Genomic DNA, 144179 nt, shown 5'->3' on the forward strand with positions numbered 1-144179 from the left:
TGTTTCATCAACAACAATGGTAGCTGGTACAAAAAAGAGCCCAACTTTCAGTACAACAACTACCAACAGAAATCCTACCCCAACAACCAACAGATTGGTTATCCGCCTCGAAACAACCAGCAAGGCAGCTATCAACCTCAGCAAAACCCCTCATCTGGTTCCTCTGCTCCTCAAGAGAGCAGCACTGACACCCTGCTGAAACAAATCTTGGAGTCTCAGACTAGAAGTGAGAAGCATGTTGGTTATGAGTTGAAGAACCTTCATTCCAAGATTGATGGGAGCTACAATGAGCTCAACAACAAGTTCTCACATCTTGCTTCAACAGTCAAGAATTTAGAGAATCAGTTTGCTTCCATGAACACTCACCAGACTCGCCAGCAAGGATCTCTACCTGGAAAGTCTGACCAAAACCCCAAGTAGGCCAAAGCTATCACCCTTTGGAGTGGTAAGCAGTTACCTCCTACAACCCTCACCAGGGATGCTGAGAAACTAGGTGAGGAGGTGGCCATCAACTTAGATGATGAAGTGGTGATTGTTGATGAGAAAATCAATGATGAAATCTTGGAGAAGATTGTGGAAGCCAAAGGTAAAGGAAAGGTGGGGGAAGAGAAGAAAACAGTGAAAGATGGTGAAGTTCTTGCTCCAGCAAGTGAGAATTCTTTTGTTCCTCCTCCCTATGAACCCAAACTACCATTCTCTGGTAGATTCAAGAGGCAGCTGCTAGAGATGTACAAGGCTTTGTTTGAGAAGCAAATGAGTGAAGCTCAGGTTGCAATGCCCATCATCGATGCTTTCATGTTGATTCCTCAATACAACAAGATCCTGAAAGATGTTGTAGCTGCAAAGAAGAAGGAAATGGAAAGCATGATGATTCTTACCCATGAGTGCAGTCCATCATCCAGAGGCTTGATGTTCCAGAGAAGTTAGAGGATCCAGGATGCTTCACACTACCTTGTGCTCTTGGACCTATGGTATTTGAGAAATGTCTCTGCGATTTGGGAGCTAGTGTCAGCGTGATGCCTTTGTCTGTTGCAAAGAAGCTTGGATTCACTCAGTACAAGAAGTGTAGACTCTCTCTGGTGTTAGCTGATCGTTCAGTGAAGTACCCTGTGGGCATCTTAGAGGACCTACCTGTGAAGATTGGAAGGTATGAGATACCTACAGATTTTGTGGTGCTTGAGATGGGTGAGGAGGCTCAAGACCCATTGATTCTTGGAAGGTCATTCTTAGCTACAGCAGGAGCAATTGTTAAGGTGAAACAGGGCACGATTGATCTCCATTTGGGTAAATGGCATGTTCTCCACTTTGACATCAAGGAGAAAATGAAGAAACCAACTGTGTTCGGGCAAGCCTTCTACATTGAAGAGATGGGCACTCTTGCTGATGAGCACCTTGAAGAGTTACCACCTGAGGACGACGAGGAGGGAGCATCTCCCTCTACTCATTCCCCATAGAAGGTAACCCAGTACTTTCCCTTGTATATACCATTTCGTTTTTGCATATTAGTTTTCTCTTTTTGGGTATCTCTCTCTCCTTGACAACACAGAGACTGTGTCATTTAAGTTTGGGGGAGGTACCAAGTATTTGATCACGTTTGCTTTGATGATTTTGAGTCTCATGCATTGCATTATACATATATATTTGCATTAAAAAAAAATTTCATTTAGTTTGCATCATTTGCATTTCTAGGAGAGTCTAGAGCATATAGGTTGCATTTACTTGCATTGGGAGCAATGATTTGAAATGCCTTGTAAAGAACATTACTTTGCACCTGAGTAGCTTATGCACCTCTCAAAAACACTTGTATGCTTCGAGCCTTGAAGACTCTTCCTGAAACTTGTTGATTGCTGAAACTCAGTCTTTGAAGCCAACTACAACCTTATTTGAACTGAACGAACTTAATGCATCTTGCTCATGGTCCCTTGTGTACTGAATCATGGTTATACACACTTGAGTTGTCACATCCTTTATGCCAATATTTTTTGACAAACTCTAGTGGTACACCATTCCCAAAATCCCTTCCTCCTTTTAAGCTTTCATTATTTGATGAGTGAGGCCTTTTTCGAAAAGCCTTACATGTGCATAATGTTGAGAGTATCGGGAACGACAATACTTGGTCTTCATTCTTGCTAGACTAGGCACTCTATTGTCTAGCTATAGGTGGGGGTGAGTGTGGTGACTATGGTTTGGAAGCATGAAAAGTTCAAAGTAAAAGAATAGACTCTTTGTGTTTAAATGGATAATCTTATTGGAATTAATAGATAAATGTCTAGCTCGAGTTTATGAAAAGTCTTGGCCCCCGAAAAAAAAAAAAAAAAAAAAAAAAGGGCTAGCAAAGTTGTTTAGAGCTAAGATTTGTTTAGAAGTTGAGAAAATCCTTTATAGATTTCAAAGAAAAAGAGTTTTATGTGCAAAGTATTCTTGGGATCTTTTGGTGAGAGATGGGAGTTGGGTTTGACATTGGGAAGTGATTGTGTAACTTGTATGTTTGGAAAAAGGGTAGAACAATGGAGATTGAGCATTGTATGCATGAGTTGGTCCCTTTCTTAGATATATTATGTGCAATGTCAAGACTACTTGTTTTGAGTGTAAACCACTTTAAAAGATCATGGATTTTGAACCTCTTGACCCACTTGAATAAAAGCCTTCCCTTACTCAACCAAATGATTTAGACCAATTGACCATTTGCAAGAATTCACTTGATGCTATGCTTAATGAACTTGAGAGTTGGCTGATTTGCATGTGTGAATGCATGATGATGAGTGTAGGGATGAAAAGAGTTGAATAGGCCTAGAGAAGCTAGAGTATAATAAGAGAGGGTGTACTAATGCTGAATTGAGATGTTGATTTGAGTGCTTTGTGTGTTTCTTTTGGCTATGATTTCCCACCTTCAAACCTCTCTCCCTATGAATTCTAGAAAGTTCACTTGAGGACAAGTAAAAGAATAAGTTTGGGGGAGTTGATATCTTGCATATTTACATTGTTTTATCCATTCACCCATGTGCATTTTGATCATATAGACTAGGATTTAGCCATGTTTAGGTTGCATTTTGCATACATGAGTCTTTATCAGGTATTGGAGTACCACATGGATTCTTGGAGGCATTTGGGTGCATTTGGAGCTCAAAAGAAGTGTTTAAAGCGATCAACGGACGAGCAGCGCACCAGAGCGACCTCACCGGAGCGACGCCGTGAAGTCGTTGTGACACACATCCCGGAGCGATCCAGCCAGAGCGACATGGAGAGGTCGCTCGCGCTTTTATCATGAGACACCTCTCTCAGAGCGACTTGCCAGAGCGACGCTCCGAGGTCGCTCGCGTTTCCATGGCGAGATGTCAAAAAACGAAGCCCGGAGCAACCTCTCAGAGCGACCCACTGAAGTCGCTCCCGAAGTCCGGAGCGACTTGTTGGAGCGACACACCATGGTCGCTCGCGTCCTCTCGTCCGGAGACACCAAAATCGAGCATCCTGGAGCGACACCTCAGAGCGACCTACCAAGGTCGCTCCCAGACAGAGCGACCAGCCAGAGCGACCAGCTCAAGTCGCTCGCGTTTTGACGGGGCGAGACACGAAGAAACGCGTCGGCGACCTCCTGGGAGCGACTATGCTAGGTCGCTCCGCGGGTTTGATTGGACTATTTTTATGTTATTTCAGGGGCCTTTTGGTCATTTTTTTTATTGTTTTTAGATTGCCTAAACCTAAGTTAAGTACTGGGAGAGCGACCAAAGAAAAAACAATCTCTTTTCTGGAGAAGAACTAGTAAAAACTTCTTTTGATTCAGATTTCATTGCTTTTATCTTGTGTTCTTGTTGATTTCTTATCTATTTCTCTACATGATTAATCTGAAATCCAATATGGGTTTAAGAGGAATCATGGAGATTAGTGAGTAATTACCTTTTGAATTCATGGGTTAGGGAGATTAAGGGTGATTAGGTTAGTTCTAGGATGTTTTAGTGTAGATCATTCTTGTTCCTTGCTAGTAGAGTATTCCTAATGTATCTTCTGAGTTGGCCACTCAAAAGTTGATCAATAGGCATTTCCCACCCGAAAGGTGTTTGATGAAATGCCTGAGACAACTCTCCTAGGCTTTTAGTATACTTTGCCAAAGACATTTGTTGTTAAAGGTGCTAAGATAGCTAATAGATTTGTTAGTAATGATTGCTTTCATATTATTCAACCAAAGACATTTGATGTTTGAGATATGTTAGCAAATGAGCATTTATCTAGACATAGAGCTTGCTTAGAATTGTGTCTAGGCTTAAGGTTGATAGTTTGATTGATCATTTGTCATCCTTAGTTCGATACTTGATCACCCAAGGCCTAATCCCTATGCCCATGAGTTCTCTTTTCCCTTTGTCAAGAAAGTATCATTTTGTTATTGCTTTCTAGTATTAGTAGTAGTTTAAAACCCATCTAAATCATTGGTTGCACTTAGATTAAGTGAGTACTTGCATTCTCAGTGCTTTGATATCCCTCAGAACTGGTTACAATCACTATACTACAACATTTGTCTTAGGAGCCTTGAAAACTCTTAACATCAAGAGACATGGAACCGAGAAGATGAGCCACATGATAGCTTTGGTACTAACTCAGAACATGAGGAGGAAGCCATAAGTGAGGCTGGAAGAAATGTTACACTTGTCTTGGCTGAAGAGGGAGAAGTTGAAAGTGAGGCCGGAAGAAATGTTACTGAGCTTGAAGCACACTCCACATACTTTTCAGGTTATGGCCAAAGAGGTGAAAGTTACCTAAAGCGGGAGGAGGAAATGGAAACCTTGTTCCAGAGTCACCATGTTCAAGAAGAGGTGAAGCTGTCATATGCCACCAAGACACTCACTGGACCTGCTCTAGCATGGTGGGAAAAAGAGCAGTTTGCTCAATGGTGCTACAGAGAACCGGATCTTACTTGGGAGAGTTTCAAATCAGTGATTCTTGAAGAGTTTGTGAAACAAGATCCAGATACATCCCGTATGTGTGCTGATCATGCAGTCTATGCTCTCAGCAACCCTACAATCTTTAAAGCTGGAAGCAAGCAAGCTAATCATCATCACAGCCCACAAAAGATGGAACCGGATGTAGAGAAGAAAACTGTCAAGAAGCAAGAGGGTTCACAGCTAAGTTCACTCCAGTTGACAAAGGTGCCAGACACATTCTCATATCCAAAAGGAGCTTTACAACCAGAGAGAAAGAAGGCTGTAGTTGTTCTTAAGAGTGGGGACCCCAAACTGAAGATGAAGCTATGGTACAAAGTTTGCAAAAGCCACAAGCATCATCAAATCAAAGTAAGCCCTCTAATTCTAAAAATATTAAAAATCAGACATGTTATATATGTCATAAGAGGGGACACTTTGCTGTAAATTGTCTATCTATAAAGTTATTAGGATGCACATCACTAGAGTTGAAACCAGAGCCAAGTAAAACAAGTGATAGTCTTGTTCCTTTAGAACTTTCAAATTCTGGATTTATGCACTTGTCTTTGCCAAAGAGTTTTGACCCAGGTATAAAGCAAGAAGATGAACTACCAAACAATACTGAGAGGTTTAAAGAGAACCAGGGACAGCTCCTGACTTGTCCACAAAACGTTGAAGAAGTTACAAGAAACAATGAGAGCACACAAGCTGCCAAAGAGCAAATCATTCTTCAACTTGCTGAAAATATTTGGGTAAATCTGAATTTAAATTTTTCTATTTATAAATTTTCAAACTCATATATAATGCACTTGTTTCTTGGCAAAAGTGTTGAATTTATTTCAGGAACAGATACTAAAGATCATATGGATGATCCCCACAAGGAGAGTACAAGGTGTTTACATGCCAAGCGAAAACAAGAAATTGTCAACAGCCACACCTTGATTCCATACGACCCAGGAGATCAAGAACCACCCATCAGAGTGTCAAACCAAAACAGAGGAGTAGTTCTGTCGTTCCTACTCAAAGGAGAACCACCAGATGTGCCATCAGAGATCAAACCAATCAAATACCAAGGTAAGGCCCTAGAATCTCAAAGGAGGATGAAACCTGACTTGCTCTATCTTGATGCAGGTTATCCAGTTTTGAGGTTGAAAATTTTTCAAGGGAGAGGGTATGGTGCGGCCATCAAATCAGTAGCTGAACCAGGAGCCAACCAGTTGCACCAATCAGCTAACCAAAGGACCAACCAAGATATGTTCTCAGTCAAAATGGCGTATATTACTAACCAGGAGGAATTTTTCCATGAAATTAATTTTCATGCATTCTACACTCAACAAGGAGTCAACCAAAATTGGAATCATCTTCAAAGCCTCTCGGAGCAGGAAGATATGAATTTTACAAACTGGAGGTTATCCAGCCCGTCCATCTGCGAGTATCAGAGTTTAGAAGTTGTTTCAAGCCCAATGAAGAAGATTTCCGACCCAAACCAAAGCATGGACTTCAAGATGGAACTCTTAGATTTTAAACAAGCCAAGAATGAGGAGAAAAGTCCATGGAAATATGGAGTTATGGCCCATTTCCCAAACCGGATCAAACCAGTGCTTCACCTGCCTTATTTGGAAACTCATGGGTTTAATCAATTGCAAACCAGACATTGGCGACCAGGAGAGACATCTAACCATTCAGGAGACCAATCCAAACATCCAGGAGAGTCAGAGACGTTCTTACAATGCACCAGCATCCATCAGATTATTCAGAATCAATCAAGACCATACTTGCCATTTCTGGAGTCAAAAACCATCAATTCTCAACAGCTCTTTTCCCATCAAGATTGGCACGATTTCTATCCATATTTCTGAAGTAAAGAAGTTCCCAAGAAGCTCACTTACAGCCTTAAACCGTCCAGATACAAAGCCATCATCTCAGCCCTTGAATCAAGCCATTGGAGCCCCAAAAATCCTCCAACACAGCTAGTTTTTCTTTATGTTTGATTTTATTTCCTTTCTTTTGTTATTCTGAGCAAGGGCCACGACCTATATAAGCTCACTCCAATGCTTTGTAAAAATCACCTTTCAAGAAATAAATCAGTTTACTTTGTTTTTATCAAAGAGAGTCTTTGAATAAAAATCTGTCTTTAGAATACTTTGAGTGATTCTTGTGTTCCTATTGATTCGTTTAGCATAGGTTGTTGTGTGATTCATCAGCCAGTGTTATTCCAGATTGAGAGAGTCAATCAAACCCACGGATTGAGAGAGTCAATCAGCATCTATCCAACATCATCTATCCATCTTCCATCATCATACATCTATCCATCAACCATTCTCTCCTTTATCCCTTTTAGTTTTTTTTCTTATTTCATATTGTTTTTGTTTCTGTTTTATTCATATAAAAACAATAAAATCTCATAAAAATCTTCATCTTATTTCAGGTACAAATCGCAAGCACCAGAAACCATCCACGCCTGGTCATAATCTATACCGGATCATCCCAAAAACCAACTTCAGTCAAGCCACAGTACAGTGCTGAATCCCAGCCTGTAACATAGCGACCGAGCTTCGGCTTGAGCTCGGTCGCTACGTAGAGACTGAGCCGTATGCGTGCTCGGTCGCTACGTAGCGACCGAGCCGTGTGCGTGCTCGATCGCTACGTATCGACCGAGCTTGTTTGTGCGTGGTCCGATTGCCATACTCGAGCTTGTCCGTGGCCGGTTTGGATACGTGTCCGTTTCCTTGTGACAATCGATATTTGGTTTGATCGAGATTAGAAAAAGATTTTACCGCAAGGCTCTTTGTAAAGATATTTTTTACGAAGAATCACTTTCATAGAAAATGCTCATGCTGATTTTTGCGGAGATTTGGACATTAACTTCATCGTAACCGTTTTCGACCCCAACAGTTAGCCCCCCAGCCTGTTAGAATTGTGGATTTCCAATGAGATACTATCTTGCGGTATGGTGAGTTTAGCCAAGTTGGCGTATTTGGGCGAAGTTTATATCCAAAAGTCCGCGGGAAAATAGTAACTTCCTATGCCTAAAAGAAGGAAGGTAACTTCTTCATAATTTTTCACTTGCTTATTCTCAGAAGAAGTTTTTTTTTTGAAAAAATTTCCCTCTTCCTCTTTCTCTCTTTCTTCTTGTTTTCTTGAATTTTACAAGATGTCTAGCAAAAAGAAGCTTCGAAAAGAGGTACCTCTCGCGGTTCTTCGTTCGAAGATGTTCATGACGAGATTCTTGTTCCGGAGGTCGAGTTCGTGCCTCACTCGATAGATCCAGCCGAAAATGCGGCATGGTGGACAGCGATATATGGTTCGATTACTCCTCCTATCGAGAAGTCGTTCCCTGTCATGAGCCATCGTTCGGTCTACCCTCGTGTTTCAATCCTCCCTCATCGGTGGATGAAATGGGAAGGTCTAAGATAGTCGCGGAAGGATCTCGTATAATCAATGGGGTTAGTTGCTATTTTTTTTAAAGAAATTTTGCGGATAGGATCATGCGCTTTTTCATTTTTTTTTTTTTTTTAAACGCGTTGGTCATTTTTGCAGGGTCTGAAATTGCTTGGCTCAGCTCTTGAGGCGAGCCATAGGGAGTCCATGGTCTATCGCTTCAAGGCGGAGAAAGCGGAAAAGGACCTTCCTCGTATGCAAAACGAGGTTTTGGAGCGAGATTCGAAACTCGCCAGGGACCACGAGAAGGCTGTTCGTCGCGTGGAAAGGAAGGGTAGGAGAGAGATCGTCGGAGTGATGAGGAACCGTGCCTCTCAGTTCAAAACTGAGTATGGAAACCTCAAGGATGCTTATTCCTTGGTGGGCGATTTTCGCGAGTGTCGCGGCTCAGTTGGCACCCTTTGGAAGACGCAGGCGGACGACTTCGTTTTCGAGGAGGAGATGAGGGACATGAAAGATGGCATGAAGGACCATGCCCACGCTGAGGCGCTTATTCCCCCGATCGATGCAAAGATCCAGGGATTCTGGGATCCCATCCCGGTTTCTCCTGATATGGAGGAGGTCGCGACTGAGGTTGCTGGTGACGATGAGGAAGTGAACTATCCCGCGGATGCATTCAGAGCTTCCTTGTCTGGAAATTTTAACTTTGATTTGTGAGTATCGAAGTCGGTGTTTGTCGGGGAGCGATTTTCCCTTATCTTGTGTTTATGGCCGCGTGGCCTTTATTATCTGTATCTAGCCGAGTGTGGCCTTTATGCTGAGACTTTGTGTGGGCCATTTGGCCATTTTTTATCGGGACTGGTCGTTGGTGGCTTTGAATCCCTACCACTCTGCGATTTTATATATATGATGAATATTTATTGAAGTACCTTATTCTGTGAAATAACGAGATGTTCAATCTGGTGGTTCGCTTGAGATGTGATTTTTCGTAAAAGTCGCTTGTTTACTTTTACGAAGTTTTCGTGAACGTTAAGATATGGACGGAGAGACATGGTTTAGGATCTCGTATCATTTTTAGATATCATGTCTTGAGATGTTAGAGACCAGTGCACTGGGTTTAGGGCAATACCTAGGTTTACTTTCGGTTTTAAGGTTTTATGCGGTGACTAGCCGGCTATCGATTTTCCTGTTGCGATTTTAACATGATTCGTACCGATTTAAAGCCCGCGATAGGTTCTCGAGCATCTCTCCAGAGACAATTTTTAAGCCAACAGGAGTGCTAGACCAAAATTTCAGATTTTTTTTTATAGCGCGCTATTATCCTTGTGTTGGATGTTTGAGGATCAGAAGAATGATCAGGTTACGTTTTTTTAAGACGGCTGGTGTGTTCGTCGGGGCCAATCGACGAGCGGGGTGTAAATACTCGTTGAGATTTTTATGGTCGCGTTCGGACAGTTGTTTGCAGAATTTCGAATTTAACTTGGCGACGTCTCGCTGTTGTTTCAAAGACTATACATATGTTTTAGGTGTTGAAGAATGAAGGCTTTTGTGATTTGTGCCAGATAAGGCCATTTGACAAGAGTCTAATGTTTGTAGAATTTTATTTTTAAGCGTGTCCTGAGACTTTTTGCGTAGCTGAAGCGTAAGAATTCGAAAAAATGCGTATTGTAATAAAAATTTATTTTAAAAAAAAAATGATCGATTAAAATGGTGAATCTTTTAAAACGTGGGAGTATACGAGTATACGTACCCACTTCCCCCCCCCCCCCATTTTAGAGAGGGGGATAGCTGAACTCGTCTTTCGACGAGCTGCCTACGTACCTCTTTCGAGGATCAAGCCATCTCGTAGTTCTGTTTTATGCCGCGAGTGTTCTTACTCGGTGGTTGTTGCCGTGCTGCCGCCTTAATCGTGGAGACTGTGCCAGGGTCAACGTTTTTGTCCGGGTTTTCCGGTTAAGTCATAGCGTTGATTTCAGAATCGTGCTGAGTTTCGATGTCCGAAGCGTTCGCTTCGGCAGACGATGTCGAATTGTCTTTCTTTGAAGTGTTTTCGGCCGAAGGCTGAGTTAACTTCGCGCGTTTGCGAGTTGTCATCGCGGTGGTCGTGATTTGTCTTAACTTATGCTCTGCGAGAAAGCCGCGACTTTTTCAGACAACCCCAGATGGCTGCGATCCCGCTCTAGGTCGGGAATTTGACGCCGAGGTGATATGTAGACGGAACGGCTTTCATGGCGTTAAGCCATGGGGTTCCCATGATCACGTTGTAGATGGCAGAATTATCGACCACCGCGAAATCGACGATTTGTGATTTTCTTGGCCATGACTGGTAGCTGGATCGATTCGAGAGTCATCGATACTTCGCCTGAAAAACCAGTCAGCGGTTTTCGCGTTGGGGTAACTTCCCCGAGTTCGATGTTCATCCGTTTGAGAGTGTCACGGAAGCTAACATTAACTGTGCTTCCCGTGTCGATGAGGACTCTCGCAACTTCCAGATCTCGTATGACAAGATCTATGACGAGTGGATCGCAGTGAGGTTGATTGATTCCGGCAGCTTCGTCTCTCGTGAAAGTTATCGAGTTGTTTTGACCATCTCGGGGAGGAGACCATGTAGGCCAGTTTGCACTTGATTCGGACTTTCGCTGGTAAGCCTTGATGGCCGAGACCGTGTCGTTGCAATACTGCGATCCTCCGATGATCATGTTGACTCTGCGACGAATGCTATCGTTTCCTTTGTCGTCTGGTCTTCTTCCGCGTTTATCCCCTGATTGGTTTCTTTGAGGGGGATTCTCCACGGGCGGATTCCTGTCCGTCTTTGGAGGGCGATCGGTCTCGAGGATGAGATCTTTTACGCTGGTTACTTCGGAGAGCTCTCCAGCTAGTAGCTTCGCGGCCAATCTCGCTCCCAGGACTTTGCAGTTAGTCATGGAGTGCCCTCGGGTCTGGTGGAACTCCCAGAAGGTGCTTTCGTCTTATCCTTGATTGCGAGTCCACGTATTACCCGTGGTTCGGCCTTGATCCGAATTGATTGCGTAGTTATGCGCCCCTTGGAGTTCTTCCCCCTCGTGATGGACGTACTTATCGTTACGAGAGCTTTTCTTTTTCGTCCTTTGGTCTACATTTTTCGAGGACGGCTTTGTCGGTTTATGCTTCTGTGATAAAATTTTTGTTTCCTCTTCGATTATGATGTAGTCTGTTGCCTTGTGGAGGGCGTCTTGGATCGTCCGTAGTTTGTCGAGGGTTATCCATTTTCTGAATTTCGACTAGTACCAGAGCGTTTTTCTGAGTGCGTCTATGGCCACCTTGTCGCTTATCCCGCTAACCCTTGACATAACCAGCTTGAACCGGCTTATGAACTCGCGGATGGGTTCGTCTTCCCTCTGGGACAGACTCCAGAGGTCGACATCGGATGTTTCTCTATCTATGAACATAGAGTATTGTTTGAGAAATTCCGACGCGAGCTGTCAGAAACTTCCAATGGAGTTTCGCTTAAGGCGTGCAAACCATTCGAGCGCCGCTCCTTCCAGATTTTCGACGAACAGACGGCAGTAGCCGGCGTCCTTTTCACTATCCTTCAGTCTGGCCCTTCCCATCGTGATGTGGAAAGCCTGAAGGTGCACTTTAGGATCAGTCGTACCATCGTACTCTGGTACTTTGATTTTTCATGGGTCAGATACCCTCGTATCAGAGATGCGAGCGGTGAAGGGTGTCTTCCGAGCCCCCTCGAGCAGCCTGTCGATCTCTAGGGCAGCGCTGGTAGCGTGATAGATCTTGGATTTCACGGCCCTTACTTCCGCTGCAGTTTTGGTTATGTAGTCGCGAAGGTCGCGTATGTCCGATTTCTCGCCAGCAGATTTTCGAGCTTGTCGACGTTTGCTTCGAGTAATCTCGGCCTGTTTCTCGGCCAGATCCTCCTGTTTGATCCAGTAGAGGTTTTCCTCCTCTTCCGTCATTGGTTTTTCGAACGGGGAGCCCTCCCGAGCCGATCGACTTCTGGTTCGTCTTGGATGTCTGTCAGCGTCCTCCTCGGTATCGTTGGTGATGTCGCTGGGATCCAAGTCGATATGCTCGACTTCATCGACCTCTGTGTCCTTTGCAGGGGGTAGAGGACTTTCAGAGTTCCGTTTCGCGGCAGGGGATGTTTCGCTGGGGTTCTGTCCAGAAGGACGTTCCCGCGATGTTCCAGGCCTGTCGAGTGGGGTTGTGAAGTCGAGTTTTCTTCCGCAGATTTTCATAGATCCGCGGGGGAGGACTATACGGGTCCTTGCCATTAAGGTTTGGATCTTTTTTTTCAAGGTATTCACGAGTTTGTCATGTTCTTCCGACCTCTTTTCGTAGGCAGAGAACATCTTTTTGAACTCCTCGAGCGTCGCGGCGTTAGCAGTTGCGTTGGCCGCGGAGACGGTCACTTCCGGAGTGTTTTGATTGTCTTTGCCTCCTCCGTTGAGAGGAGTTTACATGTTATTCGTGTTGTCAGTTGACATGTCTTATCGAGCGTGTTATGGCTGAGAGTTAGATTGATCTGTACCCCCCCTCCTTCTAACGCCAAACTGTGGGAACCGAAACTCACACTGTCGATTTCCATTTAAATAAGGAAAGTAGGAGAACCCTAGTTTCCCAGAGGTCCCTGATATCTGCTAATACCACACGCCAAGCAATCAGGACACAAAATAAAAACGGTAAAATATGAGAAATCGAAAAGACAGAAAAGTAGATCTTATTCTGAATTCGCGTTTGAGCGTTACAACAAGGTAAGAGTCCGGGCTGCGAGAACTGTCGGCGATATTCCTAGTTCTAAAACCCTAAAGCTGCTAAACCTAATTGAGTCGCAGCTCGAATAACAAAAACGGAAAATTTCCTAAATTGCTCTAAGTGCTAAGTTTTTTGCTGTGTCTCCAATCCCCCTTTTGCCTCTCGCCTAGGACTCCTTATATACTTGCTCCTAGGTTGGTTTGCGCCTTTCCCCTTCTGCCCTTAAGCCGTCATAGCTCAAAAATGGAGATACTCCAATTTTCCCGATCTTCGTGATTATCTTCGGAAACTTTACATTTTTCCGCGGAAACTTGATATTAATCTCGCCTTACAAACCAAGCATAAACCGTCATAAGGCTTATGGGTCTTTGGTTAAGAAATCGTAAGTGGGCTTCGAGCTACGTTTTAGGTCTCATTGGGCCGTCTTTGACTCGAAACGTTTATTACGGTTTCTTCGATAAAAACAAACTTCCCGCGGTTTTTATCGTAAAGCTTGACTGATGACTCGAGTGATGAGAAAAAAAGAATGGTTTAGCCATGGCTCACGGGAGCTCGAGCCAAGCTCGGTCGCTACATAGCGACCGAGTCGTGTGTGTGCTCGGTGGCTACGTGTCCCTACGTAGCGACCAAGCCGTATGCGTGCTCGGTCGCTACGTAGCGACCGAGCTTGGCTTGTGCGTGGTCCGATTGCCATACTCGAGCTTGTCCGTGGCCGGTTTGGATACGTGTCTGTTGCCTTGGGACAATCGATATTTGGTTCGATCGAGATTAGAAAAAGATTTTACGCAAGACTCTTTGTAAAGATATTTTTTACGAAGAATCACTTTCGTAGAAAATGCTCATGCTGATTTTTGCGGAGATTTGGACATTAACTTCGTCGTAACCGTTTTCGACCCGAACACAAATCAATTATGGATGTTGAATTGATTTGAAAAGAAGTCGACCTAGGGTGAATTAAACGACTGACACCAATCAAAGCCAAACAATTATTCAAGTTCATATAGGGACGAGTCTAGAACTCTGAACTCGCGGTTAGACCAACACACTGCCGTGTAGCTGATCCTTTCACCGACCAGACTCAGCGCCTAAGATGTATCTTGGTCTGAGATCTGATGGGGAACTTTAATGTACAAGTCCGATATGTTCACAATGCACCCTAGCATTTCGCATGGCTAGGGATGTAATGCTCATTCATGCAGGTTCTAGCAATGTCACTTTTGATGCACAAATTAAACCTATAATTATATGCTAAGTGATCAGATTAGCAAAAGAATTAAGCGCTATATGAATGAAGACAAGAGGAACATTAACCTATCTATGTTTAGTTACGATCTACACTCTAGCACCCTAGATCAACTATCCACTACTCGGTCATAGCACAAGCAAACACATAAGCTAATTCTGAATAATACATGATATGACTGAATAGAAATAGAGTAGGGTTCAGGATAATCTTCTCAATGGTGAGAAAGATGGAGCCATCTCCCTTACAAAGCAATTCCAAAAGTAAATTTGTCTTGCAAAAACTAGCATAAAAAAATTGGGAGATAGATGGCATGGCGTCTTTATATGGAGGTGCCGCTAGGTTAGAGGGAAATATAGGGTAGTTAGGGCAAATCACGAAATATCTTGAAGGTTTCCATAAAAGTCGGGAACAATCACTCGGTTGCTCCATGTGGGATCAACTGTTTCACTGCTCCGCTTGACTGTTCTGCGGAAAATACTTCAATTATGACATCTTTCTTTATGCACCCTCCTTTTACTATTCAACCTACTCCAGACCTGAAATGTCTCGTAAAGGACTAGACAGAGATAAAAGACTTAAAAACCTTTGAAAACATATTTTCTTTGATGTCAAAAACACCATATATCAATTCTCCATACTTAGTTTCTCATCAAGTTTTGATTAGTTACTCACCAAATCTTTCTTTCTTGGCAAGTTTATTCTGTAATCTCAATCATCCACCAAAGTTGAGTAAGTGAAAAGTGTCTAGACTTCTAGAATCATTCATTCATACATTTTCCTTTTCTCTTTTGATGCATTGAACTTATTTCAAATATTTTCTTTTATAATGACACATGTTTTCATGAGTCACCTGAGCGAACAATTTCTTGAAAAAAATTACTTGTCCATTAGTTAGTCTTCATTAGAAACTAAACTTCCTTAATTACCAATTTTATTGGTTACCAAGTATTATTAAGGTTAATAATTTCAATAAGAAGTAGATTAACATAAGACCACATCATGGGAAAGAAATATTCATTCATATACATATATATTTCTTACAATTATAAGTAAGCATCTTTATGATATATCCTTCTCGTAATTAGTTGATCCATGATCTTTCTTTATGGTAAGCTTTTTAATTTTTAATTGCAAGCTTCTTGATCAGATTGACCTCTTAGAATTCAAAAATGTATATACACATTCTTAATGTTCTCTTATGCATTTATATTTAGTTAATCTTTTACTCTTTTTTAGATCACATAAAAAAAACTTTTTTAATAAAACGACGGGATATAGTCAAATAAGCCATGTTTGTTACAAAAATGTCATAAACTAAATGTAATCATTAAAAACCAAAGAAGAAAACAAATCAACATTATAATGAGCCAGTTTCAAAGCTCCTCAGCGCGCCACGTCAGCATTTTGTGGGTCCCACATTTAAAAAACATTATAATGAGCCAGTTTCAAAGCTCCTCAGCGCGCCACGTCAGCATTTTGTGGGTCCCACATTTAAAAAAAGTGAAAAAATAAAACGTCAAACCCATGGCTCGAACCCGAGTTATTGACATATAAACACCAACATTTATACCACTAAACTAAAGGATACTTTGTACATTGATTGCCGAAACTAATATATATATTTATAAAGGTCGGTTTAATAATGTCCCACAAATAAATAAAATGATTTACAAATCACGTTCTCTATTATTTGCTGATTGATTTGTGGGCTTATTTTTTAAACTCGCTAGCCCATCTATTACATCAGCTTATACATTTGATTAAAGCCTAAGCCTATCTTAATAAACCATAAAACTAACCCTAAAAAGCCTACAAGTCATCAGCTCTTCGTTTTCGACTGAGACCTATGGTTTTCTCAATCCTGCGCCTCCCCTCCAATACACAGACGCTACTGTCTAAACTTCTCCAATCAAATCCATAGAACTCTTAGTCTCCATCTATCTCTTCATCTCCCCCTCTTTATGCACACCATCAAAAACGCTAGCGTCTCATAACTGATACGAACGGCTTCGCTATATATAGGTCATGCTAGATCCAGGAGTCCAACCTCTCATATCTACAAGCACTGTATGACTGACGATGATGCGGCCCCTTTAGGGGTCTTATGAACTCAGATGATATAACTCAGTTTGTCATGGTGTTCAACACGGCCAGTCCAAAAAATATTTAGGGATGGTCATCTATTTTTTCTCAAGAAACATGTTGATGCTAAACAATTTCTGCTGAATATAGTACTTTCATGCATATATTTAACAGAATAACATCATCTAATATAACACACACGTACAACTGTGTTTCAGACTGCCAGTAGCAACAAAACTCCAAACGTGGATTCCCAATCTATACTACCAGCAGAAACTGTTAGCTACACGGTTCATGTGCCCAGGAGAGCCGGAGAAGTTGATGAAGCAATGCCAAGCTTTGAAAACGAAGAAAAGAGGCACGTGAGTGATTGTTTCAAGTCCATCAAACCGTCATCCCCACTTAGCTTATGTGTCAATGAAATAACTATTTTCGTATGTTTTTTCCTACTTTCAACTTTGGTTGTCTTTAATTATCTGCAAACTATCTCCCACCAGGAGAAGAGTTACTTGGTTTTTAAATAAAGGGGAACGTTGATGGGTCTATGCATTTCGTGAAAATAAGAATGTCTTTTGCTTCATGCATGAGAACATGTTCAGATAGTTACATGGCATCGACGTTAAACAATGCAACAAAGAAACCAACTAAAATCTAATAGCCACCAAAACAAAACAAAAACCCCAGAAAAAGTGACACAAGCACACCATCATATGTTCCTCGGTGGGAATTGGGATGCAGACAACTAAATACCAAAAATATATATGTATCAACTGGTCTTCGTTCACAAAGCGTCCTACACGTAATCAACAACAAACAACTGCCGCCCTACTAATTCCACCACCTCCTATCCTCTGCTTTGCCAAATAATTACACGCACCAACACAAGTGTAAGAACAACATAACTAACAACGCTAACACTAAGTAAAACTGAACAACAACAACATACACAAATAACTCCGTGCTTATAACTCCGCGCTTGCGCGGGGCTCGGCTTCTAGTAGAAACAATCACAAAGACAATAGAGTTTCAATATGATTGGGGTTAAACTTGGAGCCCTCGAAGACTCCTTTCACCAAATCCATTGCGTTGTCTAATATCTTCTTCCGCGATGCCTCTATATTCGACTCTCCTAAAGGTCTTTCTCGTTGGATGAATATATATAATAGGAAAAGATTTGAATACCGTGCTTTGCACGTAGATTAACTCACCATCATCAGTGATACCCACTAGTTTGAAGTTTTGCAAACCCTGCTCATAGTGAGAAAGATGTAAAAATATATGATTCGACCATTCAAGTTTCTCTGCATCCTCCAAAACCCACATACTATTCCCATTGGAACCAAAACAAGCTAACTTTCTTCCATAACGTATCAACTTCATCTTCCAAAATCCTTCCAATGGAAGTGCTATCACGCTCAACTTTTCAGATCTTACATTGAAGCTCATTATGGCCCGGTCAGAACCAAGTATGGCTTGATAATATAAAACACCGTTGATGCATTGTCCATGGACACCCATGCGATAGCCACTGAAAGGACGATGTTTATAGTTGGTTTTGATTTTTCTCCATGATTGTTTGGCTGATCCCAAAATCAAAACCCGACATTCATCGGATGCTTCATCGGATGCTTCATCGGATGCTTCATCAGAAGGCATGCACATTACTTTGTGCTTACACTCAACTGGATCGTACCCTAAAAAGAATGCTATAACCCTCCAGCTCTTGTCCGCTGTAGGTAAATTTAAGAACGTTCTCATGGTAGGGTTCCATACTGTGAGTTTTGCTGCTTTTCGGAAGCAGATCAAGCCTTGGACTGATTCTGTTTTACAGGTGAAGGAACAGCTTTTTGGGTATGTCATATGGTAACTATCAATAGGCCGAGAAGAGTAATGCAAATATGACTCATTCGGATTAGGGTTTTGTTGAGAAAGCGAGAAAACAAAGAGCTTATCACCGTCTTTGAAAAAGAGTAGAAGGTTCGACCTAGCTTCGAACGTGTTTTTGAAATATGGCTGGGTAGTAATTGTCGACCAAAGCTTCGAAACACAACGAAACCTCACGACATATTTTGCCGGCAGGTGTAAGAATATCTCCGAGGTTAGATCGAGAGGTAAGGACGGTGTTGAAGATTGTCTCCTTATTCTTTTTCTCTCAGTTGCTTCGGTCTTCTCTACTCCTCGCTTCATCCTCGGCCAAAGCCCTAATTTTTTCGCTGCTTCTCTTAACGAAATCGTTCCTCTAGCTTTTTTTATTTTTATTTTTTGATCAAAATCGTTACTCTAGTTACAAAATTTATTTCCACTTGTTTTTCTTATTAATGTATATATACGCTCTCCTTATTTTTCCCGTGCTCATGGACAGACATAAATATTATAAAGTAAATACATTATAATAATTTATTAATATTTTATTTTTTATTTATAATTATTCTGCCACTTATGTTAGTAATCAATATTCATGGTTTATTTCAAATAACAATATGTTATTTTAATTAGACGTATAATTTTGGATATATAGTATCTCGAATGTTTGGTTACTATTTGATATATTAGATAACATTTATTTTTCCGATTGAACTATAATATTTTTGTTGCAAAGATTAATATTTTGATTAATTTTGTTATTTTCATGTAGTTTGATTATTGTCTTATATTTGTAAAAAATATTTTAGTAAAATTATGTACAATTTAATATATGTTGTTTTGAGAATCAAATAGTAAAACTAATCTAGACTGTTGATGATTCAAAGTTACATTAATAAATATAACAATGGTAGTCCTTTAAGACCTTATGTATATATATAGTTATACAAAATACTTAATTTTGATAGTTGGTTAATATATTTATAATATTATTTGAGAATTTCATATTTATTTAGTAACATGATGAGTCGTTCTATAATTTATATGTATAAAAATATTAGTATAAAAAATATATATTATTTTTAATTTAATTTTTGACTTTGCATAAAAAATTTGGATGAGTCTAGTTACTCATTTTGTGGGTATACTGCATTACATATATTCCGTCAAATTAAAGTATAACTATTTCTAATCTAATTCAACTAATTCGTATTAACTGTATTCATTGAATTAGTTTGGTTTTTCATATATTTTTGATTTTTAGTAATTTAGTATGTGTTAATTTACAAAATAAAATTATAAAAATAAATTGATGATAGGTAGAAAGTTACATAAAACATAACCGATAGATTTTAAAAGAGAATATTATTTCTTTACTTTAATATCAAGAGTATTTTTCTAAACTTTTCTTTTTATGAAATCACATTATATATAAAAAAATATATTCATTTTCAGTTTTATTAATATTTTCTTTATCATATATGTTATTTGACAATATAATAGGGAACTTAATAAAAAAAAGAAAGAATAAATTAAATTTTATTCATTAAAGATATCTTAGTTTATGCTATTTAAATTATTTTGTAATAATTTGATAAATAGGTTGATTTAAATAAAATGCTTAATAATTTTAAAATATGTATTATGTTGTTTAAGATTATCTTGTAGAAAGGAAAATTATATCTTTACTTTAAAATCAAGATTATTTTGTGAACTTTCCTTATTATGATTACAATATATATAAAATATATTTTCGGTTTTAAAATTTATAAATTTTCTTTTTTAAAATTGGTTATTTGAAAAAAGAAAGAAAAGAAAACCTAAAAAAGGAAAAATAAAATACATATATAATAATGTTAATTAGATATATTTGATTCATTAAGTGTATCAACGTAATCAACCACCGTGAGAATTAACGTGAGAGCGACACGTAGAAAACTGACTTCTGAAATAATATTATAGAGATACGCTATCCTTATTTTTCACATTTATCTAAGAGGAAAAAAAAGAATAAAAGTTAGATATCATTTTTTTTTGACCAACCAAATAATAATAATAATAATAATAATAAACAGATGAATATTTTTGCAAAATAATAAAATAAAATAAACAGAATAACGTTTATAAAAAGAGGAGAAAAAAAACACTTCAATTTTCCAAATTATTGAAAAGTGAAAACGGCCTAAGAAGATAATTTTCTTATTTTTTTTTTTATTCATGGTTAATCATATTATTATGAAGCTTCAAAATGAATTTAAAAAATATTTTTATATAAGAATAATTATGGGAAAAAATCCAAAATATTTAAATTAATAAAATTAGTCATATATTTTAAAACTAAGTATAACCTGTTATTTTGACATATTTACCTACTAGGCCTGGGCGTTCGGTCCACCGTTCGGGTTCGGTTCGATTATTGTGGATTTCGGTTATTCGGATTGAAGCTTAAAAGTCCCATTCGGTATTTTTAACTTTCCAGTATGGTATCGGTTCGGAACCCATCGGGTTCGGACCGGTTCGGTACAATCCCACAAGATCCATGTAAAACCGATATATAAACGGATCATGTTCGAGTTCGGTTTTCTTGTATCCAAAGTAACCAAAGTAGACGTCAAAGAACCAAAAATAACTTAAATAATTCATAAATCCGAAACCAAACACACATAATCCTAAACCAAACACACATAAGTTTGAACTTAAAACCAAAACCTTACATCCAACGAATTCAAAAGCATAAAAAGTACTAAAGAGACAACTTCAATTTGCTCAAATTCCAAACACAAAAGACAATCTTCTTGTAGAACTCTTACTCCAAGACCGTTGCATCTCCATTCTCTGCAAAATAAAAGTAAAACTGTTCATTCATGAACTCAAATTCCAAACATAAAAGACTGATACATTGACATAAATAGTAAGAGAGTAAGAGTGATCAGTGTTACCTCTTTCGAGTTTGTCATCCTCCGCAAGATCTTCAAGAACTTGTGCATTTGAAGGCAGTCTTGACTCCATCTTCAGATCTTGTTTCATCCACTATTCTGAACACATTAAAACTTCAACCATATAGTGTGTAAGACAGCTCCTATGTGGTTCAAGCATCCTCCCACTAATGCTGAACGCACTCTCTGAAGCAACTGAAGAAACCTGCATCGCCAAAACATCTCGAGTAATCTCTGATAACACTGGAAACCTGGCTGAATTCGTCCTCCAGTACGTCAGAACATCATACTCCATTCCAATCATCAAATGCGGGTTTTCCACACTTTCTCTGAGGTATGTTTCTAACTCATCCCTTTTCTCTATAACCCCAATCTCATTCAGCTTGTGTTTGTAACTATAGAAAATGTATAGAAAATGTTTAGAAGGTTATTGCATAGAAGAAAATGTATAGAAAATGTATTAAAGGTAGTACCTAACATCAATCCGCTTGTAGCCAACACAATCATCAACTATCTCCATTCTTTCAATAGACTGCTCTCGAGAAGACTCTGATGTTTTGTTAGGCTGAGATGATTGGTCATCTGGATCAGTACCGCCACCTAATCTTGTACTGTATTCCTTGAACAAACTTCTCAAGACAGTGATCAAGGAGTCAAACATCTCATTATACTCGACCGTGTCATTTCCATACAATCCCTCTAAGCACAACTTCACAAGCTCCAACTTCTTGCTCGGATCAAAGACTGTTGCAACTATCAACATCTTGTTCAAATTCTTGAGACCATCCCAATACTTGTCGAATTTTTTCAAAATTTCTGTTGCCTTAGACTTCAACTCAGGATCATAGCTGTTGATGAGTGACATCAGATTTGTTGCAATGGTGACCAACTCTTCGTAACACTTATGGGAATTAAGAGAAGTTGAAGCTGATACCACCAAGGTTGAGTTGTAAAAGATCATAAGAAACCTGCACAGTTTCTCAACTTAATTCCAATCCCTATGCTCAGGAGGACCAATCCTTTTAGAACCAGCTTCTATCTCACAGAAATAGTCGTTGTAGAGCTTGTCTTCTGCCACCATCTTGTCAAATGCCACCTTGAACTTCTGAGCTGTTGTCAACATCAGGTATGTTGAATTCCACCTTGTCTTGACATCCAAAGGCAAGCTTCCTCTTGATATCTTACCCGAGTCAACCTTAAGCTCAAAAGATCTCAACCTGTTTGTATGCGATCTAACATACGAGACAGCATTTCTGATAGCAGCCACATTTTGATCTATTTCAGCCATTCCATCCCTCACAATCAGGTTTATAATATGAGCACAACATCTCATATGCAAGAATTCACCGTCTAAAACTAGAGACTGATCAGAAACTAATGCAAATGCACTCTGAAACTTCCTTATGCTGAAGTATTCGCAGTTGCATTGTCAACGGTAACACAAAAGACCCTCTCAATTCCCCATTCAGCCAAACAATCTAGTAAAACAGATACTATAGTCTGACCTTTGTGATCCGTGACATGTTTGAATCCTATGATCAGCTTCTTCAGTCGCCACAAAGCATCAATATAATCACTACAGGAAATGTGGATATTAATAGCATTAGATTATAATGTTTATGGCAGTTCTGCTATTGTATATTAATACTTGTTTTTTTATAGTGTTTATCAATTTAAAATGCTATATTTGTTACCGCGGGAAAATAAAATATTTTAGCCGCATTAATTTGCTAAGTGTAGATGCAATAACATTGTAGATCAAAAATTAAATGCTATGGTAAATGTAAATATCTTTAATTTTAATTAAAATATTTTAAGTTTACACAAAATAGTTTTGTTTTTATATGTTTCTTTTTTTCTTTCTTCTCCATAGGAAGAAACCAGAGAAGTCTTCAGATTCAATCAGCTTGGCTTCCTCAAATTCTCGGATTTGATCTCTTGCCACCGTCGATTGAAGCTTCAGCACCACACTCCTTTTGACACCGTCGCTCTTTACCACCACTACCACCAGCTCGTCACCACCATCGCCATCTCTCTCTGATTAGGGTTCAGATTAGGGTTCCCAAGGTCGCTCCTGCTCCTCATACGGTTTCTGGGTTGGAGATGGCGGCATTGATGAAGCGGCGGAGGAGGCTTCGGCGCAGAAGAAACGTGTTTCTCTTCAGAGACAAGCCGCCGTTACGGTTGAGGCTGCTGAGGATTACGCTCGGAGGTTTGAATCTGGTGTCAATGAGGTTAGCTTTCTTTACCAATTGCGTTGACTAGTGTTCGTTGTTGATTATATAAAGAATCGGTTTTGTTTGTTTCTTTGTACAGCTTTCCTCTCTATCTAACGATCAGGTTGGTGAGGAGTTGGCTCAGTCCGGCGTGAATGTAATGTGCAAAATGTTGTTTTTGGGAGAAAGCCAAGGAAGTGAGAGAGCAAGGAGGATGCTTTCTTGTAAAAGCTGTGGCAAGAAGTACAATAAGAATTGTGTAAATCTTGGACTCAACATATAGGTGCTTTCATTTGATTCGTTGCAGATTTGTTTCATTGGAGTTCATGGAGTTGTCCCTCGTGCCGTGTTTGTGAGGTCAGTTGAGTTCGTTTCCTTCTGTTGCATTTGAATTTTTCTATGCACTGCCAATTTCTAGGAATGTTTGACTAGCTTTCACAGAGCCGTCATATTCCTTAGGTCTGCCGTAGAACAGGAGATCCTAACAAGTTTGTGTTCTGCAAGAGGTGTGATGCCGCTTACCATTGTCAATCTCTTAACATATACATTTTTTTTTCAGATTCCAAATGGATTGCTGCAAGATTGCAAGAGTCTACAAAATCTTTCTCTGCATAACAATCCCATTTCAATGGATGAGTTTCGGCTGGTAAGGAGTTTTATTCTGCAACCTCAAAGAACAAGCTTGTGATTGTGTTGTTGTGTGTAACATAACAATGGTGTTAATGTATATAGATGGAAGGGCTGGACCTTGAAGACTGTCCTGAAAAAGAGCCTCTTGGTCATGGGTTCTATGCAGACTTTACTATGGCAACAAGGATAACAATACCAGATTTCATCACCGAGACTATCTGTTATATTTTGCAATGTGTTCATGTGTTTCATGTATTTGATTTTGTGTGTGTTTGAATTATTTTGGAATCTAATTTTTTTTAACCCCTAATCCCTAAATATATTTTAACCCCTAAACCCTAAATATATTCCTAAAATCTAAATTTTATACTTTTAAACTTTATATAAAAATACAATTCAATATAAATATACTAATTCAAACCGGATCCATCTAGTATCCTAAATCTAATACTCTAAAATTCAAACATAAATGATATTCTAAATACTAAATAAAATCTCTAAATAATTTTTTTCAGATTTTAAATCCAAAATTTAAACTTAAACTCTTAATCTAATTTTTTAAAAACTCCATTCAAAATCTTAAATGTAAACCTTAAATCTCCATCAAATTCTATACCCTAAATCCTAAACCCTAAATCCTAACTTCAAACATAAACATATACCACTAAATATAAACTTCCAATATAAATTTTAAAAATTTAACAAACTTCAAATTTAAATCTTAATCACAAACTTTTATATACAACTCTAACTCTTACACTTTCAAAACTCTCAATCCCTAAATCATAATGAATTGATCTTTAATCTACACTTTATATCTAATACCCTATACCCCAAACTTGAACTCTACATACAAAATCATAAATCTAATCTTTACAAACTTATAATAGAAATTTTAAATTGAACTCTAAATATATTCTAAAATTCAAATCATATACTTAATCCTAAATCTTCACCCTAACTTCTAAACCACATATCTCATTTTAACATATATCATAAAACATCAAATCTTCATTTTTAATAAATTATAATTTTGTAAATAAATTAAAATTTAAAATACAAAATTTAGACTTCAAGTTTTCAATTATGATATCAAAGTATTTAAAGCTTAAATCATTTGTATAATAGCTATAAATAAATAAGAAGACAATTTGTATTGTTTTTTTTTTAACCATTGATTGATTTGAATCAAAGGCCCAAAATCACTCTTGTATTTATCCCCACACTTTTTTCCTATTGGTTTACTTGTTTATGACATGGATCACCATCTGTACCCTTGGATGATATTGAATCAACGCTTGAGATTAATTATTCTTCTTTTCTTTGTTTTTTAATTATCTTTTCTGATATACGAGAGGAGAGAGAGAGAGAGAGAGAGAGAGAGAGAGAGAGAGAGAGAGAGAGAGAGAGAGAGAGAGAGAGAGGAGATGGAGTTCGTAGATGATAAAGGAGAAGTCGACACGGCCGGTCGTTACCACCACCACCACCATCGCTCGTTACCACCACCACCATCGCCATCTCTCCCATCCCCAATCGCTCGTTACCATCACCACCATCATCATCTCTCCCATCCCCAATCGCTCTTCACCACCACCATCGCTTCTCAGATCCGTCTTCACCACCGTCACGCTCGTCATAACCACCACTGTTCACTTCTCTGTCTCTCACTCTATGTCTCTGGTGGAGCATACAGGACCAAGAGCTGCCAAAACTATGTCCCAGCGTTTGCAAGGTATTGTTTTAGCTTGTCTGATTTGTTTTCATCATTCTGTAATTTTCATGTGTTTGTTTGCTACATGCTCGTAAGAGACTCAGCTTGATCTTTGAAATGTCATCTGCTTGTTTCAATTTTAGTTAGAGACCAATTGGTTCATTGAAAGACCAAGTTTACATATTTCTACTTCTTTCATCCAATAAAAGCTTATCAGTATTTTTTTTTTGTTCCTGATAAAGGTGGTGGTTGTGACTCGTGAGCAAGAGCTGATGTTGTGCAGAGGAGATGTCTCGAACTCGTCTCCGTCTAGATTCACACGAATGTTGCAGTCTCTCACTGGAATTGCCAAGTGCAGCCTTTGAAGGTATTGTGACAGTAAAGACTAAGACTTTCTTCTTCTCAAAGTCTTGCTTATGTCTGCTGATTCATTGCCTTTGCAGGATTATACAGATAAAACGTTGCTCTACGGCAGACTTGAAGACAATCATGCTTAAGTATGGGTGTTGAGATAAGTTATCTTGTTCGTTGATCTTGTACTGATTGGTTCCCGTCTTAAGCATAGGTGTATGTCCTCAAATCATTGTATTTAGCAACACTTGTTCTGTGTGCTTTTCAGATAATGGGGAAGCTTGAAGAAGGTGGAAGAGACAGATGAACCTCGAGGAAGGTTGAAGTGAAACAACGAGCTTGAGGAAGGCGGCGGCTTAGGTTTTGTTATTAGGTTAATGTGTTTTAATTAGTTTTTGTTTAATATGTACTTGTTTAGTTTTGTAAAATTGAATATTTGTAAACTGATTTTAATTAATAAATAAAATTTCATTTTTATTATACCGATATTATTTGTACTTGACAAAAAAAGAAACTGATTTTAATTAATAAACAAATTGCTAAATGTTAAATAAAATTAATGAGCTTCAATAACATTTATACCACGTTATTATAAATATTAATAATTGCATACAAACTAACGCTATCGTTGTATAGTTAACTATGGCATACAACATATCCGCTATCAAAAGGGTCGGACCTACGATAACGGGCGCTGTCAGAGCGTTTTAGGGAACGCTATTAAAATGAACTAATAGCGTTTAACGCCAACTATTAATACCCACATTTCCTGTAGTGAATGCACCATAATCACCATGTAGCTAGCACCTACAAAACATAAAGACATAAAGAATGTCAAAACCATATTTCTATAGTGATGGACAGTTATTCGAATAAATGTTAACTTGTAAATCAAGTATGTTTCTACTGCATTACCTGTTGTTTGGGAAACCCATATATCTGTAGTGATGGACACTCGTTGTTTGTTGCATAAGAACCATCTCTTCAACGCCTCTTTCTTCTCCACATACGACTTCACGATGTCTTTGGTTAAAGTCCTTCTTGAATGAGGATTGGTATCCTAGCTTTGCCTACAAACAAATAGAACATAAACATAAGCTTATATATGGGTAAAAACAACAAAAACTTAAAGCAAGATGAATGACACTTAAGAGTTAAGAACAACAATCTCCCACTTGTACTGGAATCATATATTCCTATAATCTTTTTGTCTCTATATCTCGATCTCAGCATAAGGCAAGAACTAGTGTCATCCTTATTAAGCTAGATCATGTTTAGCGAACTCTGATTTATACTGATAAAACAAACGACTGACATTCACCTCGTTTGAGCATGGCCATGCATTTCACAGTATTAAATCTTCGATAGGCCCAGAGATATTTATCTCCCGTTATATGGGAGGGACAAATCCCATCTTGTTCCATCCCTGTTCCTTACAAATTTCATAGAACACCTAATCAATGCCTTTATAATCACCAGTTACGGCTGACGTTTGACAAGGTCAAAGCGAACTAATCCACAAGTAAAGAATCATGACAAACTCAGGTCTAAGGACTATACTCTATAGTCGTAATGAGAAATTCTTATGACACTCATATAACAATCTTGTAGAGTTCTCATAGCGGGTCAGTCCGATCATGTGTTCTCTAACACATATCCATGTGATTGACTTCAATACCACATACTGAATGACTACATGAAACTTAGTCATCAATCACCTCACATACTAGCCATTCATGGTTATTAATGTCCCACGTTAACAACCTTGACTAGGGACCTCAATAATTTATAGCATCTTTCACTTATAGAGTTTCATGATCAAGTCACATACTTGATGACCTATAAGAATGATATAAATTATTTTGGGACATTTATTTAATTATCCAATAATCAAATAAATCTGAAACAATTTCATTTGTTTGAATACACAATCAAATGTATGTCAATATGAACATCATATCATAAACATAAAGCCTCCCACTAAAATCAAGATCACATCTTAAGATACTTAATACCCATAGCTGCAGTATGACTCTCATACTTAGGCCATGGAAGAGGCTTGGTCAATGGATCAACAATATTTGCATCCATTGAGACTATACTATGGTGCTTTGCTTGGAACTCTTCCAACCCACCACTCTCCATTAAGACAAAAGATGAAACCAACTCGTGATCGAATATCACTTTTGTCATTTTGAAAAATTGGCATCGCTGTAACCACTTACAACCAGCTCATAAATTCTTCCATAGACCAAGAATTTATCCTTAGTATTTCTCAAATACTTGAGAATATTCTTGACTGTTGTCCAGTGACTTTCACTTGGATCAGATTGGTATCGACTCGTCATGCTCAAAGCATATGCAACATCTGGACGAGTACAGATCATGGCATACATGATAGATCCTTTCGCAGAAGCATATGGGATTTTACTCATGCGCTCTCTCTCATCATGTGTCGAAGGACACTGAGTCTTGCTAAGAGTTATGCCGTGAGACATTGGCAAAAAGCGTTTCTTGGAATCATGCATCTTGAATCTATGTAAGACCTTATCGATATAAGTATCTTGACATAATCCAATTGTCTTATTTAATCTATCTCTATAGATTCTTATTCCAAGGATGTATGTAGCTCTTTCCATGTCTTTCATTAAGAAACAACCTCAAAGTATGTCATCTACATACAATACCAAGGAAGACTGCGCTCCCACTAGTCTTCTTGTAAACGCAAGGTTCTTCTTTATTTCTAATGAAATCAAACTCTTTGATTGCTTCATTAAAACGAAGATTCCAACTCCGAGATGTTTGCTTCAAGCAATATATTGGAGTCAGGGCCCATCATAGCTTCCTCAAAGGACGTAGGTTCATCACTCTCTATTATCAATATATCATGATGATCCGTCACCCAAACCTCAAATCTATCAGGTTCGTGACGTGTCCTTTCGAACCTACGCACTTCAGGTTCCACAAGTGTAGATTCTCTGACTCTTCGTAAATCTAATTGATCATCTTCCTAAGATGATAAAACCATCTCCTGTGTTTCTCCAACTTCTTCGAGTTGTACTTTACTCCCACTGTTCTTCTTAGAAAGAAATTCTCTCTCAAGAAAAACACCACTATGAGCAACAAACACTTTGTTCTCGGTGGGATAGTAAAGGTAATAACCTTTGGTTTCTTTAGGACAACCAATGAAGTAGCATTAATCATATTTAGGTCCAAGCTTATCAGTAAACATACATTTGACATAAGCATTAGAACCTCAAATGTTCAGAAAAGACAGATTTGAAACCTTTCCAGTCCACATCTCATATGGTGTCTTCTCAACTGATTTTGATGGACATTTATTTAGCGTAAACGCAGACGTTTCTAGAGCGTATCTCCAAAAAAAAGGTGGAAGATCTGTATGACTCATCATAGACCGAAACATATCTAATAAAGTTCGATTTCTCCTTTCGGACACGCCATTCCATTGTGGTGTTCCTGGAGGAGTGAGTTGTGAAACAATTCCACATTCTCTCAGATTGTCATTAAACACTTGACTTAAACATTCTCCACCTCGATCAGATCGAAGAGCTTTTATTTTCTTGTCAAGCTGATTTTATACTTCATTCTGAAATTCTGTGAACTTTTCAAAAGATTCAGACTTAAGTTTCATTAGATAAACATAACCATATCTACTGAAGTCATCAGTAAATGTAATGAAGTACTGATAGTTTCCTCTAGCATGTATACTCATTGGTCCACATACATCATTATGTATAAGTTCCAACAAGTCTTTGGCTCTTTCACCGTGTCCAGTAAAAGGAGCCTTAACCATTTTACCCAATAAACAAGATTCACATTTTAATATGATTGACAATCAAATGAGCTCAAAAGTCCATCACTATGAAGCTTTTGAATGCGTTTCTCATTTATGTGGCCCAAACGACAATGCCAAAGAAAAGTCGGATTCGTGTCGTTAGACTTGAATCTTTTGGTACTTATATTATAGACAGACACGCTTTGGTCTAGAATATTAAAGTCCATTCTCTAATGGACCGCTACAATAAAAGATATCATTACGATCAAAGGAACAACACTTGTTTTTGATCAAAAACTGAAATCCTTCCAAATCCAAACAAGGAATGGAAATAATATTCCTACTTATAGCAGGTACATAGTAGCAATTCTTAAGTTCTAAAACCAAGCCTGAAGGTAAAGACAAGTGAAATGTTCCCATGGCTAATGCAGCAACTCTTGCTCCATTTCCCACGCGTAGGTCCACTTGACCTTTCTCCAAAATTCTACTATTGCTTAGGCCATTCATATTCGTACAAATATGAGCACCACAACCGGTATTCAATACCCATGAAGTAGAACCAGAAGAAGTAACATTTACTTATATAACATAAATACCCCTAGACGATGTTTCAAAAGTCTTTTTCTTTTTCAGATCTTCCAAGTAGGGTTTAAACTTATACTTGAGAACAATTCTCGGGTTTCGACACTAATGGAGGAAATTTGATTCATTCAATTTGTCCTTCTCAAGGACAATGGAATGAAAATGGTTTGTGAAGAGTTAACATTGCTAGAATAGAAGAATAGCGAATATTAATATGATGTTCAGGAATTTGAAAAATCTCAACAATTAAGAAAACTCATATTATATTCAAAATATTTTCCTCAAATGAATATAATAATCCAAGATCCATATTTCACTAAAATCCGAGTGAGCTTTGCCTCATCGCCCGAATATAAAGCTATTTAGGTAAGCAACTCTTTGCTAATTTTATTCAATATAATTCTTGGTTGTCAGATGACATCTTATGTCTTATCCAACCTATGTCTCTAAGCCCAAAACCGTTTTGATAGCTTAGTCAAGTAAACCAATCTTATATTCATATGGTAACCGTTACCATCTACCTCACTTATGTAATTGCAGACACATTGTTTTGGCAAGCCCATTTTATAACCAAACGAGCCTTATTTAGTTGATAAGATTGGTAGACATCAAAAATACTTGAAATTAATTGAGGAATAAATTTTAATTCAATTTATTTTATATTTAAAATTTATATCTAATATAATATAACTAATACATATTTTATATGTACTTCAATTGGATTATGAATAATTAAATTAATTTTAATCTAATTAAAATTATTAAATTATTAATTAATATATGTTTAATTTTAAAATCTAATCGAATTAGTTCTAAATAAAAATTAACACTATCGAACCTGGTTAATCATATTAACCAATCAAACCAAAATTGGTTTTGTCGGGTTAATTGGTCGCACATGCAAATTTAATTATAGAATCACTTTATTAATTACAATAATACACGATTACCTTATTAATTAAATATGCATGAACTAAATTCCAAAATCATATATACATATATCCACATATGATTTTAATTACCTTAGTTAGTCTCAAACATATATGTAACTAGGGGCATAGTCTCCGCGCAAGCGCGGAGCCGGATACATTATTTGATGAGTTGTGTAGTGTTGTGTATATGGGTTGTTGTCGCTTTTTTTTTAACTTTTGATTTTCCGTGTTATTTATTATGGTGATGAATGGAACATCGGATATCACACAGTTTGATTAAAGTGATATAAGAATGACCGGCGAATTCATATTTGTTGATATTTTATTATCTTATCTTCGTAATGATTTGAAGGACATTAACATTATTAGCGCTTCCATGTTCAAAAGCTGAAATTTAAGGGATTGATTAGTGTTTACTTAGGTAGTTGTTAGTATATAAATCAAATAGCGTAAAAAAAATGTATAATATTCGGATTTAAAAATTTAACAATTTATACGAACAATAAATTATTTTTTTATCCAAAATTAACTTCAAAAATATAGAATTGTAGTATACTGTTTTTTTATTAAATTAATAACTCTAGAAATTTATAAAATTATATAGTTACAAAATTATTTATTTTTATAGTTTTTACTGGACTTTGTTGAAAATGATTTGTGATAGACAAAAAAAAGTCAGGCTGAAATGAAGCCATGGATTACAATATGATGTGGACAATGAGTGAAGATGTTATTAGTCACATATTCTAAACAGAAGGTTACATATTTTTAAGTATATATACTGAAATAACTTTTCATGATCAAGAATCAAAGTAGAAAGCCCATGAATTCGCCATGTCTAAGATAAAAACGATTTGTTTCAAAGCTAAGAATATGGTAATGAATTAATGAGTTGGTGCGAGGGTCATGATGTTCATACCTTCTCATCTTAAAGTAAGAGGATGATACCCATGATGTTACGTGAATCTCAGAAACGGAGATGACGACCACTAATCTCCTTTGAAATTTGGCAAGGGCGAATATCGTCAATCGCATCGGTCAGAAATAGCATCACCGCATCGGTAATCATTTTAGAACAAAGAGATAATAACATCAGCGTAGAGATGGACAGAATGAAACAACCAGATGTTGGTATCTCTTTTGGGGGCTCGTTTTTTATAGTGGTTCATCTGATTTTGGTTATGATCGCTTGAGATTTTGACGTAATCAGTATATAAGAAATCAAGAGAGATGGGAGACGATGAGTTGAGTGAAAAAAAGGCATATTGAGAAGACAACAAACAACTATAAAGACTAAGTGGTAAACCAAAATAGAAAAGGGTATAGTTTCAAACGTTAAAAAAAAAAGACAGGTCATGCATAAGTTTGCAGAAACTCTAAAAACTGACGACAACTAACAATTTACACCTGACAACAACAGACTGGCAAACACTCAGCATGAAACACTTCAGTCTTGATGAGGAAAACTGGAGGAGACAGCACAAGTTTCCAAGGATGGATCCTACTTGCCCCCCAAGAGATGGGAACTGAGCAGTATCTCCAATGGCAGGCGCAGCTTCACTACGGTAACCATCAAATCCATCACCAGAAGCACCTTCCCCGTCACGACCACCACGTCCCCTTCCACGACCACCACGACCTCCTCCTCGGTAGTAGTTCTCACCCTCACCTGGTTTCAAAAACTCGTTGATGTTCACAGCCTGTAAACCACATAACACATCCATAAGCAAACTTATTGACTTTTACAAACTCTTTCATTCAGACAACAATGTAAACCTTCTTAGCCTTCTCTTCTATGTCATCTTTGCGTTTGTCCTTATCAGAACCCTGGGAGATAGATCAAATGCAAGGTTCAGAACCGGTTAAGAGTGTTTCTAGTCGACAAGACAGGGAGGTAATATGTCTTACCAACTTGATGAAAATTTCATCGAGACTTCTTCTTGTTTGAGAGTTTTTGCATTGATTCAAACACTTTTGTATCAACTTTCCTTTCAGAGGTGTTCTGAGACTGAAGGGCTTTTCTCTTCTCCTCATGTATTTTTCTCATACTCATCCAGAGTCATTTCCTACCAAACCACAAGCCAATAAGCATTGAAGGATAATAAAGAAAAAAGCCGAGACAAGAGTAAGTTCAGTTCCATGTCCTAATCTAGCAACCTAACATCTCTCTTAACTCATCTGCTTACCTCCGTATCTTCAGACTCTTTCTGCTCCTCCACTTCAGCAGTGTTTTCCTTGTTAGCATCAGCAGCAACCTCATCACCAGCAGGCTTCTCAGTCTCAACACCAGCAACTTTTTCAGTCTCCCTAAAATAGACACCAGAGCTTCTTTTTTAATCCAATTTCACAATCACTACTATGAGACAAAACATCAGAAAATGCTTACACAACAACAACTTCTTCTCCTGGTGTTCCCCAATTTCCACAACCAGCTTCTTCGCTTTTGATGTCACCCCTTCACCAAAACTTAAAGCTTAACCTTAAAAGATTAATGCAACAACAACAACAAAAATTGAATGAGGTTAGGACAGACTCTCTGTCAGTTCCACTATGATGCTCGAATGTCCTTCGAGGACGTTCACCGTCACCAGCTTCACCACGTCGACCACCACCACGACGAGCACCGCCATATACACTACGTTTCTTATAGAGAGGCTTTGAAACGCCTGCTTCCTCAGAGGGCTTACTGTTACCATCACCGCTTCTAAAATCACGGTTGTAACCACCACGACCACGGCTAAATCCACCGTCTCCACCACCACGTCCACCGCCACATGGAGCATCACTCCTAGCCTCTCTCACTAATCAACATCATTAAAAAACAATCAGACACCACGAATGGAATCAAATAGACACGGAAGTTTAATAACTTGCTAATCGTGTTAAGCGAATCTCACCAGGTTGAGCAAGCTGCCTCGACGGAGCAGATGACTTAGCAGAGACGGCGGAAACAGGTGCAGGTTTCTTAGGCTTATCTGCAGCGATGGAAACGGCGATCTGGCTCGGATCCTCAGCGCCGTCATCCAACATATCAAAAGGGTTCAAAGTTGTCATATCTTCAAATCAATCGAATTGATTACAACCCTTGTTTTTTTTTCCTAACCAAAATTATCACACAGACAGAACACAACTGATTACATCAGTTGGTGAGAGAAATCTATAATTGCAGCGAAGGTGTAACGTTTCATATTTGGAGGGTTTTTGCGAGGAGACGTACATGAACCTTATCAACACCTAAATTTACTACTGAAATAAATCGGTTGAGATTCAATAAACAATTAGATTTAGTTTTGTGTATCGGCTTCAAGATAGATCTCCATCACAGCCACATCAGTTTTGTGTATCGGCTTCAGGATAGATCTCCATCACGGGCTCGCCGAGGAAGACCCCGCCGGCTCGCCTAAGCTATAAAAAAAATCAAAAATTAGATTCGAAACAAAAAAAAAACTCAGATTCGGACAAGAACTAACGTACAGATTCAATAGCGGCATCGATCTTAGCTTTAGACCGCTTGGTAGAGCGTAGAGACGATGAAGACACAGTTTAGGAGATGAAGAAGAAGAACAGAAACGTTTGGAAGCGAAGAGCTACGTCTCGTCTCAACCATATCTCAGGAAATCTAAAATATCGGAGAGACTTTATGTAAATGTGGGACCCACAAACATAAAGGAGTTGCTGACGTGTCACAAAGATTCAAGACCCTCAGAGGAAGCCGAGGGGCAAGAGCTTCCGACCTTCATAAATATATATTAGGTTCGGCCATCAATGTACAAAGGTATCAGTTAGCTTAGTGGTATAAATGTTGGTGTTTATATCTCAATAAACCGGGTTCGAGCCATGGACTTGACACTTTTTCACACTTTTTAAAAGTAGGGTCCACAAAACGATGACGTGGCGCGCTGAGGAGTGAGCAAAAACTGATCTATTATAATATAGTATTAGGTTCGGCCATCAATGTACAAAGGTATCAGTTAGCTTAGTGGTATAAATGTTGGTGATTATATCTCAATAACCCGGGTTCGAGCCATGGACTTGACACTTTTTCACACTTTTTAAAAGTGGGGTCTACAAAACGATGACGTGGCGCGCTGAGGAGTGAGCAAAAACTGATCTATTATAATGTAGATTACTATGCAATATTTATTCCATATTTTGAATGAAAGTTTCTTCGTAAACATACAAAGAAAATATGGACGTTGCAATTATACGTACACGGTACACACAATATCTGCCTCTTCATACTGAAGTTACTTTGTTTCCTCTCGTCCATCTCAAATTGGTGTGCGATCTTTTTTCCACGCCTGATGAATTCTCCCAAAGACGGTTGTTGACATTGTATAAAATCCGTTACTTATAAAATCATATAAGATTTAGTCCATATTTTGAATTTTCTTATGCCCGCACAGGGTGCGGACCGGTCACCTAGTTACTATTAAATGTTAACCAAAGTGGATTCAAGTGTTTTTGAAAGAGAAATACAAAGATATTTTCAGAATACTTTCAGAACATATTCAAATTAATCAAAGATGAAACTGATACACGAACACTCCTAAACAGTTACTGATGAAAGCCTCTTGATATTACAATTCTCTACAACATATCTGAAGAAAACATATCAGACTTAAAAACTTGACTAATGGTAAGAGAGATCTAAATACTCATCAACTATAGCCAATCAAACTTGGAAGTTAGCTATATCTCAGAAAAAATTGTTTTGCTGTTTAAATAGATTGATAAGATGATCGTAAGAGAAAGAAAGCTGACCTATTTATACGCTCAGGTTCACCGACTCCTAATCAAAGCATGCATTTAAGGCTACATCGTGGTGACTGAAGTAATGGAGAATAATCACGAAGAAGAAACAAATGGATGCGTTTTAATGTCACAAATGATTCAGATGAAGATGAAAAGTCTCTGCACAACGAAGAAAGAGAGGACAACGCCAGAAGGTAGGGTTTTCTTATTCAGGTTACAGGCATGTATTAAATCAACCGTAGCCCACCACTTTCCTAGCCCATACAAACAAAAACAAATAAATTCAACAGAAAACAGAAAGCCCAAATATAAAATGGGACACGTGTCACCTTCAGGTGAACCGACTTTCTGACGTGGAATCTGATGTAGCATCACCCGGAGGGAGTAAACTCTTCTTTATAATAATATATTTAACAAATTAAATATACACATATTGTCAAGCTGCGAAGCAAAACCGAATCTTATACGCGTTTATTAGCTATGAACTTTTGACTATTTCTTAAATCAGTATTTATGAAAGTTATTGATTGAGACTAACAAGAAGAACGAGGACGATCCCCTCATACGCACAGAATTTAATTCAACTACAAAGTACGTGCTCCCTTTTAAATCATATATCTACATTGGCGATGAAACACTTTCGATCGTATGTAAATTTTATACAGCGATTGATTATAATCAAATTATAATAACTATCCAAATTGATATATCAGCTTTAACAAATATATCATATATATATATATATATATATATATATCTATTAGAGTAGATTCAGATCAATATTATGCAAGTAGGCTCTGATACCACTGTAGGAATTCATACCAATTTATAACAATTTATAAATTTACTTATGAATTCAGTTTGGCTAGATCTCATGCAAATACTGAAATGAATCTAGAATTTATGATTCCAAGTACACCTAGTTATTCGCAGCGGAAAGTTGAATACATCAAGTCAAGATTTCAAGCACTCTAAACGTCGTGCCTCTACCAGTATCCACACGCACACAAATTGGATCGATACGGGATGCTAGTGCCGTCGAGATCAAATCTCTAAAAGCCTTGACGAACTATTCGTCCTTTTGTTTTAGGGTTTGCCGTGGCAGGTCTGTCTCATGATTATTAAAGTTCCATTGTCTTATATAAGACAAATCCTCTTAACCTAATACACGTGAGTTAAGTCATGTTATAGTTTATTAAGCAAGACCCACTTAACAACTAATAATCATATACCATACGAGTTTATACGTATAAATATATATATATGTACTTATATCATATATAATACACATAAATATACTTTACAACCCAATATATCACTGATCCAATTTGCTTAGGTGTGTGACCCTGTAGGATCATATAATATTAGTAATGAATTCTCAATTCATAGATTATAAGCGGTTTCTAGCAAAACATTATAACCACCTAATATTATATGATTGCCAAACCTCGACACTACGACTTTAACAAGAGTAAGTACAATAGATTTCAGGACATTCCCAACATCACAATCATCTCATTCGTTGCTTCTCTAAATACAGCTTCAGTAAGTTTACCCGCCTTCAGCTTCCCATCCTCAGAGACATTTTCTTGTTTTTTTTTTGAATTGCTAACCACGCTTGATGGTTTTTGCAAACCTCGAGATGCTTCATCAAGTTCGTGGTCCCTGATGTGGTGAGACACGAGAAGTTTTTCTGACAGTAGTTGCATAGACACCGGTCTCTGTCCTCCTTAGTTCTTGTATAATGTTCCCACACATCTGATCTCGTAGGAAGGATCCGCTTCACTTTAGATGGTTGAGAACTCGCAGCACTAGATTGTTTTCTTTTGTCTCTGTTACTGTCGGGAGTTGGAAACTCTGCCTCATCTTCTTTGCTACGGGTTTCTCGATCAAGTGTTGATGTTGAGTCCATCTGCTTCAATGGAAACAATATGTCAGTGCACAAGTCCAAACCAATTTCGATTTCAATTTTCAAATACAAAAACAGAGAGACAGACGATTTAGTTAAATCCTAAACAAGTTTCTAACTCAATTCAAAATATAAACAAATTAATTAAGCTTCAATCTATAACATTAAACTTTTTCACACTATATAATGAGAATTTCAAGCGAGTTTCAGACAAAGAAGAACAAAGAAATAAGAACAAGAACCTGCGATTGATTCCTTGAAAGCTCTGATGAAGCCGAATAGGGAGAATCCAGATGATTTATAGAGGCCAGATTGTACATTGCAGTCTTTAAGGGGTTTAATCGAGGAGACCTTTGTAGGAACTAGGGTTCGTTTCAGACAAAGAACTAGAGAAGAGGAAAAGATGATGTATAAACGAGGAGTCGACATATGTATATGTGTTGTCATTAAACCTCGGTTATCTCCGGGTTTTTAATCGGATAACGGGTTATAACCGACCCGACCCGACCTCCGAATTGCTGGATTATCAAGACCCAATCGGGTTTTCCCTTACATCCATGACCGGTCCGAACCCGAAAATTTCGCTCGGTTAGGGGTTCAGATTTCGGTTTACGTTAAAAGCGCCCAGGCATATTACCTACCATGTTATTTTTCTGTGCTCATGCACGGATATAACTATTTATAATAAATAATTAGAGGTTTTTTGCATATATGACTCAAAACTTGAAGTCAAACACAAAAATAACCCATGTTTTTTTTTTTGAACTTTGACTTGCCTCTTTCATCCCCAAAGTTCAGATTATTTACGAAAATGCCATCACTTTTTTTTTTCTTTTCGAAAATGCATATTTTACTCTATCACCCTCATCTTCCTCAAGTATTCACAATATTGCCATTGCCATCAATACACCAACCATCATGAACAACCAATTTGAAGCTCTTAATGTACCTAAAAATCGATTTACACTCTTTCTTTCTCAATTCTTATGAACTAAAAACAACATCTCTTTTACTTTCTCTCCATATTCATCCAAAAAAACCCAAGATTTTGATTCTAAATTTTTTATGGTTCATAGAGCCATTGAAGCTTAAGATTCTTGGTGGGTCACTTTTGTTTGAGATTCTGGGTGCTTGGAGAAGACTTATGTGTGTTAAACAAGTTATCTCACTGGTTGAAACTATGAAATCAATTTTTTTTTCCCAGATCTGTTCGTCCAGACGACTTACCGTCTGGCTGTAGACGACTTACATGGAAGTCTTCTGGTCAATGCAGAGGTTAGTTTTGCAATTGACTTTTAAATGTGTTTTTATAGACGACTTATATGGAAGTCGTCCATCTTTGTTTGTTAAAAAAAAATCGAGACGACTTCCATGTAAGTCGTCTAGGGTTAGTTTTGCAATTGAAAAATAAAACAAAAAAAATTATTTTTTTCTAGACGATTTACACTGAAGTCGTCCGTCCGACGACTAACATTGAAGTCGTCCATGATTTTATTCCGAAATTCTGGTCAAAACTTGCTTATCTTGGACGACTTCGATGTAAGTCGTCGGTCGACGACTTCCGTGTAAGTCGTCTAGAAACAACTTCCGTGTAAGTCGTCTAGAACCGACTTCCGTGTAAGTCGTCTAGAAAAAAATAATTTTTTTGTTTTATTTTTCAATTGCAAAACTAACCTGAGACGACTTACATGGAAGTCGTCTAGGTATACAAAATATTGATTTTTTCAATTTTCTATTGGACGACTTACTCGTAAGTTGTCCAGGAAAAGTCAAATTTCTGACACAATCCGGTCAAATGCATAACTAACATGTTTTCCCTAGACGACTTACATGTAAGTTGTCATGTAAGTCGTCTCGAATTTTATTTTTTCAACAAAAAAAGATGGACGACTTCCATGTAAGTCGTCTAGGTTAAAATTCAATTGTATAACCAACCTAAATGGATGACTTCCTAGAAGTCTACCAGACGACCTCCGTGGAAGTCGTCTGCGTCAATGTTTAATAAACTTTCATCTTCTCTAAGACTATAAAGATTTTTTATTTTTTTTTGTTAATTCATGTATATTAGTCAATATTGGAGCTACTGAATGAAATTTATAACTTAATTGGTGATATTTATGAGGTTACCAACATTCATGCTTAGTAAAGTTTCTAGCTAATTGAGAAGACTTCCGTGGAAGTCTACTACGTTAGTTTTTGTAAATTTGTTAAGTAACTTTAAGATATGTTTATTTAATTTTCAAAAGTGTTAAGTAACTTCAAGAATATCAAGTAACATGGTTTAATGTGTCTTCTCCGATCATAAGACACTTATGTATCTAATGAAAGTGTTGTAGCTTTGAATTTATGTAATGTTTTATTTTCTGTGAATTTGACCAAGTTTTCTTGAGAATTCTTCTCCCTTAGTTGTAATAAATTTGATTAATTTTTTCTGTTATTGTGTTTTGCTATTGAAGTTTTATCAATAAGTTCAATTATGTCAAGTAATTTTGGCCAGATAATATTGTGGAAAATGAACATATTTACCAAACTTTTTCATTAATATCTCTTCAAATTTACAAAAAAAGTCACAACTAAATGAGTACACATGCAAATCACAAAACAGACCACAAACAAAACTATTATAGATCATTCCTCTACAAAGACAAGCTTAGACTCCACTTGATATGGAAAAAGACCCCGTCAGAAGACTTCCTGGAAGTCGTCTCGAAGACTTCTTTAAAGTCGTCTGGAAGACTTCCTGGAAGTCTTCTAGCGCATTATATTTTAGAAGACTTCCGAGAATACTTCCAATATGTCTTCCAAAGTCTGATCCAGATCTGAAAACATGTATATCAAACCCAGATCTGAAAAAATCTGCATATCATATAAAAAACGTTCAAATGACTTAAAAACAGAAAAAATGAGTGGAAAATTAGATAGACATACTTTTGTAAAACACACAATGTACATATCCAAGTGGAAGATGAGAACCCTCTGATTAAAAACCTGCAACAAAAAGATAGATTATTGAGAAAGACATGAGAAAAAAATGAAAAATTCATATAAAGTTTATTGTTTTCAAGTCAAAGAGATTAGAATGGGTTTGGAAAGTTTTAGTTTGGAAAAATGTATGAGCTTTATGCAACAGGAGGTTACCAAATGAAAAATAATCATACATAAAAACTTACCAAAATGCTCAGATCTATTATGAAAGGGAGACATGAGAGAAGACTCCGTCAGAAGACTTCCTGGAAGTCGTCTTGAAGTCTTCTAGCTCAGAAGTCTTCTAGATCTGAAAAACCTGCATATCCAAATCCAGATTTGAAAAACATGCATCTCCAAAAACGTTCAAATGGCTTAAAACAAATAAAATGAGTGAAAGAATAGATATATCTACCTTTATAGAAGAGAAAAATACAAAAATAGCACTAAATCAAGTTTTTGTTCCCAAACTAGAACTCAAGGTCAAAAGTCACAAAAATAGCACTTAATGTTTTATCAAAAGTCACAAACTTAGGGTTTAGAGTTAAAGGGTGGGGTTTAAGATTTAGGGTTTAGGGTTTAGGGTTTAGAGTTTAGGGTTTAGGGTTTAGAGTTTAGGGTTTAGGGTTTAGAGTTTAGGGTTTAGGGTTTAGGGTTTAGGGTTTAGGGTTTAGGGTTTAGGGTTTAGAGTTTAGGGTTTAGGGTTTAGAGTTGAGAAATGAGGTTTTGGGGATAAGATTTCAAATTTTGAAAAATAAAAAAATTAAAATTTTCAAAAGATAAAATGCTATTTTGGTCATTTTAGTTTTTGAGTGCTATTTTTGTGATATAAACTTAGAAATGTGCTATTTTGGAGATTTGCCCTTTATAAAACACACAAAAATACATATCTAAAATTAATAAATCTACCTTTAAATGAGTGGAAGATGAGAACCATGTGATGAAAAAATCTGCAAAACAAGATAAACTAGTGAGAAAGACATGAGACAAAAACAATAAATTGATATAAAGTTTGGTGTTTATAAGTTCAAAGAGATTAGAGAGAGGTTGAAGAGTTTTAGAATGAGAAACATACCATTTTTGTTGCAGCCATTTGAGAGGAGGAGAGAGAATGTGTACATTTTTCTTTATATATGGAGGCAAAAATTTCAATTAGGTTAAATATTTTCGATGAGAATACTTACTAGACGACTTATTTGTAAGTCGTTCAGAAGACTTCAATATTTTTACCGGGAAGCTAAAATATTTTTAGCGGGAGTCAGAAGACTTTCAGAGAAGTTTTTTAATCGGCAGACGACTTACATGTTAGTTGTCTAGACCCTAAACATAACCCCTAAACTAAATTAACTAAATAAACATTTCATAAAATCAAATTAAACTTAAAAATTGTTTACTATACACAGAAATAATCACATGTAGGTAAAAAATTAATTTTTCAAAAAATCATTTAAGCTTTCCAAAATCTTACCATAAGAATACATACAATACTACAACATATGTTGCCAAACCCTAGACCAAGGAATATCATGATTCACTACTTTCACTCATCTATGTTGAAAACAATTCAATTTTATTATATTTTAATTTATATCACTTAAAACTGTTTATAATTACATGATTTTAATTTTTCGCTTATCAAAATATTTTTTTACAAAATTTATAAATTATTTTTAGGATCAACTATACCAGACGACTTCCGTGGACGTCGTCTAGAAGACTTAACAGAATCTCAGAAGACTCAGAAGACTTAGCGGGACTATATTCGTAAAAATGAGTTCTGTTTTTTTGTTTGGTCAAAAGGGACTGGCTGTAATTTCACAAGGAATTTGGGTTACTTTTGCATTTGATTCAAGTTTGAGTATACTTTTGCAATCAAAATCAAGTTTTGAGTCATATTTCGTAAATCCCCAATTAATTAATAATTTAGTTCAATTTAAATAATTTTATAACTCATATGTATAATTTATATTAATAATATTTTTTAATTAGATATGTGATTTTATTTAATATATAGTCATTTTTTAAATTCAATCATGATATTTTTTGTTCTATATAGATTAAAAATAGATTAATTTTGTTATATCCATTTATGTTGGTTGTTCTTTTAGATATATAAATTTATTTTAGCAAGATTATCTATAACATAATTTTTTAAAAATTCAAATAGACAAAATAAACTAAAGTGTTAGTCGATTAAAAATTACATAAAGGAACATAAAAATAATATTTTGAAATATAGGTTAGTTAATTTTTATTTATATTTATTAATATGTTTTGAGGTGTACCGTAATTTATATGTATAATAATATTATTGTAATAATATGTTTTATTTTAGTCAGACCTCTATTTTTTTTGGTTAACAGACCTTTGATTTTGGATATGAAAAATTGGATTAGTCTAGTTAGTCATTTTGTGGTTATATTGAGTTACTTTTGTTTCTTATTAAACCAAATTTGATTGGTTTTATTTATTGCAGTTGTTTAGTTCTTCATCTTATATGTGTAAATATATTTTAATAATATGTACCTTATCTAACCTTTTATTTTATTATTTTCAAAATGAAATATCTTAAAATATATTCTTAAGTATCATTTTCTAAGACTGTCTTTTAATAATATCTTTTAATACTTTTTATTTAAAATGTAAATAAGAATTTATTTTTAATATGCAACTTTACATAATAAATTCATAATTAATATTAAATATAATTATAAACAAATATTATTATTTTTTATTTATAGAATAAGAAATAACGTTTCTATAATATTTATATATACATAATTTATATTCATAATTAAATTACTACACCAATTAATAAATATAAAGTAACTTAATCCATTATCAACAATTTTATAAATTATAAATTAAATAATAACATATATTCATGAATTTTACAACATACTTCAACTTATTAAAGCAAAATATTAAAGTAAGATATAAAAACTATGAAATAATTTCATATTTTAATATATATATATATTTAAATTAGAATGCAAAAAATAATTCAATATATTTATCAAGTATGAGATCGGTTGAATGACATATACTTAATTTATATAATAATAAAATAAATTTGGTTCAATATAAAATATTATAAATGAAATTTTACTATAATTTAAAGCTTTATATATAAGTAAAATTAATACAGGCAGGTTGGTAATGACTTTTCTTATTTTCATAAAATTATATTAATGTAAATTTTAATTTAATTATCTATATTTTTAATATTTTTTTAGGAAAATACATATGTATAAAATTTCTAATTTTTAGTAAATAAAGTTTTGAATAAAAATAATCACAGGTTTTAAAAGCACGGATCAAAATCTAGTTATATATGTTATTTGGAAAAAAATTAAAAGAAAACTAATTAAAACTATTTAACAGAAATTAATAAATAAAATTATATATGTTATTTGGAATAAAAATAAAAAGGAAACTAAGTTAAGATATAATTAACAGAAACTACTAAATAAAAAGAAAATAAATTTAATAAATGTAATTAGATTAGATGTAATATTTTTAACGCACTAAAGTTACCGATGTAATTAACATTTCCAAGAATTAATGTCAGCGCGACACGAAGGATAAAAATAATATTATTGAGATAAAATATATAAGTAATCAAAATTTAAGAAAAATAAAACAAACAATTACTTTTAAGATCAGTGTAAAATTTTTGATATATCATATAACTAATAAATTGTCAACATAAGATAGTTAAATTACTTCATGATTTTCTAAAATTTTCAATTCTTAGGAGAAATCTTTCACATAGAAGGATTAAACATAAGAATCACCGATTAGTCAAAACAAAAAGAACTGAAAGAAAAAGTGCGAGTTGAGATGGGTTTAAGATTTGATCCACAACTCATTTGTTCAAACAAAAAGCCCTTTCTAAAAAAAACTCATTTGTTCAAACCGGTAACGCTTTCTAAGGAAAAAACGATCAGAAAAAGTATTTATGCTATATTGATTTACTGTTGAAATTAACTTTTTTTTTTTGAACGACCATTTTTCATAAAATTAAAATTGGATCTAGGAAGAAGTCATATTACAAAAAGTAGCTTTTGCCAAAAAGTCTGCCGATCCATTAAGATCTCTTGGGGTAAAGGAAAAGACGCATAAAGTAAACAAAGATGATAGAGCTCCGATATCCGAGAAAACTCCATGGAGGATCTTTGGTTTGTTTATCGAAATGATGGCTCGGATGAGCACAAGAGAATCTAATTTAAGCCAGATTTGGGGGTAGCCAAGGTGAATGGCGTGTTGGAGTACAGATCGGATCACTAGGGCTTCAGCCAAGAGAGCCGTCTATCTTGGACCAAACACAATTATACGCTTTATTACTTAATTGATTGTAATATAACCTTGTACATTAACAATTCTTTGGTTTTTTTTTTGGATATTTTACCTATGATTTACCAAAAGCAAGGTTCGACGTAAGTTTTCTACACGAGATTGATGGGAGCAAAACGACGTCGAGATGATCGTTTCGCTCTCCAATATTATACTTTGTGAAAAGATGGGTTCTTTTTGTCAATCATATACTATAGGGCTCAATGCAATATGTTTTATTAATATGGACCCCAAAAAGCAATGGTTATATAATACTCTATATTCGCAGTTTTTACCATTTAAACTAAAAATTCGAAACTTTATCTTTATCTTAATTGACATTATTAATTAAAAAGATAATAACAATTAGGAACAAGGGTTTAAGGGCAAGGGCAATACGTCTTCAAGCGATGGCCACAATCTTGTCTTCCTTTCCACTTGCTTGAAACCGACAAAAATCGCCACCATAAACCCTATTTTATCTTCGCGCCTGCAGGCGAGGAGTCACTCTCTTCAAACTGGGTCGATTAGCTTCGCTTATGGCCATGGGGGTTTCCTTCACCTCCCACAGCAATCCTCTCCTTCGCCACTTATCTCCTTCTCCTTCCTGGGTTTCTCGCTCTTCTTCCTTCCTCCTCCCTTGCCGTAAAACCCTTCAAAGGTTTCCACTTTTTTTTTTTTTTTTTTTTTTGTTGTAGTGGCGTTTGATTTTTTTTAAGCTCGCTAATGGGTTTCATGTTAAAGTTTTAATCTTTCTTCTTCTTGGTGTCTTTGTTTGATGGTTTAGTTTGTTGAGACTTTACTTGATTGTGGACTCATCTGCTCTGTTTCGTAGCATTTAGGCTCATTTTTCTCTTGTGGTTTTGGTTTTCAAGCTCGCTAATGGGTTTCAGTAAAGTTTTAATCTTTCTTCTTCTTTGTTGATGTTTTAGTTTGTTAAGAGTTCACTTGGTTGTGGATTAATCTGCTCTGTTTCATAGTTCTTAGGTTCAATTTTCTTCAGGAAAAGCAATAACTTTGTTGTGTCTTCAATTCATTAAAGTTTGAATTTTGTTCTTGTGAATTTCAGGAGATTATCTTCCACAGAAGGAGGAAGTGTTGGGTACTCGACCTCCACAGTTTGTCATGGATTCCAAAACCCGGTTCATCAACGGCCATCTTCTGTTGTGTTCAATGGAGAGTGGATACTTCTATCGGAGCCTAACAGGGCAAGGATGGTTCCAAAGACAAGCAAAGTTGGGAACCAGACAGAAGTTGGGGAAACCGTGAACCATCAAGTTCCTGGAACTGTAAGTGCTTGGAGGGACGAAGCAAATAAGTTTAGAGCAAGACATGGCCAAGTTGCTTCAAGAAATCTCGATGATGGTTCTTATTTCAATGGCTCCTCCGTCCCACCACCTAGTGCTCCTCCTTCCTATGGAATAACCTCTCAGAAGATTGATTATGGATTCAAGCCTATAGGTAATAACAGTACTTCTGCTACGCTCCATAAAGAATCGATTGGCGTTACGCAGTCGGAACCTGTTGTGACGTCGCCCAACAAGAACTTGGAGGTTGGGTCAGATGTGGATGTGAGGCTTCAAGGAGATGGAAAACCAAAACCTCTTGTGAGCGGAAAGTCTTCTGGTAAAGCAAGCAATGTGAATCCAGTTACCATTTCCAAACTGGAGAAAAGCAACGAACCATCGAAAGTCCGAGCAAACCTAAGGAGAATATATGACAAGGTTGTTGTTGTTGATACTGTGCCTGCTGCGAGGAATGTGGTGGCTAAGCTTGTGGATCAATACAGGAATCTTGTTCATTCTTGTGATACAGAGGTGTGTTTCATTCTTCCGTTTTAAGTTGTCATCTTCACAGCTCAGAAACACTATTAGAAATGAACTCTGGTTGTAATATTTTGTTACTTGCTTATAGGTGTCTGATATAGAGGTGAAGGATGAAACACCTGTAGACCACGGCAGACTGATATGTTTTAGTATCTATTGCGGGTCAGAAGCAGATTTTGGGAATGGAAAATCTTGCATCTGGGTAGATGTTCTTGGTGAAAACGGCAGGGAGGTTTTGGCTGAGTTTAAACCCTATTTTGAAGACTCATCCATCAGAAAAGTGAGTTTCAAACAGTCTGGCACAACTACAGCTTTGATATGTTGAATTAAAACCTTGATATGTTTGGCTTTCTTCGTTTCAGGTGTGGCACAACTACAGCTTTGATAGCCACATTATTAGAAACCACGGAATTGAGCTTTCTGGATTTCATGCTGACACAATGCACATGGCAAGACTGTGGGATTCCGCGAGACGGACAGAGGGTGGTTACTCGCTTGAAGCGCTTACAAGCGACCCAAGAGTTCTTGGGGCCACACAGACAAAGGAGGAAGCTGATTTCCTCGGCAAAATTTCGATGAAGACTATTTTTGGGAAGAGAAAGCTGAAGAAAGACGGAACAGAAGGGAAAATCATTGTCATCCCTCCGGTCCAAGAGCTTCAGCGAGAAGATCGAGAGGCTTGGATATCGTACTCTGCCTTGGATGCAGTAAGCACGCTGAAGCTTTACGAGAGCATGTCAAAGAAACTGCAGCTGAAAGAATGGCGTCTTGATGGGAAGCTACTTTCAGGAAGGACAATGCTGGACTTTTACCATGAGTTCTGGCGACCCTTTGGTGAACTTCTTGTCAAAATGGAGGCGGAAGGGATACTTGTAGATAGGGACTACCTGGCTGAGATAGAGAAAGTAGCCAAAGCAGAGCAGCAAGTCGCTGTGAGTAGGTTTCGAAATTGGGCGTCTAAGTATTGCCCCGATGCAAAATATATGAACGTTGGCAGTGACACACAACTGCGTCAGCTCTTCTTTGGTGGCATTTCTAACAGTGAGAATGATGAGGTGCTTCCGGTTGAAAAGCTTTTCAAAATTCCAAACATTGACAAGATTATTGAAGAGGGCAAAAAGGCACCTACGAAGTTCAGAAACATCAAGCTGCACAGGATCAGCGACACCCCAATCTCAACTGAAACGTTCACTGCCAGTGGTTGGCCCTCTGTTAGTGGGGTCACTTTGAAAACCCTAGCTGGGAAAGTTTCTGCTGAGTACGACTTTATGGAGGATGTTACAGATGCTAGTGCAGAAGAAGATGATGATGCTCAGCTACTAGATCAAGCTTCAGAAGCGCAAAAGGCCAAGACGGGTGTTGACACGGCTGCTTATGGAACAGCATATGCTGCGTTTGGAGAGGGTGAAAGGGGAAAGGAGGCCTGTCATGCTATTGCCTCATTGTGTGAAGTTTGCTCCATAGATTCGTTAATCTCAAATTTTATTCTTCCATTACAGGTAGTTTTTTTTTGTGCTTTCTGAATTTTCAATTTTTTTTCCTTCAGGTTGATTGATGTTTATGGAACTGTTTTTTCATGTCTGACAGGGAAGTAATGTATCAGGCAAAGATGGTCGAGTCCATTGCTCCCTGAATATCAATACAGAAACTGGCCGCTTATCAGCTAGGAGGCCAAACTTGCAGGTATATATATTTTTTGTTCAAACCAACATTGCCTGAACCTAATTTTTGGTAATCAACCGAGCATACTGTAAATTTTTGTTAGTTTGTTTCTGTATTTGTTACCTAGAGCTAGTAGATAATTTCATGTGAAATGGTCAAGTTTTATTTTTCTTGGCAAACACTAAGTATATGATCTTGTAGTTGCATCTACAGTTTGGTACTAAAGCTTTACTGTATCTGTGTCTAGAACCAACCTGCGTTGGAGAAGGATCGGTACAAGATTCGTAAGGCCTTTGTAGCAGCACCTGGAAATTCACTTATTGTGGCTGACTATGGGCAGGTGAGAATTACAAATTTCATGTTGTCGTAGAAACTTTCGGTTGGGTACACTCTTTGACTGTAATTCCTCCTCTGTCTTCAGCTGGAACTTAGAATTCTGGCACATCTTGCTGGTTGTAAAAGCATGATGCAAGCTTTCAAAGCAGGTGGAGATTTCCACTCGAGGACAGCCATGAACATGTATCCACATATTCGTAAAGCTGTGGAAAATGGGGAAGTGCTCCTTGAGTGGCATCCACAACCTGGGCAAGACAAGCCACCAGTACCCTTGTTGAAGGTAAGATCTATCCTTGTTACAGTTGGTCTAGAATCCATCGTTGACATAAGCTTTGTGCCTAACTATTTGTGGATATCTTATACTCAGGATGCCTTTGCTTCTGAGAGAAGAAAGGCTAAGATGCTCAACTTTTCAATTGCATATGGGAAAACCGCAATTGGGCTATCTAGAGATTGGAAGGTAGTATCAATATTAATGTTAGCACTGATCAACTTTGATGTGTGATTAAGCTACAACAATGCCATTATTTTTTTCTCATCATCTAAAGGTCTCAAGAGAAGAAGCTCAGGAGACGGTCAATCTATGGTACAATGACAGACAAGAAGTAAGGAAATGGCAAGAGTTGCGTAAGAAAGAAGCTATGAAGGATGGTTATGTACTCACTCTCTTAGGAAGGGCTCGTAGATTCCCAGCATATCAGTCTCGTGCACAGAAGAATCATATCCAAAGAGCAGCCATCAACACTCCAGTGCAGGTTTTCCATTTCGTTCCTTTTGATTTATCAGAATACTGATTTCCTTTTGCTATTTCGCCAATCTCGACTCTGAACATCGATGACCCACACTTACAGGGAAGTGCAGCTGATGTTGCAATGTGTGCAATGCTGGAAATAACGACAAATCTACGGTTGAAGGAGCTTGGTTGGAAATTACTTCTACAGGTAACAAAGTGGACGATGCTATCTGTGAATAATATAAGCTTTGATTTTGTACACTTTTTTAGCCTCTATTCGTTTGAAAATGTGAGTAACAACAACTTGGAAACAGATTCACGATGAAGTAATCTTGGAAGGACCAATGGAGTCAGCGGAAATGGCCAAGGATATAGTTGTAGACTGCATGGCTAAACCCTTTAACGGCAAGAATATACTCTCAGTCGATTTATCGGTTGACGCAAAATGTGCTCAGAACTGGTACGCTGCTAAATAAGCTTAAGAGGAACAAGACAACACTTCAAAGAAAAGGAAGAAATATTATTTTTGGCTATTGGTTCTGGTGACCATGAGGCAGTGTTTGGGTAGTAGATTTGGCGTGTCGGCCTTTTTTTTTTCTTTTGTTCTTGTAAATGTTAGAAAAGCCTTTAATACAGTGGGCAGTGTAAATAGATATCTCTACTCTGTTCATCTAACTTGACAATGTTTGAATGCAAACTTATGTTATAATCCCCGTTCGAAAACGCGCCGCCTAGGCTGCATAGTCGCTGGAAAAACGTGTGTGGTGATTTGATGCTATTTGGTTACTTAATCGGTGACAATTTTAAAGTTCATCATTTTGTATATTAATTTTGTATATTTGAAGTTCAAAATCATATGTTCTATTGCAAATTTGTTATATTTCAGTTAAAACTAACAAGATTAAGAAAAAGAAACAGAGAAATTGCAAAAAAAAAGAAAGAGGAAAACGGCTCCGAGATTTGCAGACGAATTGTTGAAAACGAAGATATTTTAGTCATTTGATTTCATTAAACCTAACAAATAAAAATAAAAGTACAGAGAACGAGTGAGGAGTACGATGTAACTGAATTAAGTAAGCGAACACTAACCACATGACCATGTATCAACTGCTTGAATAATTAACATATTTAATATATTTCATTGTGAAATGAGATAAAAGCCCTAAAACTACTCCTCAATTAATCAACGTATAATATCCGAATAATAGATTTGACGCTATGCGCTACTTCACTGCACGCGTACGCCTAGCGTAATTTTGAACATGGTTATAATAGATTAAAACAGAGAGGTAGAGAGTGAACAGATTAGGGTGAAGATGACATGAACAATTTTTTCAAAGGATCAGACCTAAGAAGAAGTATAGTGATACAGAGAAGCTGGTGGAAATGCTTCTCACTCACTTGAAAAAAGGATAAGAGAATTTCAGGTGATGAATAGTGATTGACTCGGGGACTTATCAATAGTTTGCTTACATTACAAATAGAGCAAATGAGTGAGGAGTACGATGTAACTGCAAGCGAAGTACAACAAAAGACGATGAAATTTTGTGAAGATGGGGTTGATGTAAATGGAGAGTTAAGGAAAGAAGAGTATGATCATTATGGGACCAACAAAGCAGAATGTTGGCTCAATGAAGGAGAAAAGAAGAGAAGATAGTCTTCAAAAATTGAAACAGAGAAAGAGTTGAAGTAGAAAAGACATTGGCAATCATAAGAGAATGGAAAACCAGAGGAGACAAGATCAAAATTGAAGTTTCTGCTTAGCTAGTTTGTGTCTAACCATCTGATCTGAAACTTTTCAAGAGGAAAACAAGACAACAATGTCACACATTATCAATAGTTTGGTGTGAAGAAAATTCTACACCAAATGTATCTAATATGCAACAAGATCTTTTATCTTTACAAACCATAAGCTTTAAATATATTTGTATGGTTGATGGTTGATTAACAAGCCTTAAACAATATGGAATTTCATGTGAAAATAAGATAATTTTCTTTAATCTATTTGCTATATATAATGCTACTCGTAACTGGTTTGATAAGATAAGATGAAATTTAGATGATACTTCTTTTTTGACAATTTTCGCATGTTTTTAGGATTTATAAGAATAACTCTCTTATTAATGTTTATAAAATCTATCAGAACTGAACTATTAAGTTTTATATCTCATTGTCACAACTCAACAACAATATATTGTGCTAGCACAACTTTGGTTTTTCCTTTTCCTTTTAGTAATAGACTAGGTGGTACCCACGTCCGCGCGAATGGACTAAATAGAAATTAGAACTTTTAATCTAGAAATATTAGAAAGATAAAAATTATAGTCACAAATATTTCATGTTATACAATGAAAGATTGAAGGACATTGTGCATGTTTATAGAAAATAAGCTTCGTTTTTTTTTTAAACTTGTGTAATTGAAGTAAATGTTTTAAACTTGTGTAATTGGTTCGATTTTTTTTTTAAACTTGTTTAATAATTTTTATCAAGTAAATTCCTAAAATTTAGTGTGTGATTTTTAATTAGCCATGAAAATTTAAATAAATTTATAGTAACTTTCCTATACTAACTGAAACCAAAATGAAGCATAGAAAAAAAAAACCCTAGGAGCTCTGGAGGCGAGAATGGCGACGCCGTCTTGAGATCATCATCTCAACCTATCGATCCACTCTTTGGTGGCCGATTAAGCATCATTAGATTGATCTTTGTCATCTGATTGAGGGTTCGTTCTCCATTCTAATCGCACCTGCACTTTCTTCATCACCAAGCTTTCATCTTCATTAAAGTTTCTCTTGGACGATCCGGGTTCTTGACCGCCATTGACGTTTCTAAGCGGTTTCCAGATCGTGATCTTCATTGAGATTGCGGTTTCCTTCGACGTTCCTGAGCGGTTTTCAGATCGTGAGATTGCACCACGCTCCGTTTTCACGTTCTCCTCCATCACGTTGAAGGCTCTCTGTTTCTTTTAACGATCCTTATCGTAACGATCAGTGGGGATCTCTTCGCTTTTACGTCCTAGCGATCGGACCAGTACGATCGTCGCATGGGGTCCTCCTATAGGAACCGCTCTGCTCACATAGCGGATATCAAGGGGAAAGGAATACTTTACGAGGATGATGATGAACCGATTAAACTGACTAGCCAGAATGATCCGACAATCCTTGATGAATTCAGCTTGTCATTGATTGGAAAGATCCTTAATCCAAAGAAACAAAACGTCGAGAAACTACTCCAGAAAATGCCATCGCATTGGGGGTTAGCTGATTGCATCACGGCTAATGACTTTGGTAATGGAAAGTTTCTTTTTAACTTTACCAAAGAAGAAGACCTTCAATCGGTTCTGTGTAAAGGACCGTTTCACTTCAACTTCTGTATGGTGGTGCTGGTCCGATGGGAGACCATTGTCCAGGACGATTATCCATGGATAATCCCATTTTGGGTTCGTCTGATAGGGATCCTTTTACACTTATGGACTGATCAGAATCTGCGAAACATAGGTTCTAGATTGGGACATGTCGACAAAGTGGAACAAACCGAGGGCCGTATGCTTATCGAGGTGGATACCCGTAGACCTCTGAAGTTCACGCGTAAGGCTGAGTCGCCGGAAGGGGATGAGGTCACGCTGGAAATCAAGTACGAAATGTTGGTCAAACATTGCTCAACCTATGGTATGTTAACACATGAGAAGGAGTATTGCCCGTCTTTGGAGGTCAAAAATAGGATACAACCACAGACAGAGCGGCAAGATGTGTTCGCTAGAGTGCAAGTCCCTTCGGACCAGAGGCACAATCAACCTAAGCCGCAACCTCGTTACCGTATGGAGCTAAGTCACGGCAGGTACAACCCATCTCGTAGCTCGAGATATGATAGTGACAGGAAGCTTGAGGAAAGCAACTATCGAAGCTCTCATTCTGATCGGATCATACGCAGACGGGATGATCATTCGAGGAGCAATAGATATGGTGGATCACGTGTTGGTACAGGTCCATATGACCGAAAACCTGCGTTAACCTGGAGACAGAAACCATTAGGTGAGCAAATAGGGAATCGAGTGGAACTAGCTACTAATAGCCGCGACATTGTTCCATATGAACACTCTGCGGTCTCGAGAAGTGATGGCAAAACTGAGGTACTGCGATCACCTGAGATTACGGTAACCAGGAGGCTGGCCAGTACCATTGTTACTCCATCTCGGGCTGACCATCCTATGGAAGAAAATGTAACTAAACGTGCAAAGGAGGCTACTCGATCTTTATCATTTACTGCCTTAAGTGATCAGGAGCTGCAAGATGGAGTTGGGGATGGCCAGATCATTGGTGCCTTGAGTGACATGCTGATCAGCACGATGGTGAGATGATGGACTGCGACGTGAGAAATGATGATCTTTTAGGCCTGGAGCTTACGGAGATGGAGGGTTCGGGTTCGCGTCGAGCTTCGCTCAATGAAGCAGGAAGATTGGCTGATAAAGCGACCAGAAGTAGGAGACAAAGCGCAAAAACGAATGTCTCTTTGGGCATTCCGAGCAGAAAATTTGAGATTCTTCGCCGGGGATCTCCTCGTAAGCGTTCGACATCGTCTCATGCTGATGCAGGAAAATCTAGGCGCCACCACCAAAGTTTAAAAAAGCTTAGAGGTGGTTCGTCAACAAGTGATGGTTTGATGGGTTCCAAAAATCCATCCCACGATCAGATATGAGGACACTCAGTTGGAACTGTCGAGGGATTGGGAACGATCTCACAGTTCGACGCCTTACGGAGATGTGTCAGAAGCATCGTCCAGGACTTGTGTTTCTTTCTGAGACGAAGAACAGAAGGCGGTTTTTGCAAAACATTCAGTCCGACTTAGGATTTGATCATTTGTTTATTGTTGAGCCACTTGGACTCAGCGGAGGTTTAGCTTTATTTTTTATGGATGAATTTCGAGTTAATGTTTTATTTTCAAATAACCGTATGATTGACATTAAGGCAGTCATTGATGGAATAAAAGTCTATATGACGTTTGTTTATGGGGATCATGTACTAGAAAGACGAGAACAAGTTTGGGAACGTCTTACGCGTTTCTCAACAACACGAAATGGACCTTGGTTCATGATAGGTGACTTTAATGAAATCACATGTCATAATGAGAAAGAAGGAGGGCGACAACGTCCTGATAGTTCATTCCTTCCCTTTAACCAGATGCTTAATGACTGTGGGATGTTAGAGTTTCCTTTTACGGGGGATATGCTCTCCTGGGTAGGGAAGAGAGCAGGAGGAGCAACTGTTCGATGTCGCTTAGATAGAGCAGTAGGAAATGCAGATTGGCATGAAAAGTTTCCTCACTCGACTGTGAAATATATGAGGTTATGGGGATCGGATCATCGTCCGATTCTTGCAGACATACTCATAAAGCCAATAAGGAGATCGAAAATGTTTAAGTTTGACAAGAGATGGCTGGATAATGACGAGCTAAGGCAAGTTATTCTTGAGGGATGGAAATCTCCTGATCTTCTTCCTAATGCGACTATTATGGAACATATTTCCAGTTGCAGAAAAGCCTTGAGTGAATGGAAGAGACAACATAATGTGAACTCGGCTAAATTAGTGGAGGAGCTTAAGGAAAAAGTGGAGGGTCTGTATGCTGATGATCACGCTACAACTGAGGAAATTGCAGCAGCATTGAAGAAACTCTCTGATGCTCTTAAAGCAGAAGAGTTGTTCTGGAAACAGAAGAGTCGGGTGTTTTGGCTGAGGGAAGGGGACATGAATACAAAATTTTTCCATGCCTTAACAAAGAAAAGGAGAGCAAGGAATAAGATTACACAGCTCCTAGACGCGAATGGAGCCATAGTTGAGGATGAAGAAGGATTAGTAGCCATTGCTACTAGTTACTTTAGACAGATCTTTGAATCATCGAATCCAGAGGATATTGAAGACGCACTTTCTCAAGTTCCAACGACGATCACTGGAGCTATGAACAACAACCTTACAGCTCTGGTCTCTGAATGGGAGATCAAACTAGCGCTCTTTGCTATGCATCCGGAAAAGGCCCCAGGTCCAGATGGGATGACTGCGCCTTTCTATCAGAAATTTTGGGATATAGTAAAGGAGGATTTAACTCTTATGGTTAATAAATTCCTTTTCGAGGGGACGATGGCGAATGGACTGAATGGACTGAATGATACAAATATATGTCTTATCCCGAAGACAACGAGGCCCAATGAGATGGCTCAGTTTAGACCCATCAACTTATGTAACGTCAGTTACAAGATAATCTCTAAGGTCTTATGCCAGAGATTAAAGAGAGTGCTACCAGGATTGATATCGGAGACTCAGTCAGCTTTTGTTGTTGGGAGACAGATCTCATATAACATTATGATTGCTCAGGAGATGTTCCACGCTCTTAGGACTAAACCTAGTGGACGTAGTAAAATGATGGCTATCAAGACAGATATGAGTAAGGCATATGACAAGATGGAATGGTCCTTTATTGAAGCTGTCATGCGCAAAATGGGGTTCTCAGAGATATGGATCGCCTGGATAATGCGTTGTATTACGTCGGTGAAATATAAGGTCCTTATGAATGGAGAGCCAAGAGGAAATATTGTTCCAGGGAGAGGATTACGTCAAGGAGATCCTTTGTTTCCTTTCATTTTTATTCTATGCACGGAAGCGCTCGTTAGCCTTCTCAATCATGCAGAGAACCAAGGGAAGATAACAGGGATGCGCGTCACACGCGCGTGTCCGTCGGTATCCCACCTTCTCTTTGCTGATGATAGCATTTTCTTCTGTAAGGCGGAGCCCCGTGAATGTGAAGAAGTAATGAAAGTAGTCAGGAAATATGGCAAAGCATCTGGACAATGTATTAATTTTGATAAATCTTCCTTACTCTTTGGTAAGCGGATTAATACAACTAGTAGACAAGAGCTTAAAGATGTGCTTGGAATACAGAACGAAGGAGGAATGAGAACTTACCTTGGTATCCCATAAGACATAAGTGGGTCTAAGTGCAAACTCTTTGCATTTCTGAAAGATAAGTTGATGCATAGAGTGAATGGATGGACATGCAGATGACTCTCAAAAGGTGGAAAGGAAGTGTTGATTAAATCCATTTTGCTCGCTCTACCGACATACGTTATGTCTACTTTTCTGCTCCCATTAAGAATTTGTGAAAACCTTGCCAGTGCCATTGCACAGTTCTGGTGGAGTTCAAATCCACCAAAAAGAGGGATACACTGGGCGAAGTGGGAGAAAATATGTTTACCAAGAGAGGAGGGTGGGATTGGTTTCCGTATGATCCATGAGTTCAATCTGGCCCTATTGGCGAAACAACTATGGAGGCTACTTCAGTTCCCTGATTCTCTGGTTGCACGAGTATTGAAGGGAATATACTATAGATTGAGTTCTCCACTAAGAGTGAATACTGCTACCAGCCCATCCTATGTGTGGACGAGCATTACTGCAGCAAAGAAGTTGTTATTATTAGGGATCGGACAGAAGATACATTTAGGGTACGAAGTCAAGGTGTGGGAGAATCCGTGGATTCCAACGACCCCTGCGAGACCAGCTATCTCCATAGCGCCAGCCATGCACCCTAATATGAGAGTCAGCGATCTCATTGATAAGGTATCGAAGGAGTGGGATGTTGATCTACTGGAGAATTATGTTAGTCCTGAGGACATACCTCTCATAAGGAGTTTAGCCATAAGCTCAACTCATCGTCGAGATACTTTCTGTTGGAACTACACAAGGAATGGCCAATACACGGTTAAATATGGATATTGGGTGGCACATAATGTATTAAAACCAGCGGTAGAGAAGGAAGTTGTAGAGCCAAGCATCACAAAGCTCCAAGCCTTTGCCTGGAAGATAAAGGCGCCGAAGAAGATATGTCATCTTATATGGCAACTGGTGACTGGTCATGTGGCAGTAACGAGGAACTTAAAAAGACGCAATATTAAGTGTGACAATTACTGTCCAAGATGCGGAGAATTAGAGGAAACTGTGACCCATGCATTTTTTGAATGTCCGCCAGCTCTTCAAGTTTGGTCATTATCATCGACTCCAACAAGCGTCTACACAAATATGGATTATCTGTTTTGGATGAAGAATAGCATCATCGAGCCAGAACAAGACAGTGATCCTTATCCCTGGATATTATGGTATATTTGGAAGGCTAGGAATGACAAACTCTTCAGAGGAATAGATAGAAATCCTTTGGAGCTAGTTCGACATGCAGAGAGTGAATGCCAAGCCTGGTTTGATGCTAACGATGCGGTACAACCAGTGGTTCAAGATAATATCCCTGAGGTATCCCAAGTCATACGTTTGGGTAATATTTGCTTGTTAGATGGATCTTGGACATCTTCTGCTTACTTTAGTGGATGCGGCTGGGTATGGATGGACAGTGCTGGGAACATTCAACTTATGGGAACAAAGAATTTCACTCGACGCGAATCAGCTTTGCATTCGGAAGTAGAAGCACTGCGGTGGGCGATGGAGAATATGCTTCAACACTCAACATGCCAGAGCTTCGGGACAGACTGCAAGTAGCTGATTGCAATGATAAAGGACCCCCAGGCTTGGCCAAGCTTTGCGACAGAATTGGAGAGGATAGAGACGTTACAGATATGCTTCCCGGACTTCAACATCATTCATGTTCCACGGGCGCGCAATCAGACTTCAGATTTTTTAGCTAGGACTGCAAGATCCTTCCATAGGGAGTTATTTTTTATTGGTTGTTATATTCCGGTTTGGTTACCCAGACCACCTCAAGTTTGAGTAATAAACTGACCTTTTGACGTCAAAAACACTGAAACCAAAATGTGTTATGAAGATTGCATATATCAGTTTCCTATTTTTTGGCTATTGCATAAATTACGGTCAAATTTAAATTAGCAAAAGGAATCAATTAAATAAAGAAATCAAGATCTATTGAATTTGATATTCAAAAACGCCATCAAATCCGCAATTTATTTAAATTCTTGGGTTGATTCCCTATAAAAGAAGTTTATTTAAAATGAAGTCAAAATAAATACTTAATTGGTCAACATCCATAATTATTCAAAAATTTGGATTAAATATGGCATCGGATATTTGACCATAAAGTTTTAATATCTTAGATAACGTTCATATATTTAAACAATCAATCATGCCAAATATTTTTTTTTATAAAATTGGAAATAAAACATGTTACTTCCCATTATAAAAAAAAATAGCACAAATTAACTTCGCTGTTTGCGAGGAACACTTATTGATTTTTTTACATACCAAAATAAATCGAAATGCAATCATCCCAAAGAATATATGATTGACACAACTTACATGACCAACTTTAATGAATATTTTGAATCGGAGCATTCAATCTTTGACTTCGAGTTATCCCATATTAAGGAAATATACATTAATCAATGAGTGTCTGGAAATATTTGCATAGTATATTATATAATATAAATTGAAAAAAATTTAAACTATATGTTTGTGCAAGTATACTATAGTATATATTTGTGCGATTATACAACAAATCATATACGATTTGGGTGATTATACAGAAAATCATATATATTTGTGCGACTATAATATATGTTTGTGCGATTATACAATAAATCATAAATTTATACAAAACTTTATTCAGCATAGTATATGTTAGTGTGTTTATACTATATTATATAATATATATTAAGAAAAATTATACCATATTATATAATATAAATTACGAAAAATTATACCAAGGAAAAAATAAGATTTATGATATGTTGTATAATCACATGTTTCATTTCTATAATTGTGTTGATATACATTCCTTTAAAAGTATAGTAGACACATTGTTCGGATAAGATCTGCGTTTAGGATATTAGGCGAAATATTTAGAATAAAAATGCATAAAATGAAATATATACTATATGTTTGTGCCAACGACATGACATGTAATTAATTTAGGCTAAAGAGGGTTATTCAAAAAAAGATGTGAGGTGGATTGTGGTGTTGACACATAAGTAATGGCAAACTTATGAATCAACATGAAGTTAAAGTTTATTTATAAAAGTTATCCTCAAATAATAAGAAGGGGATAACTACTAATAGTCTAATACTATTAGGATTACATTAAGCTTATCTTATCCTGACCAACTTGTTAGAGATATCTTGGGCTGCAAATTTTCAAAGCTTATCCGAACGAGACAAAATCTAATGCATAAGCTTGCATAGAATGTATTTAGGAAACAAAACTGTAATGAAAACTACAAATCAATAAGAATAACTTCAAATTAAAAAAAAACTTCAAATCAATGGAACTTAAAGTTTAATCGGAGTCTTCCTCTTCCTCTTCTTCTTCACCTTGGAGAGGCTTAAAAAGCAACGACGGAACAACAAAGTTCGCCACCAAATACATTGAGATCATTGCTCCACTGCAATAATTAAATATAACAGTAAAAATAAGAAAGAATAACTACTTTAGTTTCACAATAGTACTAATAAGTCGCCTTTTATTGTTATTAAGTTTTTTTAAAGAGGTTGATGCCTCTGCTAGTGGGAGTTGGATCTGGAAAAGCCTATGTAAACTGAGAACTATTGCTCGGCCTTTCGTTGTTTGCGAGGTTGCCTCAGGAATATCAGCAAGCTTTTGGCACGATAACTGGTTGGAGATGGGGCCTTTGATTGATCTCATTGGTCCCACTGGTCCTTCTATTTCGGGTTTGTCTGTTGATGCTTCCATTGCAGATGCCTTAAGAGGAGATGGTTGGTGGGTTTCTGGGTCTCGTAGCAGGAATCCGATCATTCTTTTTCTTAAAAAACTGTCTGCCCAATCTCTCTGCCATAATAAGCTCGGATGAAGATGACCGGTACCTATGGAAGACAGGAACTAGTTCTCCAAAGGACACTTTCTCAACTTCAGAAACGTGGAAGACTCTTCATCCTCAAGGCAGCTCAGTGTTTTGGTGTGACCAGGTCTGGTTTACTGGGCGCATTCCCAAGCACGCTTTCATCACTTGGATCACTGCTCGTGACAGACTCGTTACCAGAGACAGAATGTTATCTTGGGGAATTTCGGTGCCCTCAGCTTTCATTCTCTGAAACGCGGGTGATGAAACTAGACAACACTTGTTCTTTGATTGCTCGTTCTCCTCTGCTGTGTGGTCTTTCTTCTGTATCAGGTTCCATCTCTCTCCGCCTACTCCATTTGAGGATATATTGTGATGGTTGAAAGATCCCACACGACATTAGTCCATGCATTCTCGTCTACCCTTCGATGCTATCTCCCGAAGACCGTAGCGAACCCTTTTCACGGGCCCCGCCATTCTAAGTTGTCGATCAAACTTTACCGTACAAACCGCGGAAAGTTCGTTCTTTATCGAAAGAAGCCGTGATAAACGCTTCGAGTCAGAAGACGGCCCAAAGGGACCTAAGACATGACTCGAGGCCCAACTTACGATTTCTTAACCAACAGCATGTGAGCCGCATGACGGTTTACGCTTGGTTCGCAAGGAAAGATAAATGTCAAGTTTTCGCGGATAAATACGAAATTTTGAAGATAATTACGAAGATCGGAAAAAATGGAATATCTCCATTTTTATGCTATGGCGGCTTAAGGTCAGAAGAGGAAAAGCGTAAACCGACCTAGGAGCCAGTATATAAGGAGTCCTAGGCGAAAGGCATGAAAGAACTTTTCGGAGAGAAAACTTAGCACTTAGAGCAATTAGGCATATTTCCGTTTTTGTTATTCGAGCTGCGACTCAACTAGGTTATTGCCGTCTTAGGGTTTAGAACTAGGAATCTCGCCGACAGCTCTCGTAGCCCAGGCTCTTACCTTGTTGTAACGCTCAAACGCGAATTCGGAATAAGATCTACTTTGCTCTCTTTTCGATTTCTTATATTTTATCGTTGTCATTATTGTGTTATGATTGTTTGGCGTGTGGTACTAGAAGATATCCGGGACCTCTGGGAAATTAGGGTTTTCCTAGTTTCCTTATTTAAACAGAAATCGATAGTGCGAATTTCGGTTCCCACACTGCTCATCATTAGACTCCTCTTCCAAGCTTCAATCTATCACATTTGGAAAGAGCGGAATTCAAGACTTCACCAAGGTCCTGCATGTCAGACTGATGCTATCATCGCCGACATCAAGCAGCTCGTTCAACTCCAGCTTGACCCTTTATCTCGAAATCAGCGTGTTCTTCGTGGGCTCACTCGCCTCTCGTCATGGTTTCAGGTTTTCTAAGTTAGTTAATTTCTTTGTCTTTAGCATAGTACACTAATTGGGCTTCTGAGCCTTAGGCCAACCCACTCTGGGTGCCCTTGTCCCTTTTTGTAATGGGCCGGCCTCTTTTGGAAATATAAGTAATATTAATTAAAAAAAAAGTTTTTTTTAAAGAGAGTAGAGATATATATACCTTACGAGGAGAAAGGTAGTGATATTTAGGCCTGAGACGGATCGGGTATCTGGGCAATTTTAAGGTATCCGGATCTTTATCCGGCGGATCCATAATTTTAATATCTTTATTCGGATCCGGGTTCTCGGATATCCGGGTGTCGGATATCCTTCTAAAATTTGTAATATCCGGCGGATATACGGATCTGGATTTGGATCCTTAAATAAATAAATAATAATATTAATAAATATATAAAATATTAACAATAATTTAAAAATAAAAAAATATAATGTTTTTAATTATTTTTATATATAATGTTACAAAATTTACATAAAATTTATATATACCATTATAAAAAAAAACATATTAAATAAATTTAATTTTTATATATATATATTACTATTTTGAAATAGTTATTAATAAAACTTACGGATCTGGATATCCGGATTAAAAAATTAAAATATCCGGATCCGTATCCGGCTTTGACGGATCCAACATTTTACTATCCGGATCCGGATTCGGCCCCTCCGGATATCCGGATTTTTGAATCGGATCTCGGATCGAATCCGGATCTCGGATAAAAGTTCCAGGCCTAAGTGAGATCACCAGACTCAGACGGAGGCACCACACTAGCTTTTGCTTTTAATCTTAGCCCAATTTTGGGATAATTACTGATTTTCCATCGACGTAATTCTCTTAAGCATGAAGGGGATAAGAAGGATAAGAAGAAGAACACTTGTTTTCTTTTCAGACTCTCTTTTTGCTTCGTTTTATGATTCAAGACGCAGGAACTGGCAGGCAATGGCTGATAATAACGTGCGCACCACATTATTCGGATTCACACTTCTCTTCTTTTTCTTCTTGACAGAGAGAAAAGAGTTCTCGTTGAGTTATCTCTATCTCTGTCCGTATATGGTGCAGATAAATTTTACGCCAATCTAGTATAGCCACGTCACCCTTCGTGTAATGATTCTTTCTTCATTTTTGTGTAGTATATAATTGTAACATACTGATATATGAAAAGATTTAACAGAATTCATTTAGTTATTTTTGTCACGTAAAATTGACTAATTTTTTTTTGTCACACATCTTTTTAGAACTTTAGAGTTAAGCATGTTTGAGCTGGAGTAGTGGAAGGGTGGGTGACCTATCGGGAAGGATTGGTGACCTATCGGGAAGGATGGGTGACCTATCGGGAAGGATGGGTGACTTATCGGGAAAGATGGGTGACCTATCGGGAAGGATGGGTAACCTATTGGGAAGTGATTCGCGATACCGTGTGAGTGAGGCCAAACACGAGGAAAGGACATGTGATGATTGTAGGATCAGTAAACACATCATTCGAAAAATTAACAGTCCGACCGTTGGAACGGGATGGGGCCCATGGGCCGAGTGAGTGGGCGTGGATGATCCATTAGCCGTGGGTGGTAGGGGCGTTGCAAGTGGTACAAGTGCTGATTAGCCATCTCGGTTCTGACCCGATAGGCGTCTTAAGACCTGTCATGGGGCGCAACGAAGACGTTGCATTTTTTTAGAGGGAGTGAATTGTAACATCCCGAGTTGTGATATACGGAGAAAATTAAGATAATTGATTTGACTACTTATGTAATCAAAGTTGACTTACCTTTTCCGTTACATGTCAGTTTAGAACTCTAGGGTTAAACGTGCTTCGGCTGAAGTAGTGAAAGGATGGATGACCTATCGGGAAGTGATTTACGATACCGTGCGAGTGAGGCCAAAGCAAAGCATGGAGAAAGGTCGGATGGTGATTGTAGGGTCAATAAACAAGCTTTTGGACCTTAGAAAAATTAACGCACCGCTCGTCAGACGGGATAGGGCCTATAGACCGAAAGAACGAGCGTAGATGGTCCATTAGCCGTGGGCGATGGTGGCGTTACAATAATATTAACAGGAACCAGTGGAGTGGTTTTTAATCTTGATCTTCTGATTTTTGTTTGCTTACGACGGGAAGCATAAATAATCATCCAAAGCATGCATGATGATTACCTCTAATATTTATAATTATCGAACCTTGATTTTTTTTCCTGCCAAAACCTTTTTTTTTACCAAAACCAAAAGTTTTAAAACAAAAGCCCTTTTTAAATTTGTTTATAATTGAACAACACTTCCAGACCGGTTGCTAAATAAGTATTTCTTCTTCCAAAACATTACAATTGTGTTTATTTATAATTAATAGTAACTATATTAATTTGGCGACGTCATTTAGCCTCTCCGACGGTGCATTTCCGACCATCTCCACAGCTAGAGCTCCCCCCCCCCCCCCCCCACCTGTTTTCTTTCTCGCCATGTCCTTATTGTGCCTCAGTTTTATTTAGCGGCGGCTTTTGAGTGCCTTAGTTCTTAGGCAATGGTGGATTTGCGCGGCGATTTGAAGGCGATGGTTAGACATGTCAATTAGGGTCGAATCCGCCCAGTTTTAAAAATTACCAGGATTGAGTTTAGTTTTATAAAGAACAAAACTTAGGTTCACTCCCTAGGGTAAACTTTTAAATTCACCTCACCCTTTAGGAACAATCAAATTGACACATCGATTATTAAATAAAAAATATTAAATTAAATAAAAAATAGCTAAAAAAGATAAAAAAGCTAATTTTAACGACGCTAACACCGCTAGCGAAACCCAACCCTATACCCTAAATTATAAACCCAAATCCAAACCCCTAAACCCAAACCCTATACCCTAAATTATAAACCCAAATCCAAACCCCTAAACCCAAACCCTATACCCTAAACCCTAATCCTAGACCCTAAACCCAAATTATATACCTTAAACCTAAAAAAATAGACTATAAACCAAACCCTATACTCAAAACCCAAGTCTTAGACCCAAAATCAAACCGTAAACCTTAACCCAAACCCTATAGCATCTAAGTTTGGGGTTTGAGCTTAGGGTTTACCGTTTGGGTTTTGGGTCTAGGATTTGGGTTTAGGGTATAGATTTTGAGTTTAGGATTTACGGTTTGGGTTTAGGATTTACCGTTTGGATTTATGGTTAAGATTTTGGGTTTAGGGTATATAATTTGGGTTTAAGGTTTACGGTTTGGGTTTAAAGTTTAGGACTTGGGTTTAGGGTATACACTACAAGAAAACGTGCCCATAACAACGAACATTTACGACGAAAATATTTCGTCGTAAATTTACATGGTCTTTACAACGAAATTACGAGGAATCTAACTTTCGTCGTAAACGCCATGTAAATTTACGACGAACTGATTTCGTCGTAAACTCCATGTAAGTTTACGACGAATATACGTGGAATGAGAAATACGTCGTAATCATTACATCGACATTACAACGAAGCATGTTACCGTTATATTTAGGTGAAAACGTGTATTCAATGTGCTTTAACTTACCTAATTTCGTCGTAAAGTCGTTGTAAATAATATGTTAAAACCATGTAAAATCCATGTAAAATATTCTTTGTAAAATCGTTGTTATATTTCAACTACCCAACTCGAAAATTTCTCTATATATATGTCATTTCCCACAACTCTCTTCCTCACAACACACAAACGGGAGAAAAAAAAATCCGAAAAAAATCAGAAAAAAAAGATTTCAAAAAAAAATCTAAGAAAAAAATGGCCGGTGGCGGTAGTATTTACGAGTTACGGAGTTGGATGTATTTGCACAAAGATTCCGACGGGAGGGTGACGAACGCATTTCTGAGCGGGCTAGAGACATTCATGCACCAGGCGGGCTGTACACCGATCACACAGGAAAGCGGTAAGATGTTCTGCCCCTGTCGGAAATGCAAGAATTCAAAATTTGCACGTAGTGAAACTGTATGGAAGCATTTAGTAAACAGAGGATTTACACCACAGTACTACATTTGGTATCAACATGGAGAGGGTTATGGGGGAAATGAAGCTAGTAGTAGTAATAATAATTTTGAGGATGGTCATCATAGTGAAGAACCGAATCATTTGCATAATGAATATAATTATCATCAAGATCATGAGCAGATGGTAGATCATGATAGGGTTCAAGATATGATTAGTGATGCATTTTTAGAAACAACTACAACAATAGCTGATGGAACTGGAAATGTAGAAGAACCTAATTTGGATGCAAAAAGGTTTTATGAAATGCTAGATGCTGCAAATCAACCAATCTACACTGGTTGTAGAGAAGGTCTCTCTAAATTGTCTCTAGCAGCTAGGATGATGAATATTAAAACGGATCATAATTTACCTGAGAATTGCATGGATGCATGGGCGGAGTTGTTTAAAGAGTATTTGCCAGAAGACAACGTGTCTGCTGAATCTTATTATGAGATTCAGAAATTGGTTTATAGTCTTGGGTTGCCTTCGGAGATGATTGATGTTTGCATCGACAACTGCATGATCTACTGGAAAGAAGATGACAAGTTAGAAGAGTGTCGATTCTGCAAAAAACCACGATTCAAACCGCAAGGCCGTGGGAGGAATAGGGTACCGTACCAAAGGATGTGGTACCTACCAATTACAGACAGATTGAAAAGATTATATCAATCTGAGAGGACTGCTGCATCGATGAGGTGGCATGCGGAACATGTCCAGAGAGATGGTGAGGTTGCACATCCATCAGACGCAAGAGCGTGGAAACATTTCAACAAGGTACACGCAGATTTTGCTACAAATATTCGGAATGTCTATCTTGGGTTATGCACCGATGGATTTAGTCCATTTGGAATGTCTGGTAGACAATATTCTTTGTGGCCAGTCATTCTTACGCCGTACAATTTACCGCCGGATATGTGCATGGAACAAGAATTTCTATTTTTGACCATATTAATCCCTGGGCCGAAGCATCCAAAACGGTCTCTTGATGTTTTTCTTCAACCGTTGATAGAAGAGCTAAAGCAATTGTGGTCAGAAGGGGTGAGGACGTACGATTGTTCCTTGAAAAACAATTTTACGATGCGAGCAGTTCTGCTGTGGACGATAAGTGATTTCCCTGCTTATGGGATGTTGTCTGGCTGGACAACACATGGAAGATTATCTTGTCCATATTGTCTTGGATCGACGGATGCTTTTCAACTGAAGAATGGTAGGAAGAGTTGTTGGTTTGACTGTCATCGTCGCTTTCTTCCACTTGCCCATCCGTACAGAAGAAATAAGACATTGTTTCGGCACAAAAAAATTGTCAGAGACGGTCCTCCTCCATATCTCACCGGCCAGCAGATCGAAGCAGACATTGATTATTACGGAGCTCAGGAAACAGTTAAAGTTGGAGGAAATTGGCATGTTCCTGGAAATATGCCTGATGGATATGGTGTGTCTCACAATTGGCATAAGAAGAGTATATTTTGGGAGCTACCCTATTGGAAGGATCTTCTCTTACGCCACAATCTGGATGTCATGCATATTGAGAAGAACTTTTTTGAGAACATCATGAATACATTACTTAACGTCCCTGGGAAGACAAAAGATAACAAAAAGTCAAGGATGGACTTACCTGATATTTGCTCAAGAAGTGAGTTACATATCAAGAGCAATGGAAACGTTCCTGTTCCCATCTTCCGGTTGTCATCAGAAGCCAAAACAACCTTGTTTGACTGGGTTGCATCAGAAGTTAAGTTTCCTGATGGTTATGTTTCAAATCTGTCAAGATGTGTTGAACGAGGTCAAAAGTTCTCCGGAATGAAGAGTCATGATTGTCATGTGTTTATGCAACGACTACTTCCATTTGCTTTTGCCGAGCTCCTTCCAGCAAATGTCCATGAAGCACTTGCAGGTAATTATAAAACGTTAATATATATACATATGTTATGAAATGTTATTAATTTGATTACTTTTGCAATATACAGCCATCGGCGCTTTTTTCAGAGATCTCAGCACACGTACGTTCAAGGAAGAAGTCATCGAACAACTTCATCATAACATTCCGATCATATTGTGCAACCTGGAGAAGATATTTCCTCCTTCATTTTTTGACGTCATGGAGCATCTAGTTGTCCACCTACCGTATGAAGCATTGCTTCGTGGACCTGTTCACAACGGATGGATGTATCCGTATGAGCGACAGATGAAACATTTGAAGGGGAAAGCAAGAAATCTTGCAAAGGTGGAAGGTTCAATAGTTGCGGGAAGTTTGACAGCCGAAACATCTAACTTCACATCATACTACTTTGCTCCAACTGTTCGTACGAGGAAAAGAGTTCCTAGAAGATATGATGATGGTGGAGTACCGACATCATATCCAATTGATGGTGTTCCTGACATTTTCTGCGAAATTGCACGGTTTGGTGGTAAAACGAAAGAAGTATGGTGGTCATGTGAAGAGGATAAACATAGTGCCCACACTTATATTCTGCTCAACTGCGAGGATGCAGTGACCCGTTACTTTGAAAGGTAAATATTTTTGTGAATGTTAATTATATGAATTGCAGTTAATTATGTATGACTTGATTATTTGTTTAATTTGCAGCATGTTTGTATCTCAAGTTGAAGAAGCAATACCAGGAATATCTGCAACTGATGTGGACACACGTAAAGATAAGCACTTTGTCAAGTGGTTAAAATCACAGGTACGTAATATATCTCATACATTGATTAATTAAGTAAGTGTTTTGATACTTCAATATTAATTAAGAATAACTGCTTTTGGCAGGTTGATTATGACGATCCTTATTATCCCGTATGGTTTCACGAATTGGTTCAAGGTCCAGTTGCAAAGGTCACCACATCACCTATGTATTTCACACGAGGATTTACCTTTCACACATACGAGTATGGGAGACATCGGGCAACGAGTAACTACGGAATATGTGTGAAAGGTGAAACGGACTTTTACGGGATCTTGCAGGAGATTATTGAAGTGGAATTTCCGGGGTTATTGAAGCTAAAATGCGTCCTCTTCAAATGTGAATGGTTCGATCCTGTTGTGAACCGAGGGATTCGGTATAACAAATTTGGTGTTGTGGATGTCAATTTTGGGAGAAGATACAACAAATTTGAGCCTTTCATTTTAGCTTCACAAGCCGAGCAAGTAAGCTTCCTTCCTTATCCTCGGCTTCGAACTTCCGGGATAAACTGGTTAGCTGCTATCAAAATTACACCTCGTGGACGCATTGTCGCTGGAGAAGAACCGCCCTTGCAAGAAGAAGACGCTATCAATGAAGTTGAGGTACCAGAACAACCAACTGATGAAATCCTTTTGATCGACCCGCAAAACTTTCAATATGAAGATATTCCCGAAGATGCGACAGATGAAGCACGTGAAGACGAGTTCGAGAGAAGCGACGATGATGATTGTAATGATAGTGATGAGAACGAAAACGATTTAGAGTGATGTAATATTGATGAGAACGAAAACGATTTAGAGTGATGTAATATATGTCTCTGATGTTGTATTTCTCTATTGTAACGTATGTTTAAAGAAATATTGTTTTTTTACCATCCTAATGTATGTGTAACAAATGTTGTTTTATATAATATGTATTTGTGTTAATTTTAAAAAAATTATTTGGAGTTTTAGGGTTTTAGAGTTTAAGTTGGAGAAAGAGCACAAAGTAGTAGAGAAGAAGAGATATGATGTTAGATGATATGTGACTTTGGGGTTTAGGGATTTCATTCTCGGTGTTTAGGGTTAAGCGTTGTAAAATCGTCGTAAACCGATGTTTCCACGTAATTTCGTCGTAAATGGAAAAACGCGGGCCTGGTAACTTCGTCGTAAACGTGGGCCTTGTAAATTCGTCGTAAACCGATGTTTCGACGTAATTTCGTCGTAAATCGAAAAACGCGGGCCTGGTAACTTCGTCGTAAATGAAAAAACGCGGGCCTGGTAACTTCGTCGTAATGTTACGTCGCGTTTACGACGAAACATTTTTTATATATTGGGACGCCGAGACGAGGCTGCCTCGTCCATTCCTCCTAAACTCCTCTCCTCTCCCTAAGGTACATTCTCTTCCCTCCTTTTTTTTTTTTTTTTAAGTTAGTTTAGGTTATTAATTAGTTAGGTAATTAGTTTAGGTGATTATTTAGATAATTAGTTTAGGTGATTAGTTAGATGACGGAATCCTATAGTTTAGGTGATTAGTTAGGTAACGGAATAATTTTTTAATTATGTCGTCATAATTGATTAAATTTATTTAAATTTTTTTTAGATGGCTCCTAGAAGGAAACCAGCAGCACCTACTTATGCCCAGTTGTTTGGCGATGGTTCCGGTACATCTTCTTCCGGTCCATCGTCTTCCGATGCAGTTCCAGACTCTCAGACTTCTCAGAGAGTTTTTTCGAGTCCTCCTCTTCCACCGCAGATGCCTCCACCTCCTCCTCCAGCGGCTGCACCTGAGCCTGTCCCAGAAGGTGCAGTTCATCCGGATTTGCGTGTGCCTTCATATGCTCCCTTCGCGAGATATACGGTGGAGGATTTGCTTGCCCAGCCTGGACGGGAGGGTTTGGATGTTCTAGACCCCGATAGACCCCGAGGAACTTATTGGTAAGTTATTAATTTTTATTACTTTAAAATTTAATTAATTTTTATTTTGTAACGGTTAAATTGTTTTTTTTTCAGGTTTGGGGCTAACAACCGTGTTAGCCGGAGCGTTTCGGCGACGATTAAGGGTTACTACGACGGGGCATACCCGAACTGGAGCAAGACACCAAATCACGTTAAGATCACGTGGTTTAAATGTTTTGCGGTAAGATTTTTAAATTTAATTAAATTTTCACTTTTAAATATATATATATATTTTTAATATTTATTATTAATTGTAATTTTTTCAAAATTTTTATGTTTCAGCAAAAGTGGCATTGGTCTTTGGGAATCACCGAGAGGGTGAAGGCGGAATTCGTTGCAAAGGCAAAGATACGCCTCTGCAACACAGTCTCTGATTGGAAGGACAAGTGGGAGATCTACGGGTATGAGGGAAAGCCCACTGAGCTCACGACGGATGTGTGGGATGGCCTCATCGCCTATTGGGAGCACCCCTCTTCGATCAGAAAGGCCAATTCGTGCTCGGCTTCTCGAAGGACGAAGGATAAAGATGGTCATTTGCCCATGCTTCACAGAACCGGACAAAAACCTCATGCAGGAGTCCGTCTAGAAGCTGTAAGTTTTGTTTTAAATATATATTTTAAAATATTCAATTAATATAATTTATAATATTTAATTTTTTTTTTTTTTGTAGTTCGAGAAGACGGGAGTCTTACCTTCTCTGTCTGACCTATTCAAGATGACTCACGCCACATCCGACGGAGTTTTTGTGGATCCTGCATCTGAGAAACTCTTCCGAACAGTGGCTGGTCGGATTGAAGAACGGGAGACGCAACTAACCCAGGAGTCTCCCGATGGATTACCAGTCACATTGTCCACCCAAGAGGTCGACAGAATCTTCGAAGAGGTAACTTAAAATTTTAGTTTACATTATTTTAAATATTTTAACATAATTAACTATATTAATATATGTTTTGATTTTATAGGTGGCTCCTAAAAAGAAGGGACGGATAGTCGGTATAGGCTCTGTTAACGAAGTTGCAAGGGCAACTTCGTCATACACTTCGAGACGGGATGAAGAGACTGCTCAGATGAAGGCTCAAATGGATAGCCAGAAGGCTCAAATGGATAGCCAGCAGGTTCGTTTAGACTCTCTTGAGGATTTGCTAGACGTGATGGCCGTGGGAAACCCGGTTATGCAGAGAATGTTGAGTGAGAGACGAGCCGCTCTTGGAATGCCACCACGAGATCCCCAAGAGTCCGATCCAACCCGTCAACAGCCGAGCAACCCCACCAACTACTTCGACAATATGTAGTTTTTTTTTCTGTTTGTATTATGAATTTAAATATTATTGTATGACTTTTTAAAATATGTTTTCCAATTTCATATTTTGTTTTAAAATTTAAATTATTTTAAATTCTGAATATTAAATATAAATTAAAATCTATTATATACTAATTAATAATAATATATAAGAAACGATGTAAACTCCTCGTAAACATTACATGGAGTTTACATCGAATGTTTACAAGTAATTAACATCGAAATATTTACGAGGATTTTACATCGAAAGGTTTACGAGTGATTTACAACGAAAGTATTTACGTGTGCTTTACATCGAAACAATTATGTGGCCTTTACGACGAAGTCTTACGTGGCGTTTACGACGAATCCTTTCCCTGCGCTTTACGAGGAATATATTTCGTCGTAAATGTAACGAGTCGTTTACGACGAAACCTCCGTTACGACTGACGTTTAACAACGAAACGTCTTTCGACGTTAATTCGTCGTAACACCCCGTTTACGACGAATTTACAACGAATACTGCCCTAGTAAAAAATATGTTTTCTTGTAGTGATAGAGTTTAGGTTTATAGTCTTGTTTTTGGGTTTAGGGTATATAATTTGGGTTTAGGGGTTTGGATTTGGGTTTAGGGTATAGGGATTGGGTTTAGGGGTTTGGATTTGGGTTTAGAATTTAGGGTATAGGGTTTAGAATTTAAGATTTATGGTTTAGAGTTTAGCTGGAAGCGTTAGCGTCGTTAAAATTAGCGTTTTTATTTTTTGTAGCTATTTTTTATTTAATTTAATGTTTTTTAATTAATAATTTATGTATCACTTTGATTTGTCCTAAAGGGTGGGGTGAATTTAAAGGTTCACCCTATTATTAGTACTGACATATTATTTAATATTTTTATCCGAACTCTAATAGAGAAAATATAAAAAATGTTAATGCACTTTATTGTTTGATCATTGTACAAGTGTCACATTTTAAATTTTGCAAATGTACCTTCTTCTTTCATGTACAAAATGTTTTTTTATTTCAAAATACAAAGTATTAAACGTTTGACCATGTTTATCATAAATTTTGTTCTCTTTATATTTAGTTTTAATTTATCTTTGATTATTTAAATCTTATTAAATTTAGTTTATTTATAATATTTTTTAAAGGCATACAAAAAAGTAAACATTTTTGATAAAGAAAAAAAGTTTAAACTCACTTTATATTTTAAAACAAAAAAATGAAACTGCTTTTTTTAATGAAAATTTACATATACTGAAACGATGGAAGTGACAATGACAAATTATTTTTCGAAAAACCCAAAAAGCCCGAAAAGCCCGAAAAGCCCTATAAGGACCGGGCCGGGCTTTGAATTCTAGGTCCAAAATATTTCTGAGCCGGGCTCAAATATTTACGGGTTTAGCGAATTTGGGCCGGACCAGCCCGAATTAACACCTTTAGCGGTGGTTCAAGCTTCATGAAACAGATCTGAAGCGTCGGAAGCTGGAGCATGCATTCAAACCCTCCACTGTTCTCTTTTCTAGATCCACGCCAGCAAAGTGGTTCTCGGCGAAGCAGCGCAATGTGACGGTTCTCTTTTGGTGGAGCGCTTAACGTGGAAAATGTCAGACTTCCAAATTTGGATCTTTGGAGACTTGCAGACAGGTTTCAATGACTTCTTGAGGACAGTGGTCTAATGCCAAGAAGGGATTTCCGGAAGAGGTGTAGGCGAGTGGGTGGCGGGGTGAGGCTTACGCTAATACACATTCCTATTCCGAACCAGCAAAGCCTCTTGGAGCTGTATGTTCCTTCATTTTTCTGCGCTTTTGTTTTTCCAGGTTAGCTCCGTAGAAAATTTATTTTACTACAATGGGACAAATGATATTTATAAAAATAATAAGAACAGAAAGTAAAATTTAAAATACCAAAACAAAGAAATAAAAAAGAATTGCAGAGTCGAAATGATTAATCTTTTTTCTTAAATCTTTAAACACCACGTAGTGCAACCGTTTTATAGCGCACATATTCCAAGGATACAACTGCACAAATCTTCTGATCTGTGTCACTCTATCAGAAGTCTAACGAAACTCATTTTGTATTGTACTCTTAGACACAAAATAAAATAACAAAAATATTCAAGTGGGAGCATATTTGGTCTTGTTCATCGTATGAACTCATGCTTTCTAAATGGCTAATTAGCCTGAAAAGATATTGAAAAGCACAAGTTAGTGGTTTCTACAAAACCAAAACGTACAAGTGCATTATGGATATTTTTAATACACATTAATCACAATAAAGGTGAGTCAAACACCATTACACCAAGATTTTTTGTGTAACTAAAAAGAAGATATTATGTTTCACAAATTTGAAAAACACTAATATACTTCGATATGGATTTGATTTTTTGTGTAAAATAGATTTAACACAAAATATTATCATAAGTTTGGTGTAATAATGAGTTAATGGATGTAATGTCCAATAAACAAATTAAGACCACAGGTCCAAATCTATACTCTATAAAGTGGTTATTCGCTAATATTTACATTTAGCCAAATTTGAAGTTTTATAAGCTTTTTAAGTAATGCACTTCAGATCTCTATTTCTCTTTCAAACCAACTCTGATTTTGACATGTAGTTACACTATTTCATAATGTCAAACATTTGGTTATTCCGAGGAACGTCTTCTTCCCGAAAGCTTACCGATAAATGGTCTAAAACCATTTCGTCAAAAACGAGTTCCAACAAGTTCATCCCAGAGCTCCTCTATCACGTTTTAGAGGTTGATTGGTAATGGCTGTAGGTGCTTTGGACAATATTTTTTCTAAAGCATTTTCATAAAGCAATCATGCTTTGGTTTAAAAACATAAAGCTACATCAAAAAAAGTTAGAAAAAGAAATATGTTAGTTTTCAAAATCAAATTTTCTAAAGTTTTTAGTAAGTGCTTTAAAATAAATCCGCAGCAAAAGAAATTAAAGCCAAAGAAAAACTCACAACTTATTTTTTAAAGCAAAAAAAATAAAACCAAAGAAAAACTCACAACTTATTTTTCAAAAAAAAAAAAAAAATTAAAACTACAACACCTACCGATTAAACCCTTAGATGTTATCTCATCTTCGCTTCTCAAGCTCCCCTTCTGGTGGAAATTTCTCTGCTCTCCGGTTGGTGATTTTATGGGTGCTTTGGCTCTAGACGATGGACTGTGGTCAACGTGACACTTTTCGAAAGGAGGTTCCGGGGAGTCTCTCGTTCGGGGGTGCCATCAAATAATTATTTATTTTATCAAAATAGATTTTTTATTTAGTCGGCAATTTTTTTTTTTCTAACGCCTACGGCCGACAATTCTACCTGCCGTATGAGGATTCACGCATGACTGCATCACCTGACCCGTCCTATCGGATCCACGCTTGACGGTATTCCTTGCGCCATGTTGTAGATCTCTTGTAAGTCTTTTCTCATTTAATTCACATAATTCCGCCTTCTGCGGGAATTGAAACCCAGATCTTCCGGTGTAGAAACATTAATGAACCCTTGGTCAAACCAGGACCAAGGGGGCTTCCACAGTCGCAAAAGTTTAAGAATATTAATTAATCAATCTACCAAGAATTGTTTTCAACTCTTTTTTGTAACTTGTATATTCATTTTTTTCTATAAAGAAAAATGTTTACAAGCCCCAAAGGTTTAGTCTTATATTAAAAGAATCTGACAGAAATCCGAATCCCGCTAAGCACAAAGATAAAGGAATAGAGGTATAGTGAATCTGGTCCGTTTCGAGAGAGTTCAGTGCATATGAATCGGGAGAGAATCATGCAAACCAGATCCATTATTGCATCAAATATTGTTTCTTAGTTGTTGATCAATGAGTTTATCAAAAAAAAAAAAAAAGTTGTTGATCAATGATGGAGAAGATGGTGTCCACCATCGGAAGGTGTTTGAGTAAAGCCAAACATTCCGCTCTTTCCAAGTCCAATATAAAATTGTTTGTCAAGCTAGGAAGGTTATGAGGCAGATCGGTTGTTGTGAGCAAGCGTTCTGCTCCAGTCACGGAAAGGAGTGAGGCCATATCTTCTTGCACTCAAGGACCACAAATCAAAGCTGTAGGAGTAGTCATGGTAGAGATAATCCTCAGATTCAATTGTCATGTTACAGAGCAGACAAAGTGAAGAGACTTGCAAGCCCTAGACAATGAGTCTATCTCGGTCGGAAACTTGTTCAGAACGACTAACTAAGTAGAGAAATTGTGATGAGGGACAGTGGCGCAGGCAATATTTCTTTTTTCAGGGGTCAATTTAAGAACAACTACATTTTATGGGGGTTAATTAGTTAATTTCTTGATATTTCATCTGATTTTAGAAAGAAAATACAAGTAAATTTCATTTAAAAAAAATTATATGGAGCATGCGACCCCTTTTTATGAACTAGTTCCACCACTGATGAGGGATACCGTATGGATTCCAGACCACATGTCCTAATTGACCTTATCTACTTCCCTACAAAAATGTGTGTATTTTACACTAGTGTTGAAAGTAGATGAGATTTTGACTCCTACCTCCCATTCAAAGAAGTTATGGTTTTGGGTTAGATTGATAGTGGGCAAGTAAGTGGGGAGCTGAAGCTGGTTATCTGTCTTTTGCAGGTGGGATTTGCCAAGTCTCATTTTTACAAATAGATGCAAATGTTACATTGAGGAGGATGTAGAGCCTACTAGCAGAGATGTTGGGGTAAGTTGCTAGGCTTCCAAAAGGTGACCATTTATCATACTACAACCTAAAAGAAAGGCCATTTTAACCTTTGCTTTACGAGTGGATTATAAAATCCTTGAGCTCTAATGGTTTGTTGGGACCCAATAGAGGATGTGCTTGGTGATACGCCCTAAATTAGGGAAGGATCATTCCACCGGACTTAAGGATATTAACTCGCCAAAAAGGGAGAACTGATGGATTGAATGGTGACACAAGAGGGGCAGAAAATCTCTTGATACTACCAGACTTCAGTTGTTGCTTGATATGACGAATAAGTCCAACAAAAGAAGGGTTTCTATCTATTGCTTGATATGACGCACAAGTTCAAAGGAATAGAGAAGTTTACTTGGAGCTAACCACACCAAGAAACAAGAAGTGTTATACAAAGAACAAAGGAGATAAACTCAATAAAAGGGAAAAAAGTTATCTTATTCATGGAATGAGATTACATATTTATAGTAGCAATGGTCAAAGAAAAACATAAAGAAATTGTGTACAACTAGAAATTTAGAAAACACAAACAAAGACTAAGACTAAAGACTTTTCTAGAACTGAGAAGTTGAATTTTGACTAGTCTTTGAAGAACTCTTGGCAAGCCACGACCATGACTTATTTGTTGACTCCCTCTTGGTATTCTTGGTGAGAATGGGCTTGAAATGGACTGAAGAAAAGGCTGGTCGAATTTGGAAAGAAACAAACCCATATTGCATTTTTTTATGAACTTTTTTTTGGGCTTAACAAGGCCCATTTCGCCCAGCAGCTAAACCAATTCCATCTTCAGTGTCACTTATCTCACTCAGCTCCAAAGTAGTGTCACTTAGTTCATCCAGCTCCAAAGTAGTGTCACTTAGCTCATCCAGCTCCAAAGTAGTGTCACTTAGCTCACTCAGCTCATCTAACTCATCTACTCTCACTTCAGCTGGTTTTAGATCAGTATGCTCGCCATTAATCCATCATGGTTTGTCCTTTGTTGAAGACACATCTGTCTCAGCCATGATCACATCATCCTGGCCCGGCTCTACGATCCGAGGTGCATAATTCCCTCCCTCTTGAAAAGGATTTGACCTCAAATCCATTTTACCTGTATCAAAAGTAAATGAATCAGACAAAAAGAATTTAAAAAACATGTAAAACTTAGTGAAAGAAAATTTTGGAAAGAAACTTCCTTGGAGATTTGATGCCATTTTCCTCGAGTACATGCATCTCCAAATCTCAGACTGATAAGCACGGCCTATACTTCTGTTCCTGACACTTCTTGGAGACTGAGCTTGTTTATCCTGGACACTCAAAACATAAACTAGAGCACCAGGATCATATGTGCAAGATATGTACTTGTTCAAATAATTAATCAAAGTTTCTTTCCCTAGGACATGTAGCACATGTTTAAGCCTTTCAAAATTCACATCAAAGTAAGCATTACAGACCAGAATGGTATCAAGGCACAAAATAATATTGAACATTTTCAAAACGTGCCTATCTTTCTCAAAATCAGAACACAAAAGAGTAAGTTCTGATTGAGAATCACTTATCAAAGGCTCAATATGTTTTTCAAAGAATGTGTTGTAGACCACAATATCATCAAAGCTCAAAACAACACAATTATTAAGCAATGATCTCAACATATGCCAAGGTCTATCAGTTTCAAAACACAAAATATCAAGCTTCAAAACAGAATCACAAAAATCGGTTTCAACTCTAGGTGATTTCTGTTCCAGAAAAGTCTTAAATATCATTAGTTCATCCAAGGCACAAGTGGATGCAAACAAATCACCAGTGATCAGTTCATGTTTATAAAAACTCAGATCAAAGCCATTTTATTTGAAGACAAATGAATCAAACGATTTTCTAACACAAAAAAACAGGTTGTTGCAAACCAAGCTCTAATGACTTTTCAAGATGATCAAAACCCTTGCTATGTTTCAAAAACTGATCAAAACTTAAAACAAGATCAGAGTGGATGTTATTGCCATTTTGAAAACATTTTTGATCAGAAAGTTTATCAGGTTCAAACACTTGAAAAGAGTTAATCATGTTTTCAAAAATAGAGTTTGAAACACGGAATTCTTTAACTTTGTCAAAGCCAAAACGTTTTACATCTTCAGAACTGATCTTAACAAACATTTCAGGCAGAGAATCAATCAAATCAAGTTTCTCACAGTGCTCTTGAATGTCTGTGAACAAAGGCGTAGGAGTTGTGCCTGGATCAAAGCAAAGTTGATTCTCCATGATGATGGACGTGATGCTTAGTGCTTTCTCATCAAAGGTTGGACCAAGATCTTCGTCCAAGCGATCGTCTTCCTCATCAAATATGGGACATAGATCAGCGTCCATGGGTCTCCTCTCAAAGTTCTAAGAGAACAAATCAAGTAACCCGATGGCTTTTCCAAGCAAACAAGGGATGAAAAGATATAGAGAGATAAGAGATATGATTTGTGAAATCCGTATTAACCACTCCAAGGCTGGATTTCTCCTCAGCCAGCAGGATTTCTCTTCCACCACCTAGCCAAATAAATCAAAATTTTGTTTCTCTTTCTTTTATTTTTTGATAGATCTTTTTATTTTTATTTTTATAGAAGAATAGCGATAGGTAGGGTAGTAGCCCAGATTTGAGATAGAAAGATGAATAAGTGTTTAGAAATGGAAGATGAGAAGATGAATAGATAGTACCGGTTGAGTGGCTGTGATACCACTTGATACGCCCTAAATTAGGAAAGGATCACTCAGCCGAACTTAAGTATATGAACTCGCCAAAAAGGGAGAACTGATGGATTGAATGGTGACACAAGAGGGGCGGAAAGTCTCTTGATACTACCAGACTTCATTTGTTGATTGATATGACACACAAGTCCGACAAAAGAAGGGTTTCGATCCGTTGCTTGATATGACGCACAAGTCCAACAGAATAGAGAAGTTTGCTTGGAGCTAACCACACCAAGAAACAAGAAGTGTTCTACAAAGAACAAATGAGATAAACTCAATAAAAGGGAAAAAAGTTATCTTATTCATGGAATGAGATTTACATATTTATAGTAGCAATGATCAAAGAAAGACATAAAGAAATTGTGGAAAACTAGAAATTTAGAAAACACAAACAAAGACTAAGACTAAAGAACCATGACTTATTTGTTGACTCCCTTTTGGCATTCTTGGTGAGAATGGGCTTGAAATGGACTGATGAAAGGGCTGGTCTAATTTGGAAAGAAACAAACCCATATTGCACTTTTTATGAACTTTTCCTTGGGCTGAACAAGGCCCATTTCGCCCAGCAGCTAAACCAGCTCCATCTTCAGTGTCACTTAGCTCACTCAGCTCCAAAGCAGTGTCACTTAGCTCATCCAGCTCCAAAGTAGTGTCACTTAGCTCATCCAGCTCCAAAGTAGTGTCACTTAACTCACTCAGCTCATCCAGCTCATCTACTCTCACTTCAGCTGGTTTTAAATCAGTATGCTCGCCATTAATCCATCCTGGTTTGTCCTTTGTTGAAGAAACATCTGTCTCAGCCATGATCACATCATCCTGGCCCGGGTCTACGATCCGAGGCGCATCACTTGGTTTAGTGTTCCAGTTGTTACGAATTTAGCCTTTAAGGATGACTTCCTTGAACCAAGTCACCCAAACCGAACCAGATTGAAAGAACATGAGCCAAATCAACTTGATACAGCAAGCTTTGTTCCAGGTATATAGATCTTTAACGCCAAGCCCCCTTGATAATTTGTAAGTATTACTTTTTCCCAAGACACTCTTGTTGAGTTATGACTTTCAATATCTTCTTTCCACAAGAAGACACTACAGAGCAAATTGATACGAGTAATAAAACATTTGTGGGAGGATAAAACAGAGCACCAAAAGGTTGTGATCATTGGAATGGCAGTTTTTATAATGAGAAACCAGTCTGAAAGAGAGTGTAGTTACAAACTAATAAGAGAGTTGAGGCTTTATTTGGTGAATGAGAGGCTCCCAGTTTGATAGGTTTAGTTTCTTAGAGTTGAGAGGAAATCCTAGTAGCAGACATGAAGGGTTCCACAAGTCATCCCAATCGATGCTTGGCTAGTTTCTATCTCTTGTTTGCTCACCCTAGAAGCGTATAAGCTTATTTTCTGGAAACTGACTACAAGCCCTGAAAGCTGTTCAAACTTGTGGAAACCTGAAGCACATTCTGAAATGATTCCAAAATGTCAATAAATGACAAATCATCTGCAAAATACATGTGAGTAAGTGTCTCTTAGGTTTGCATTTTTGAATGACACTTGACTTTCTCTTGAGATGATGCATTGTTTACCATGAAAGATAGGCAGCACATGAGAATGACAAATAACCGTATCTTAATCCTCTTTTGCTTTTGAAATATCCATTAACCGTATCGTTGTAACCCATCATAAAAATCATTGTGAAGATACATCCCATGAGCCAGGAATGGAACTGACGAAGAATGAGCAGCCATTAAAGACAAGAGAATAGGAACCCCATGTGGAGGTTGTCAAAGGCTTTGGATATGTCCACCTTAATGTTAATTTTATTTGTGCCCTTGTTCTTGTTATACCCATGAATTATTTTGCTAGCCAGAATAGAATTCTCAACTAGGAGTATGTCTTTGACAAGCGTTGTTTTGCATGGTATAATAAGCTGATAAATGATATAATTTATTTTTACCACAAGTAGACGTGAAACGACTTTGTAGATATTTTCCAAATAAGAGATATGGCACTAGCTCGTAGATGCACTTAGGAACTTTGTAATGAGTGTTAAGATGGTAGCAGTTTCCGTAGATGGTAGGAAACTTGATGAAAATAATTGTTGTATGGATTTAACCGCCTCTTCACCAAGAATATCTCGTGCTGATTTGAAGAAACTTCATGTTAAACCATCTGATCTGATGTGATTTGTTTGAGTTTAGGTTGAAGAACAAACTTTGATCTCCTTAGAAGATGGAAGTGCATGTCGTAAGACTGATGGTGGAAACAATAAAAAGTAATGAACTGAGCAAAGCAGGTGGGGGAGGAGTAGATAGGGGTATGAGACTAAATCTGGGGGGCAGGAACAGATTTTAAATGGTCCACATAAAGCATACTCTTTTGCATGGAGTCTATTAACAGAAATCCAACACTTGAGGGAAGGATCTTATGGCATTGTAATTGGCCCGTACTTGACATATACGATGGAAATAGGTGGTGTTGAGATCTTCTTCTCGCAGCCAGTTTATTCTTAATTTCTGTCTGAAGTAACATTCCTTATATCAGTAGGAACAACCATTCTGATGGAAATTTATTTCTTCTTGTAACAACTCTGAAGAAGGAGCTTGAAGTGCACGTACATGCAAAAATTGTAATAAATTGTATGTCTCACTCACTTTCTCATGGATATTTTAGTTGTTCTTGTGGGAACCGAAATTCGCACTGTAGATTTTCGTTTAAATTAGGAAAGTTAGGAAAACACTAATTTATGCTAAACCACACGCCAAGCAATCAGAACACGCAAGTAAAGACGAAAAGAAATAAGAAATCGTAAAAGAGAGCAAAAGGAGTTTTATTCCGAATTCGCGTATGAGCGTTACAACAAGGTAGAAGCCTCGGCTATGAGAGCTGTCGGCGAGATTCCTAGTTCTAACAACCTAAGACTGCAAAACCTAGTTGAGTCGCAACTCGAAACAACAAAAACAGAAAGTTACCTAATTGCTCTAAGTGCTAAGTTTGCTCTGAAAAAGTTCTCTCTTCGTGCCTCTCGCCTAGGACTCCTTATATACTCCCTCCAATGTCGGTTTGAGCTTTTCCCTTCCTGCCCTTAAGCCGTCATAACTCGAAAATGGAGATATTCCATTTTTCTCGATCTTCATGATTATTCGCGGAAACTTAACATATATCTGCGGAAATTTGTAATTTATCCTTTCTTGCGGATAAAGTGTAAACCGCCATAGCATCTATGGGCTTTTCCTTGAAAAATTGTAAGTGGGTTTCTAGTCGCGTTTTAGACCTATTTGGGCCGTCTTTCAAGCATAAACTTTGCGCAATTTTTATCGTAAAGCTTAAGTGATAACTCCAATCGACGGGAGTGTGAAATGATATGGCTGCGGTACTCGGGAACTAGCATTGAGGAACTGGCGAGAATGCAAGGTTTTGGTTCGTGCCCGTTGATCGATGTCCGAAACGGTCGCTACGTAGCGACCGAGTCCGCGATGGACCGGTCGCTACGTAGCGACCGAGTCCGTGATGGACCGGTCGCTACGTAGCGACCGAGTCCGCGATGGACCGGTTGCTACGTAGCGACCGAACGAATGGCTTGGTCGGTCGCTACGTAGCGACCGACTTGTCACGGATCGGTCGCTACGTAGCAACCGATCGGTAGGCTCGGTCGGTCGCTACGTAGCGACAGACTCGTTGTGAATCGGTCGCTACGTAGCGACCGACTCGTTGCGAATCGGTCGCTACATAGCGACCGACTCACTGCGGATCGGTCGCTACGTAGCGACCGGCTTGTTTGCGGGTTGGTCGTTACGTGGCGACCTTGTTTGCGTCCTTTTCCGATGTTTCGTGAACGTATTCTTTAGTTCCGATGAATGAACCAAGATTAACGTAATGTTTCACCGCAAAAAATTTCGTAAAAACGTTCATGTTAATTTTCACGGATATTTGGATGTTAACTTCGTCGTGTCCGTTTTTGACCCCTACAGTTACCCCCCAGCCCGTTAGAATCGTGGATTGCGACGAGATTCTAGCGTGCGGTTTGGCGAGTTTAGGCAAGATAGGCGTATTGGACGAAGTTTATATCCAAAAAATTTCGCGGAAAAATATTGATAAAGGAATATATATAAATCGAAATCTTAAACTCCTACCTCTATAAGTAGTGAGCTCCCATCCTTCATTTTCTTCACACATTTCTCTCTTTCCAAACTCTCTCTAGCTTCTTTCCTCACTTTAGCTCTCAAGATGTCTTCCTCCCAAAACGATAAGAAGAGTTGATATCTTGCATATTTACATGTTTTTAGCCTTCATATCTTGTACATTTTGATCATATAGATTAGGAATTAGGCATCTTTAGAGTCCATATTGCATGCAATTTCCTTATTAGGTGTTGGAGTGTCCTATGGAGTGATTGGAGGTGTTTAGAAGCATTGTGGTTCAAGAAGAGATGGAAAATGAAGTTGGTTCGGTATTGGGCGATCATGACGCAGGTTAAACCAACACGGGTTCACCTACCCGTGTCACCGAATCGAGATAAAGCGACAAAGAACTCCAGCGCGGGGTGAGCAACGTGAGGAGCTGTACCCGCGCGCATGAACCGAAAGCGCGACGACGAGCCAACGCGGGGTGAGCGACGCGGGGAGTTGCACCCGCACGCATGAACCGAAGGCGCGATGATGGGCTGACGCGGGGAAGCTAGCGCGGGTTGTAGCCGTCGATTTCTACCCAACTCGAGACTTATCCTTACTCGATTTTCAACAATTTTTAAGGGCTTTTTAAAATTTTTAATGGAAACCATTAGGTTTTCTAGGGATTGTATAAATACCCTTGTAATCCCAAAGTTGGAAATTATCTTCTTTTCTCTCTAAGAACACATAAACCTCTTTAAAGAAAATTTTGATCTTGAATCATTTTCTATCTATATTCTTTGTGTTTATGTGATTATCTTGCTCTCTAATCATGTTTAACCTTGAATCATCCATGGTTTTGGGGTTATTCATGTCTATTAGTGAGTAGACTAATCTTGGATTCATGGGCTAGGGTGATTTAGGGTGATTAGAGAAAATCTAGGGTGTTTAGTGTTAGATTTATTTGTTTCCATGCTTGTTGAGGGTTTTCAATGTTATTTTAGTCTTGATCATACTAAAATAGATCTCTAGGCATTTCCTGCCCACAAGGTGTATGATGAAATGCCTGAACCAACTCTTCAATGCTTTTAGTTTGCTTTACCTAAGAGATTAGTTGCTAAACGAGTTAAGATTGCTATTAGACTTGTTCTCCATGTTTGCTTTAGTAATATTCAACCTAAGAGATTAGATGCTTGAGTTGGTTTACCAAAAGAACATTCATCTAGAAATAGAGCTTGTTTAGCTTAGTGTCTAGGCATAAGGAAAGTGTTTGATTGATAACTTTCCACCCTTAAATTGGATATACATCACCCAAGATCAAATGCCTAGCCCCATGAGTCATCTTGCTTCATATTGAGAAAAAAAGATCATTACTTTATTGCATTAGCTTATTAATTCTTAGTTCATACCATCTTTAAAACCGGATTGTACTTAGCTTAAGCATGAACATGCATTCCCATTGCTTTAGAATCGCCTAGGATTGGTTCGACAAGCTTTTATCCTACAACATTTGATTAGGAGCCTTGAAAACTCCTAACATCAAATTGGCGCCGTTGCCAAGTTCTAGGTTGATTATGACATTGGGATTTAGTCACTTGCTTGAGACTAAGTCATTTTTCTTTTATTTTGTTACTAATTCTCCTTCTTCCCCTCCTTTTGCATTTCAGGTGTATGAACATGAGGAGCAGAGGTTCATCAAGCCTAGTTCCAAGAGTTGAAGACATAGTTGAACTTGCGAGGGAGATAGCAAGAAAGAGAAGAGAAGAAGAGCAACAGGCTCACTTTCAGAGATTGGGGTTTGAAATGGAGCACAATCAGAATCAGCCTCATGATGGAGTGGCCCAAGGAGCTGCAAACCTTAGGCCACATCATCCACAGCGCCAAGCTAGAGCAATTGGAGCCTATGATCAACCTCACATTCATGGTCATAGGTTGGGAATCAGAGCACCAACTGTGGAGAACAACAACTTTAAGATCAAGTCAGGGCTGCTCAACACCATAGAGAACAACAAGTATCACGGCCTTGCTTCTAAAGATCCATTTGATCACTTGGACAAGTTTGATAAGTATTGTGGCTTGTCCAAGACCAATGGTGTTTCTGAAGATGCCTTCAGGCTCAAGATGTTCCCCTTTTCTTTGGGAGACAAAGCACACCAATGGGAGAAGACTCTTCCAAGTGATTCTATCACAACTTGGAATGAGTGCAAGAGGGCATTCCTAGAGAAGTTCTTATCTATCTCAAGGACGGCCAAGATCAGGAATGAGATCTCTAGCTTTTAGCAGAAGAACCTAGAGGGCTTTAGTGAAGCTTGGGAGAGGTTCAAGGGCTATTGGTCTCAATTCAAGGGCTATTGGTCTCAATGCCCACATCATGGCTTCACCAAGGAGAGTTTGCTCAGTACCTTCTACAGAGGTGCTCTTCCAGAGTTCAGGAGCAGATTAGACACAGCCAGCAATGGTTTCTTCTTGGGTAGAACTGAAGAGGATGCAGAAGAGCTGGTGGAGAACATGGCTAAGAGTGACTCAGTCTATAGTGAGGAGTATGATAGAAGCAACAGGGGTGATGATCAGCACACCAGGAAAGAGCTGAAGTCTCTCCAAGCCAAGTTGAATCTACTTCTTGCAGAAAAGGCTAAACAGGAAAAGATGAACTATGTTGGTGACCAGAAACAAGAGACATCTCAAGTGATCAATGAGGTTGATGGTTTAGAAGGCCAAGAGGAGTTGTGCTTCATCAATGCTAATGGCACATGGTACAAGAAAGAACCCAACTTTCAGTACCAAAACAACTACCAGCAAATGCCACTCTACAACAACCAACAAGGAGGTTACCAAGCCAAGCAGTATTATCCTCAAGGTTTCACCAACCAAGGCAACCAGTCTCCTCAGACTCAAGGAAGCTCTAACCAAGCTTAAGCTCTAAATTCAAGTGTGGACTCCATGTTCAAGAAACTCTTGGAATTTTAGGCCAGAAATGAGAAGACAATGGTTTTTGAGTTCAAGAACATCCACACAAAGATTGATGAGAAATACTCTGACCTCAACAACAAGTTCTTACAACTTGCCTCTCACTTCAAAGCTTTGGAGAGTCAAGTTGCTTCTATGCCTTCATCCTCCAAGCAGCCAATGGGGTCTCTACCAGGGAAACTAGAAAAGAACCCCAAGGAGTCTTGCAATGTTGTCTTCTCCACTACTTCTTCAGAGATTGAGCTGAGTGATCATGAGAAAGAGGAAGATGAGATTGAAAGACTGGTATTTGGAACTGAGTTTGGGGAAGTTGAGAGATTTGTTGTGGCCACAGCTGAAGCACATATTGTGAAGGACGCTGCCAGGAAGGTTGAAGCAACGAATCTGCAAAGAGCTGAGCACAAGGCTGAGAAACAAGTTGAGAAGAGAGCTGACAACAAGCTGAAAGAGGTTAAGCTAGAGGAAGCCACTGAGGTTGAGCTATCACCCTATGATAAGCTCCCTTTCCCCCCAAAGAGTTCTCACCAAAGCTCAGAAGAAGGTGCTCTCCAAGTTCAGGAAAGATCTTAGTGATGTTGGGGTCAGGCTTCCAGAAATCACGGGTATGCGTGAAGCTCATGTCCAGATGATTCTCATCAACGACACTCTAGACCACCAAGCTGAAGTGGCCGAGCTTTTGGACATCTCCATTCTGAATATTGATCCACCAATCCCTCCAAAGTCCCTCCCTAAGCTTGAGTCTCAAGGGATGTTCACCTTGCCTTGCTACCTTGGTAAACTCACTTTTGATGATGCTCTTGTTGATTCTGGTGCAAGTGTGAATGTGATCTCAATGGAGATGATGAAGAGTCTAGGGATTGAGAGCATGGAGCCAAACACATCTTCCCTACAGTTTGGAGATTCGTCTTCTACAACCCCTATTGGTATCATCAAAGACTTCCCTTTGAAGATTGGAGCATGCACCATTCCTATAGACCTCACTGTTCTGAAGATGGCAACTGAGAAGAGAGTCCCATTGATCCTTGGCACTCCATTCCTCACAACAGTGGGAGCTTGCATAGACTTTGCCAACAAGAAGGTCACACTCCTAAATGTGAACAAAGCTGTCTCCTATCCACTACAATCCCCAAAAATGAATGCTGAGTATTGTGGAACAATCACTTGTGGAGCATCCTCCATTGAGAAGACCAAGGCTGAAGGGGTTGGTATTGAGAAAGAAGGTCTTGCTGGAGAGTCCTCTAAAAAGATTTGTGATGAGCACTTGGAAAGTGCTAAAAAGAAGGAGGTGAGTAGAGCCACAAAGGCTGCTCATGACAAGAAGAAGATTGTGAAAGAACCTCATCCTCCACCTCTTGATAAGACTCCTCACACTCTCACTCTCCACCCAATGAAGCTTAAGGATGGGGCCATTGAGTACAAAATCAAGTGCAAGGGAAGGTCTAAGCCATTCTCAAGTGCAAGGGCCATCATCACTCCTTAGCTCCAGAATGATCCAATCAAGCTTCAAGAGCTTCTCTCCCACGTCCTCACCATCACTCTTGAAGGTGGGAAGGACCCTCCTTGTCACTAGCCAAAGGAAGGAAAGTCAAGCTAGAGACTTAAAACAAGCTCACTTGGGAGGAAGTCCCACGACTATCCTTGTACATATCAGTAGGATCTTCGTTTTTAAGACCCTTGAGCTGAGGAGGAAAGCGGCCAGACATTGCTCCCTAGACACCACTGCCTTTTCCAACACTCCATCAGAAGTACTCCTTCACCTTAATCTTGTACATACCAGTTTATCTTTGCATATTGCTTTCCTTTGAGTATCTCTCCCTTACTCACACAGAGACTGTGTGATTTAAGTGTGGGGGAGGTACCAAGTATTTGATCATGTTTGCTTTGATGATTTTGAGTCTCATGCATTGCATTGTACATACATATATGCATAGAATAACCAAAAAAAATTGAAATTTTTGAATCATGTAGTTGCATCACTTGCGTTCTTAAGATTGAGTCTAGAGCATATAGGATGCATTCACTTGCATATGGAGCAGTTGATTGATATTATCTTGTATAGAACACTTGTTTGCACTGAATTTGACACCCTAGTTAAACTTATCAAGTAGCTTAAGCATCTTTTGAAAGGCTAGCATGCTTTGAGCCTTGAAAACTCTTCTTGAAACTTGTTTGCTTGCTTGATATTGGCATTATTCTTGAAACCAGCTCCAACCTGAACTTAGACTTGAATGAACTTAATCTCTCTTGCATATGAGAATTTGCATACTTGATCATAGGTCTCATACACATTTGGGTTATCTTTTCCCATTGTACCACTCTTTGTTAACTCAAATGGCACTTCCTTCCCCTTGAACCCTAGCCATTCTTTGAAGCCTACATTGATTTGCATGAGTGAGACTTCTTTTGATAGTTTGTCATGTGCAAAATCTTGAGAGTATTGAGAGCGACATGGATTTGTTCTCATCTCTTGCTAGCATAGGGTTATCATTTGAGCTAGCTTCTAGGATGGTGAGTGGGGTCTTTGTTCCTTAAAGGTTTATATCTTGGGTTTGGGAAGTGATAAATTTGAGATTGATGAACAAAAGATTGTCATGAGAAAGAAAAGCCCTAGGGACCTAGAATAGAAAGATAAGAAAGCTCTTGATTGTATTGTTTGAAACCTTCCCCCTCTATAAAAAAAAAAATGAAAGATTCAATAAGATAGTGGGGAAGGGGTAATAAAAAGTGTTAGAGCTTAGAAATGTGAAAAGTGAATAAGAAGTCCTTAGTGGTTGAGTCTTAAGAAAAGAATGTTGTTCATTGGGTGAGTGATATGAGTGTTTTTCATTTTGGGTTATGGGATGAATGAAAAGGGTGTATAATTTGTAATCACTTAGGAATGGGGTAGAATGATGAGGATGGATCCATGTATGCATGAATTGCTCTTAGTCTTAGATAAATTTTGCATAATGATCAAGCTCCTTGATTCTTGAGTGATTACCACCTTAAAATGATTGCATTAAACCCTCCTCTTCATCCATATTAGACCATTTGATCACCTAGCCAAATTATTGAGATCATGTGCTCATCTGTGAGAAAACTAAATGTGAGGGTTGGTGGAGAGAGCATGTTGGTTGAAAAGCATTGCATCTTGTGTAGAGACATAAGAGTATTTATAGGCCTAGAGAAGCTAGAGTATAATAAGAGAGTGTGTTCATGCTATTTGCTATGTTTCTTTAGGATGTTAAGTTGAGTGCATTGAGTGTTTCTTTTGGCTAAGCTCCCATCTTTGGATCTCTCCTCCTTGTGTTTTGAAAAGTTTACTTGAGGACAAGTAAATGACTAGTGTGGGGGAGTTGATATCTTGCATATTTACATGTTTTTAGCCTTCATATCTTGTACATTTTGATCATATAGATTAGAAATTAGGCATCTTTAGAGTCCATATTGCATGCATTGTCCTTATTAGGTGTTGGAGTGTCCTATGGAGTGATTGGAGGTGTTTAGAAGCATTGTGGTTCAAGAAGAGATGGAAAATGAAGTTTGTTCGGTATTGGGCGATCATGACGCGGGTTAAACCAACACGGGTTCACCTACCCGTGTCACCGAATCAAGATAAAAGCGACGAGGAACTCCACCGCGGGGTGAGCGACGCGGGGAGCTGTACCCGCGCGCATGAACCGAAGGCGCGACGATGAGCCAACGCGGGGTGAGCGACGCGGGGAGTTGCACCCGCGCGCATGAACCGAAGGCGCGACGATGGGCTGACGCGGGGAAGCTAGCGCGGGTTGTAGCCGTCGATTTCTACCCGAGTCGAGACTTATCCTTACTCGATTTTCAACAATTTTTAAGGGTTTTTTAGACTTTTTAATGGAAACCATTATGTTTTCTAGGGATTGTATAAATACCCTTGTAATCCCAAAGTTGGAAATTATCTTCTTTCCTCTCTAAGAACACATAAACCTCTTTAAAGAAAATTTGGATCTTGAATCATTTTCCATCTATATTCTTTGTGTTTGTGTGATTATCTTGCTCTCTAATCATGTTTAACCTTGAATCATCCATGGTTTTGGGGTTATCCATGTCTATTAGTGAGTAGACTAATCTTGGATTCATGGGCTAGGGTGATTAAGGGTGATTAGAGAAGATCTAGGGTGTTTAGTGTTAGATTTATTTGTTTCCAAGTTTGTTGAGGGTTCTCAATGTTATTTTAGTCTTGATCATAATAAAATAGATCTCTAGGCATTTTCTGCCCACATAGTGTATGATGAAATGCCTGAACCAACTCTTCAATGCTTTTAGCTTGCTTTACCTAAGAGATTAGTTGCTAAAGGAGTTAAGACTGCTATTAGACTTGTTTTCCATGTTTGCTTTAGTAACATTCAACTTAAGAGATTAGATGCTTGAGTTGCTTTACCAAAAGAACATTCATCTAGAGATAGAGATTGTTTAGCTTAGTGTCTAGGCATAAGGAAAGTGTTTGATTGATAGCTTGCCACCCTTAGATTGGATCTACATCACCCAAGATCAAATACCTAGCCCCATGAGTCCTCTTGCTTCATATTGAGAAACAAAAATCATTACTTTATTGCATTAGCTTATTAATTCTTAGTTCATACCATCTTTAAAATCGGATTGCACTTAGCTTAAGCATGAACTTGCATTCCCTTTGTTTTAGAATCACCTAGGATTGGTTCGACAATCTTTTATACTACAACATTTGATTAGGAGCCTTGAAAACACCTTACATCAAGAGTCCCGATGCTGAGATGGTCGAGGCCTCCTCCCAGGCGCCGGAGCCAACCCCTTACGACGACGCTCCGGCCTGTGTCGCCGGCTTTCTCTCTTTCCGAGAGAAGATGTCTCTTCGTAAGGCTGAGAAGAAAATGGCCCACGCCGACGCCGAGCTCCCGTGCTCTTCCATTCTAGTCGTTTCTCCAACTCACGAACTCGAGGTTTAGGTTCCGCAAGGCATGGGAGCGCAAGTCGAAGCGGGTGTTCCGTTCGTGCCAGACGCTTTGGCGCAGCCTTCTGGATCATCTACGACTCCGATTCTGATTGAGAGCAAATAAAAGGACACTGAGTCGATGCTTCCTCCTCCAGCTTGGAAAGAGATTGTCCTCGCATTGCGTGCCCCTAGCACTACTCTGGTTGTTCAACCAAAGGGCCGGAAGAGAAAGTGCGTCAGGGGCAACGACGGGGAATCTTCGCAGCAGGAAGGATTGAATATGGCGTCTGTACTCTGCGGAAAGGTTCGTTCTTCACTTTGGCTTTTTACTCTTAGAACGCGAGATCCCGTTTTGTCATGTTTTTCTCCGCATCTCCTAATTGTTTTTCCTCACCTCGCAGTTTGTGTCGCTGATCGATGGGATGATCAGCGAATGCGGTTCCGAGGTCAGTCGTCTTGCGAGAGATTTGACCGGGATGTAGGGCAAACTGTCTGAGTCTGGAGCCATGTTCAAAGCTCCCGAGGATTCTCATTCCGCAAAGGTGTCAAAGCTCGAGGTTCATATCGGAGAGCTCGAGAGGGACCTTGGGATGACGGCGAGTTCCTTGCTTAAGGAGAAGAAAGCCAAGAAGACCAAATCCTCGGAGGTACGTCGACTTCAGCGTCAGATTCAAAGTGGGGAAGAGTCGGCAAGCCGTGCGGTCGAGGAGGCCAAGGATGCACTTCGTGTTGAGTTTCAGTCCCGTTTGGCGAAGATCTCTGACCTTCTAGTTTCCCTCGAGTGCATTCGCAGTAGGGACTTGGCATGGGCGACTATCGATGGTGGGATGGCCGTGGTTCAGGCACTCCAGGGTGAAAACTCTTCGTCCCTTCAGGCCGAAGAAGACAAGTTGTCCGCTTGTAAGGGAGATCTGGCGGCCGTGGACGGAAGTTTCGGCCCTATCTTGGCTGATCTGAAGTCCGAGTGTTTCCTCCTGGCGTGTTCAGAAGACCCAGAGGGCAAGATCCCACAGTCAGGGGAAACAGAGATGGTGTGGCCCCGAGCTTGGATGAGGCGATGGGTGAAGAGGAGGTCTAGATTCCAAATGACGATCAAGGTTACGATCTCTGTTTGAGAGATTTTTTTTCTGTCTGTTTTGAGTCAGTACAATTTCCGGCCTTGTACGGCTGTGTTTATGTTTTCGGGACTGGCCGCTTGTGGCTTTGAATCCCCGCCGCATTGTGGCTTTTATGAATGGATATTCAGTTTGCGTTTTTATGCGAGTAACTCGGATGGTGTAGAAGGAAGCTTTTATGAATTGTCATCTCATATCTTTCTCCCAAGGGGAATGTTATATTCGTGGTACGGTTTCGAGGATTTTCCGCAAAGTCTTAACTTCATGGGATTTCTGAGGACGTTGAATATGAGCATAGAGGCATGCTTTAGGATCTCGTATCTTTTGATATCATACCTTGAGATGTTAAAGACCAGTGTGCTGGGTTTAGGGCAAGACCTAGGCTCACTTCTGGTTTTATGGGGTGCGATGACTAACTCGACTTACGTATCCCGTTGCAGTTTCGACCTGATTCCATACCGATTTAAAGTCCGCGATAAGTTCTCGGCTTATATGACTTGTCTGGTTGGAATCGAGCATCTCTCCAAGGACAATTTTTAAGTCTCTCGGAAGTGCTGACCAAAATTTCGGAATTTTTTTTATAGCGCTACTACCTTGTGTAGGGTGTATAGGAGTCATCTCTGTGAGATGGCTTAGTCTATTTAGGATGTTGGGAGTTCGATGTGATCAGCAACGAACTTCGTGGTGGATTATACCGTTTGGATCTTCGCGAAGAGTATGCGTTTGAGAAGATGTTAATGCGTATGACAGTTGCTTTTTTTTAGACCAGGATTTCGTCTATGCGATGTCTGGCGGGAAAGAGTTTCTTAGGCATTTCTGCGACGTCTCGCAACGCCAAAGGTTGATTTTTCTGTAGGACTCAAATATAATTTGTGGATCAAAGATGATCGTGCGGTTTTGTGGTATTGTTGCGTTGGAAAAGTTTTGAAAATATCGAGTGCTATGTTAGATATTTTGGACTTGGGAGTATACGAGTATACGTACCCGCTACCCCCCTTTTTTAGAGAGAGGGATAGCTGAATTTGTGTTTCGACAAACTGCCTACGTACCCCTTTCGGAGATCAAGCCGTCTCATAGTTCAGTAGTGGCGAAGCGATTTGTTTAGTGATAGTATTTTTTGAGATGCATTACGTTCCAAGTTCTTGGAATTTTTACGCCTTGCATGTTGGCTATCTCGTAGGAACCTGGTCGGGCGACTTTTATGATCTTGTAGGGTCCTTCCCAGTTTGCTCCAAGTTTTCCCACGTTTTGCTCAACGGTGTTTTGGAAAACTTTGCGCAGAACTAAATCTCCTTCGTTGAATCGGCGATTTCGAACGTTGGAGTTATAGTATTTTTCGGCTGCGTGTTGATAATTTTGAATTCAAATGAGCGCACGATCCCGGTTCTCTTTGATGAGGTCGAGATTGTCTAGGAGCATGGAGTTGTTGAGCTCTTCTCGTTCATGCAGTAATCTTCTTCGGACCCCGGGGAATTCGACTTCCGCAGGAATCATGCATTCTGTCCCGTATACGAGGGCGAAAGGCGTTTCTCCTGTTGCTCGTCTTGGGGTCGTGCGATGTGACCAGAGGACTCCCTCAAGTTCCTCCGCCCATCTGTAATTTTTAGCGTCTAGGCGTTTCTTAAGTCCATCTAGAACGGTTTTATTGATTGTCTCGGCTTGATCGTTGCATTGTGGATATCTGGGAGTTGATTTGTTTAATCGTATCTTCCATTTTTCGTAGAATGATTCGAATCTGGTGGAGATGAATTGAGATCCGTTGTCAGTTACTATCTCGTAAGGAACTCCATGTCTACATATAATGTTTTTCCATACGAAATTTTCAACTTGGACATCTTTTATGCTTGCATATGATTCCGCCTCCACCCACTTTGAGAAAAAATCAGTGAGGACTAAGAGGAAACGCTTTTGCTTTGAATTGTGAAGGGGTCCGACGATGTCCATGGCCCAGCGCATGAAAGGATACGGTAACGTGATGGAAGAAAGAACTTCTGCCGGTTGTCGGATAGTCGGAGCATGCCTTTGGCATTTTTCGCATCTTCGTGCGAATTTCTCGCAATCTCCGATCATCGTTGGCCAGTAGTATCTGTGGCGTTTGATCTTCACTGCAAGTGACCTTCCACCGGAATGGTTTCCACAGGATCCGGAATGGACTTCTTCCATTACTTTTCTCGCTTTTCCTCCTTCCAAACATGTCATGAGCGGTCCAGAAAATTTCCATTTGTAAATTTCCCCGTCGACCGTTACGTAACGCGCGGCTTTGGTTCGGATCTTGCGGGCTGCCCATTTTTCGGGGGGTAATTTTCCATCGATGATGTAGGCTCGGATCGTTTCCAGCCATGGCGTATCACAGCCGTAGTCGGATTGCTCCGATCTCTCTTCTGGCTGTACTGCCATCTCCTCTACATCGTCGTCTTGATCCCCGATGAGGTTGATAATGATTGGTGGTCCGATACTCGGGTATTAATTCGACCGGGATCACTCTTTTAAGACCTGGGTCCGAACTTGATGCCAGGGCTGCGAGAGCATCGGCTTGGACGTTTTCGGAGAGGGGAATTCGTGTGAGAGCGAAATAGTCAAAATCTTGAGCTAGATTTCGGACCAGTTTGAGATATGCTTCCATCCTTTCATCCCTTGCTTCGTATTCTCCGCTATATTGACTTGCGACTAGCTGAGAATCACAGTAGGTGTGAATGTTGCATATCTTCAATCCGTGAGCTAATCGTAGCCCCGCGATGAGCGCTTCGTACTCGGCCTCATTGTTGGACGCGTGGAATTCTAGCCTAAACGACTGTTCTAGGATTTCACTGGTCGGTGACGTGAGGCGAATTCCGATGCCCGATCCTTGCTTAGATGACGATCTGTTGACGTGAAAGACCCATGTTGAATTTGGTTCCTTGTTAGTCATGGTCGCTGTCGGTAGCTCTACCAAAAAGTCTGCGAGTACTTGAGATTTTGCACTTGTTCTTGGTCGGTATTCTATATCGTACTCACTTAACTCGACTGCCCATTTGGCTAATCTTCCTGGCTGGCTTGGACTATGCAAGATCGTCCGTAGAGGGAAGGTCGTGAGGATGACGATTGTGTGGGACTGTAAATACGGTCTGAGCTTTCGTGCCGATCTTACGACCGCGTATGCTAATTTTCCCATTAGCGGATATCGTGACTCAGCATCCAACAAAGTCTTGCTTGTGTAAAAAATGGGTTTCTGCTCACCGCGCTCTTCTCTGACAGGACGCCGCTTACCGCTGTTGCTGATACCGCGATATATAAGATCAAGGGTTCTCCTTCGACAAGCTTTGCGAGAACCGGAGGAGTGGCCAAGTAGTGTTTCAGCTGTTGAAAAGCGTTTTCACACTCTTCTGACCATTCGAATTTTTTGTTCCCCCGTAGGATTTCGTAGAAGGGTAAGCATTTGTCCGTCAATCGCGAGAAGAATCGGTTAAGTGCTGCGACTCTCCCAGTTAATCTTTGTACTTCCTGCTTGTTTCTTAAATTTCTGTGCACCAGTAAAAGCCCATCATTCGTTGGTACGGTATGCATTTTAGGAATAAGAAAATTTACTTTTCTAGGATAAGTATGTATTAATAAAAGGAAAAAGAAATCGGGTTTTGAGGCGGACATAAATATAGGTCTAAGGCATTGTAAAGTTAAACATTCACATAATAATATACAAACCCTAAACCAGTATTTTCCTCAATTTGTTTTGCTTTCTTCAAGTTTTGATTCGCGTTTGTTTACAACATAAGTTTTATTTTTGTTGGTATTCGGGCGAGCATGAGTGCCGCATACTGAAGATGAAGTTGCGATTTTACTATAGTGTTTGTTATTACCTCTTTTTGAGAAGATGAAGTACCATTTTGAGGAAGAGAATACATGACAATATGACCAAATTCATGGCAGTGGGATCACTTTGGAGGAACCCAAAGATAATGATGAGATATGTGGTTCCACAACCTCTCTACTTTCTCACTCAAATTCAACAACAGAGGGTAGAGACTTTGTGGGATCCACCTCCACTTTGACATGAGAAATTGTGAAACTTACTAGGTTCTTAGTGAAACGCCAGCCTCCTTTTGATCACCCACCAAACCTGCCACCAGACTGAGTCTTTCTTGGTGTCTTAGATCCAAAGTCATTCCAGTTAGATGAGCCCAAATTTTGATGGCCTTTAGAGGAGGGATGAACTTTGAGCGTTATGAGGACCATTTAATTGTGTGAAACATCAAATCATAACATACCAAATACTTTTGTGATATTTTTTTGCCTCAGTTACTCACTCAAAATTCTGACTATAGTAGAACATTTGAGTGGCTTCTTATGAATTTTGGGTCTCTTTCCCTTATCCTACATATGAATGAGCACATTCTGAATCTGTTGAAATAGTGGGGGTATGCCGTTGTAGTATTAAATAATGAAATCTTTATGTACTTCAGCTCCCTTTAAAAGACAGAGTCCGAAATGAAAATATGAAGTTTACTTGACTAAGAGAGAGTAACCAGTGCAAGTCGTTTGATATACCATGGATGTTACCAGTTTTTACCATGGTATATAACCTTTCTAGAGTCTATTATATGTGTTTGGAGTCTGTTTATAGTCTTTTCAGGTCTATGTATGTTTTGGAGCAGTGTGGAGATTATGGAGCATTTTGGAGATGGAAGAAACTCGTAGCTGTTCAAGAAACAAGCCAGAGTCGAAATTCAGATGGAGTGTCGATCGACACTGACCTCTTAGTGTCGCTCGACACCGATGCGATTAGATGGGCCGACTTGAAGCCCAGAAGATCCACATAATTATAATATTACCCCTTGCCGACTTTTACCTAATATTTATGTGTTCTACCAATGTTTGGCCAAAAACACATTGCTTTTACCACCTTTACATACATCATACATATTTAGGGTTTTAGTATATTTGGAGATTAGATCCAAGACTCCTTCAAAGATTTTTATTGGAACTCCATTGTTTTCTTACTCTATTTTATTTATGCATTCTATTCAGACTTTTGCTATGATCTATTCTATTATGTATGAGTAGTTTCATCTGTTAGATTTAGGTTTTATTGGGGTTTTGATGGTTTAGCCAAACCATAGAACTGCTTGTGTTCCAGAGTAGCTGACTAGAATCCTGAACTTAGGATTGTTGACAACTACAAGAGTAGGATCACACCCCAAATTATTTATGCTGAGCTAGGTTGTTAGATACATGCGAGAGCTGATCTAGGAAGCTAGTGAACATATCGTTCAGTTTGGTAACGCTTTCCTAAGGAAGTATAGATCGATACCTAGTTAATAGTATCGATCGACACTCGATCCGTGTTTACATGCGAGAGCTGCAACACTAGACTTAGTCATCTGATTAGACTCGCATCGAGAGATGGATATCTTTGCCTTAGAATAGGAGTTCTAAGATTGTTACTCACACACCCTTAGCTTCTATACCAATTGTAATCATGATTGCATGAATAGCTACTTTATCTTATATTCTTACAAACAAACCAACTGACTACTTTGCTTGGCTTTATTTATTGCTTTATAACTGCCTTGCCTAGTTTAATTTTGACATTATTGAGTTTATTTTGTGTCCACGCTCCCTGTGGATTTGATCCCTATGTACTACAAATGAACCTCTTATTTGAGAGACTAAAGTTGCTCATAGGGTAATTTTAGTGATATCATCGTTTTAAAGATCTACCCTTTGAAGCTTAAAATTGTTCGGCCAAAGTTGGGACATGAGACACATTTAAGTCCATAGGAGCTTTGACTGGTGGATGAGGGGCATAGGTTTGTTGATGAAGAGGATCCATGAGGTTCTCAGCAAAAGGAATTTGATCTAATGAGGGAGTATGTATAGGTACAGGGGCAGGAGACTCTCCGGAAGTTTTGTTTTTGTTGAGAAGAAAGAATGATTTAAAATTGAGTCTGATAGAACCGTATTATATAAACTACGGAGAACTAAATATTGTAAAGAATAAAATTGATAAGATTATACCAAAGATTAAGAAAAGGATGATACAACTGCAGAGTCGAGATATTATCTCTTTCTTTAACTCAAAATACGTCGCGTAGTGCGACGGTTCGATAACGTAATGAGTCCCATTATACAACAGCAAAAAATCTTCTGATTTGCGTCACTCTATCAGAAATTTGAGGAACTAGTTTTGTGTGTACTCTCAGACTCAAAAAAGAAAAGAGGAGAAGACACAAAATTAAAGAATCAAATATTTCAAATGGGAGAAGTATTTTTACTACACTTGTTGTATATCAAGTCTCTCATGAGTTAACACAAGTGCTCTTCTTATAGCTTGCAAAGATGATGCACGTTATGTGATAATAATGGAGATCAACAAACGTAACAAATCAATAATGGAAAATTGATTTCCATAACTTATGACTTTGTACGTTTCTTCTTTTAAAGCCATAAAGAGGTTTTGACCTAATCAAAACTCCATCAATATACTTTAATTGGGTTTATATTTTATATTTAATCAAATATCAAAATATTTTATGAATAAGATTTAAAACAAATTAATTGACATAAATTCTAACAAATTTATTAAATCTTTACTCAAACCCAAATATTCAAAGTGAAATATTTGTTAAAATTTATATTTAACCAAATATAAATGCTTTTCATGTTACTCGCTTTAGACATCCATTTCTCATTCAAAACAACTCTGATTTTGACCAACAAATACACTAATTCATAGTGTTCACGGTGACGATTACATCATGTCCAAATTTCGGTCCTTCTGACAGACGTCTCCGTCGAAAAACCCATCGGAAAAATAATCCACACCATTTTGTCAAAAACGAGCTCCAACAGAGTCTTGTAAATTTTTCTTTAGGGTTTTATAAGTTTTCAAATGTAGTAAATGCTACTGTATAACTCTAAGATCCAGAACTGGGTAAAGTGTTGTTTGATTTAATCACAAAAATTAGTTTTTCACAAATATCAGAGAAGCAACGGATGAGAGAGCAATGGTTTGAATGTTTGATGCTACTTGGTACCAGTAGCTGAAGTTAAGTTTGTAACTGCATATTGTGGCTAGAATTACATGTTCGAGTGCATATAGAATATGTATGAGCATAAAGTAAAGAACACATAGAGATTTGCTAACGGGGTTCGTTTCCTACATCCCCGGGACCACGTCCAGAAACCATTCACTAGAAAAGGCCGCAACCTACAATTGCTATATGGTATCCGGCACACACTTGTGCCTACCACTCTTATCTAGATTGCAATGGTTAGAGCAACTACTACTCAATGTTTTTATGAAGAGCATAGTTCTCTAAAACTAAACCACCAACAGATCTCACCATTTGTCTGGTGGGACGACGCCACACACCTGTGTGCCTCTCTCAAGAATACCCTGGGCGCGTGCCTTTTTCTTTGATGGTATCCTGGTATATATCTGATTGCTAAACCCTAAACTTAAGGTCTCCACACAATCTTTCCTTTTTCTCCTCTTTAAGAATAAGGAATTTCTTCCTCATCTTAAATATACTATTTAAGATGATAACTCAATTCAATAGCCACGTCTTGGCTTGTATAAGTCGAGCCCATGTTGTCCACTTATGTATTTCATTAGTCGCCTCACAGCTTAACTTCCTGAATGACTTCTTGTACCACTTCCTGTACTACTTCAGGATTAGTACACGAAACACTAAAGACGTTTGACACATCTTCTGGCATATATCATGATCACTTCCAATAACTTCTCAAACCAGTCAACACTACATCTTCAATCTCTCCTTCGATGACTGTGTTTTAGAACCCAAGCATATACACAATACTTTGTAACAGATCGTCTGAATACTCGAAAGATCTAACATCTTCATTCTCTCCCTTTTTAGCTTAGTTTGACACTTAAGCACTCTCTTTAATTGTCAGAAAATAAAAACTCTCCCTTGAGTTAATCTCCCTTTGCACCAGAATACAAGCTTTGCCTCTTGTTCCTTGCTCTCCCATATATCATGCTTTTCAAGATCGCAAAATATCAAGAACACCAAGTAGCAGTCCCATCATGTAATCTCCAGTTGATTTCCACCCGACTTAACAATTTCTCTACCTGCTTGAGTGCATAACTATGCTAAAACCCACTTTTAGAACGTGTCATCCGTCAAGTAATTCAAGATCTTATCACTATGCATACATGCATAAGTTTTACGTCCAACACTCTTTTCAGCCTTTATGGACCCTGCAACAAATCAGCCTTCAAGAATCACAGAAACCTGACGTCTTGATAGTTTTCTTCCTCATATATGCATGAATAAATCTCAGAATAGCAGTCTCCTACCACAAAATTTCAATCTGATCAAACAATTTTACGCTCTAAACTTCTCCATAAGCTTCCAATTCGAGATGAGACGTTGTTGTTATTCTCTGATTTGCTATTGTCTCCATGTCTGTACAACAATTACTCATCACTTTTGCATCTGGGCTGAAGTATCTCACATCTGAAACTTCACGTGCTCCTCTCAACTTTATGTAAAGTCTCTGTCTTAAACTCTGGCACAGTAGTTGATAAACAATCTGTTCCATTACATGCAATGATCTATTCTCAAGGCTTCTTACCATTAATCTGATTCTGGGAATTCTTCGTTAGAATTCCACTTCCTAACGTTTGTATGAGATCATCTCTTTTTTTTTTTTTGAATTGAATGTTAAATTGAATTCAAAAGAAAAAACTTTTTTACAAACTAGTATCTTTTCTCTAAGATTTTCTATACAAAATTGGATAAAAATCAAAGCAACTTCTTTCTCTTCCAAGTTTAATATTCCTCTCTTCAAACTCTCAATCTCTTCCACCTAGCTCTCACTCCTACTAGGTGGCCAGCCCTCACTCCTACTGGTTTCCATCTCCCCACCAATTCTACCTAGCTCTCACTCCGACTAGGTAGCCAGCACTCACTCCTACTGGATTCCAGCACTCACTCCTACTGGACCTCATCAAAACCCATCCAACCTCAAGCTCATATAGTCAATATTCAACTCAGAGTACTCTGGTACTGAACCAGTATGACAATCCCTGATCAAAATCTTCATCTCCTTTCTTTCGAATAATAGAAAATTTATTTCTCATATTTTTATCAATCTGTTTGATCAATAACATCACCGGTGAGGAAGCTTCGTCATGCCTTCTTCTGTTTCTTTCTCTCCAGATTGTGTGTACTGCTGATTGAAGAACATATCTTATCACAAACAGCCTAATCTTTCGATGACTCTGATCCAAAGCTATTCTGAGTATACTTCCCCAATTCGAAGTGAAGATGTTTCCCAACACTCCCTTCATCAGCTTCTCCCAAACTTGAGTAGAGAATGAGCAATCAAAAAATAGATGTTGCAGAGTTTCAAGAGGGTGATTCCGACAAAGCACACAAGCAGTATCAATACTTCCACTCCACTTGATCATTCGATCACCAGTTGGAAGCTTTCCATTCAAAGCTGTCCATAATATGAACGAAAATTTTGGAGTTGCATATTTATACCATACTGCCTTGTACCAATAACAGCTCATATGCTTCTCTCTAATCACTTCCCAAGTATCTCTCGACGAGAAACATTTTTTGTGGTCGCCATTTTTGTTCTTCCATAAAGAAATATCTTCCTCCTCAACTCTAGTGGCTTTGTATCTCTCAATCTCCATCTCAACTCTATTGAAAATAGGATTTCGATGATGCCTTCTCCTATGCATTCCACAAGCCTCAACATTTGCATTTATCGAAATACCTATATCAATATAGCCTCTGTCACTTAGCACATCCTTTAGACAACCCAATGGTGACCAAGCCTCATACCAAAAGGAAGCTTTCCTTCCATTTTTTACCTCTACTTGGTAGAATTTCTTTGCTGCTTCTCTGTTTTTTAAAATCTTCCTCCACACCCATGATCCTGTTTGAGTCGATTCCTTTACTGACCACAAAGACCCTTTCCTTATCAGGTACATCTTGATCCAGTTAACCCAAAGAGTGTTGGCTGAAAGAATTCTCCAGATAAGCTTCAAACTGCAAACCAAACTCACATCTTTTAACCTTCTCACACCCAAACCTCCTTCTGCTTTTGGCCTACAGACATCTGCCCATGATACCTTTGCTTTCCTCCCATTCAGCTCTGATCCAGACCACAAAAAAGCTGAGCAGAGCCTTTCAATCTCTTTAATGCAGGAGCTTGGAAGCCTAAAAGCTGCCATCCAGAAATTCACTAGACTAGTGATCACTGAATTAATCAATTGCAATCTTCCTGCATAAGATAGAAATCTGTTTGTCCAAGAGCTTATCCTTTTCCTTATCTTTTCAATTAGAGGAAGATAATCAGAGACTGTCATGCGCTTTGTCAGTAAAGGAAGGCCTAAGTAGCGAACCGGTAAAGAACCTGATGCAAAGGGAAACTGGTGAAGGATGTCATCTTGTTTTTGAGCCGTGATACCCGCCATAAACAAAGTTGATTTCTCTAAACTTATTTTTAGCCCCGTCATCTTATCAAAATCCCCAAAGACCTTTAGAATCCCTTCCACTGATCTTTTTGTTCCATCTGAGAAAACCATTAGATCATCAGCAAAACAAAGATGGGTTAGATCAATGTTCCTACATCTCGGGTGATAACCAATCTCTCCTCTCCTTGCAGCTTCATTTATCATTTTTGATAGGACATTCATACTTATCACGAAGAAATATGGTGATAATGAACATCCTTGTCTCAAACCCCTTGTACTCTGGAAATACCCAGCCAGCTCCCCATTGATTCGTACCGAGAAAGAAGCTGTTGTAATGCAGATAGTTATCCAGTGAACAAATTTCGGTGGAAATCCCATCGCTCGCAATGTATTCAGCAAAAAAGACCACTGAACTGAATCGAAAGCCTTGGATATATCTATTTGCATAGCACAACGAGATGATATCATGTCCTTGTGATAATCCTTAACCAGTTCTGTGGCCAGGAGCACATTCTCCAATAGCAGTCTCTCTTTAATGAAGGCTGACTGATTAACTGCAATACACTTCAGCAAGATCACTTTCAATCTGTTGGCAATTAGCTTTGATATTACCTTATAGAGAACATTACAGCAAGAGATTGGCCTATAGTCCTTCATCTCCTTCGCTTCTTCTTTTTTCGGTATCAAAGCCAGTATTGTTGAGTTCAGTCCTTTCGGTAAGAACCCCTTCAAGAAGAACGATTGAACCGCCACTGTGACATCATCTCCTATCACTGGCCACGATTCCTTGAAGAATTCAGAAGTAAATCCATCTGGCCCAGGAGATTTACTTCCTGCCATCTTGAAAACAACTTTTTTGATCTCTTCTTTTGTTACCTCCCTTTCAAGCTGGATACAATCTTCTTCACTGCACTGGAATTTTAGGAGATCTTTCAATTCCTCTACCTCAACTCCTTCAAAATCATGCGGCGTAGCATTCAGAAACTCTGCAAAATATCTCTCTGCTTCACCCTTTATTTCATCATCCGTCGTAGCTATAGACCCGTCAGCACAATAAATCTCATGGATAGCATTGCTAACTTCTCTTATCTTGACCCAACTGTGAAAAAATTTATTGTTACCATCACCTACATCAAGCCAATGCATCTTAGATCTTTGCTTCATGAAACTCTCCTCCAAATCAGCCAATCTTTTCCATTTTGCGTAAGCCATCAGCTCCTCTTGAATTTTCCCTTGAGAGGGATCCTCAAGCGTATTTCTTTGCTTTCCACACAGGTGTTCATATGCTTCCTTTGTTCTCTTAGGTAAATCACCCAACTGCATCTTACTCAGAGTACGAAGAGGTTGCTTCAGCTCCTTCAACCATTTTGTGAGTTTAAACATTGCTGAGGTTGAATGAAATAATTTCTCATGATTTCTCCATTGCTCCTTTATCAAATTTTCAAACTCATCTCTGTTATAACTGTCGTCACAAATGATGTATAAGTTACTGCTGCAACTGTCATTGTTCTGACTTCTTTGCTTCACCGGATTGCTGTTATTTTCTTTCTCCGAATCAAACTCACACGTGCCTTAGTAAACCCAGCTGATGTTTGCGTCTCTGTATTTTCCACCCACAAACAGTCTTTGTCTCTTTTTCAGGCTTCTTATGTTCTGAACTGCAACGTATATTGGCGAATCGATGCTTGAATCCAACAGATTCTTTATACTTGACTTGTCTTCTTGAGAATGCTCTGTGATCCATCATCCTTGCTTTCCACTTCACTTCATCTAATATTGAAGTTCTATCTTGGCATGACAATCCACCACGAACTCACCATAAATATCTGCTTACACTTAAGCTCATGCACACAGGTGTATTGTCCTTCCTCGATTTATTCGCTTAGAATCAGCTGTCCCACCATCAAACAGACACCGCTGTCGCCAATAGTACAGGGTCTGAGCCTGTCGTACGCACAGAACAGTCTCTTTTGATGCAGTAGCTGTTCTGAGAGAAAAAATTCTCTGTGACAACTGATGATTCCTGAAGTCAGATGCTGTACGAGCATGATTTGTGTTACTTTTCTTCTTTTTCGAACTTCTGCTTGGTGCTCATGAATCATAACTCAAACTCATCACTCAGCAGAACCAGACTAGTAGTTGATTTCTTGACAGCAGCACATCAACACAAAAGTCCTCTCTGATGGCTTCTGTACTCCCTGCCATTTCCCATTTCCTGACAGCTGCTATGAATCTCCATCATTCAACTATGATCTTGGACTCTGAATCCAGATTCTTTCTCCGAGAATGCAGTTTTACATGTCTAGAATGTGTCTGCCAAAATACTTCTCATTTTGGATTCGTTTGATGGCTCTTTTACCCAAACTGACCAAATATGAAAATTCAGGTGATGCTACTGAATGAGGTTGAAGAAACTCTAATAAAACACAAACCAACTGTTCGAATCTCAATCCCACCGTTGAATTTCAAGCCAGTAGTGTCATGAAGTTCCCTTCCAAATTTTAGCTCAATCAAATTACTTTTGGATCTGAACACGTTGCCTTGAATAACTCATCTCAGAACAGATTGATGTAACGGTCTTTGTGATTTGTATCAGATGAAGAAAAATATCACACAGCTTTAACTATGAGGTTAAAGGTTCTCTACAGGTACATATATTTCTGCTGATCCTTTTCCAGAAATGTCAACTCATCTTCCCAAAGAATAGAATCACAACGCATCTTGATATTTCTTCTAACAAGTTTGCCACACATCAAAGCTAAAATCCTCCATTTCTTTTGCTTTCTCTTTCTTTTCAGTACCCATTCTGAGAAATCTATAATTATTGTTTCACTAGTCTTTGGTATCTTCTTGCAGCCAGAACCTTGCCTCGTACTCACTTCTTGTGATCACAGCTTCTTTAACACATGCGACCATAAACTCATTGATTATGTTTCTCTGTCTCTGTTTCTTTGACCAAACTAACACACCATAAGTTGTTTCTGTCTTTTTCACATAAAATCTGAACCAGCAATGTAACCTTAGCAACTCTTCTTTAGCACTTGCAAGAAATTCTGAGATCCACCTAAGTGATATCCTAGCCTCAAGCAGATCAATAATAACAAAAACAGGACAACATCATTACATCCAAAACTCTGTGATTGTTGTCATGCTAGAGACACAATGCTTTCAATCTTTGCCTTTGTTACTGAGTTTTGGAGCACAAGACAATGTAGTTCATCCGCTCAAAACGTCTTATAAGCATTGGATCACTGTCACTCCAGCTGTGGTGATTCATACCTGAACTCAAGGTCAACCCATCTTGCTTCTCCAGGCCATATGCAGTCAATGTTACGGCCATGTCAGCACAAAAAAAATAGGGCGCTCTCGCTCAGCTCGGAAACAGCTCGATTCTTCAGTCTCAGATTTCACAAGAAGGAACAGCAATAGATTCTTCAATCTCAGTCGTGAAAACTCAACCCTCACCAACAATAAAATTTTCCTCCCCTGGTAAGATCAATGGCGAACTAGCTTCTCTTAACTCCTTGATCTTAGACAAACCATGCTCATAAGAGCTTTTCACATCTTAGAAGGAGAAGCTCCTTCTGCCTACATCTCTTTCTGCATCTTTTTTTGTGTTGCCGTAATAACAATGGACAAGTCGTCTTTCAGAATCTGGTTCTCCATCATCACATACACAACTTTCTTTGTTTCTGTTGAAACCAAAACTTTTCTTCATATCCTTGTAGTTCCTGAGATCAGAGATTCTTCAGAAGATATATGCTTCTTTAACACATTTTCTGGATCAGACTGTATTAACAGATTCAATTCGCTTCTTTAAAACATTATCAATAACAGATTCTGTCTGTCAGATACAGGTTCTAAAACATCTGGAATTTTGCTTGGAATGTAAAATCTTCTGTACTTGTTGTTACATGACGATCTGTTTAGATTTTTCACTCTTCTCGGTTTCGTCTTTCTTCTTCTTTTGATGTTCTTCAGAACCATCTAAACTCCTCTTGTCACCTTCGTGATGTTTCTTCGGTTTCTTTTCATGGCCCAGTTAACAGACTCACTCTCGAACTCATCCTCATGCAAGTTACATGAGTACTGATCTGCGTCTGAAGACTTTTGGTCTCAATGCCTTAATCTTTCAATAATAAAAAAAAAAATCAGCGAGGAAACTGCACATTTCACGGTAATCACTTTGTTTACAAGCTTATCATCTGCACCACTATATCTCAGAAGCACCACCTTCTTATCTCAGCATTCTTAACTAAGAGGTTATCAAGCTCTTCTGAGAAATCACGTATCAGTAATCACTCCATGTGTTTACACATTTCCTCAACATCCTCTTCCACTGTACATACCAATCCCCTTGAGAATTGCTTATGTTAGAACACTTTGAAACTCTCTGCAACCAGTTTTAATTACGAGAGCTTGCACCAAGCCAATGTGCCGTCTTCAAAATACGCAACTTCTCTTTTTGCTTTATCTTCCAAGTCAACAAGTAAGAAGCAGCCTGATGAAGTTTTTATTCAGATTCAAACAATTTCCTTGACTTGAGACTCCATGTCGTTCTTAACAATTAATCACAAGCAAAAATCCAGCAACGCACTCAGAAATTCAAAGAACATATTCTCTGTGATCTTGACCAAAACCATCCTGCAGAATCTACTGTCTCTCTTCTGAAAACAACCCTCTGATTTCTTATAATGAGAAGAGTCTTGCTAGGAACTTCACCAACACCGAGCAATCATGGAAGTCACTTTCATAAGTGTTGCATGTTAACTGAATCTTCCATAAACATACAAATCTAATCCAGCTCACCCACTATAGACTGAAAATTCCAATTCTCGACTGACTATTCTCATGTTGTTCATCTTCTGTTCTCTCTGCAGAACCAATATGACTACAACACTGCTTCAACGACTTGCAGTATTTCTTTCGCTAGCAATCTTTTTCCTTCAATCTTTATCACCATTGAAACCAAGGACACAACTTTTCACATTGACGACTTGAACTGATCCGCAAAACTTTGCTCCTCTGATTCTTAATCATAACCAGAAATTGATACATCTTGTAGAGTTTAAGCCATCTCATGGTTCTTTCTGATTTTCACCTCTTTCTTCAGAACTGAAACACCAACACTGAAAAACAAAAGATCTACTTGGATAGCAAGGCATAACCTGAGACATGAACGATGGAAGAATCTCTATAACTTCAAACATGACTCTTCTTTGACCACTGACTCTGAATTTCCTCTCTAGGTTTGTCACAGCAGCTGTAAATTATCCTAATCTCCCCTCTTGACCGATCTGAGACTTCTTGATCACCCATAACGAGAAAAACTCCTAGTTTCTTCAGCAGTGTCCTTGAGTTCCCGAGCATGCACTTTTTATCGAATCGTTTGTTGCAAGTTATTCTCCACCAAGCATACACCATATCCTAAAGTAAGGTAAAATAGCTTATTGCCTCAGTTCTCTTGGATTGTCTTGCTGCATCTTTGAATCAAATTCTCTGCTGACTCAACTCAAACAATTAGAATCTCCAGGATTTTTCTCACTCCACCATGATTTTAATCAGCCAGTTTAACAGCACCAGACACTCTGAGGCTCGGTTTATACAACTCTGCATCTTTGAGCTCGATCATCAACTTAGTCCTTCTCTAAATATGATGTTTCCTGATACAACCTTTTACGCTAACCTTATCTTCACCATACTCAAATCTTCCTGTTCACCATAGCAACTAAAAGAGATGCAGATTCAGATGATTCTCTTGTGTTTCGATACGACCACAACTTCATCAATCACATAGACATAACCAGTTCTTTTGTCAATTCCATAAATGGCAGATCTCTTATGCCGTCGCTTTTCTCACGTCAAAAATTCACTGACACCTCCAAGAGTCTTTGTCATTACATAAAGTGATCCATACTTCAACTTGAAAACAAAAATTTAGCTGCATCTAATAGGATCTTAACTTTCCTTTTTTTATGGCACGAGGGTGAGTTAACCCTACAAGCTGAATCTTCCTTGTTTTCTCATACGACTTCTCCTCCAAGAAAAAATATTCGCACATGTGATGAACCTCTTCTTTCTTCATATCAGCCCTTATCCAAGGCTGTATCAGAATACACATAGCAGACCTCCTTTCACGTTCCACTTAGATATTCGTTATATGCCTTTATGAACTTCTCTTCATCTCACGTACTTCAAATAACTTCTCTTAGCCACAAATCCAGGATTATACCCGAAATAAGATAGCACCCGCTCTGATACCAATTGTAAGTGCATATTGTGGCTAGTATTACGTGTTCGAGTGCATATAGAATATGTATGAGCATAAAGTAAAGAACACAGAGATTTGTTAACGGAGTTCGTTTCCTACATTCCCGGGACCACGTCCAGAAACCATTCACTAGAAAATGCCGCAACCTACAATTGCTATATAGTATCCGGCACACACTTGTGCCTACCACTCTTATCTAGATTACAATGGTTAGAGCAACTACTACTCATTGTTTTTATGAAGAGCATAGTTCTCTACAACTAAACCACCAACAGATCTCACCATCTGTCTGGTGGGACGACGCCACACACCTGTGTGTCTCTCTCAAGAATATCCTGGGCGCGTGCCTTTTTCTTTGACGGCCTCCTAGTATATATCTGATTGCTAAACCCTAAACTTAGGGTCTCCACACAATCTTTTCTTTTTCTTCTCTTTAAGAATAAGGAAGTTCTTCCTCATCTTAAATATACTATTTAAGATGATAACTCAATTCAATAGCCACGTCTTGGCTTGTATAAGTCGAGCCCATGTTGTCCACTTATGTATTTCAGTAGTCGCCTCACAGCTTAACTTCCTGAATGACTTTTCTTGTACCACTTCCTGTACTACTTCAGGATTAGTACACGAAACACTACCGACGTTTGACACATCTTCTGGCATATATCATGATCACTTCCAATAACTTCTCAAACCAGTCAACGCTACATCTTCAAAGTTATGATTCTTCTGAACTTTCTTTAGCAAAAGAGAAGTCATGTAACCAGTTTTAGGAATAGAAGAAGCTATGTGGCTGGGACTTGTGAAGGGGAGAGGGGAGGAAAGATCAGGAGGATCTAGGGAGATTCTCCGGCGGAGAGTGATGGTAGATCTAGGACGAAAGCAATGTTAGGAAGTTTCCAAACGTTCAGCATAAAAAGAGAGCGAGTAAGAGTTTGGCGTTTTTACGTCATTGTTTTTTACTTTGATATGTTCAAGTGTTTCATTGTTGTGTGAGTAAAAAGAAAAACACTAAAATTTTTGTGTGATGATAAACATAACCAATAAAAAAATCATCCAAACTTTTTGAAGTAACAAATTGGCTATCAGACAAAGATGAACACTTATTAATGAAGAAACAGAAAAGTGAATACTCCATTTATAGAGTAATTATTTTATTGTTTTTTCATTATGTCATTTCCAGCTCTATTTTGCTGTAAATTATGGAATGAGTGACATAATCACTAATCAAATCTTTCGTTAGAGATTGGATTCTTAAGCCGAAAGAGAACGTGAAGACATGCCATTACAAATTATGTTATATATATATATGTATATAAGTTGCACAAAAAAATGTATATATATATATATATATATATATATATTTATTATATTCCATTGTTCAAAAATATATATTACATTCCATTTCGGGGCTGTATAAGACATCCTTATTTCATATTTGGAAGACAAAATATTGAAAAGCATTTAAAAACTATAGCAAAAATAAATGTTTTGTTATTGATGCCTAAATTAAAAATTATTCTTGGGTTCACCCTATCCCCTAGGGTGAACCTCTATAGGGTAAACCTCTAGTTTCACCTACCAATAAAATTTTGTTATTTCATATCCGATATCTTTTAAAAAAAGAAATAAAATATTTTCAAGTTATATTATGTTTTTAAAATAAAAAGGTAAAAAATAAATAAAAAATAATAATAGTTACAAAAAAAGAATAAAAAAATATTTTTAACGTCGTGAACAAAACACTAAACCTTAGATCCTAAATCCTAAACCATTGGGTAAATCCTAAACCATTGGATAAATCCTAAACTCTAAATCAAAAATACCAACACTAAAACACTAAACCCTAAATCCTAATCTCTTGAGTGTTTCAGTGTTTAGTGTTTTTATTCAGAGTTTAGCATTTATCCAAGGATTTAAGATTTACCTAAGGGCTTAGGGATTATGATTTAGGATTTAGAATTTAGTATTTTGCTGATGACGTCAAAAATATTTTTTTTATTTTTTTTTGTAACTAATATTATTGTTTTATCTTTTTATTTTTAAAACATAATATAACTTGACAATATCTTGTTTTCTTAAAAAAATATATATCGAATATGAAATAACACAATCCTATTGGTTGGTGAACCTAGAGGGCTTAAGGATTATGATTTAGGATTTAGAATTTAGTATTTTGCTGATGACGTCAAAAATATTTTTTTTATTTTTTTTTGTAACTAATATTATTGTTTTATCTTTTTATTTTTAAAACATAATATAACTTGACAATATCTTGTTTTCTTAAAAATATATATATCGAATATGAAATAACACAATCCTATTGGTTGGTGAACCTAGAGGTTTTCCAAATTAATAGATGAATTGTGTGCATTTGAAAAGTTTCCCGGAAACATGCACAAAACCAATTTACATCACCTTTTCTAACGTTTCCAGCTTTTACTATTCACACAGTAAGTTTAATCTTCTTTCTTGTCCATCAAGAGAGATATCTTGCGCAATAAGAAAAAGAAATGTATATTTATAATTATACTATATTCTTAAATATCTTTAGTTTGGTATCAAGTTTTGACTTATCAACAAAACCTATTGTACAATGCAATCAGTACAATAGCATTAGCAATAGTCTTTTTTTTTTTTTTACTTTGCTCACGCTTGTCCAAAGATCTAATCATCTATGCGATGTTGTGCAGCAAAGAGTACCAAGTACCAAGCTATCTCCTAACCATTATATCGGCATTGATATATTTTTAAGAAAAAATTACATAGGTGTCATCACCGCATTCATTTTAAAAGAAAAATGATTGGCTTAGTCAAAATGTTAACATGACTTCCTTTTTATTATCATATGTACAAATTTTATGATAAAACCTTTGATTTTTGGTAAATTCTTAAAATAAGATCGTTACAGAATCTCGTAATATACCATAAATGTAAACTATATTTATAATTATTATTAGTACTCTTAAAAATAATATAACTGTAAACATATTTTTTTATAAAAATGAATTTATGATAAAAATAAATAAATAAATTATCCAAATTTATTTATTTATTTTTATCATAAATTCATTATAAAAATATTTTAACAAATAAATATGACAATTTTGATTAAAAGTTGATGAACAGTTAAGTTATACTTGGATCCAAAGTTATATAGATAATTAATTAAAATTTTAATCTATTGAATTTATTTAGATTTAAATGTTATACAATAATGGTTTGTGATGATTATTGTTTTATTGATATAAATAAATAAATTTAGTGATGAAATAAAATTTAAACACAAAATTCTACTCGGAACTATAGTTTATATATAAAAATAAATAAACAAAATTGTTCATTTTAACATAATTTATTTAACATAACTAAACAAAAAAAATAAAGTAAATATTGTTAACTCAAACGGAAAATAAATTATAAATAATGATTTCTGAATTTATTTTTATTATTAAATTGAAAAAATAAAATTTATATAAAAAATTATTTTGAAAAATTTATTTCTGCGGATGAAGCAGAAACCGACTAGATTCTAGAACTTCGTCGAAAAATCAAACTATACCAGAAAAATGCTTTTGCTAACATGGAAAGAACAAATTAAGATACATGATAACTTTCGCCAATCATTCAAAACTGTCAGTTTGAAAGATATCTACGATAGAGTATTTGGGTTAAAGTAAAGATCTTCTTCTCTTCGAAACAGTTTCTCACGTTTTCATCATTTTGTTTTCATAATTTAGTTTCTTGCATGTCGATCACGAAAGCTACCATATATTTTAACTTATTTCTGAGCACAGAACTAATATTATGTCTTTGTTAGGAAACTGTAAATCATAAAACATTTTAGTTGCTATTACCATAGCTTAGCTGACATACAATGGTCAACGACTCAGAAATGTTCTTCACAGGACCACAGCTGCATGGGTTCGAACGATGGTGTTAGATCACATGATTGTAATACATGAGACTATGTACGTATCGTTAGAAAATTATTGAGAGTTTATTTCTGGAGAATGAAAAACACGAAGAACATGAGGGAAAGGGAAAGTATGAGAGACATGTAGATTTCAAAATGTAATAGAGAGAAGAAGAGAATAGTTTCCTTAATATAATTGTAGATCTGAATACAAGTATTTAAAGGCAAGTTGCCTTAGTACACAATAAATAAAATATTCATTGTTTTAAAATATCTTCAATGGTCTTTTTCTCTCTTCTTCTTCTCTTCAATAAAATACTCTAGTATAGTAATCCTTATAAAACCTTATAAGTCTCTAGCTTAATTCTCAAGTCTGGCAGTTTACTTCTCAAGTCTGGCAGCTTAATTCTCAAGTCTGGCAGCTTACTTTTCAAGTCTGGCAGCTTACTTCTGCTTCATGTCAACACTCCCCCTCAAGCTTGACCATATAGAACAAGTCAAGCTTGGAAGCCATGAAGTATTCCCTCATTAAAATCTCAACTAGGCAAAACCCTTTGGGAGAAAACCCAAGTCAAGAAAAAAGAGTAGAACACTTCATGAAGGAGATATCAGTGACATGAGAGGTCTATGAGTCCCAATTTTGGATGAATGAACTCACAGACTTTAGTGCTTGCTGCCTTGGTGAAGATATCAGCTAACTGATCTTCACTTCTAGTATAGCAGGGTAAAATGATCTTCTGCTCCACAGCTTGTCTCACCTCGTGACAATCAACTTCAATGTGTTTAGTCCTTTCATGGAATACTGAGTTTGATGCTATGTGGATAGCTGCCTGGTTATCACAATGCATTGTGATTGGTGTTGTTGCTTCTATGCCTAAGTCTCTTAGCAGGTTCCTGATCCAAATGAGTTCACTAGTTAGCTTCCTCATTGCCCTATACTCTGCCTCTGCACTTAAACAAGATACCACCTTTTGCTTCTTGCTCTTCCATGTGACTAGGTTGCCTCCAATGAAAGTACAATAGCCTGTTGTTGACCTTCTGTCTACTCTATCACCAGCCCAATCAGCATCACAATATCTCACTATCTATGTACTCTTATTGCAACCCATCCAAACACCTTGACCAGGAGCCTCTCTTAGATTTCTCATGATCCTTTCCACCATATTCCAGTGATGAACCTTTGGTGGTTGCATATGTTGACTGGCTTGATTCACAGCAAAACAGATGTCTGGTCTTGTAATGGTGAGATAGATTAGCTTCCCAACCATCCTTCTATAGAGCTTGAAGTCGCCAAATGGAGTATCCTCAAACTCCCCCTCACGCAAGACCTTGTAACCTTCTTCAAGTTGTGTCTTAGCTACTCTTGCTCCAAGTTCACCTGCCTCTTTTAAAAGGTCAAGTGTGTACTTTCTTTGAGATAAGAAAAGCTCCTGTTTAGAGCGACATATTTCTATCCCTAGAAAGTACTTTAGCTCACCCAAATCTTTAATATCAAAGGTAGACTTAAGAAAAACTTTAATAGAGATGATACCTTCCTTGTCACTTCCTGTGATGATGATATCATCTACATAGATCAGAATCACCACAATTCCTTGCTTACTTGTGAGGGTAAAGAGTGTGTGATCAACTTCTGACTTTACAAACCTTTTTCCATTGAGGGTTGTACTCAGCTTGTGATACCAGGCTCTTGGAGACTGTTTTAATCCATAGATTGCTTTCTTCAGTCTTAGGACATTTCCTGGCTTGACCATGTCTTCCATACCAGGTGGTGGTCTCATATACACCTCATCCTCAAGCTCTCCTTGTAGAAATGCATTCTTGACATCCATCTGCCATAGATCCCATTCCAAGTTCACAGCCAAAGAGAGCAGGATTCTTATGGTGTGGAGCTTAGCTACTGGTGCAAAGGTGTCTAAATAGTCTTCTCCATAGACTTGGGTATATCCTCTTGCAACCAGCCTTGTCTTCTTCCTTTCTGGTTTCCCATTAGCTAGGTACTTGATGGTGAAGAGAAGCCGACTTGTCACTGCCTTCTTTCCTTTTGGAAGTTCAGTCTCAAACCATGTATCATTCTTGATCATGGCTCTCATCTCATGTCCAACATATTATCTCCACTCCTTGTGTTGCATAGCTTCTTCATATGTTCTTGGAATGTATTCTTGATCCAATTCACTGATGAAGACTTGATGATCTTCTGGATATTGAGCAAGGGAGCCTACTGCACTTATTGGGTGAGCTACAGCTTCAGCATTGAAGTAAACTTTTGTATTGATCCATTGTGAGGGTTTCCTGATCCTTGTACTCCTTCTCAAAGGTTGTATCTGCTCAGGTTCTGCTTCATTTCCTTCACTTGGCGCCTCTACTTGAGTCTCAACATCTGATTCTGATGGCATTTCATCTTGATCATGAGCTACTGAGTTCTCTTCAGGTTGAGCTTGTGTAGACTGCTCAACATTTCTACTGCCCCTCTCGTGATCAGGATGAGTGCTCTCAACACTATCAGCTGCAGTAGATGGTACATTTTCAGGGACAGGTTCCACCCTTGGTAAAGAGGACATACTGATTCTCAGGCTCTCCATTACTCTCCTAAGATTGTTTGCTCTATCTGAGGCTGATTGAGAAAGATCTTTGAGCTCTTCCCAACTCTTTCCATCATAATAGCCTCTAGATTCTACAAACTTCACATCCCCTGAGACAAGAACCCATCTTGACTCTGGATCATAGCACTTATACTCCTTCTGAGTTGGAGAGTAACCAATGAACATAGCTTTTGAGCTTTTAGCATCAAGCTTGTTCCTCAGCTCCCCAGGTATCATCACAAAACAGAGGCATCCAAACACACGCAAGTGGTCCAAAGATGGTTTGGTCTTGTTTAGGACCTCAAAAGGAGACATGTCGTTGAGGACTTTAGTTGGAGTTCTATTGATCATATAAGTAGCAGACATCACAGCATCACTCCAGAATCGTTTTGGAACATTGGTGTAGAACATCATTGATCTTGCTACCTCCATCAAATGTCTGTTCTTCCTCTCAGCAACTCCATTCTGTTGAGGAGTGTAAGGACAGCTTGTCTGGTGAGTAATCCCATGTTGAGCAAGATATTGCTTGAATGCATGACTTGTATACTCTCCACCATTATCTGACCTTAGAATTTTCATCTTGGCATTGAAATGGTTGCAGATATGGGTCTGGAAATTCTTGAAAGCATCCAACACCTTGTCCTTAGACGGAATCAGTGTCACCCAAGTGTATTTGGATTTCTCATCAATGAAGGTGACAAAATATTTGTGGTTCTCTCTGGACACACATGGAGCAGTCCATACATCAGAGTGAACTAGGTCAAAACATCTTTCATAGATGGTGCTAGACCGTGGGAAGACTGTTCTACAATGCTTCCCCAATATGCAAGCTTCACAATCATCATTCTTGAAGACCACACCTGGAAGCATCAAGTTTAGGGCTCTTATATGATGATGTCCTAACCTAGCATGCCATAGTGTGCTATCAACCCCGCTGGATGTGCTAGCCAAACACTGAGAAGTGGAAGGTCTAGACATCTTTGTCTTCTGAAGATGATAGAGTTCATTGTGAACGTGCCCCTTTCCAATCACTTAGCCTGTCTTTAAGTCTTGAAATTCAACCTCATCTGGCCTGAAGACAACCTGACAACTCAGATCAACGGTAGCCTTTCTCACAGATAGCAAGTTTGATGTAAACTGAGGCATATACAAGGCAGTAGATTCCCTATCAAACAACCTCAGGTTCCCTATCCCTTCTATCTTAATCTTATCACCATTTGCTATTTGAACATTCCCTGAGGCAGGCTAGACATCACTAATCAAGTTCCTATCACTAATCATGTGATGGCTTGCTCCAGAATCTATAATGATAGGTTTAGGGTCAAGAGAGTGTGTATCAGCCTTCTTTGATGAGATAAAGGCTTGGATAAGGGAATGTAGGTCACTCATGGTTGCTGGACCATCAGTGTTTGCTGCACTATCAGTACTTCTCCATGTTCCTTCTTCATTTGAACCACCAATGACAGATGAATACATGGTTCGACCTTGAATCGATGGATGCTCAAACTCCTTGATTACATTCCTGGCTTGATTCAAGTCACTTCTTCTTGACATATTGCGCTTCTTATGTTGTTCCTTAGCCTTCTTGTACTCTGGAAACAACACCATGTTGGAGTTCTTCCTCATGAAGAGATATGAACCAGTGGACAATAGATTGCTCCTACTGATTTTGAGATAAACTGGACTTTGATGAAGCTTTTCCTGATATGGCTGAAGCTTTCTTGAGTTCCAGAGAATAGGATACTCCTCTATCTTGAGTTCTGGTGAGGTTCTTCTCTTTTGAAAGACCTTTGGATCAGTGGATAAAAGGATGTATCCAACAGATTTTGAAGATAATCTGAGAAAGAAATAAAGAAATTTGCGGAAGCTTTTGTGAGGTTCAAGAGCTTATTGCTCTGATACCATGTTAGAATGAGATAATTATTGAGAGTTTATTGATGTTAGGAGTTTTCAAGGCTCCTAAGACAAATGTTGTAGTATAGTGATTGTCGAACCAGTTCTGAGGGGTATCAAAGCACCGAGAATGCAAGTACTCACTTAATCTAAGTGCAACCAATGATTTAGATGAGTTTTAAGCTATGACTAAAACTAAAAAGCAATAACAGAATGATACTTTCTTGACTAAGGGAAAAGAGAACTCATGGGCATAGGGATTAGACCTTGGGTGATCAAGTTTCGAACTAAGGATGACAAATGATCAATCAAACTATCGACCTTAAGCTTAGACACAATTCTAAGCAAGCTCTATGTCTAGATGAATGTTCATTTGCTAACATATCTCAAACATCAAATGTCTTTGGTTGAATAATATGAAAGCAATCATTACTAACAAGTCTATTAGCTATTTTAGCACCTTTAACAACAAATGTCTTTGGCAAAGTATACTAAAAGCCTAGGAGAGTTGTCTCAGGCATTTCATCAAATATCTTTTGGGTGGAAAATGCCTATTGATCAACTTTTGAGTGCCAATTCAGAAGATGCATTATGAATACTCTACTAGCAAGGAACAAGAATGATCTACACTAAAACATCCTAGAACTAACCTAATCACCCTTAATCTCCCTAACCCATGAATTCAAAAGGTGATTACTCACTAATCTCCATGATTCCTCTTAAACCCATATTGGATTTCAGATTAATCATGTAGAGAAATAGATAAGAAATCAACAAGAACACAAGAACATAACAATCAAAATCCAAGAGATAAACTTCTCAAGAGAGTTTTTGTGTATTTCTCCATAGATCCCAAGATAATCTGCCTGCCGGCTACAAAAGATGTTTAAAACATAGGTTTTAGAAATGTAAAACGTGCATAATGAAATGACCAAAAGGCCCTTAAGTAAATAAAAGTCGACCCAACAATAGACGCGGAGCGACCTCGGCATGTCGCTCCGACAAGTCGCTCCGGCCTCCGGGAGCGACCTCAGTGGGTCGCTCTGAGAGGTCACTCCGGGCTTCGCTTCGTGTCGTCTCGCCATAGAGACGCGAGCGACCTCGGGGCGTCGCTCTGGGCAAGTCGCTCTGGGCTTCCAACGGGATGAATATGGCGAGCGACTTCACGGGGTCGCTCCAGCTAGGTCGCTCTGAGAGGTGCTTTGGAGCGACCTCATGACGTCGCTGCAGAACCTCGCTCCCCTGCTCTGCTCGTCCAATGATCACATATTTCACCTCCTTTGAGCTCCAAATGCATCCAAATGTCCCCAAGAACTCCATGTGGCACTCCAACACCTGATAAAAACTCATGTATGCAAAATGTAACCTAAACATGGCTAAATCCTAGTCTATATGATCAAAATACAATGGATGAATGGATAAGATAATGAAAATATGCAAGATATCAACTCCCCCAAACTTGTTCTTTTACTTGTCCACAAGTGAACTTTCTAGAACTCATAGGGAGAGAGGTTTGAAGGTGGGAGCTCATAGCCAAAAGAAACACAACTAGCACTCAATTCAACATCTAATCCAGCATGAGCACACTCTCTTATTACACTCTAGCTTCTCTACGCCTATCTCAACTCTTTTTGCTCTTACACTCATCATCAAGCATCCACACATTCAAATCAACCAACTTTCACATTCATTAAGCACAAAACATCAGGTAAATTCTTGCAAATGGTCAGTTGGTCCAAGTCATTTGGTTGGGTAAGGGAAGGCTTTTATTCAAGTGAGTCAAGAGATTCAAAATATATGATCTTTAAGGTGGTTTACTCTCGAAACAAGTAGCCTTGACATTGCACATAATATATCTAAGAAAGGGATCAACTCATGCATACAATGCTCAATCTCCATTGTTCTACCATTTTCCCAAACATACAATTACACAATCATTCCCAAATGTCAAACCCAACTCACATCTCTCACCAAAAGATCCTAAGAAATTTAACTCCTTCTCTTTGAAATCTACAAGGGATTTTCTACAACCTCAAAACATTTCGTAGCTCCTAACAACTTTGATAGCCCCTTTTCTCTTTCTTTTCTCTCTTTTTTTTTTTTTTTTTTTAGGTGAGGGCCAAGACTTCATAACTTGAGCTAGAGGTTTATCTACTTATCCAAATAAGACAATTCACTTAAACACAAAGAGTCATTTCTTTTCCTTTTTCATTATTCCCAAATCATAATCACAACTCTCACCCCCCACCTATAGCTAGACAATAGAGTGCCCAATCTAGCAAGAATGAAGATCAAGCATTGTCGTTCCCGATACTCTCAACATTATGCACATGTAAGACTTTCCGAAGAAGGCCTCACTCATCAAACAATGAAAGCTTAAAAGGAGGGAAAGGTTTTGGGAGTGGTCTACCACTAGAGTTTGTCAAAATAAGATTGGCATAAAGGATGTGACAACTCAAGTGTGTATAGCCATGACTCCGTACACAAGGGACCATGAGCAAGAAGCATTAAATTCGTTCAGTTCAAATAAGGTTGTAGTTGGCTTCAAAGACTGAGTTTCAGCAATCAACATGTTTCAGGAAGAGTTTTCAAGGCTCGAAACATACAAGTCTTTTTGAGAGGTGCAAAAGCTACTCAGGTGCAACGTAGTGTTCTTTACAAGGCATTTAAAATCATTGCTCCCAATGCAAGTGAATGCAACCTATATGCTCTAGAATCTCCTAGAAGTGCAATTGATGCAAACTAAATGATTGTTTTTTTTTTATATACGCAAATAGGTATGCAATGCATGACTCAATGAAACAACATCAAAACAAACATGATCAAATACTTGGTATCTCCCCCAAACTTGAGTTACACAGTTTCTGTGTTGTCAAGTAGAGAGAGAGATACCAAAAAGAAGACTTATATGCAAAAACAAAATGATATATACAAGGGAGTGTGGTGGGTTACCTTCTATGGGGAATGAGTAGAGGGAGATGCTCCATCCTCCTTGTCCTCAGGTGGTAACTCTTCAAGGTGCTCATCAGCAAGAGTGCTCATCTCTTCAATGTAGAAGGCTTGCCCGAACACAGTTGGTTTCTTCATTTTCTCCTTGATGTCAAAGTGGAGAACATGCCCTTTACCCAAATGGAGATCAATCGTGCCCTCTTTCACCTTAACAATTGCTCCTGCTGTAGCTAAGAATGGCCTTCCAAGAATCAATGGGTCTTGAGCCTCCTTACCCATCTCAAGCACCACAAAATCTGTAGGTATCTCATACCTTCCAATCTTCACAGGTAGGTCCTCTAAGATGCCCACAGGGTACTTCACTGAACGATCAGCTAACACCAGAGAGAGTCTACAGTTTTTGTACTGAGTGAATCCAAGCTTCTTTGCAACAAACAAAGGCATCACGCTGACACTAGCTCCCAAATCGCATAGACATTTCTCAAATACCATAGGTCCAAGAGCACAAGGTAGTGTGAAGCATCCTGGATCCTCTAACTTCTCTGGAACATCAAGCCTTTGGATGATGGCACTGCAGTCATGGGTAAGAATCATAATGCTTTCCATTTCCTTCTTCTTTGCAGCTACAACATCTTTCAGAAACTTGTTGTATTGAGGAATCAACATGAAAGCATCGATGATGGGCATTGCAACCTGAGCTTCACTCATTTGCTTCTCAAACAAAGCCTTGTACTTCTCTAGCAGCTGCCTCTTGAATCTACCAGGGAATGGTAGTTTGGGTTCATAGGGAGGAGGAACAAAAGAATTCTCACTTGCTGGAGCTAGAACTTCACCATCCTTCACTGTTTTCTTCTCTTCCCCAACCTTTCCTTTACCCTTGGCTTCCACAATCTTCTCCAAGATTTCATCATTGATTTTCTCATCAACAATCACCACTTCATCATCTAAGTTGATGGCCACCTCCTCACCTAGTTTCTCAGCATCCCTGGTGAGGGTTGTAGGAGGTAACTGCTTACCACTCCTAAGGGTGATAGCTTTGGCCTCCTTGGGGTTTTGGTCAGATTTTCCAGGTAGAGATCCTTGCTGGCGAGTCTGGTGAGTGTTCATGGAAGCAAACTGATTCTCTAAATTCTTGACTGTAGAAGCAAGATGTGAGAACTTGTTGTTGAGCTCATTTTAGCTCCCATCAATCTTGGAATGAAGGTTCTTCAACTCATAACCAACATGCTTCTCACTTTTAGTCTGAGACTCCAAGATTTGTTTCAGCAGGGTGTCAGTGCTGCTCTCTTAAGGAGCAGAGGAACCAGATGAGGGGTTTTGCTGAGGTTGATAGCTGCCTTGCTGGTTGTTTCGAAGCGGATAACCACTCTGTTGGTTGTTGGGATAGGATTTCTGTTGGTAGTTGTTGTACTGAAAGTTGGGCACTTTTTTGTACCAGCTGCCATTGTTGTTGATGAAACACAGCTCTTCCTGACCTTCCAAACCCTCAACCTCATGGACAACAGGTGGATCGTCCTGCTTGGAGTTACCAACAAACTTCAGATGCTCTTGGGTGGCTTTTTCAGCAATGAGTAGGTCGATATTGTCGTCCAAAGCTTTGATCTCTTTCCTAGTCTGCTTATCATCACCCCTACTGCCTCTGTCGTGATCTACACTGTAGACTGCATCACTTTTCACCATGTTGTCAACCAGCTCTTCTGCATCATCTTCAGTTCTTCCCAAGAAGAACCCATTGCTAGATGTATCCAATCTGGCTCTGTACTTAGGAAGGACACCTCTGTAGAAGGTACTGAGCAAGCTCTCCTTAGAGAAACCATGATGTGGGCATTTGGTTTGATAGCCTTTGAATCTCTCCCAGGCTTCACTGAATCCTTCCAAGTTCTTCTGTTGGAAACTGGAGATCTCATTTCTCAGCTTAGCTGTTCTTGAGGATGAGAAGAATTTCTCCAAGAATGCTCTTTTGCACTCATCCCAAGTAGTGATAGAGTCGCTGGGTAGAGACTTCTCCCACTGACGTGCCTTATCCCCCAAAGAGAAAGGGAATAGCTTGAGCTTTAAGGCATCTTCAGACACACCATTGGTCTTTGACAACCCACAGTAGCTGTCGAACTTGTCCAAGTGATCGAATGGGTCCTCTAAAGCCAAGCCATGATATTTGTTGTTCTCGATCACGTTGAGGAGTCCTGACTTAACATCAAAGTTTTTGGCTGTTACAGCCGGTGCTCGGATTCCCAGTCTATGACCATGAATGTTGGGCCGGTCATAAGAACCAATGGGTCGAGCTGCCCGCGGTTGGTGTTCTGCCCCTTGCGGTGGATCTGCCATATCAATATCCAATCTCTGCAAGTGGGCTTGTTGTTCTTCTTCTCTTCTAGCTCTAGCACACTCCCTCTCGAAAGCTCTGATGTCTGCTACTATTGGAACTAGGTTTGATGGACCCTTGCTCCTCAAGTTCATACACCTGAAAGTGAAAGGTAGGTGAAGAAGAAGAATTAGTAACAAAAGAAAATAAAAATGACTTAGTCTCAAGTAAGTGACTAAATCTCAATGTTCAAATCTACTCAGAATTTGGCAACGGCGCCAATTTGATGTTAGGAGTTTTCAAGGCTCCTAAGACAAATGTTGTAGTATAGTGATTGTCGAACCAGTTCTGAGGGGTATCAAAGCACCGAGAATGCAAGTACTCACTTAATCTAAGTGCAACCAATGATTTAGATGAGTTTTAAGCTATGACTAAAACTAAAAAGCAATAACAGAACGATACTTTCTTGACTAAGGGAAAAGAGAACTCATGGGCATAGGGATTAGATCTTGGGTGATCAAGTTTCGAACTAAGGATGACAAATGATCAATCAAACTATCGACCTTAAGCCTAGACACAATTCTAAGCAAGCTCTATGTCTAGATGAATGCTCATTTGCTAACATATCTCAAACATCAAATGTCTTTGGTTGAATAATATGAAAGCAATCATTACCAGGGTTCTAAAAATCGGTCTAGGCGGCGCGTAGGCCCCCACCTAGGCAGCAACTCGGTTCTATACGAAATGATTTTCTTAAAATCCGATTTATACCGATTTGTATGATTCAAATTGGTTTAAACTGTTCTAAATCGGTTAAAATTGGTTAAAAGTGATCTAAAATTGTCTATATATGTTAAATAAAGCAATAATATTATTACAAATCTACAAATTTGTCTACTTTCTTCTGTTTTGTATATCTAATTTTGATAATTCATCACAATAATTTTATAATTAAACTTAAAAACTAAAATATGTTATACAAATGTATAAAATATATAAAATAAATCAACAATTTGCTAACGTCTAGGCCTCGCCTAGGCCCCGAATAATCCGCCTAGTCGCTAGTCCTATATAAAACGCCTAGTTACCGCCTAGCGATTTTTAGAACATTGATCATTACTAACAAGTCTATTAGCTATTTTAGCACCTTTAACAACAAATGTCTTTGGCAAACTATACTAAAAGCCTATGAGAGTTGTCTCAGGCATTTCATCAAACACCTTTTGGGTGGGAAATGCCTATTGATCAACTTTTGAGTGGCCAACTCAGAAGATGCATTATGAATACTCTACTAGCAAGGAACAAGAATGATCTACACTAAAACATCCTAGAACTAACCTAATCACCCTTAATCTCCCTAACCCATGAATTCAAAAGGTGATTACTCACTAATCTCCATGATTCCTCTTAAACCCATATTGGATTTCAGATTAATCATGTAGAGAAATAGATAAGAAATCAACAAGAACACAAGAACATAACAATCAAAATCCAAGAGATAAACTTCTCAAGAGAGTTTTTGTGTATTTCTCCATAGATCCAAGATAATCTGCCTGCCGGCTACAAAAGATGTTTAAAACATAGGTTTTAGAAATGTAAAACGTGCATAATGAAATGACCAAAAGGCCCTTAAGTAATTAGAAGTCGACCCAACAATAGACGCAGAGCGACCTCGGCATGTCGCTCCGACAAGTCGCTCCGGCCTCAGTGGGTCGCTCTGAGAGGTCGCTCCGGGCTTCGCTTCGTGTCGTCTCGCCATAGAGACGCGAGCGACCTCGGGGCGTCGCTCTGGGCAAGTCGCTCTGGGCTTCCAACGGGATGAATATGGCGAGCGACTTCACGGGGTCGCTCCAGCTAGGTCGCTCTGTGAGGTGCTTTGGAGCGACCTCATGACGTCGCTGCAGAACCTCGCTCCCCTGCTCTGCTCGTCCAATGATCACATATTTCACCTCCTTTGAGCTCCAAATGCATCCAAATGTCCCCAAGAACTCCATGTGGCACTCCAACACCTGATAAAGACTCATGTATGCAAAATGTAACCTAAACATGGCTAAATCCTAGTGTATATGATCAAATGCACATGGATGAATGGATAAGATAATGGAAATATGCAAGATATCATTTATTTCTGGAGAATGAAGAACATGAAGAACATGAGGGAAAGGGAAAGTATGAGAGAGATGTAGATTTCAAAATGTAAGAGAGAGAATGAGAGAATAGTTTCCTTAATATAATTGTAGATCTGGATACAAGTATTTAAAGACAAGTTGCCTCAGTACACAATAAATAAAATATTCATTGTTTTAAAATATCTTCAATGGTCTTCTTCTCTCTTCTTCTTCTTCTATTCAATAAAATACTCCAGTATAGTAATTCTTATAAAACCTTATAAAACCTTATAAGTCTCTTGCTTAATTCTCAAGTCTGGCAGCTTACTTATCAAGTCTGGCAGCTTAATTCTGCTTCATGTCAACGAGTATTATGCATAACAAGAGGAATATGGTGAAGTAAATCTCAGTGGAATATGGTGAAGTAAAACTCAGTGTGTCAACTTATCATTATAGAACATTTCATATGCAAGTTTTCTCAAAAAAAAAAAACACAGTTCATGTGTAGGTTTCAAAAAAAAAAAGAAAAAGCTGCTCATATGTACTACTAGCCTCTTTTTTTTTCCATATGTGCTACTAGCCTTAGTAAAACAAAACAGTTTATATGTACTACTAGATAATGATAAACGACTTGGTTAATTGTCTACTAGATAAAAATATATGTACAATATTTATGTTGTGCACACGAAAAAAAAGTACATTATTTATGCAGCTATACACGTCAGCTATACACGTAACCAGTTTACTTAAATCTCCATGCAACACCCAAACTCTTCTATATAAACCCCTCCAACTGAATAATCATCATCAGATTGATTAACCCTAAAAGCAAAACAACTAAAGAAGCACACTTACACCAAAAAAAAAACTAAAGAAGCACACAGTGGCAATTCTAAAACCAAACTATTCTTTAGCCATCTTTGTAATTCTCTTTGCGGTTTCTGGTGAGGGCCGTGCCTGATAATTATTGGCCCACAAGCCAAAATTATTTTTTGGTCCTTTAAATTTTAAAATTCGCAAAAATACTAAATAATGCATCAATGAAGGTTCGACCCATGGTATGTAACTATGGTATCAGCCGCTTATACCAGTAGAGCTACATGAGATTTCTGTAATTTTTGACCCCAACAAATATTTATTGTCTCCGGCCCTAAAGCACATGTTTTACTGGCTTCTATTCATGCCCGGCCCTGTTTCTGGTACAACCAGCCAACGTCAATGTAATCCGGCCTGCAAAGCTAAAGAACCTTTCAATTGCGACAATATACTTACATTTAACCGAACTGGTTTCCCAAAGAATTTTACTTTTGGTGTATCTACTTCTGCATATCAGGTAGAGAAATACAAAACATATATACATCTTTGCCTGATGGCTTACAAAGATCGATTTATATACACCTATTTGGTTGTATACAATTTTATATAAATGTATTAATACAGACATTATGTATATCTTTTACTAGATTGAAGGTGCTGCACATCGAGCTTTGAACAGCTGGAACTATTTCACTCACAGATATCCAGGTCATTATGTACACAGTGCAACTTAATGATATAGTGTAATTTTAATCATTGTCCCCTTTATAAATTATTAATGCTCGCATTTCGCCTTTTCATATGACAGAAAAAATTCGGGACCATAGCTCGGGCGACCTTGCTTGCGATTCATATAATCTTTATAAGGTATGCATAAAACTAATAATACTATAATAATGTACATAAATTATGATTATAAAATACCAGTTTACAATTTGTTACCCAAAAACCCAATAAAAAGGTTATTTTAGTATTCTCCCTGCCTCCTACCTCCATCATTTCTGGGAGTGGAGCACATCCAATATTAGCATCAGCGATGGTAGAGGTCCTATCAATCTCTCGATTGAATATATTAATATCTAATTATATAATTATTTTTTGAGAAAATTACGCTCTAAGGCAGTTTACAAGTTTCTAATAACACTTTGGGTCACTTTCAGCTACTGGAGCATTTTCTTCTGACAAGCTCTCTTTTTTCCTCTTGTCTCTAACTAATTTAGACCGTCCGTAACTACTAGTCAGAAAAACCCAACAAGTAGAAGGGCGGGAACTGCTCACCACCGCACATCTTCTTCACCATCTGACGGCCCATAATGTTATTGCCATATATGACAAGACAGATATCTGTCAAAATTTTCAACCTTTAGATTAACAATTTTACTTTTTATTTGTGCGTTCCAGATTTTACCAACTTCCCAACATCTTCATCTTCCTCGTTTTCTTTATATTTTTCTTTATTCAGGAAGAACAGTCACCACAATCAGCACTTTTGTATCTATTTGGCCACAAACATCAACGTCTAAACTCGTGGTTAGTTTTATAAATTTTAATTAACAAATTAATCCATGTTAACGGATAGATTAAGTAATTTTTTACTCTTGCAGGGTCCACCATGTCGACTCACTGCATGGTAATACATGGCGCCTGGTCTTCCGGCGACGGTGGTTGGAACTTCGCCATCGATAAGGACAAGCTGTCCAGGATTGTCCCTGTAAGCGCTGGGATGACATTGTCAGAGTCAGAATCCAACGTTACGAAGGAGTTCTTTACTTCTACGGAGACCGCGTCTCTCCCTGTATTGAGTTACTGGCCTCCTAACACGAAAGAGCTTGTCACCGGAATAACAACACCGCCAGTTATTATGACAAACGACGCTTCTTTTAGATTTTTCTTTCTCCACCTGGATGCTCACCTGGGAATGAATTTGTTTGTCACCTTCCAAGCCAAACCCGTCACCCAGCCAGCTAGTCAAGTGGATGAGAATCCCTCACCCTTTACCACACCAAATCAACCTATAAAACACGACCTCAACCAGTTTCGACCCCCTTCTACAGCCTCATCCAAAATCCCTTCATTCTCCCTTTTTGGAGATGATGACCTCCTACACGATTTCCCACCCCGACATCCTGTTGATGCCAGTAACTCCATACATTCTCCTACTACCTTCCCCTCTTCCCCAAAAGTCCCCAAAATAAACCGATTTTCCCTTCATGAAGAAACTCTTTCTTGCGGAGATGAGATGCTTGATCAAATGTTCAAGGAGGACCCCGACAACATCCCTGACAGTTGGGTACTTGATGACGACGAGGAGACTGCCTCAGAAAGCTCCCAACCTCAAGACACTGATGGAGTCCCGCCTGCTGGATATGACCATGATTTTTGGGATCCTTTGTTAGAGGAACACCTTGGCGGGTCTGATGCAGTTGAGGTTATGGCTGGGATAAAAGTTCCAAAAACAGCCCCCCTGCCAACGCCTTCCGTTATCCACTGTACTACTGGAAACGGCAATGCCTTTGATCATACAGTCCGTTTATCGGGCGAAGATCCAACTGACTGGAAGAAAGATCTTGATTTTCTCGGTGTACATCAGAGGGAACGTACGGGTGGACAATCATCCTGTACATCGACGAATAATCCACAACCCCACTCGTCCACGCGTACACCTAATCCGATGTACCATGGTTGTACAGCCCAGCCCCCCCCCCCCACTCCCCCAGTTCGCGAGAGGCGGCCACTATCTGAGATTAGCGACGACGAATTCGACGTACCCCCTATGTTTGATGATATCGCATACGAGGCTGATGATGTCCCTGACCTCAATTTCGACGACCCTGACGGCGAACCAACAGTGGGGAAGCTATATGCGTCCAAGCAAGACTGTCAAATTGCATGTGCTATCTACGCAATAAAAGAACGTTTTCACTTTAGGCAAACCCGCACCACAAGGCATTCATTTGTTCTTACCTGCCATGATACTCACTGTGACTGGAGGATCTTAGCACAAGAACTCACCAATTGTGGTTACTACACTATTAAAAAGGCTAACCTTGTACACATCTGCCCCTTCGACACTCGTGACCTTTACAAAAGAAGAGCCACCTCAAAAGTCATCGCTCATGTTTACCGTTCCCGATATGGTGAACCAACCCTTGGTCCCAAATCAGCCCAGCTGCAACAGATGGTCTTGGAAGATCTTCGAGTCTCTGCCTCATACATGAAATGCCACAGGGCAAAGGGAAAAGCCACCGAAGCCACCACGGGCAACGCTGAGGATTCCTATCTGGAGCTCGCCTCATACTTTGAGAGGCTGAAAGCCACTAACCCAGGTACCGTAACTGCCATCGAGACAGAATTAGATGATTTCGGTCAGACTCGTTTTCTTTATGCCTTCCTTTCTTTTGGAGCGTCCATTCGGGGTTTCCGTCGTGTACGCCCTGTACTCATTGTCGACGGCACACATCTATCCGGAAAATACAAGGGGGTCTTACTCACGGCCAGCGGGCAAGATGCCAACTTCCAGGTATCCCCTTCTGATTTCTGTATCAGAAAAATTACCATGGCTTCGAGGCCGTGTACAAGTGATATCCCTTATGTACATGTGTACCCTATTTCTGTACTTGTACACGTTATATTTATCCGAAGCCACACTAAAACGTGTACATTTTAGTACAAGTGTACATTTACTACTTACATCTAAGAACAAGAAACATGTACATATAACAAAATTCCTTACCCCCGCCTCATGCTCCGCTTTCCGCAAATGAACCACAGTCAACCCTGCATGCTGTGGCAACACTTGCCCCGGGAAAGTAAGCAATGTCGTGCTATCATCACCGCGTGCTTGTTTCAGCAACTGGGGGATAAGTTCAAACGCCACCAACTGCAACGCCAGCGGAAAACCCAGAATCCTAAGAGTCTTCTGCCTCGGCTTCTTACAGAAATCTCCATTTGGATCCTCGCACTTACCCATCACTTTTGGACCTGGCTTCATCGTCCTAATCGCCCAAGCAAACGACTCCCTACCCCACTAAAAAGCAAAGAAGTTCTTGATATTCTTCACAAGATTAACATGTTTCAGACTCGGCTTCTGTATCTGAGATGTAGGCACTAGCACCCCGTCTGCAATTATTATCAAACACAACCTCAACTTGCGCGAGCCCGACATCCCCGTGTCGCCTAAAACCATTGCCACAAGGTCTCCTATTGTCGCATCCCTGTCAGGACCAATCAACTTTTCCCAGTACGCATATTTCTCCTCCGTAGCCGGCAACTCGTAGTCGATGTTGTACCCCTCTTCGAACTCGTCACAGGGCAACCCAGTAACCTCCCCAAACTCCACCAAAGAGAATCTGAAGGGGTTACCACCAAACACCGGCCACAACTCATATTTCTTCTTCGTTAGCACCTGCCTTGTCAGCATCCCGTGTATCACTTTGCCCATCAGCACCCTACGGACAGGCAACCTAAATAGTCTTCCAAAGCAAGATCTCAACAGCATCGCCATCTCCTCGGTGCCGTTTAGTGCGTCTCTAACGCACAGCAGAAAATCTATAGTAGAGTACATGTTGATTCTCTCGCATGGGAAACGATCCGTTGCAAATAACCTCTCCGGTAGACTGGCCGGTAAAACCTCTACCTCGTCTGTTCCAATAAAAAAAAAAAGTCCACTCGATTAAGGGCCAAATCGACAGCACAACTAAATCAAACTAAGAGGGGGGGGGGGTGCGCATTACTAACCAACGGCAATCTCTTTACCACGCAGACTCCGCCGTCGAGACATCTTGTTTATCGTCGCCGAATCTCGCCGTCGTTTTTCTCACTCGCTATCGCCGCTTCGGTTTCTCCCTCTCTGGTCTCGGTAAAAGAGAAGTTGAAAGTGAATAATTATCTTTACAGATCCGTCAATAATATCCGTTCATGGGCCCACCATATCGGTTTTAAATTTTGAAATTTAAACAATCGAACTAAAAAATAAGAAAATGATCGGCCCGGTTAGGAATTACAGAGGGCAAGTTGGGTCTTTTCGCATGAAAACTGCCCCGGTAGCGGCAAGTGCCTTTTTATGACATAGAAACACGTAAACTGCCCTATAGTGAAAATAACTCTTATTTTTTCTTTACTTTTAAAATAAATGAATAACTAGATAAGTGACATGTACAATTTCTCTCTTACTTTTTGATATCGATTTCTCAGAAAGTTATGATAGTCTTTCAGATGAAAACTCATCTACAATTTCTCTCTTACTTTTTCATCATTTTTATTTAGACTAATTTTGAAAGAATATGTGCATTACATAAAAAGATAGTTTTACATCATTTATTCTAAATAATTTTATTAATTATAAATGATGTAAATTGTTTTGCATCACTAAAAAAATGATTCTGAAAATGATAATGCAAATAATTAACATCAATGTATTAAATAATTAAATAAATTATAATATAAATAGTTAAGTTACATAATTTTTTAAATATTTATAGTAAAATCTGATCAATAATAAAGTGACATGTATTTCTAATGTTTTTTTCAATAGATTCTCTGTCCTCTTTTTTCTAATCAATGAAATACTTAGTTAGATATCCCAGCAGAGATAGCTAAGCAGTTGATAATATCATGATATGACATAAATCATCATTCTCAAAAAGGTTATCTACAGCTAGGTCCGAGACTTATTATCCGAGACCTGCTCCGAAAATAAGACATTCGGGGTGTCCGAATCGGAATCCGGATAGTAAAATTTTTGATTCGTCCAAACCGAATCCGAATATCTTAATTTTTAGGTCCGGATATCCGGATCCGTATTTTTAAAACATATTAAATTTTTAAATTTCATGAATATTTATATTTTATATAATAATATTTATACATAAATTAATTTTATAATATTATATTTTAGTTTTTACAATATTATAGACATATATATATTTATAAATCTTGTATAAATATTTAATTTATGTATCATTTTTTAAATTTTGGTATTTGTTTTTTTAAAAAATAATTTTTTGAATTATTTTTATGGATCCGGATCCGGATATCCGCGGGTAATGGAATATAGAGATGAATATTCGAAATCCGGATATCCGGAAACCACAAATCCGAATCCAGATATTAAATCTACAGATCCGGATCTGGATACCCTAAATTTTCTGGATATCTGGATTGGTGGCAGGCCTATCCACAGCATAAACTCTCTGCATTAATTAGCCCCTATAAGAAATGAAATATAATATTTCTTAAGCTTTGCAAAAATGTTTATTGACGTATTTTTAAGAGAAAAGGTAAGAAATTAGTTGTAATTTAAGATATTCTCAATGAAATCTAACCATAAACTTTAATATACTTTTAAAGGAAGATGTCGAAATGCGGAAAAGAATGAACGTCCAAGCATACCGATTCTCAATAGCATGGTCAAGGGTCTTGCCAGGTAAATATAAACATTTAATATTACAAAAAACATATAAAAGAAGAAGTACACTGTATAACAAAACTGATGTTCGGATTATACATATAATTATCTTTTTGAAAAAGCGGGTAGTTTTCTCTCGGCGTAAGTTAGTGGCTCCCTCTTTTGGACTTTGATCTCCTCTTGCTAAAATACTCTTCTTTGGTAAGGTGGAGCTTTTGACTAAACAAACACGGTTCTTTTAAGCAAGTTGGTCCTCTTTCTCGGGGTTTTCAAGATTTTTCTCTGCAATCTTATCCAAAACTAGGATTTGTTATTCAGTTCAAGATCTAGTTCTTAAATCAAGGGGGAATTTTCAGAGAGTAGTAGTGGTGGTACGAGTAAGTGAAGATTTCAAAGGTTGGTGGATCTCGATGTCGTCTCGTCTCGACAAAGCAATGCAACACATGTCACTGGAGGAGGAAGAAGATAAGCCTTTTGTACTACCGGACCGGCCGGAGTTTTACTCTACGGAGAGAAATGCTATGAGTCTTGTGGGTCGTCTGTTGAACCCGCAATGTCAGAAGATGGAGGATCTAATCCGTGAGATTCCAAGAAAATGGCAACTCTATGACAGAGTGAAGGGAGTGGGGCTGTCGAAGGAAAGATTTCAGTTCATCTTCAAACATGAACATGATTTGTTGGATATCTTGAACATAGGTGTCCATACCTTCGATAAGTGGTCGATTGTGTTGGAGAGGTGGGTGGAGAAACCACCCGAAGATCATCTGCAATATCTGATGGTGTGGCTGCAAATGAGGAACATCCCAATCAATCATTATACTCCAGGAACTATATCGTCTCTGGGGGGCTTTGCAGGGCAAGTTGTTGATGTTCCTTTCGACCGGGAGAAGGCTCAGTACAAAGATTATGTGAGAGTCTTAGTGAAGTTTGATGTATCTAAGCCGCTGAGAAGATCTAAGAAGCTCACACTTCCGAGCGGAGAGGTGGTTAACATCCTATATGATTATGAACGGTTGCAAAAGAGATGCTACACGTGCCAAAGACTTACCCACGAGCAATCCCATTGCCCGTTTGTTGTGGAGAGCAAACAAGGAGGAGCTTAGGGTGAGGAATCTTCTGCGGAAAGTAAGTGGACAGAGCTGATAGAGAGGTTGGCTGAATCTGATCCTCTGTTTGGAGTCCTTCCAGATAATTAGGTTGGAAGGGATCCGCTTCAGGTCGACCAAAAATTGCAGAGGAGGTTCTTCAAGGCATGAGGTAGTATCTGCTGGCAGCGGAAGGGCAAGAGAAGTTGGCTAGAGAAGACAAAGTCAGGAAATCCATTTCTGATTTGATGGACGATCCTATTGGTCAAAAAACTTTCTTAAGATTGGAACCGACTCCGATCATCTCTAAGGCACTGGATAAAGGAAAAGGGGTGGTCTATGACTTCAGTGCTCAAAAGGAGCAGGTGGTGAACACGAAAAAACTGATGGCCAGCGCTATTTCAGCGGGTATGAAAGTTCTCCAATCTGGCAAGATAGTATCAGAGCATCCTATCTCTGAAATGGCCGTAAATTCTACTCAGTCAAAATTTCTTCCTGAGGGTTCAACGGGTTATAGTGTGGGCTTCTATGAAACCTGCACTTCCGGGACCTCTCTAAAGAAACCTAAACGCAGAAGAAGGCCAGGCACTTATAAGAGAAAAGGCAATGGGAAGAGGATTCAGAAGGAAGATGTTGGATCGGGGAAGAAGATTGGAGAAGGTGTAGTCACAGATTATAAGAGGAAGGCAAATGAAGATGTCGAGCCATCTAAAAGCTCTGCAAGGTTTAAGAAACCAATGGTGGTCCCAAATGAGGGACCGTCCAAGATTTAAATGACGATGCTGAGCTGGAATTGCCAGGGCCTGGGCAGTGCACATGATTTGGTGATTCCAAGAATACGGGAATTGAGACAGCAACACTTCCCGGATATTTTGTTCTTGATGGAGACGAAGCATAACCGTGACTATCTCGTAGATATTCAAACTTGGCTAGGCTATGATAGGATTATGACTGTAAATCCTATTGGATACAGCGGCGGCTTAGCCTTGATGTAGAAAAGTTATGTGAATATTGTGTTTAAGTTTGTTGATAAGCATCTAGTAGATTTCAATGTACAGTTGGGTAAAGACAACTTCTATGTGTCTTGTATATATGGGGAGCCCGTAAGGAAGAACATGCCAAAGTTATGGGAGAGACTGTCCCGAATTGGTGCCTACAGAAAGGAACCCTGGTGTATGATGGGTGATTTCAACGATATAAGACACAATGGAGAGAAAATTGGGGGTCCGAGGAGAAGTGAAGCCTCGTTTCAACCGTTCAATGACATGCTGGAAATAGGAGAGATGGTGGAGCTTCAAAGCACCGTAAATAGCTTTACGTGGGGAGGTGAGAGAGGCACACTTTCGATTCAATCTAAGCTGGACAGATGCTTTGGTAATAAGAAGTGGTTTCAACTATATCCTGCATCCAATCAAGTCTTCTTGGATAAAAGAGGCTCTGACCATAGACCGGTTTTGGTGAAATTAATATCAGCTTCTGAACCGTATAGAGGCAGCTTCCGGTTCGATGGCAGATTCCTCTATAAAGATGGAGTGAAAGAAGAGATCAAGAAGGCGTGGTTAACTAACCACCCTCTGTTTAAAGCTAAGGTCTCCGACAGACTAAAGAGATGCAGGAAATCTTTGAGTAAGTGGAAAGAGAAACAAAATCTCAATTCTAGAGCAGTCGTCGTTAACTTCTTCTAATGTGAGGATTGGTTATCTGAAGAAAGAGTTGATAAAAGCCTATAGAGAAGAAGAATCATATTGGAAGCAGAAAAACAAGAATAAATGGGCAGTGAAAGGTGATCTCAATACCAGATACTACCATGACTCGGTGAAGGCTAGCAGGGAAAAGAAGAGAATCAACAAGTTAATGGATGAAAATGGGCAGGAGCAGTTCTCAGAGGCAGCAAAAGCAGAGGTGGCTACTGAATATTTCAAAAAGCTCTTCACATCGACAAGCAATGGAGATTTCTCATAAATCTTTCAAGGTTTCTCGCGGAGGGTTTCTCCAGAAATGAACAAAGTGCTCATGAGAGAAGTCAACAAGGAGGAAGTGAGAGATGCAGTTTTCTCTATAGATCCGGGAAGCGCCCCATGGCCTGATAGTATGACGGGGATGTTCTTCCAAAAGTATTGGGATATAGTGGGAAATCAGGTCACGAAAGAAGTGCTGAATTTCTTCAATACTGGAATTTTTCCAGTCGAATGGAACTACACCCACCTCTGACTTATACCAAATATAGAAGATCCTGTACTCATGTCAGACCTCAGACCGATAAGCCTTTGCTCTGTCCTCTACAAGATTATTTCCAAAATTCTGGGAGCAAGGCTGAAACCAATGATGGCAGATATAGTGTCTCTAACTCAATCTGCTTTCGTGGAAGAAAGATTGATTACTGACAACATTTTGATAGCCCACGAGATGATTCATGCCTTGAGGACAAACGAGAAATTTTCCAAGGAATTCATGGCCATTAAATCTAATACGTCGAAGGCGTATGATAGAGTTGAATGGGGTTACCTGAGGGTTCTTCTACAGGCAATTGGCTTCAATCAGGTCTGGATTCAAAGAGTTATGTTTTGCGTCTCGACGGTAACCTACTCGACTCTAATAAGTGATCAGCCTTTCGGATGCATTCACCCGGAGAGGGGTCTTCGCCAGGGGGATCCTTTATCCCCTTTCTTATTTGTGTTATGCTCAGAAGGCGTAATTCATCTGATTGAGCAGGCTGTGATCAAAGGGCTACTGCAGGGGATACAATTCTCAGAAAATGGGCCGATGATACACCATATGTTATTTGCTGATGATAGCTTGCTCATCTGCAAGGCTTCTGGCTCACAAGCTACTGAAATGATGAAAATACTATCTGTCTACGAGCAGGCTACTGGTCAAAAAGTTAATGTTGTGAAGTCAGCCATAACTTTTGGAGCCAAAGTTGCTGAAAGTTCAAGAGATTTGATTAGACAGATAACAGGGATCGAAAAAGAAGGTGGAATTGGCTCGTACCTTGGGTTGCCGGAATGCTTCAGTGGATCAAAGACCGAACTGCTAGCTTACATCTATGACAAGCTAAAGGATCGGTTATCAGGCTGGTTTGTCAAGCAACTCTCGTTGGGGGGAAAAGAGGTCTTGATCAAGGTTGTGGCAATGGCTATGCCAGTGTATGCAATGTCATGTTTTAAACTGACCAAGAAGTCTTGCGAAAACCTAACTAAAGCAATGGCGGATTTCTGGTGGAATTTTCTTGAGCATAAGAGGAAGATACACTGGTTGAGTTGGAACAAATTGAGTCTCACAAATGAACAGGGAGGTCTGGGTTTTAATCTAGCGCTACTGGCCAAGCAGGCTTGGAGAATACTCAGTCACCCGGAGTCTCTATTTTCCAGACTATTCAAAAGTAGATATTTTGAGAATACTGACTTCTTGAATGCGAAGAATGGCCCGCGACCATCGTATGCCTGGCGTAGCATCCAGTTTGGAAAGGATTTGCTGGTGCAAGGCCCCAGGAAACATATCGGTAACGGATATACGGTTTCAGTGTGGGTCGACAGTTGGATAGAGGGTGATGTCAGGAGAAGACCGCTGATGAAGAATATATTTGTGGACCTGCTACTGAAGGTGAGTGATTTAATCGATCACCGGAACAACTGCTGGAACTTAGAGATCCTGAATGAATTGTTCTGTGAAGAAGACATCAGAAGAATTCTACCGATGAAAGTAGCCTCCTCTCAGGATGATTATTGGGTCTGGCTACATAATAAGAACGGCAGTTATTCGGTTAAATCATGTTACTGGTTCATAAACTCATGGAGCAGAAGGGAGGACATAAGAGAAGCGGAAGCAAGACCCTCAGTGAATGAACTCAAAAGCTCTGTCTGGAAAATTGCAACAGCCCCAAAGATTAAGACGTTTCTGTGGCGAGCGGTCAGTAATGCGATATCTGTGGGTGAAATTTTGGTCAAAAGAGGAATAAGGATGGATCCCTGCTGTCAGGCTTGTGGGTTCCAGGGAGAATCTATCAACCATATCCTCTTTGACTTCTCTGTTGCTAGACAAGTTTGGGCGCTGGCTTATGTTCCACAACCGATGAATGGATATGATAAAACCTCACATTTCTCTAATATCCACTACCTCATGATGCTGATGAAGAACAAGGAGGTAAGCGAGAAGACAAGAAACATGATTCCATGTATTGTTTGGTACTTGTGGAAAACGAGGAATGGGTTGATCTTTGAAGGTAAAGCCTTCATGGCAGTGGACCTCATGGACAAGATCGCAGAGGAAGCAGAGTTCTGGCTCATGGCACAAAAACATGAGAAGGAAGTGGAGGAGAAGGAGAGAACGATGGAGGTTATTCAGGAGAGGAGATGGATGCCTCCTAATCGAGGGTGGCTTAAATGCAATATTGGGGTTGATGTGGACAAGGCGAATCAAAGGAGTGGAGGTTCGTGGGTACTAAGAAACAAGTGGGGCAAGGTGATCATGCATAGTCGTCGAGCTTTTTCGAACGTCGTCTCTTTGGACGAAGCGAAATTCCAAGGGCTTCTATGGACCATTGAATGTTTGAGAGCCCATCATGTGAGCCGGGTCATAATAGCCATCGATGATGCGACCTTTCCAAATGTAATCCTGAGACCAAAAGCTTGGCCAAGCTTCACCTGCCAATATGTTGAGATTATAGGAAGGCTAAGAGAGTTGGAATGGTGGAGGGTCATAAGAGAAGATAGATCAACTAATAGAAGGGCTTTCCTCATTGCGCAGAGTGTCACAAAAAGAGGCTATAGTCACTTTTATGTAGCTGCAGGTGCGCCACACTGGCTGGAAGAGACTTTCCAGAATGAGGAACCGCTGCCCTCTTCTTAGTTGACATGTTTTGCTCTTTTGTCTGATGATTTTTTGGGTGTGATCTTGGATGTTGATTTGATCACTAGTGTTGCAGGGTAGATGTTTTGTCTTTGTGGTTGGTTACAAAGATTTTTTGGTTAGGGTATACCCGGGAAGGATTATGCTGGTTGATTGTTGGAACGTTGAAATCCTCGTATTAATCCTAAAGATGACAAAAAAAAAAGATTATACATATACGTCCTGTATCATAGAGGGAAGATTGGTTGGCGGAGTGGATGAGAATGGGATAGCATACTACAATAATCTCATCAACAAACTAAAAGCAAATGGTAAAATCTTAATTTTAACTTATGCTAACATATATATTGACATATAAATTAAAATATTTTATATATATATATACGTGGAAATATATATATATATATATATATATATATATATTTTTTTTTAAGTTATTGATCTTCCTCCTTATTTAACAAACGTACCAAGTTATTGTGTTAAATAACTTTTTGCGAATGCAGGCATAGAACCATATGTGACATTATTTCATTGGGATGTTCCCCTAACTCTAGAAGACGAGTACGGGGGTTTCTTAAGTCCTCGTATAGTGTAAGTGCATATGAACCAATCTAATTTTCCTATCTACCAATCTAATTTTCCTTTATTTTAGCTTAGATAAATCACATGAAAATATCAATATTTTCATATGTAAAGGGATGATTACAAGACCTACGCTGAACTTATGTTCCAAAGATTTGGAGATAGAGTAAAGTTTTGGATGACTTTAAACGAGCCATACTTTTTTGCAACGAAAGGGTATGGAGATGGGTCAAATGCACCTGGAAGATGCACTGGCTGTGAATTTGGAGGAGATTCTGGAACGGAACCTTACGTAGTCGCTCATCACCAACTCTTAGCTCATGCAGAAGCTGTGTCCCTATACCGTAAAAAATATCAGGTATGCATATGTAATACTTTTGTCATCATTCATTTTTTTTTTTATAAATTTGCTTTAGTATCTGTTCTCGTGTCAAAATATTTAATCTAAAATTAATATATACACAGAAATTTCAAGGTGGCAAGATAGGGGCAACTTTGATCGGGACATGGTTCACCCCACTAAATCAAACTAGCAGCCTTGACAAACATGCTGCGGAAAGGGCATTTGATTTCACCGTCGGATGGTACATAATTTATGTTTAATATACTGACCTCAAACCATAACTATATTGAACTATGTAGTTATATAGATTTTAAGTAACAATTTATTGTCTATCAATTTACATATGTTTATATTTGAAGGTTCTTGGATCCATTGGTCTACGGAGTTTTATTAATACAAAATTGTACATTAGTTTTATTAAAATTACAAAATTAATTAGATATTTTAAAGGATTGTTTTAGTTAAAATGAAACATACATTAATTTTTTTAAATAAACCCGAAATTAACTAAATATTTAAAAGTTTTTTGAGTATAAAATGAAATGTACATATATGTTATAATAAACACGAAATTAATTAAATATTTAAAATGTTTATTTTAATGAAAAATAAATATTTATTTATATTGTAAATAAAAAGATATGAAAATTTTTATTCAGATACAATTTCAGAGAAAATATAAGAATATCTATTTAATTTGTTTGTTTTATAATAATTTGATTAATTCAAATATTTATAATAAAATAGTCATATAAATAACTTTCTAAAGATGGTCCAAAATAAAAAATCACACATGAATTAAGTCGTGATTTCTGTTTTAATAGTATAGATAGGGATCTATCAAGATTATTTTCATCCACCAGATATACTAATAATCTTTAACCCGGCCTGCATGATTATATTTTTTTGTACCAGATTGAAGGTGCTGCACATAGAGCACTTAACGGATGGGACTATTTCACTCATAGATATCCAGGTCACAACACATCATTAATTAAAAATTTGCCCGTATAATTAATTAGCATTCACTTTGATGTAGGCAAAATTAAGTATACAAATAACGGATGGGACAATTTCACTCATCTGTATATATATCCAAGTCATGCTCTTATTTCGATTTGCTATATATATGTACAGAGAAAGTTCCAGATCGCAGTTCTGGAGACCTTGCTTGTGATTCGTATGATCTTTACAAGGTAAGAGGTTATCAATGATGAATGTGTGTGTATACATTTTGTTCCATTTCAGAATGTAGTTTAACTCTGGAACTCTCATATAACAGGAGGATGTCAAATTACTGAAAAGAATGAAGGTTCAAGCATACAGACTCTCAATAGCATGGTCAAGGATCTTACCAAGTAAGTGCAGATGATAAGACTAAATTTTCATTATTGTTATTATATTTTTAACTAATCTTATGATTGCATATATGCTTTTACGCTTAGAGGGAAGATTGATTGGAGGGATTGACGAAAACCGGATAAAATACTACAATAATATCATCAACGAGTTAAAAGCAAATGGTAAAATATATTTTATAAATTTCTATTTTAATAATACATATATTAGCAAGTTTTAACTGTCTATCACTTTTTGTGCGAATAAAGGCATAGAACCGTACGTAACAATATTCCACTGGGATGTTCCCCAAACTCTAGAAGATGAGTATGGAGGTTTCTTGAGTTTATGAAGGATTTTGGATCCATTGGTTTATGGAAGATATCCAAAGATAATGCGACAGATGGTTGGACCTAGATTGCCAAAATTAACACCTCAAGAATCAAAGTTAATCAACGGATCACTTGATTTTCTAGGGTTGAACTATTATGTTACACAATATGCGACCAATGCACCTCCTTCTACAAAACCTACACTACAAGAAAACAGCGGTATTCTGACGGACATTCCGACGGAAAATGAAATCCTCGGAATATCCCGACGAGGAAATTCCGAGGAAACACAAAATTGGGTTTCCTCGGAATTTCCTCGGAATATACCGACGGAATTCCGAGGAAATATCAATCCGTCGGAATATTCCGAGGAAATTCCGAGGAAAAATGGGTTCCTCGGAAAAAACCGATGAATTCCGAGGAAATATTATAGCCGTTGGAGAGCCGTTGGGGGATTTTACAAAATTCCGAGGAAATTCCGACGAACTAGCCTTTTCCGTCGGAATTCCATCGGAATTTCATCGGTCTGTCGGCAGGATTTAAACTATAAATACAAGCACTCCTCTTCCTCTTCATTCACTCCATATCTTCATCCTCTCTCTTACTCTATTTACACACGAATTTGATTCATAAAAAATATGTCTTCTTCAAATTATTTTCGTTCTTGGATCGATCGACCTCATTTGGATCCGAACACGAGATTGCTTACGGAAGAATACCAACGAGGTATAACCGAATTCATGGGGTTAGTTCACCGACAACCGGAAGAAAAAACAGGTATGTTAAGATGTCCTTGCTCTAATTGTAAAAATAGAAAGGTTATTAAAGAGTGGGATGTTTGGACTCATCTATATTTGAGTGGGTTTACACGAAGTTACAAAATTTGGTATCATCATGGGGAAACTGATTATGAACATGGTAGTACTAGCGAACCTCAGCCAGCGGTTAGATTAGAAGAACCAATTAGAACGGATGTAGATTATGGTGTAGGTACTGAGCAGATGGTAAATGATCATTTTAGAGGGGAAGATTTACCCAATGCAGAAGCTAGGAGATTTTATGATATGTTGGATGCTGGAAAGCAACCATTGTACGAAGGTTGCAGAGATGGTCATTCAGCTTTATCATCTGCTACAAGATTGATGGGCATTAAAACAGATTATAATTTGGCTGAAGACTGTGTGGATGCGATTGCTGATTTTGTAAAAGGTATTCTACCCGAGGATAATGTAGCTCCTGGTTCATACTACGAGGTTCAGAAACTCGTAGCTGGTCTTGGTTTATCGTATCAGGTAATAGATGTATGCAGCGACAACTGCATGATTTATTGGAGGGCGGATGAACAGCGGGTTACATGCAAATTTTGTGGAAAGCCTCGTTATAAAGATACGAGTGGAAGAGTTCCAGTGCCATATAAAAGGATGTGGTATTTACCTTTGACGGAAAGGTTGCAGAGGTTGTATCTGTCTGAACGCACAGCGCAACCAATGAGATGGCATGCGGAGCACTCAACAGATGGTGAGATCAGACATCCTTCAGATGCAAAAGCGTGGAAGCATTTCCAATCAAAGTATCCCGACTTTGCGTATGAGAGAAGAAATGTCTACCTTGGATTATGTACTGATGGTTTCAGTCCGTTTGGCAAGAGTGGAAGACAGTATTCTCTATGGCCCGTCATTCTTACACCATACAACCTACCCCCAAACTTGTGCTTGCGACGAGAGTTTTTGTTTCTCTCGATTCTCGTTCCCGGACCAGAGCATCCTAAGAGATCACTTGATGTGTTTCTTCAGCCACTAATATATGAGTTGCAACAACTATGGGCTCAAGGTGCTGAAACATACGATGTTTCGTGTAAAGAAAACTTTCAAATGCGGGCAGTACTAATGTGGACAATAAGTGATTTTCCAGCATATGGTATGTTGTCTGGATGGACAACGCATGGAAGGCTATCATGTCCATATTGTCAAGATAACACTGATGCTTTCCAACTAAAACACAGAAGGAAAACGTGTTGGTTTGACTGTCACAGGAGATTCCTACCACCTGATCATCCATATCGTAGGAGTAGGAATTTGTTTACGAAGAACAATAGGGTGTTTGACAGTCCACCTCCGGAAATTTGTGGGAAAGATTTGAAGATACAACTAAGAGATTTTGGTGCAGAAAGGACGCCAGACGTCGGTGGACATGAGCGTTTTCCGGTAGATGCTGTTGGAGAACTACATAACTGGCACAAAAAAGTATTTTCTGGGATCTGCCATACTGGGAGGATCATCTGCTAAGGCATAATTTAGATGTCATGCATATTGAGAACTTTTTTGACAATCTCATGAACACGATCCTTAATGTTCAAGGTAAAACAAAGGATAATTTGAAGTCAAGACTATATTTAGTCGATATATGTGCTCGTTCAGAACTTCATGTTGATGAGAATGGTAGGGCTCCTTTTCCCATATACCGACTTGATGCAGCGGGAAAATATGCGTTCTTTGATTGGATTTCAAACGATGTGGAATTTCCAGACGGTTACGCATCAAATTTGCGTAACTGTATCGATCAAAAGGAAGGAAAGTTTACTGGCTTGAAAAGCCACGATTGCCATGTAATGATGCAGCGCCTCCTTCCGTTCGCCTTCAAGGAACTATTACCACGAAATGTTCATGAAGCAATTGCAGGGATAAGTGGTTTCTTCCGCGATTTATGCACGAGATCAGTGACTCTTGAAGGTATTGAAAATTTGAAGACTAACATAGCCGTGATTCAGTGCAACCTTGAGAAGATATTTCCTCCCTCATTTTTTGATGTTATGGAGCATCTTGTTATTCACCTGGCAAGAGAATTGGAACTTGGTGGTCCTGTGCAGTATAGATGGATGTATCTGTATGAGCGGTATATGTTCCATTTGAAGAAGATGGTGAAAAATTTAAGTAGGGTGGAAGGTTCTATAGTCGCACAGATGATCAATGAAGAAACTTCAAACTTTGCCGAGTACTACTTTCCAGCAGAAGTTCAGACCAAAAACAGAAGACCTGCTCGGCATGATGATAGAGGCGAACGGGCAACATATCATGTTACGGTTCCAGACATTTTCACAGACGTTGGACGACTTAGCGGAAAACCAAAGGACCGTCGACTTACTGAGCAGGAGCGCAGTCATTTGCAAACATATTTGCTCACCAACTGCGAAGACGTTCTTCAATATGAGAGGTAAATAAATGAGCTTACAAATTTTTATTTTAACAAGTTGAAATTTAAATCTTAATTAATTACATTATTGTCATCATATACAGGATTTTCATGGCAGAAAAGCGGTTCGAGTATAGATACGCCACAGAGGACGAACTAGAAGAAATGAAGCAGAGAGAATTTACTGGATGGATGTTTACTTATGTGAGTGCTTTAAACAAATTAAAATATATTTTATCACATATTTATACTAATTCACATTTATTG

The 144179-nt window shown here is 38.5% G+C and overlaps 9 protein-coding genes, 2 long non-coding RNA genes, 1 other non-coding gene and 3 pseudogenes across 16 annotated transcripts; 10 read left to right on the top strand and 5 right to left on the bottom strand.

Annotated features, from left to right (window-relative positions):
* The first annotated feature begins 4467 nt into the window (after positions 1-4467).
* LOC106385098 lies at positions 4468-9219 on the top strand. Of its 3 annotated transcripts, none has more exons than XR_007324238.1 (3): positions 4468-7953; positions 8065-8356; positions 8451-9219. XR_007324238.1 is itself a non-coding variant. In XM_048759102.1 (3 exons), exons 2-3 carry the CDS (start codon positions 8195-8197, stop codon positions 9006-9008), a joined length of 720 nt encoding a protein of 239 aa, XP_048615059.1. In that variant the 5' UTR covers positions 4498-7953; positions 8065-8194; the 3' UTR covers positions 9009-9219. The 3 variants fall into 3 exon arrangements, 1 of the variants encoding a protein (XP_048615059.1); XM_048759102.1 differs by having other exon boundaries at positions 4498-7953; XR_007324237.1 differs by having other exon boundaries at positions 4468-8356.
* A 4453-nt stretch (positions 9220-13672) lies between these two features.
* On the bottom strand, positions 13673-19477 carry LOC106383400 (putative F-box protein At1g47730). Its single transcript, XM_048758766.1, has one exon. It carries the CDS (start codon positions 18553-18555, stop codon positions 17410-17412), a length of 1146 nt encoding a protein of 381 aa, XP_048614723.1. The 5' UTR covers positions 18556-19477; the 3' UTR covers positions 13673-17409.
* Positions 19478-21037: 1560 nt separating this feature from the next.
* LOC106383401 (zinc finger BED domain-containing protein RICESLEEPER 2-like) lies at positions 21038-22455 on the bottom strand. Its single transcript, XM_013823512.1, has 5 exons — positions 22197-22455; positions 21641-22094; positions 21373-21562; positions 21171-21261; positions 21038-21066 (listed from the first exon to the last, which is right to left on the bottom strand). Exons 1-5 carry the CDS (start codon positions 22453-22455, stop codon positions 21038-21040), a joined length of 1023 nt encoding a protein of 340 aa, XP_013678966.1.
* A 413-nt stretch (positions 22456-22868) lies between these two features.
* LOC106385414 lies at positions 22869-26555 on the top strand. Of its 2 annotated transcripts, XR_007324061.1 has the most exons (7): positions 22869-23401; positions 23484-23740; positions 23943-24029; positions 24116-25745; positions 25967-26091; positions 26168-26221; positions 26344-26555. It is a non-coding gene; the product is annotated as an uncharacterized LOC106385414 (long non-coding RNA). The 2 variants fall into 2 exon arrangements; XR_001277179.3 differs by having other exon boundaries at positions 22872-23401; positions 26168-26555.
* A 3636-nt stretch (positions 26556-30191) lies between these two features.
* Positions 30192-35252, bottom strand: LOC106383402 (annotated as a pseudogene).
* A 10492-nt stretch (positions 35253-45744) lies between these two features.
* Positions 45745-50618, top strand: LOC106385435 (DNA polymerase I A, chloroplastic/mitochondrial). Its single transcript, XM_013825354.3, has 11 exons — positions 45745-46009; positions 46418-47165; positions 47263-47454; positions 47537-48673; positions 48762-48857; positions 49084-49176; positions 49258-49452; positions 49540-49632; positions 49721-49927; positions 50024-50113; positions 50220-50618. The coding sequence occupies exons 1-11, from the start codon at positions 45888-45890 to the stop codon at positions 50379-50381; spliced, it is 3135 nt and encodes a 1044-aa protein (XP_013680808.1). The 5' UTR covers positions 45745-45887; the 3' UTR covers positions 50382-50618.
* A 2330-nt stretch (positions 50619-52948) lies between these two features.
* On the top strand, positions 52949-54262 carry LOC125587177. The gene has a single exon (XM_048757357.1). The coding sequence runs from the start codon at positions 52949-52951 to the stop codon at positions 54260-54262; it is 1314 nt and encodes a 437-aa protein (XP_048613314.1).
* A 5341-nt stretch (positions 54263-59603) lies between these two features.
* BNAC05G26930D lies at positions 59604-64513 on the bottom strand. The gene is made up of 3 exons (XM_013826841.3): positions 62858-64513; positions 62273-62303; positions 59604-60289 (listed from the first exon to the last, which is right to left on the bottom strand). The coding sequence occupies exons 1-3, from the start codon at positions 63078-63080 to the stop codon at positions 60184-60186; spliced, it is 360 nt and encodes a 119-aa protein (XP_013682295.1). The 5' UTR covers positions 63081-64513; the 3' UTR covers positions 59604-60183.
* On the top strand, positions 60302-61117 carry LOC106383150 (annotated as a pseudogene).
* Positions 64514-85764: 21251 nt separating the features above from the next.
* LOC125588107 lies at positions 85765-85892 on the bottom strand (annotated as a pseudogene).
* A 36481-nt stretch (positions 85893-122373) lies between these two features.
* Positions 122374-122480, top strand: LOC125588004. Its single transcript, XR_007324400.1, has one exon. It is a non-coding gene; the product is annotated as a small nucleolar RNA R71 (small nucleolar RNA).
* A 10125-nt stretch (positions 122481-132605) lies between these two features.
* On the top strand, positions 132606-133298 carry LOC125587178 (uncharacterized protein At4g02000-like). The gene has a single exon (XM_048757358.1). It carries the CDS (start codon positions 132606-132608, stop codon positions 133296-133298), a length of 693 nt encoding a protein of 230 aa, XP_048613315.1.
* A 230-nt stretch (positions 133299-133528) lies between these two features.
* Positions 133529-134053, top strand: LOC125587179. The gene has a single exon (XM_048757359.1). The coding sequence runs from the start codon at positions 133529-133531 to the stop codon at positions 134051-134053; it is 525 nt and encodes a 174-aa protein (XP_048613316.1).
* A 1468-nt stretch (positions 134054-135521) lies between these two features.
* Positions 135522-139250, top strand: LOC106383406. 2 transcript variants are annotated; one of them, XM_013823515.2, is made up of 4 exons: positions 135522-138439; positions 138632-138719; positions 138825-139068; positions 139176-139250. In XM_013823515.2, the coding sequence occupies exon 1, from the start codon at positions 135522-135524 to the stop codon at positions 138126-138128; it is 2607 nt and encodes an 868-aa protein (XP_013678969.2). In that variant the 3' UTR covers positions 138129-138439; positions 138632-138719; positions 138825-139068; positions 139176-139250. The 2 variants fall into 2 exon arrangements, with proteins under 2 accessions (XP_013678969.2, XP_048612620.1); XM_048756663.1 differs by having other exon boundaries at positions 138926-139068.
* A 742-nt stretch (positions 139251-139992) lies between these two features.
* On the top strand, positions 139993-140890 carry LOC125586868. The gene is made up of 4 exons (XR_007323393.1): positions 139993-140029; positions 140191-140249; positions 140336-140411; positions 140499-140890. It is a non-coding gene; the product is annotated as an uncharacterized LOC125586868 (long non-coding RNA).
* Positions 140891-144179: the final 3289 nt, after the last annotated feature.

Source organism: Brassica napus, chromosome C5 (assembly GCF_020379485.1).
Source record: "Brassica napus cultivar Da-Ae chromosome C5, Da-Ae, whole genome shotgun sequence".
NCBI lineage: Eukaryota > Viridiplantae > Streptophyta > Magnoliopsida > Brassicales > Brassicaceae > Brassica > Brassica napus.

What these genes read in the sequence shown, in the direction of transcription:
- LOC106383400 (XM_048758766.1), bottom strand. Translation starts at nt 18,555, where the DNA reads ATGAAGCGAGGAGTAGAGAAGACCGAAGCAACTGAGAGAAAAAGAATA.
- LOC125587177 (XM_048757357.1), top strand. Translation starts at nt 52,949, where the DNA reads ATGGGGTCCTCCTATAGGAACCGCTCTGCTCACATAGCGGATATCAAG.
- BNAC05G26930D (XM_013826841.3), bottom strand. Translation starts at nt 63,080, where the DNA reads ATGTGGTGCGCACGTTATTATCAGCCATTGCCTGCCAGTTCCTGCGTC. An exon ending in GGTGCCTCCGTCTGAGTCTG is followed by an intron (nt 62,304 to 62,857) that starts GTGATCTCACTT and finishes GATCCGTCTCAG; the next exon opens with GCCTAAATATCACTACCTTT. An exon ending in ACTACCTTTCTCCTCGTAAG is followed by an intron (nt 60,290 to 62,272) that starts GTATATATATCT and finishes TAATTATTGCAG; the next exon opens with TGGAGCAATGATCTCAATGT.
- LOC125587179 (XM_048757359.1), top strand. Translation starts at nt 133,529, where the DNA reads ATGGACGATCCTATTGGTCAAAAAACTTTCTTAAGATTGGAACCGACT.
- LOC125587178 (XM_048757358.1), top strand. Translation starts at nt 132,606, where the DNA reads ATGTCGTCTCGTCTCGACAAAGCAATGCAACACATGTCACTGGAGGAG.
- LOC106383401 (XM_013823512.1), bottom strand. Translation starts at nt 22,455, where the DNA reads ATGGCTGAAATAGATCAAAATGTGGCTGCTATCAGAAATGCTGTCTCG. An exon ending in TACAAGCGGATTGATGTTAG is followed by an intron (nt 21,563 to 21,640) that starts GTACTACCTTTA and finishes CATTTTCTATAG; the next exon opens with TTACAAACACAAGCTGAATG. An exon ending in GAGATGTTTTGGCGATGCAG is followed by an intron (nt 21,262 to 21,372) that starts GTTTCTTCAGTT and finishes TGTTCAGAATAG; the next exon opens with TGGATGAAACAAGATCTGAA.
- LOC106383406 (XM_013823515.2), top strand. Translation starts at nt 135,522, where the DNA reads ATGTCAGACCTCAGACCGATAAGCCTTTGCTCTGTCCTCTACAAGATT.
- LOC106385435 (XM_013825354.3), top strand. Translation starts at nt 45,888, where the DNA reads ATGGCCATGGGGGTTTCCTTCACCTCCCACAGCAATCCTCTCCTTCGC. An exon ending in TGCCGTAAAACCCTTCAAAG is followed by an intron (nt 46,010 to 46,417) that starts GTTTCCACTTTT and finishes TGTGAATTTCAG; the next exon opens with GAGATTATCTTCCACAGAAG. An exon ending in TTCATTCTTGTGATACAGAG is followed by an intron (nt 47,166 to 47,262) that starts GTGTGTTTCATT and finishes ACTTGCTTATAG; the next exon opens with GTGTCTGATATAGAGGTGAA.
- LOC106385098 (XM_048759102.1), top strand. Translation starts at nt 8,195, where the DNA reads ATGGTGGACAGCGATATATGGTTCGATTACTCCTCCTATCGAGAAGTC. An exon ending in GATCTCGTATAATCAATGGG is followed by an intron (nt 8,357 to 8,450) that starts GTTAGTTGCTAT and finishes TCATTTTTGCAG; the next exon opens with GGTCTGAAATTGCTTGGCTC.